The 103,995-nt window shown below is 43.3% G+C and overlaps 2 protein-coding genes across 2 annotated transcripts; one reads left to right on the forward strand and one right to left on the reverse strand.

The window, feature by feature from the left end:
* Positions 1–867: 867 nt before the first annotated feature.
* On the reverse strand, positions 868–29,225 carry rb1cc1 (RB1-inducible coiled-coil 1). Its single transcript, XM_063219720.1, has 24 exons — positions 28,869–29,225; positions 27,360–27,450; positions 26,872–26,989; positions 26,642–26,768; positions 23,029–23,199; positions 22,205–22,407; positions 21,494–21,914; positions 19,316–19,486; positions 18,757–18,941; positions 17,305–17,491; positions 16,456–16,537; positions 16,241–16,305; positions 13,989–14,092; positions 13,490–13,616; positions 11,237–13,143; positions 10,387–10,588; positions 9,742–9,850; positions 8,676–8,991; positions 7,904–7,958; positions 7,624–7,671; positions 4,422–4,480; positions 4,178–4,305; positions 2,234–2,304; positions 868–1,911 (listed from the first exon to the last, which is right to left on the reverse strand). The coding sequence occupies exons 3-24, from the start codon at positions 26,940–26,942 to the stop codon at positions 1,834–1,836; spliced, it is 4,887 nt and encodes a 1,628-aa protein (XP_063075790.1). The 5' UTR covers positions 26,943–26,989; positions 27,360–27,450; positions 28,869–29,225; the 3' UTR covers positions 868–1,833.
* A 26,012-nt stretch (positions 29,226–55,237) lies between these two features.
* Positions 55,238–65,359, forward strand: LOC134465832 (arf-GAP with GTPase, ANK repeat and PH domain-containing protein 3-like). The gene is made up of 2 exons (XM_063219723.1): positions 55,238–56,128; positions 63,069–65,359. Exons 1-2 carry the CDS (start codon positions 55,747–55,749, stop codon positions 63,137–63,139), a joined length of 453 nt encoding a protein of 150 aa, XP_063075793.1. The 5' UTR covers positions 55,238–55,746; the 3' UTR covers positions 63,140–65,359.
* The last annotated feature ends 38,636 nt before the right edge of the window (positions 65,360–103,995 follow it).

Raw genomic sequence — 103,995 nt, forward strand, 5'->3', positions numbered from 1 at the left:
AAACCTAGCCTAGCGCATGAGAGGTTATTAGGAAAGATATTATTGTGCTCTGTGTGTCACAGTGATTTAGACTGGAACACCTCTCTCGCTTACATAATGCATATTCGATACCAAAATGCCCTATGAATCAAAGCAACTGACATCTTTGTTTTTAGCCTCCATATTAACCTCAGTTGTGCTTGCAACAATGCCAAGGTCTTGGCTGTCTCGCATCAACATGGAATGAACACTTAATACCAAGCAAGAGGGAGAGCAGCGGATTCAGGAGGAGAGTAACACACCATGTTCTGGTTGAGTAGAGTATAACTCTAATATGCTGCACTTCACTACAAGAGGAGTTCAAAAGTGGCACACACCTATACACAGAGTTTTATTATCAAAATACCTTCTAATTATGTTGACAATGTAATATCCAAGCAATAGGCCTACAAAGTATGCTGTTCTTGCCTTGCACACACCGTGACCCAGTGTGGCCATGTCTCCTGAAAAATCCCATAATTTTAAAAGACACATTCGGATGTAAATTTATCTTCAGTGGGCAAAAATAATTTTTATGACACATTCGAGTGTAAATTTATCTTCAGTGGGCAAATTTTAAAACACAAGTCACCTATTAAGTTAGATTGCCCTGCATAACCCGTTAACCACAAATACACTTGGACAGAAAATGTCTACTCATTTGGCTTTTTTTTTTTTTTCTTCTTGTGCGGAGTCCCATTGTGTGACAGTGACAAAAGTGAAAATGAGGCTTTGATCCTTGAAGTTCATGGGATTTATTTTCAAATGTTAGAAAGTAAATGAAGCACCACTGGCAATAAGCACACTCTGAGGTGGAACTGTGCCGCTGTAAGCACCTTCCGCTTAGAATGTGTTTGGATCAAACCTTTATTGTTTGAAAACTCTAAATTCTTTTACAATACAGTCATTTTTCTCTTTTGTTATGTGTGTGATTTCATGAGCAATGTACAATGGCATGTTCAATCCAGTAATGACACACAGTCACAAACATTAAATATATCCTTTCTACACGTCAATGTCCTCTAATAGTGGGAAGTAGTGTGCCATCATCACTTTGTGTGTGTGTGGTTTTTTTTTTTGCCTTCTTCTTAACAGCACATTTTCTTCCCTTTTGTATAAACAAAAGCATTAGTTGTTTGTTTTCTCTTTTCTGAAAGTGCATTTGAAGGATTGTGTTGACCACTGCTTGATGCAGCTCGTCAGTCAAAGAAAAGAAAAAAAAGTACAATTTTAATTTAATTATCAACAAAGGGTCATACTGTGAGTAACAAACAGCATATAACCTACATTTCCCACCAAGACACGGATCAGGATAAGTAAATTAAAGAAAATATAATATCTATATGCATGCCATGAACATTCCTCCATAGACATTTATAATAAATGTATACTTTCAGAACCTTACAAAGTAATATTAGGCTGATTATGATACAGTATTTTCCACAAATATGGACATATGCGAATAATGATGCGAACTAATATATAACATCCAAATACTTTTCGTTAATTATACAGACATGTATGATGGCTTTTTGGCCAATATGCATAGGGCATGCCCTAGTAAAGAAAGTTATTTGGTCCACAATTTACAAATCTTCCGGATTTTTTTTTTTTCTTAAAAAAAGAAGAAAGAGAGGAGGAAAACATGGGGATTCGTAAAGAGCAAAATTTTCTCATGATTATGACAATGTCGTTCAGGTTGCGGATCTCTTTTTTTATCTCCTTCGCTGATGAGAATCATAAATGATGCAAGACTGTTTTTGTTTTATATGTAGGCAATATCAACATATACAATATTTCACAACTTTAGTGATACTACACTTTCTTGTTCCATGGCACTGCTTTCACTCTGTAGAATTTGGTGCCAAGAGGAACTTTGAACCTGTTCTGAGCCTGAAAAGAAAGAAAATGTGGCTGTTAGAATTACTAAGAAGAATGATCAGATTCACTGACAACCTCCTTCAAACTAATCCATTGATTGTATAACCTGTAACACATGTAACTTATAAATATATTCTTATTATATTCTTTATTATTCTTATCATATATTCTTTCTTGGAATGTAATTTATTTTGTAAGCATTTGTTTTGTATTTAGTACCAAATGGCAACATGTTATCATGTTTATACCAACACGACAACCACATTTTAAAACTTTTACAGTAATTGTGTTTAGCCAACATAAGTTTTGTTTTTGAGGGGAGCAGAATTTGTACCTTCTTTGCTTGACAGTATTCCTTCTCCATGACTTTCCCAAGAACCCAAGGTCTTCTAGAGGCGCCCATTGCTAAAAGAAAGACCATGTATCAACATTTGCTGTACTTATCCACAAAAGTATATTTTAAAAAAAATAACCGGATCAAATAAACACCATTTGCATTTTTTACTTGTTCCAGTACAACTGTTTTAAGATCACTTAAGAATGCTAAGTGAGTAATTTAAAATGAAAGGATGGCAAATGTTCCCTAAGAGTTTCAACGTGTTGCATCAGATCGTGACTAAAGGATCTCCAGGATGTGTGCTCTGTTCTGTGAGTGTTCCTTGGAACGCACACTCAGTGGCACAGTTTAAACTCTCATCCCACTACAATAGTCAAACATGGACTGAGGCAAATTCCGCATTTCCAAACACACGGCATGTCTGGAAATGGTTGAACTGTGTGCGTAGTACATGAAGCAGACAAACATTTACGCTTCGATATGGCGGTCCTACCCAGGGGCAGCCTTCTGTGCATGGACGACACATGGAAACATAGACACCTGAAAGGTGCTATAACCTAAAGATGCCTGTGTGCTTGATGTGTGCTATAACCTAAAGATGCCCGTGTGCTTGAGGTGCGCTATAACCTAAAGATGCCCGTGTGCTTGAGGTGCGCTATAACCTAAAGATGCCTGTGTGCTTGGTGTGAGCTATAACCTAAAGATGCCCGTGTGCTTGTTGTGCTCTGTAACCTAAAGATGCCTGTGCGCTTGCGTCCTGTGACCTCAGCATGTGACAATGCACCTCGATGATGTGATTAGCTAGTGCGAGCTCTAAAGCAGACACTTTCACTGCCATGCTGCAAAATCATGACAGTGAACACGATGCCGTCAGATCACCTGAAAAAGGGCGATATGTGGTAACGACTGCAAGGCTCCACTAAAGCCACCTCTTTTAGAGTGATTCTTCCCTCTGTCCACATTTGAGGGGAGATTAACACCTTTCCAAGATTTCATGAACATGACATTTAAGCAGTAGATATTGATTTAGAGATACATTAAGTGTCCATTTTGCTTCTACAATAGAATAGATCAAATAAGAAAACTAGAGAACTATGGGCAATGCTATGTATTATCAACAAATAGCATTCTAGGCGTGTGTCTTATTTAATTTCAGCATACTGGTAGGTCTATTTGTAGACAAATAGTACCTATTGGTATTAAGATCATAAAGCTCATCAGTCGAGTTAGCCTGCATTTCAAATGTTGCTGTTTTTGCGAGAATATTTGGATGCTGCTGATCTGTTTCAGCAATTTGTCAAAGTCAAATATGTCCTTAATAATTAACAACACATAAAAAAGCTATCATGTACCTTTACACATATGATAAAAACTTTGACTTTTTGTGGAAAAATGTACACGCTAACTTTTCCTCATCAAATCCTGTGATTTTTTCTGTGTGGTAGAAATCATAAAACTATCATAATGTGTATACATATATTTGTGTTTCTGCAAAGTACTCTGTTATTTGAGGTACCCTTTAGTGTAATTACCTACTGGGACAATCTGCCTCTCATAAGACATGGATGATGATATTATTATTATTATTATTATTATTATTATTAATAATAATAATAATAATAAATAACATTTCTGTGACAGTTTACCACCATGCCAAGAAGTGAACTTCATAGGAGGTTAAGTTACTGGCAATATTTGAAAAGATTTTCAAAGGTACATAGATAATAAAGTTGCAACGTGTGTCCTTGTGTGTAGTAGGATTGAGACGTGTGTGTGTGTGTGCGTGCGCGCGTGTGTGCGCGTGCGTGTGTGTGTGTGTGTTTGTGAGAAAGAGGGACAGCAACTGAGGCAGACAAATTAACAGAAAAACGCAAACGGGCAAGCTAGCAATGAATACAGGAAGGCTAAAAGTATAAGAAGAAGAAAACAAACCAAACAAACCTGGTTTGAGGTCCAGTGCACTAAGGGACTCTGAGTGAAGGAAGTAGAGGGTTGGGCCAACGGTGAAGAGGACGTAATTGTCATGACGCTCGTCCAAAATAATCAGCACCAAGTCCCCAACCTGGAAACTGGAAAATGAAGTGATGGGAAGTTCAGTACATAGATCATGTGGAAGAAATTGTACAGTGGCAACAATGATATTCAGTGCAGCAATAGATTAGCCTGAAAGCCTGAGAATGCTTACTCTCGAATAGCGATCTTCTCTGAATGTCTTGAAGACACAGAAGACATGCTCTGAGACATCTGAAATCGAGAACAAGACACAGGATAATTTATGAATTATTAACAGACAATTACACAATGTACATGATTACATGATACGCCCATTTAGTTTTGCAGAACTGATTAAGAGTCGGTTCTGTGTAAAACTGTACAGCTCAACAACCCATTATCGCACAAGTTAAATTAAACTAAATCAGCACACTGCTGAATCCCCGTGTACTGTAGGCTTGGTCATGACATCCCTGCCATCTAGTGGTGGGTGCCATGGTGACCGCCCTTCATAAATCCTGGCGGGCTTACAAGTGCATTGTTGCTGTGCAACACAATGAATGGCATACATTGTTTGTGTGTAAGGATGATCATGGACTGTCATCCGCTTGCAATGCCTCCATTTTGGGAATTATGCTTCTGCATCCACACAAATTGGTCACCTCTCTGAATGCCGAAGGCCTCATGCTTTCCCACACAAATATTATTTCTTATTAATCTGGTGGGACACTTACACCATTTTATATGGCGAGTGCACACAGCAAAGGAGAGAATGTGTCAAAATGCATACCGGTAGGCAGCATTTGTAAAGCAGAATCAAGGTTTTTTTTAAAACCTGTCCCATGGTTTATTTATTTATAATCACAATTAAAATGGTTGATAAGAAACAAAAAAAACGGAAAGGGTAATCAATTTAATAAAAAACACTCCCTCGCAGAGGTGAAGCTGTATGTCTGCAAGCCACTTGTCTCTTGACTCATTCCTAGACATGAAATATCTATAAAGCTCCCTGGTGAAAATCTGAGGGAAGGACAGAGCATAGGGCAATTGAGGCTGTTCTTTACTTGTTATAGCTGACTAATGAATGGCACTGTGTTTCGAATGCCATCCTGACTTAGCTCCAGGGCATTTCTTGGAAAGAAAAGTGACAAGTAGGGTTGCAAAGGGATGGAAAGTTTCCATTTTCCAAATTTCCATGGAAACTTTGGTAAAGAAGGTTTGGGAATTTTCAAATGAGAAACTTTTCACAGCAGTTACGGATTTGGGGAATATGCTTGGGTTGTTGACACTTAAAAAAAAAAAGTGTACTTTGTGGCATACAGCAGAACTAGATTGAGTTTTTCTACTTCAATATTATAGATCAAATATATCAACATCTTCCTCATCATACAGTGTTCCCACACCTTTTTCATGGACAAATTCAAGCACTTTTCAAGCACCTTCAAGCACCAAATTTTCAGTTTTCCAGCACCTTTAATAGCTTGTGGGAAGAAAAAGTTGTTTTTAAGATGCAATTTCCTGCATTCTCATCAATTTTAGGGTGTCGAATGGCAAATCCCATCTGACATCTCACTCCCTCAGATGTTTGATGTACCTGAATAATTTATTTCTATTATTAGGCTTACTGAGTTTGACTTGACACAAATTTCAGGCATTTTCAAGCACTTCAACAAAAATTCAAGCATTTTCACAACCTTGAAAATACTTAATTGAAATTCAAGCATTTTCAAGGAATTCAAGCACCAGTGGGAACCCTGATCATAGTCACAACATTGACTGCATTTATTCATTTAGATTCATTCTATGGCTTCAGTACTCTATATATGCTGTCTAAGAAGAGTTCCTTTAGAAGATTGCAAAATGCATGGCATGGCATGGCATGTGTGGCCTCAATGGCTCCTGATGAACATACATAACTTATTTCACATAAATATGATTATTTTAGCCAAGATCAAGCTGCAATGTGTTTTTCTACCAACAACATTGATGTATTTAACCTTCAATATTGATCAATTCCAGTTCATTCTTGATAATTCCCAAAAAAAATTCTAAATAGTTCCATAGCAAGTTCCCAGCTTTGAAAATTTCCGGAATTTTGCAACCGCAGTGACATGCATTCAACGCATTGACTATGTAGTGTGATGTAGGATTTGAACACATTTGAACAATGACATTACATTATTGACTATGTTGCATTTCTTAGAAATTTCAATCCAGTAACCTTCATTTCCATTTTAAGACACATTTTCACAATAAATCATACATTATTGTATATGTATAGTAGAAATCACAACTGGAAAGCAGAAAACGTGATAAACTTCTTCCTAGTTTATGTTTCCATATAATTAGGCATTAGTATTAAGTTAATCATTATACACTTCACCACTTGTCTAAGTGAAATAATTGAGTTCATGAACCAGTTCCTAAATATACCATTAATACAAATAGATATATTTGGACACATTAACATAACACTTTGAGATACCACCAGCAGCATACGGACATTTTTTTCTCCTTCTTCTCATTTCCTCTTCCTTCTTTTGCTAAGTGAACAGGTATCCCTACTCCTGGCATATTTCTTTCTAACACTACATGATTAACGCACAACAAAAGGCGCTCTTCTGCTCATCAGACTGCTCACCTGCGCTGCGTCTCACACGGTTCTACTGTAAATAAACTGGCAACTGCTCCACTAATTAGAAGATTAAACCTATCTGAGGAGAAATGGTCCACGGGGAACCTAATTGAATTACATGAAACGGCCTTGTGCACTAATTAACCACCATTGATAACTCTGTGCTGCTTTCCCTTCTCTGGTGACAAGCAATTTGCTATTCCTACCTTGAGGGTCTTCTTAAGATAATTATTTCTTTTTTGAAAGGGACATTAAACCAGTAATGACAGTACAGAGCTTTAACAAAGCCAAGCTTACTACTACTACACATTTTCACTGCTTTGTTTTCTACTGTGCACCCCAAAATCAGAGCAGTAAGAAGATATGCAGATTGATCATAAAATAGATTGTTTACTCTGTGACTCGGTTTGTGTGTCTCCCGTAAAAAAACAAGTGTTATTGCATTAATTGTCCCTGTGTCTAATCAATCCCTGCCATTAGCACTACAGAGGCAAAGTGGTCTACACAGCTGTTTAAACAGGTGCTCTTGCTTTAGGTTGCTATAGTGTCTGGGTCTGGGAGAGACCAGTGAATGGGCCTTGGTCACAGCAGTATCATGAAAATCTCACTTGAGTGTATGTAGGGGTGTGTGGCTTGTGTTGCGAAGATAAGTGTGTGTGTGTGTGTGTGTGTGTGTGTGTGTGTGTGTGTGTGTGTGTGTGTGTGTGTGTGTGTGTGTGTGTGTGTGTGTGTGTGTGTGTGTGTGTGTGTGTGCGCTCACCAGTCTCTGACTCAAACGCTTGTTCTCCTCCTCCTTCATGTGTAGGGTCTGCAATATGATGGGAAACACACCGTTAAGGACTGTGGTGTTATTCATAAATAATCATACATTCATACATAAGTACTGTGCATATAATCAAATGCACGACAAAAAACAAGGGGGCACATTGAAACCTCTAAACCTTTCTCAGTCTAACACAGCAAAATAAAAGCATTGTTTTAAACCATGTACAAATCCTCTATGGAGGACAATTTAACAGTGTTAATGCCATTTAACTTACCCGCTCTAAAATGAGTATTCGCTGCTTCTCTTCAGACATGAGCAAAGTGTTATCACTGAAACGAAAACAGAAAAAAAAAGTCACTTACACGAGCAGTGATGGCCGAGACATGTGAATGTGAATGTAAGGCCAAATTACTCACACTGTTATATCCCCGCCTCTCTCTCCCTGTCCCCCTTTCCCTCAGTGTTTCTGGCTCTTCAACTTGTTGAATATCTGACCGTCCTCCTTTCAGGCTTACTGTACAGATCAACTACCTGTCTGACCTCTGAATTCTCACAGCGAAGTGTAACAGAAACACATTCCAACAAAAGCATAAAAATGCCCCCCAAAAAAAACTTGCAATGGTTCCTTCCTATAGTTCACATTTACTGTACCAGGGGCATTGCATGATGACATTTTCACTATTTCAGTCTGACATATGTAATAAATAAATAAATAAATAAATAAAATGAAAAAACTTGACTTTATTGAGGCACTGTTTGACTAACTATACCATTTGTCTAGTGATGGGAATAAGCATCTAAAACATGTTACTGAGTTGAAGTTGTTTTGTGACTTGCAAAATGCATGTCCTGTATAGGGAGGACACTGTGTTAGTGTTATACTAGTAAATCTAAGATGTAAGGTCATGAATTGAATTCAAGTGAAAAAAAGGGTATTTTATTTCTCCATTTCTGCTGGCATCTGACATGACGGACTCTTGTCTTTTCTGTCTCCCCTGGACCTAGGGCAGTTAGCAGGTGGCATAGAGCCAACAGGCCATGCTTACTTTGCAGCCATCATGCTAGCCTCCACGGCAGGGTCCACCCTCTCGTCTTCACGTAGACAAGCAACTGAGGCCAGCCTCTCCGTGTCGGGCTCCTGGAAGCCGAGGGGCATCTCTCCGCCAACAGCACCCACATTCTCTGCAGGAGCTTGGCTGGAAGGGGTGGCGGTGGTGGAGGAGGAGGAGGTGCAGCCTGCGACGGGGCTGAAGAAGGCGGAGGAGACGAGGACTCCGCTACGCAGCCGGTTCAGCTCCTCCTCCAGGTACTTCTTCTCCTGCAGCATGGAGGCGCGGTCCTCCGAGAGCGTCTCGATCAGACCTGCAGGAGGACGCAGCACAGCACAGTCTCTCAAACTCGACCATTACCAATAAGATATTAAGAGACAAATATTCTTTAACTAACATGCTAAGATAAACAAATACTTAAAGGGACACTGTGCGGGATTTTTTGTTGTTTATTTCCAGAATCCATGCTACCCATTCACTAATGTTACCTTTTTCATGAATATTTACCACCACCATCAAATTCAAAGTGTTCATTATGACTGGAAAAATTGCACTTTTCATACATGAAAAGGGGGATCTTCTCCATGGTCCGCCATTTTGCTTTTCCAGAAATATCCATTTTTAGCTGTAAAACGGACTGTACTTTGGCCATACTAGAAAACATTTGTTTATTGCTTAGTTAACTTTCATGAAAAGATCAAATTTGGCAATAGGTAACCCAGTTTCAATGAGCAGCATAGTTGCAGTACCTTTTTTGTCCATTTCCTGCACAGTGTCCCTTTAAAATATTTTTATTTTATTTTTTAAGTATTTAGTATGTTTCAAAAGGTAACCAACATATTTGCGCAAATAGTTTGTTAAACACATGTGAAAATGAATAAATAAATGATAACCCCTTTCTTTAAAAGTTTACCATCAGCAAAAAGCATACACTGCCTGAGACGTAAACTTGTTACTTACCCCTTAGCCTTATAACCTTAGCATAAATGTTTGACTGAGCCTCAAGGTAGACGTATGACACACAGCCAATACTTCTCTTGTCAGTGACCTTGACCCTCCTCACCTTTGTCTTTCTCCTGCTGTTGGGTAACCTTCCAAAGCTTCTCGGTCAGCTCATTGATGATCTGCTCTTTCTTTAGCTTCTCCCGCGTCAGGACCGTGTTGAAGTTGGTCTGAAGAAAGACAGAAATTAAGAGTCAAATCAATAGTATTTAACACATTTAAGTGTACAGTATTACAACAACACAACCACAGACATAATCAACATTCTAAATGCTTAAATACAACAAATTCTGCAAGGCTGCCCTCAGGGAAACGACTACGTTCCATAAGATGTAGAACAGAGAGACTGCGTAAGAGTTTTTTTCCTCAAGCCATCCGCTTCTTAAATGATTAAGACAATAACTCATTTTAATTATTTTTTATTTTATTTTATTATTTTTATTTTTTACCATCCAATACAGCACAGAGCAGTTGCAATCCCCATTTCACTGCCAATTGTGCTTGCACAAGGAAGCACGTGACAAATAAAAATCTTGAATCTTGAAAATTCCCAGTCACCTTGCATGATCTTTCCGTTCTGATATAAGCAAGGAAATTATAATACAAATAATGCATTTTAGCACGAATCATTTACATAACTGCATATTATATCCATACACGACAGCAGTAACTAGTTATCAATTTGTTCCCAAAGCCCATCAGTCACCTGCTGCTCGGCGATGAGGGCCGTCTTGAGGTTCTGCATCTCCTCATTCTTGCGTCGCTCGAGCTGCTCCAGCCTGGCCACCAGGGCGGCGTTCTCCTCCTTCAGCTTGTCCTGTACCGGCTCCTGCAGCGCAGAGTCCAAGGACACCGCCGCACCCGTCGGCTCTCTACTGCCCTCCACTGGCTCCTCCAAAAGTGACACCCTGTGGAGGAAACAGGAGGGAAAGGAGAAAATAAGGCAAACATGAATCTGCCATCAACAATGTATTGGACTCGCTGTGAGAAATAAAATAAATAAATGATGATATCAATGCTGAGCTGTGATTTTCTAACAAGGAGACCGTTTCTTGAAATTTAAACAGCAAACTCCTGACTTCTCTGGTTTTATGTGTAAATTATGCAGGCATGAGATCTTTTCTCACACAGTGCTGGAGCACAGAACAGAACACAATGGGCCTTTATATAAACAGAAGTGGGCATTCATATTTATATCCATAGTCATTTAAAAGATCCTTTTATCCCAAAGCAGCTTACGGCACAAAGTATGCACACTTGTGTGCCCTGTGATTGCCCATCCATGCATGTCAAAACAGCTGAGACACTAAGAGTCTGTATAAACAAACACAGGGTTTCCTTCCCCGCAATTTTCTTATTCAACAGCCAGGAAGAATTATACCTTTCCTGTACTATGTGGCAAAATACCACCAGAAATAGCATCTGGACAAAGGCTAGTATTTAGTTTGTTTCTTAGACCCATTTTCACAAATCTGTTCACGGCCTCAGAGTACGGTGCTGCGGATTTTATTTCTTGCCCCACCTGAAGTTCAAACCACTGTGAATATCCGACTAACCTGTCAGTGGATTGCCTCTCTTGGAGTTGGTTTTCAAGTACTTGTATTTTTTCTAACAGTCTATTCTCCGCGCCCTCTTTTTGGAGCTCAAAGTCTCTTAAGGCATCCGCGAGCGCTGCCTTGACGGCCTCCTCCCTCTCCTCCGCCTTCAGCTGCTTCTCCTGCTCGCACCTCTCGGCCAGGAGCGCGTTCTCCGCCTGCAGGTCGCTGAGCAGCGTGGCCAGCCGCTGCGCCTCCTCTTTGGTGTTCTCCTGCTGCTCTTGGCTGTCCTTGCGCAGCAGCTCCGCCTGCTCGTCCCACTCCTGCTGCAGCGCCTGCAGCCGCTCCTCCGCGTCCCGCTGGGCGTCCGAGGCCCGCTGCTGCAGAGCGGACAGCTCGGAGCGCAGCAGGGCGTGCTCCTCCTCGTGCCGCTCCACCAGCTCCGAGATGCAGTGGTCCTTCTCGCGGCGCAGGAGCGCGCGCAGCTCGGCCAGGCCCACCTCGTGCTCCTCGTTCCTCCGCTGCAGCTCCTGCCTGGCGCCCTCCAGCTCCCTCCGCAGCTCGGCCTCCTGCGCCTCCGCCCGGGCCTTCATCTCCTCCTCCTGCTGCGCCCGGGCCTCCTCCAGCTGCAGCCGCACCTCCTCCGTCTCCGACTCCTTGAGCGCCATCTCCACCTCAAGCTTGCAGCGGGCGTCCGCCAGCTCCGACACCCGGGCCTCCAGCTCCTGCAGCCGGCCCTCGCGGTCCTTCAGCTGCTGGCCGTGCTGCTCCTGCTGGCTCTGCAGCGCGGCCTGGTGCTCCTGGGCCTGCTTCTCCAGCGCACCCTGGTGCTCCCGCCGCTCCTCCTCCAGCTTGGAGCCGTGCTGCCGGGCCAGGCTCACCTCCAGCTCCCGCAGGTGGTCCCTCTCCACCTCCCCCATCTCCTGGCGCACGTTCTCCCGCGCGCCCTCCAGCTCCTTCTGCAGACTCTGCAGCTGGCCGGCCAGCTCGTCTCGGGAGGCCTGCGAGGCTTTGATCTGCTCGGCCTGCTCTGCGATCTTGCTCTCCAGGTCACGGAGGGCCTGCTGCTGGGAGCTGCACAGCACCTCCGTCGCCCGCTCTCGGTCGGACTCCAGCTGGGCGATCTCCTTCTCCTTGCGCTCCATCAGGCCCTCCAGGTCCAGCATGGCCCTCTGGACGTCGCGCACGATGCCGCGGTTGGCCTCCAGCTCCTCCGTGAGCGAGACCACTTGCTGCTCATGATCTCGCTTCAGCGTCTCCACCTCCTGCTGGTGGCTCTCGCGGACCTCCTCCGCGTGGCACACCTGGAGCCGGGTGACGACCTCGTGCACCTCCACCGTCATGGTCTTGAGGATGGAGCCGAAGTCCCTCTGCTCGCGAGCCACCATGCCGCGGAAGTGTTGCAGGTCGTCCCGGACGCTGCGCAGGTTGCTCTGGGACTCCTCCGCCGCGGCTCGGTAGCGGTCGGCGCACAGCCGCAACGCTGCGATCCGCGAATTCTCCCGCTCGAGCCGCGTCGTGTCCTGGATGCGCTTGCTGTCGATGGCGTTGATGACGGACGAGTAGAGCGACTCCACCATCATCTCGGGGCTGGTGGGATCACTGATGGGGTTGGGCGACGTTACATTCTCCTCGATCACGAACTCGTTGACGGCAGACATGAAGTCCGACTCGGGGCTCTCGGCCAGTGAGTCCAGGTCCAGCGATCCCTGCTGCAGCACGGGTTCCATGTTGGGGTGCCCAATGGTTTCAAAGTCAAACGTGTGGGCGTCTATGCTGTCGGGGGACAGGTCCTCCAAGGGCACGGGGACGGGTAGGGCGGGGGTCTGGATGCTGAGGGTGGATAGTGTTTTGGAGGAGGTAGGCGTGGTCCCTGTTGTGCTTTCCGATCGGGGTACAAATGAAGACGACCTCTGACTAGAGAAAGCCTGGTTAAGCAATGATAATAGAAGAGAAAGACAACAGGACGTTAGCAAAACAGGCGCGTTATCTTTAGAATACTATTGTCTATTGCTTATCATTGTCTGATCACTACTGCCTATTACCATACGATTGACTTGAGTTGCACGAAACTTGAAGACGAAATATCTTATCTCAAGGGGCTATCCCCCTAAGCAAATACATTGAAATTGAAATCATGGTTTCCCTTTTGAAGATCTTAGCATAAAATATTTTTCACAAGGGTGCAACATCAATTGTACACAGTTTTCTGACTTTTCAGAGTGTTTCAGTGCATGGAAACTTTGCTGAAGGAACAGAGATTGCACTCCTCACCTTTTGTTCGCTTAGTAAGTCAGTGATGGTTTGAGACATCTCATCTAGACTTTGTGCAGCCTGGACCAACAGATGAAGCTTCTCAACATGCTGATGCAAAGGCTCAAAGTCACACAGCGTAGGAACCCTTAGAGAGAACAATGACATTAAAATGTCAAATATCATCCCAGCTGAAGAATTTTATGGTGTAAGATTTAAAAGTAACACAGAGTGCAGAGGGGAAAAAATCTAAAAAAAGGTGACAACCCAAGTAAATAGGTGAAAGGCCCTGTTGTAAGTGTAGCTGTGACACAATCAGAGCCAGTGGACTTCACTAATAAATTGGTATGTTGAATGACAAGAACAAGCATTTAGCATGAGTAACGGGTAACTTGTAACTTCTGAGGACAGATTACCCAACACTACAAGCCATACACAGCATCTTACCACATACCAAGTGCTTGAAAGAAATTCTGGAATATATGCAACACTGAACAAAGTCCAGATTCCAATATCTTACCTGAGGAAAGGCTGAACCTCATTAGGACAGCAAGTCTTTAGATACTGCAGGTCCTCAAGACAGATGTCAGGAAGCTCAAAGTCAAACTTGCGAGGCTTTCGAGTCTGAATGAAAATAAAAATCATACACCAGTAAACAAAAAACAAAAAATCATCAGCTGACGATTGCACATTACACGTTGAGTTGTAGTCCTGAAATACATGCAAAGAATATATAATACTTTTCTATCCATGTATTGTGCTTTGTGCTGTTCATAACATGTTATGGCTTTCTATAATCAGTGATAAGTCAGCTTTCCTACCCAAGATTTGTTGTTTCCGGTCTACTTTAGTGCACAATTTTAGCTTCAGACCAAATAGAACAATACTCTCTTCTTACTGAAGTGTCGAAAAATTACTTTTTTCTTTTGAGCTCATTAATTCACATTAGGGCTGTAATGATATTCTCGATTCACGATTCGGTCCGTATTGCGAATTTTGACCTACGGTTCGATACACCCTAAATTTGTTTTGTTTATGATCGTTGATGGGTAAAATGGGTTACAAGAGGCTACTAAGATTTTTTTATAGGTTTAAAAATTATAATGATATTGATTGGAAGCACAATCACATCATATCATGTCCTTGTTTTCTAGACCCAAGGGTAATAGAACTTTCAAAGGGCCTATCACGATACTGCCTTCTAGCATCATGATACAGTATCTTAACACATTGAAAACCGGCAGTGCTCAAGGAATTATGTCGTAGAATACCAGCGTTCTAAGCCCACAGCATATTATGTGATCGGGCCACTGAAACATGTTATTGCTCGTTTTAAAGTGGAGACTTTGCCCTTTTAGTGGGTGAAAACCGTGTGTATCTACGAGCTTTTATTGCCGAGCAAACCCAAGCTAAACCGAAGTGGGTATCCATGGGATTCAGCTACAAATGGAGATATTGGGTTTTTTGTGAAGGGTGCGCTGCTTCAGAATGTCACGAGTTTGAAAGGGGACCAGTTTGGTTTACTCACATGAATTTGGTGCAAGGTTAGCTCTGACACACATCCTGCTCATCAAGACACACCTCCTGCTCTGTCCCACTAAGACATTGGCAATCAATGCCCTTCGAAATTCAAGTTTTCATGAGGTCTGAACACAAAGTCTTTGCACACACACAGAAGGTGAGACGTTTGCCAACAGGTCCCGATGACTCCCGAAAGTAATAGTCCAACCTTGACAACAAATCCCAATAATATGATGCTTAGATGAGTGTAGCCCATCCGATCCATATGAGATATAGCATCTATGCTAGCTTCTGGCTTTTTTCAGACAGAAAGACACAGAAAGTTCAACATGGGGGGCGAATAATCAAATTTAATTCTTATCTGGTTGGAGATCAAACTTCCAAATCGGCGGGCCTTACTCCAATAACAGTTCGGGTACCATTTGGACCCAATGATCTGGTAAAGGTCTAGGTAGCAAGTCCAGAAAGTTCAAGATACTCCAGACACGATATACAATGGTCTCTGTGTTTACCTATTGCGTGAAGTCAGACACCACATGCGCTATAGCGTGGGCACCGACCGTAGGGAAACAACAACATAGCACGATTCTAACAAGACGGCAGCATCCCAGATAGCTACCATGCTACAAGGTGAAGGGTTACAGAGAATAAAAGAGCATCATTGCAAGATCATTTTGCGACGAAATCAAATGCAGAGCCGTATCATCAATGCAGGAAGCGTGATCATTAGGAGCCTACAGCCACTTTACATAGACCATCTCTGCTACAGCACAGATTAGTCTGTACACGGTAGGCGACATAGGTTGGCATCGAGACATCTTGATAAATTAAATTGTCCAAATCATGACACAAACTTTTTACTGGAAATTTTGTCATTTGTGTCCATCACAGACCTCCCAAAATGCACACATATTGTGCATTGAAGGGTGTATATTCAAAATATAACGTTTAAACGTAAAAAAGTATTTTTACGTTTAGGTATACAACGCATGGGCATGAAAAACGTATTATGGCGTCGGTACTCAATGTGTTAATTCTGCATATCGCAATTTCTCTGTTCGACACAATATCATTACAGCCCTAATGCACATATCACAACTTGTTTAATGGTAATTTTATTATATATGGGTAAGTCATGTGCTGTTCAGCATGTGCAAATAACAGCAATAAACGGTAGACGTGTGTAACCCCTTGATTTCCCAAACTCCAATATAATTTGCATGTGTGCAAAGAATCTTGATATTTACTTACGCAAAATGACAAAGGAGGCCATGAGTCCAGCCCTCGAAACAAACGATTTCTTAGGAATGACTTCCCTGTGAAAGAAAAGATAGCAGTTATGGGTTTAGATAAAGAATAGAAAACATCCAGTTGAAATAGATCGTTTAATTGTATTGTATTATTATACTATGGAAAACATGATGCAATGTTAATATGAGGGGACAGGACGACAACAAAGAACTTACTGAATAACTTTCCAAAGGTTTCCCTTTTGACCTTTTCAGCTTCATATAGTCGTTTCCCATCCTTCACAAGTGCATTGGCCCACTGGGGGGAAAAAAACACACAAAATCACATCTACGATTTAAACGATTGTACTGAAGCAAAAGAATTCTAGCATTTACCACAAGCTTGAGACAATGTTTTCTGTTTTGTGTCATGAAGGATTTTCACAGTTAAAAGAATTAAATGATTAAAAGTACTCAAAGTGTCATGCACAATAGTGGTTATGGTAGTGGTAGTGTTTGATTTGCAATGGCATAATGACCCACACACTACTGCGTTTCTCAATTCTGTAGGTTAGCAGGGCTTATCTCACTGAAGTATGTGCAACAACAATGCTGACTCAGCAGCCCTTCACTTTTTTATCAAGCATGACCTTTTATAAATCATACCATACTGTATTATGAAAGACTGCTCTCTGAGCACAACGCTGCAATTTTTATTATGTAGAATCTGAAGTGTATGAATTTGATCAGAAGTGTGTTGGTGTCTTCTTAAATCCCATCACACACAAAAATCTTCACAAAAAAGCAAATAGTAGTTTTAGATACTATATTGTGTGCTTGCACTCTAACTCCAAGTTATTCTAGTGTTGTTGGTCACCATGAGCAGCTTCCTTTGACAGACAAAAACTGTGCGAGGGACCCTGCTGTGGCCAACCGGTAGGGCACTCAATTCCCGGCCCGGGTCCTTTGCCGAGCCCTCCCCGTCTCTCTCCCAATTCGCTTCCTGTCCACCTCTCACACTGTCCTATCAAATAAAGTCGAAAAAAAGACCACAAAAAAACAAAAAAAGCTGTGCGAAGGACTGACCGCTCTGTAGTGTCTGATGAACATCTTCCTCCTGACCACCTCCACGACGGCCAGGCAGTACATCTGGGGCACGGTGCTGAGGGCGTCCACCACGCGCACCCTCTCCAGCAGCTCCGTCAGCAGCCGCAGCAGCGCCTGCAGCTTCTCCCCGTCCTGGTCCGCGTGCAGCATCACATAGCAGCACCATCTGTACACGCACATTCAGTTCAGTTTGGTGAAATATGCTATTTATTTACTGTGTATAATACTGGGGATATACAATGCGCAACATCACTGCAAGACGTCTGCGATTCAAGGTAGCTATGAAGAATCACGGAGCAGCACCATCTGCAGAGGGCAAACCAGGCACATTCATCAGGCAAAATATAGACTGATGTGATTACATTACACTACATTTAGCAGATGCTTATAGAAAGCGACTAACAAACAAAGCCAATGATAAGGACTATTGTGTGCTTATAGTACATGGGTTCACCGTGTTTATCAACACGATGTTATGAGGAGGGGAAAGACACTGGCAGCCAACCATGTTAGCTATTTTTTTTTGGCCGAAAGTGGTTTCCAACAATCAGAGGTTGAGTTGTGCGCAGTTAGTTTCGCGCAGTCAGGGTAAAACAAAAATGTAGAACCCATGTATACAATAGTGTAACATGTAACTTCACTGTTGAGACATTTAGTAGAGGTAGTCATGAAGAACAATGTAATGTACGTCAAGATACTTCAATAGTATGTTGTGTGCTGTCATTTTGTTTAGTCCTCAGTGTATGCTTAATCAGTTTGCCTTGAGCTAATTTTTTGTTTGTGTCATATAAAAACTGTATGCTAATGATAAGATTACCAATGTGGTGTATGAGTCTGGTTTGCCGTGATCTGCAACAGGTCAGACTGACCTGAGATTCTCTCCACAGTAAGGGAAACCCACCAACTCTGCTGTCCACAAAGAGGCTACTTATTCTGATTTATTCCCAGTTGTTGACTCGATTTTCATAATTGGGTGCTAGGAAGCATAATTTCTCAGTAAATACCCAGTGAGTGGTTTTGAGATGGATAATGATGTGACCCAAACAGCTTCAAGTTGAGAGCCCTACACACTTCAAGGCTGACTAAAGGTAGATAGGCTCTTCATTTATATCATTACGTATATTCTACCCACTTTCTTTCTTAAACGTGTTCTTCATGATCCTTATTTCATACAAGACAACAGATCCATGTTACACTGGTCAGTTATTTTGCTCATCTTAGAATTCTTCTAGGTTCAACAGTGCATAAACAGTTAACACTGTGCAACTTGCACAACATGGTGGCTGAACATCAATGGCAATCATCACTCCTGTAACAGATTTCGATCTTTCACATATACCTAGATGTCACATGCTATTAAAAGGATAACTTTTAAAACATCACTGAAGCATACGAGATGTGGGGCTGGTCTCAGTATGAGGGCAAACGTACTTGAGACGAACTTGTAGGTTGTTTGCGAGTTCCTGTTTGGCAGTGGTGCACTTCTGTTTGATATCGAGCAGCTTCCTGTGGTTGGTGAGCATAATCATAAGCTGGTTTGCATGACTCAGACACAGGTCAGGCAGCACAGAGGTGTCCTTCAGGTTTTCAGCCCTCTTCTGATTGGCCAGAAATCCCTGAAGGTAGGGGGACAAGACAAGAACAGCCGTGAGACCTTTTGATAATTTGTGACCGATGCACATTACGATGCAAAGCTATGACGATAAGCATGTGTTAGCTGCACATGAATGCTCAGTGCCTGAAGACACACTTTACATCTCCAACCAGGGCTCGAAATTCACTTTTTTCATCATTTTAATCTTACTTGCCAAATACACACTTACTAATGGGTCAAAGTGGCTGGTAAGCTTTTTTAAACATTGCCAGCGTGCATGCATGCAGATTATTTTTTAGCCAGTTATTAATGAACATGCATAAATTCTGTGGTGACATTCTATACAAAGCAGGTATACAGTATGTACACTAGAACGTTTCCTGCAAATGTGCTTACCTGAGCAAGTTCCTTCTGTTCATTCACTAACTTCTTACAGCTTGCAATCATTTGGTCAAGGGCGTACAGTCGGTCCTCAAGCCCCTTGATGGCCTTCATGTTCTGATTATCCAATTTGGCAATCGTATCCCGGCAATCTCCTAAGAATGGCTGAATGATACGTGGGTCCAACTGCAAGATTTTTAAAAATACACACACAGTCAGTGAACACTGCTACTGTTCTTGTATTGGCATGTTTAGTTTAGTTTAGTTCATTTAGTTTAGTTCAGCAGGGACCATGCACAAAAGACATTGTTTACAAAAGTAAAAAACATGGATTGTGCCAGCTTATAGCTGTATAGCTTATTTCCATCTGCAGTCCCTGGACAGGTAAAGAAATTAAAATACAGTACATATACAGATAAGAACAGTCATGACGGGTTTGAACTTCAAAACCATGACAAGTTAAATGAAATAACTCAGTCAGGGTGACAGCCAGGGGCCAACATACGGTATGCCTGCAGTGTGTTTGAGTGTAGATATCTGTGGACCAATGATAAGTATTGGGCCACAACCCAACACACCACCCTGGCATGGCCTCTGTAGAGGTTTAAGGTCACACTATTCCAAGATGTAGAAAGGGACATGGAATTCCAATCCCATGAGCTGGTTCAGTAAATATTTAAGTGCATTGATAATGCAGAGTTATAGCTAACTTATTTAATACATGTCAAACAGAAAACACATGTATTGGTAATTCAACAGAGCTTCAATGAGAAGGTTTTTTTATTTTCCATAACTGACTGTACATACTCCATGTTTACTGTGAACAATTTCAGAGAGAATCAGTGGAACAGCCTCACTCTAAAACAGAGTTAAGTTACTTATTTTGCTAGAATCACTTTAGGGTAGGGGTGGGCAAACATGAAAATCTTTAATCGCATTAACTCAATGACTTTCTGTGATTAATCGTGATTAATCGCATAGAGTGCAAAACCCAAAAATAATAATAATAAATAATAAATTAAATAAATAATAAATTAACTAAAAATATTTTATAAATTAATAAAATAAAATAATTAATAATACTTTGCATACGTACTGTGTAGATAACCTATGTAGGCCTAATATAATATTCCACAATGGAAATGTAGGCTATTTTGCCAACCTATCAGTCTAAATTATATAGTAGGCTATATGCCTATCCAACGTAGACCTACTAATGAAACAAATGATTGCATACAATATTACACTAGGGTTATTTAAGATTGTAGGCTACTGAAACTGATATATTAGAAACTCAAATTAGGATGGTCTACATGGGACTACAAGAAGAAGAAAAAAACTTGTCACTTAAAAAAACAGGCAACAGGCAGGCGTGCGTCTGTGAGATATGTTCTGCCTCCTCTCACTGTCAAAGACTCCCACCTTCTCTCTTCTCTATCGCTATTGTTTAAGGTGTTTCAGCGACACGAAACTAGTTGACTGTCTGTTGGCACTGCCAGCCACTACATCTTTCACATCTTTCAAAACAATAACGTTGACATGACTAACACTATCTTAAATGATAGTGACGAGGTTGCCGATGTCGCGAAATCATAGCCTACCATGTTGATGCAGCCTACTATGCACACGCAGCGCCATGTAGAAACCAAAACGTTGCGTGAGGAATGTAATATTTCGTGGTCCGCTTTTTGATCAGGGCTTTAATGACAGCTGATAGACGGCCAGCATAACAGTAGACTACCTTTACATGCTGACCGTACAATAGACTAACCTTGCGAGCTGCAAAGGCGAGCCACATGCTGCTCGAGAGTTGCGCAAGGAGGACTGTAGAACTGTGTACCGAAAATGTCCATTCAGAAGTTGACGTCCTTCTGTAGGCTATGCCTGTTTTTTTTTGCCTACTTTTCTAGACATTCTTCTTCTCTGTCAGCAGTCACTGGAAGCAGCAACATATGCGCGCTGACGCTTTCAAAATAAAAGCCACGAACGACAGTCATAAGATGCACACAAAAAAAAAAAACACCAAAAAAACTGTTGCGTTACAGCGTTAACAAAATTGTCGGGCGATATTGACCTCAATAGTTAACGCACCGTTAACGCGTTAACGTTGCCCAGCCCTACTTTAGGGTTAACTGCGGCAACTCAGAACAATGCCCGCCTATGACTGAAAAAAAAAAAAAAGGTTCTTCTTACCCTGTTGATGGAGTCAAAGCACTTCCGCACCACAGACTCTACGTCATTGGGCCGGTCCTGGACGTTGATCCAGTCCAGTAGGGTGACGTTGAAGGCGGCGGCGAGCACCTTCTCGGGCGAGTCCGCCTCCTGCAGCGCTGCCTTCAGCTCGCTACTGTCCGTCATCTTGCCGTCGCCGCGGGGAGCATCAGCCGCCTGAGTGGGAGCAGTTCCACCACCAGAGGCGGAAGAAGTCCTCAGCGGCGCCTCTGCAGTGCAGGGGGTGACCGACTGGGCCGAGGGCTCCTCTTCGTCGTCCTCTTCCTCATCGCCAGGCCTCTGCGTGGGCGAGCTGGACTTCTCCAGGCTCTCGCGGTAGCTGTGGCGGGTCAAGCACTCCAGCAGGGGAATCTTGGCCATAACTGATACAGCTGTTCCCAGTCTACCAAAGCAAAAGAGCAAGGCATTCAGTATTAGATGATAATTTAACCATGTTGATTTCTTTAACTCTCTAAATTCACTTGTTTTTTTCCCAAACACGGCCAACAAGAAGGGGCTGTTAATAATACAAATGGCTCATATAGTTTCACACATCTTACAGGAAATGAAGGTTACATGTTTGTCTAATATTTCTGCATCTCTGTGAGTGTCATGTACAAAGATATTGCCTTGTGGTCGGAGCAATACATTTAAAAGAGAACAGTATTTCAGGGGGAAACCATGATCACATACTTGGTAAGTTTTATTTTGATATCCTCAAAGTTTTGTTGATAGTTCATGTAAGCCGTATCAAACTTCAAGAGGAGCTTTTGATAAGACAGCGTGCAGTCGTCCAGGTTGGCCATGATGGCAGCCCAGCCCTGGTGTTGCAGATGCTCATCATGGACCAGCCGTTCACAGAAGGAGCAAAGCTTCTTGGCAACTTCGTACATTTCCTGTTTCAAGGAAGGAAAAAAAAACAGAAAAAAAGGTGTATATACACCTTTTCGGCTACAATATACATTTTTCCGCACAAGCCTTGTGCACGCGCATCCTTTTTTCATTACCTACTGTTTCAAGGAGGGACAGGAGGCATGGGAATGGCACAGTGTTAAAGCAGTTGTGAGTGGAATAACACAACAGGACACCTGACGCAGATGAGTAGATGGTTAAACCAAAACAACCAACGGTGATTAGGTGACTGTGGCAGATTAATGAGGCTTAATTACCGCCGCTCTGCTTAGTGCATCATCTACACACAAGTATTGGACCAACACTGGAGAAGCGAACACGTACTCAAATCAAAGCAGAGAGGAAGGTGATTATCTCCCTAAATTACATCAAAGTCAATGACAAAAGGAAAGCAGCCGTCTCCTAAAAAACTTGGTTATGTCCGACTCACCCCACACAAAATGTAACATGGTGCTAGCACAATCTATTTACTTCGGTAACAGTAGCAATGTCTCCACCTGTTCTCATGCACACATCCCGCCTTTACAAGCGAACACAGGAAATGCAAGACAGAGGAAAGCAAAGAACCATGTAAACCTCTGAGGAAGAGTAGAAAAAGCGCTCACCACTGCGAGTTGTGTTCGTGAGGCAACGGTGTGAAAGACTGCTGGCATCATGAGGGACTCCTCCACCTTCAGCTCCATCTCATTCTCTATGGAGAAGGTGGTCTTGGGGATGGTGGGGGCACGGTCACACAAAATCATCTCCTTGTTGAACAGGAAGATTGGGTTTGTATCCTGTCAGGAAAAGAGTAAAGTATCTATTAAAACCTAAAAAAACATGTAACTTCTATTACCTAAAACCAATTTCAGGGCTACAAATTATCTCATGTATACTGCCCTACAAAAGCAAAATGTAGTAAGAATTAGATTACAGAAAATGGTCTTCATTACACCTCCTTTGTCTTCTGACAGTCTAGTCCAACCTAATACAGTACCAAGGCTTTGAAGACATTCGTCTCAGTTTCAATGTTGGTGTAGTTACTGTACTTCGTCTTTGTAGGGCAGTATACATCTCTTAAATCAACACGCAAGTAATAATAATAATTGTATTTGTATAGCACTGTGTCATACAAGGCATGTAACTCAAAGTGCTTAACAAATGGGGAAAAAAAACATTGTTAGAGATAGATTTAAAAGGAGAGGTATAGAGGAGAGGCAGAAATAGCAGGAAGGCAGAGGAAGAAGAGATAGACAGAGATTGTAGAGTCATATGGTCAACGTAGGTTAGGACCAGGATTCTTAGATGCGTAAGGTCCATAGTGGCTGGGCCTATCATAAGTCATAGATAGTCGCACAGAGATTGGGCGCTCAGGTGCGGCCCCTAGTGGCATCAGGGGTGAGGAAAAACTCCCTTTCGCTTGATTCATAGTTTGTAAGGGGGAAAAAAGAAGCTCAGTTGTAGTTGGTGTTGCTGTGTAAAGGTTTGCTTTACTGCTTTAAAGAAAGTTACAATTTGTAGACATGAAGGGCCAAGCAATTACCCAGAACAAAGCTAACCTGATCTCTGGAAAAGACCCATTTCTAGGTATATGCACTAAATACAGAAATGACTGCAGCATTTATCCTCCAATCGAACTTGCTTTCAACTTACCATCTACTATGGTCAAACTGTATATCCCTGGGTTTCATTGGGCCTGGGCCCTAAGCTGGGGTAAATGACTACCTACTGCCGAGAGGGCCCCTAGAGAAGACTGATGCCAAGCATCTGGCAAGGACTCCCCATTATATCCACGGGGACACAGCAAACACCATGACCATCTGGATAAGCGCCACTCTATCAAACTCACACACAATGTCTACTAGGCTCTCTTTGAATTCTACATGATGAATGCCACTGAGCTAAACTAGGAGTGCAATGTAAACTAATACAGTACACTAAATATGATCAAGTCTTCTGACACTATGAAGTACTGCAATATTTTAAACTAATGGTGCTCACAATAATGCTGTCATTACGATACTATTCTATTATTAATTCAGAATTACATTTGCCAAGCACAACATTTAGGCAATAGTGCATTAAAATGCAAAGAGGAATTAGGTTTGTTCACAATAGGTGTGTTTTCAATCAGAGGTCGTATACATTTTAACTATAGTAGACTAATATACATGTATATGGGGCCGTGTGTGTGTGGCACGTTTAACATTTAATGCCACTAGGGACAAGAGCTAGTAGTTCTGCAAGATTGCTTTAAACTGAATTTCATGCACTCTTCGTAAAAAAGAGGACATATCTATAAAACTGATTAGGTAGACAATTCAAAATGGGACATAGGGCTCAAAATAATCATTCTGCCTCAACAATCGAAAATGGTAGGACACCAAAACAAATTGAAAGATTTCTCAGACCTTTACTTCAGCAAAGTCGCTGTCTGTGTCTAACAGTTTTATATACATTAAGCAATGCATTTTTATATATGCAACAAGCTACCATGACATGACTAGCCAAGCAAATGCCTGAATCCCAATCATGTTCACTACAACTAAGCCATTGTAACGCAGCAGCCATTGTAGGCCTACCTGACACTAAATACATTGAACACAACACAGTAAGAATATGCATGATGGGATGACATATTTAGGGGTTTTTTTTCTGTCCTTCTTTCTGTTCCTATATTTTCACAAACCATCTGTTTCTGTGCAGTTATATAAAATTTGCTAAATGAGAGACTGAGCCAGCATTGTAAGAATATGAAACAGATCAGTTTTCAGTGATGGATGTGTTTCAAGACACCAAAGGATAGCATTCCTCTCCACACACCTCTCTCTCTCACTCAAGACATGCAAGTCAGTATCCGGTTCCTCTGGCCAAAGGAACAGTTTCTTCTAATCACCTTCAGACCTTTCAGCCAATTTAAACATTGCTGGGAGGTAAAAGTGAACCAGAAACCTGTGACTAAATTAGTGGCACTGTCTGTGCTCCAATTGTTCTAGGGGTACTGACTCACTGTGTCTGAACATGCCAGCCATGCAATGCTATGCAGTCATAAAGGTTCTCGTCATGCAAGTTGGACATCCTTTAACCCCACCCTCAGTTTTCAAGAGAAGCTATGGCATTACCTTATGATAATCAGCAGCCATATTAAATCCACAGGTGTGGACAGTATCCCTGCTCATCTTTTACTCAGTTAACCACACCTCATCTGGTCCCTTACTCTCCTGAAAATCTGGCAGATCATTGCTTTTACTATATAGTTATTCTACTCTATTTGTGTCCACTGTCAACAAAGTCTATCCCTGTTTTAACAGGGCATCACCCCAATTAGGGCATTTCCAAACTGTTCTTAACATGACAGCACAGGCTGAAACGTAGGAGCATATCTAACCAGAGGAAAGGTTTCATGAAGTGTTTCAGTTCAGCACACTCCACCACAACAGTAGCCAAGTCAAGTCAGCTTTCTAGTCAATTTGGCTTCTTTACATGCACTGGTCATACAAAGAATTGAAATAGGTACAGAGCATTGAAATATTGTACTGAAATTCTCAACAAAAAATTGAAATAGGTACCAACAGTGCAGCGAGATTTCATCTACCACTGATTTCCCCATTCCACAGGGGAAAAAATGAATATGAAAATTGTGCAGACCAATTTATGCCTCTTGTCAGGTCAACCAAAACTCCATCTCCGTTATTCATTGGCCATTACCACTTGTGGCCAGCTTCACCAGTCATCCTTAATGAGTCAATTAAGATGTTGGGAAGGGCCACTGACAGCTTTGTCTGGGTCCTGGACAAAGCCATCTGATAGGACCCCCCTTCATATATACAATGTAACTGGGATTAGATTACCCCTCATCTGGCTGGGCCCAGGACAATGCACACCTTTGTCATCCCCTGTCGGCTGCCCTGATGATGGGTATAAATTTCACCAAATCCAGTATGCCCTTTTCCAATTCAAAGCTACAACCATTTCTCTTCCAAGACAGTGCAAGATACCAGATCACCACAGACACGATAACACCACAAGAAAGCCAGAATAACACACGCTACAACAAACCAATAAACATTCAAAAATAAAGTTTCCTTTATGACGGGTTAACTGGCTAGGTGCAAAATATCTGATGTTTTCTTTCCCACAAACACAGAGACCAACAATAAACAGCTACTGATGAGATTAGCCATGATCCATGAGATCTAAAAAAAAAAAGCAAAGCCTCATTATCAGAGGCATACTCACAGTGCCTGCACTGTAGCTGCAGACTCGTCGATCCGCAATCATGCACTCCCCTCCATTAACCACCAGAACCTGGTGCTGCGTCGCAATCTTGTACTTGACCTGGATGGCATGTTTGAGGTCTGCCACCCTGAGCAAACACACATACGAAAATGGTTTATCATTTTGAACTTCCTTCAGAAAAATATTATGTTAATATTGCTCACATGAAGCAACTTAAAGGGTGAGCTTACGTTTGGACGGCAAGTTCAGTATCAAAAGTAAGTGTGCTTCCATTGTTGACCTGGAACACATACAACTTCATGTTGAATTCTCCAAAACCCTAGTTTTGCCCTCCTGGTTCATTTAGTCCTGTGGGGAGAAGAGCAAAACAGTCAAGTCAAGTCAGCTTTTTTGTCACTTTCTTCCTATGCACAAGACATGCAAGGACAATGAAATTACGTTTTCTCTCTATACCATGCCAGGACATAGACAGACATAAGACTGACATTTTACAGACTGACGTAAAGTGCAAGACAGGACAGGTAACACTGATGGACTGGTAACAATAAGTGGTCCATTAATAAATACAGTACAAATGAACATTTAACATTCAACATTTAAATGTTTAACATTTAACATGTTAAATGTTAAAACAGGTGACGGGCAATGAAAGTACAACCTTCAAGTCTGTACCAGTTGTTCACATTAGTTACCTCTAAGTTTACACTACTCGACCTACCTTGACTTGATGCCAATGTAGTCTTGACACCAAAAGCAGATGCTCACCACGCTGGACATCAAGGAGGGTTCGTTGTTAAAACTCCTCGAGTCTGAGGACAGAATACTGTGGTTACAAGCCAGGTTTGTCTAGTGACAATGATCATGAGAACAAAGATTCAACGAGCAGTTTCTCAGTGTTACAATATAAGGACATTTGAACTTGCAGCAGTTTTTGTGGGAAATATCAGCCTAATGAGAACAGTTACAACTATTCAACAGAACAATAATAGGCAATGGGCTTGTTTAAATACTACCCAACTCAGCCTGCTGGTGCTGAAAAAAATCGAAGACAGCGTCAGGTACGACACAAGAGCCAAACATACTTCACTCTCGTCAAAGCGATTCGTTGGATAGCAACAAAGGATATGAGAAACACGGTTATCCAAAACTCAACGACAGAATATTCAGGCTGAGTCATGTTGAGAGCTAGCTCGCTAGCCAAGGTAGCAAGCTAGCTCGGATAGCCACGGCACAGTTAGCTATGCTTTGTAAACATATCGTGGATGGCAGCCAAGCCTGCTGTTTTCACCTTGGGACACAAGCATACTCTACCCCAACCCAGTCTCATTTTAACGTGCTGACGTTGTGGTATTTTTATACGACTGTAAAAAGGCTCGCATTATCATTTACTCTAAAATAGCGTACAGGGAAAGGCCAACACATTTACCGAATTGTCTGAATTGACATCTGACCGCGCAGAACACAGAGCAAGGGTTGCGCCTGCAGAGGCATAATTTTGAGGTAGAGCTAAGGGGCCTCACTCCGACTGGCTAGCTAGACAGTTTATTATGGGCTGAAATGTACAGTAACTCCAGCGTTAGCTGTCAGAGATACATTTCATCATGTTGAACAACTGGGCAATTTGCAACACCTGGACAGAGAAATAGGCCAATCATACAAATAGCTGAACATACCATACACTAACGCATTATTTAGGAAGACTGTGGGTGATGTGTTCATGTCAAGCCTTTGTTTAGTAGTCCTGTCTAGATAGGAAGGAACCAAAACGCATCCATATGTTTTAACTAATTAGCCAGTTAGCACTTAGCTACTGGTGCTATAATAACGCAACCGAGATGCAGTTGTTGTGGCTAGCTACGTATTTAGCTGTACTGAGAAATAATGTAATGCTTGACCTACAACGTTTAGCACACTTCTACAACCCTGATATGTTTGACTGCACATACAACATGGCCTGATATCTGCTGATTACACGAAAAATACTACAAAGACAGTATTCGCTAAGCTTGGAGCCAACCAACAAAACAACAAAACCAGTTAGCAGCAGGGCAGCTGGCGAACGTCAGTACTGGGCAAGATCTGTCAGAATACGACAGTTCGTAATGATGGCTATGCTATGGCAGCTACATTGCACTTCGTTACGCTTACGAGACGGTGGCTCTGTGAAGAATAATTGATCACATATAAAATGCACTTAAGCCATTTCATGCATTTAAAATGTTCTTACCACCGCTTGACGAAAAGCATCATCATTTGAAGTGAGCTAGCAGAAGTTCCAAGCTTATAGACAGGGCATCGACAGCTAACTATACATCAGGGCTAGCCACCGTTACCTCGCAAGAGAATTATCGTTAGCGGAATATAGCAACCGCCCTTGCTTAATATTTACAGTATTTTTCTTTGACATACAACCTTCATTCAAGGTAGTTGTATATCATTTAAATTAAACTGCCATACTCCCATCAGGTAAATAACGATTAACTATTAACTAATGAATATCCCTACTGACATCGACCCCTTCCTCTAGAATTGTGTAACACAAGCCTTTACTCCAGCAGCAAGCTAACGCTGCTGTGTTTTGTTGTTGTCGTCTTCGTCACTGCGCAGCGAGATGCACTGTGGGACATTGCTCGATCGACGCATGACCGCATGGGTGGGTCAGGATTTTTCCCGAGTTCTTATTGGTCGTTTCAATGTTTACAACAGTTCCTTGGCCTTGTCTGTCATCATGCTCAACTAATTTTATTATTATGATCAATATTTTTGAAACCTGTGATAGTTGGCCTTATTTCATGTGGTGGACATGTAATTGTGTTGTTTTCTTTTCTGAAGAAAAAGATTGTGAGGTAGGCTAATGCGCATGCAGCACCCTCTCAAGCAGAGGCCTACAGAAAATCTGTAGGCCTACTCAAGTAAAAGTATCTTTACTTTGCATTCATGGTAGTGATAGAATGTGTGTCCTCTTTTCAAAAGTTGATACCAATCCATTGGTCATTAGGTGAACTCTCCGCCTCTTCTGCTGTCTGTGGGTGGGAAACCACACTTACAAAAACGTACCTCCCATCACAGAGCATTCTCTCACTAAGTCGGAAGATTAAACACAATTTACCAATATACTCTTCAGGAAGATATACAGTAAGCGTAACAATATAAAGGTTAAGCTCCCAAGAAACAGTTGAGAAATACACAAAATTTAAAAAGGGTATTTACAGAAAAGTGTAATTACAAAAAGGGTATAGCTAAAAAAGAGTAATAGCAAACAGCTTTACTGTATAGGCCCCGAGTACACACACACACACACACACACACACACACACACACACACACACACACACACACACACACACACACACACACACACAGGCTTGATTTTAACATTCCCTTGTGTGTGAATGTGCACGGTCACCCACGCAAATTTTGGGTGTTGTGTGTTGGATCTCCAGCTACCCTACCAGTGTGTCAGCTGGATCTGGAAGCACCCATTTAAAAGGAGTAGAAGCGACAACTTAAAATTCAGTCCAAATGAAAAGATGATTTATTGATCTAATATGAAATAAATGACTATGTGAATAAAGAGTGAATAAAACATAAAATACAGAGCTCTGGGTTCAACTTATCTCACCCTAACAGCAACAAAGCTGAACACTGCATTTCCCTGAACCCAATGATTATATATTAACTGCTTTCACTATAATATGTGAACAAAATTGTGTCAGTGTGTACAACTGGAATCAGCCTGATCTTCTTATCTTGTCACGCGCATCCCAAGGTCTTCATGTCACTCCTGCGCCTGGCATTCATTACCTGTTGGTTATTAGTTTAACACACACATGCCCATACATGCAACGACAAATAACATTGACAAACACCCATCCGCACCACACAGGCCCAGTCTTCTTTCAGCATCCCGGGATGGCCATGCACAAACACACTCATACACACATTGCCGCATAGAACAGAAGTCACCGGTCCATTCGTCCTGGTCCTAGAGAGAAGTGCAAAAGATGTTAGGGTTATACGTATATGCACACACACACACACACACACACACACACTTCGGGTCATCCTTCATGTTCACGTGCCCCTGCTCTGCCTGGCAAGGCGCCACGTGGCCTTGGAGACAATGTTCCTGCTAGAGCAGTGGTTCTCAACCTTTTTTGAACAAACGTCCCCTTTGCCTCATCAAAAGCCTCACAACACCCCCTTGACCTCATCATTGGTTTGCCAACACCCCCCTTAGATAAAAGACTAATGCCCTTCAATGGCAACGAAGCACAGCCCCCTTTCAGCTGTATCCTTCTCAACGCCCCTCTGGAGTTCCCCAACGCCACCTGGGGGGCTGTACCGCCCCAATTGAGAAACACTATGCTAGAAAATAGACAAGTGCTTTTAGTGACATTCATACACACACACTCAGCCCGTCTCCATCCTGCAGAGTCACCAGCTCTGCACCTCGAATAACAATTTATTCAGTTAGTATGTTTGTTCCCCATGTGTGTGCGCCTCCTCTTCAGCCTGGAGCCACCGTCCAACAGGTCACCTGTCCCCATCCCCAATAGCGTGCGCTGGTTCCATCATTGGACCTGTATTTTACCTGAAAGGAAATCATAACAACATTCTTAAGGCCACGAGCATGTGACATACCCCCCGCGCCAAGGCCATAGCCCACCACCTCGACAGGGCACATCTCGTCAGAGGACGTAGGGGTGACGTCAACATAACTCGTGGCAGCATACCAACAGATCAACGTCATACAATATTCAAGATTAATACAGTTAAAACCGGTCCTCGCACATCTTCCAGCTAGAACCAGTTTAGTACAGCCGACCAGGTCATGGTGAACTCCTGGCGTCTTTCTCCTGCGGCCTAAGGGCATTCGGTCTTGACCCGGGCTCGAAGAAGGTTCAGTATCTTAACCCCCCAAATGAAGACTCCCTCTCTTGCGGTCCCATAGTTTATTACTTTATTTACTTTACAACACATTGTAATAACTCCACATTATTTCCATTCTACACATTATCAAGCACATCAACTACATGACCTGATTAAACAGCTATACACTAAAAATAAACATATGATTAGTTTAAAATATAAAGGCTATTGGCTTTATCGAAATATTAATACATGGTTAATCTTAAGTTGTGAGATGAGGTCACAATTACTGGTCCACTCTGGTCACTATATGAAATCAACATGTGATAGATTGGCCAGGTTGCAGGCCTGTTGTGGTGATCATACACCAACCAGTGCTAGACCACTTCATCAGGCTAAAATTGTTTTGGCCACTAGGCAGGTTCCTCATAGGCTAGCTTTTTTTGGGGCATTTATTTGATAAGAAAGTGAAGAACAGGTGGGAAATGTTTGGGGAGAGAGACACTGCGTATGTAGGCAGGACTGGGAAATGACCCAGGCTGGACATGAACTTGGGTCCCCATGGGAATAGCCTGCATAAGCCATAGGGGTCTTGGCACACGGTGACACAGCACCTCCCAATGTACACATACAGTATTATTGAATGATCAGTCACAGTATAAGAGAGACAATAGGGAGAAACACAAGTTCCATCTTTGTGCTAATGCACATGACGAAATGATAGCTGGATGCAACTAAACTTCTTGCAGTTAGTAAGAAGACCGAAATAATTGTTTTTGGTTTTGAGGAAATTAGACAGAAACTTGAATCCAGTTCATTTCAATTTAAGTTTTATGACAAAAACCTTGGTGTGATGATGGTAATCTCAATTGCAGTGCTCACATCAAAAACATGACTAAGTCAACGTTTTGGCACCATAGGAACATAGCTAATTAAAGACTTTATATCTAAACAGGATCTGGACAAATAAATCCATGCCTTTATTTCCTGTAGAGTTGACTATTGCTAAACCCTACTTATGCCTCTTTTCCACTGCCAGTTTTCTGGTAGGCCTACAGCTCGATAAAGTGTGACTCGCCCGTCACTTTTTGCTTTTCGAATAGGCACGACACAGCTCAAATGTAAAGCAAAAAGTGTCGGCCGTGTTACGCTGTGTAGAACAGTAGGCTGTGCTATGCGGCTCTCTTTTCTTTCTTTCCTCTCAAGCACATTGAATGACAATTGTGTTTGTTAATGTGTTATAAAACACTAGCATATCGCTTTTGTTATTGCTATCAGATTCCCACTATATAGCCTACACAGGCCCACACACAGCCACGAAACTGTACCATGCAGTCACAATCATGTTACGTATATCTCTGAAATGCAGTGTGGTGGGGATATATGGTTTTATCTCAACCACCACTGTGGCCCACGGCATATATTTTGTTAGCAGCACCATAACATTTGAATGGCTGGGTACACGGATTTGCTCCACTATCTTGTGTGTTAACACCACGTACAGGCACTTGAAATTCTACAGTTTGCATTTTAGAGGCCAGAGCTTTCAAGATGGCTGACTCTTTGTGTGATGACTTTTGAACTGGTGGACAGATTGCTACCAGATCCTGTCCTAATGATCTATTCTACAACTGGTTACGCTTTGGAGGTCTCAAATGGTATGATTTCACTAGCTTTATTTACTAACCCATGGTTTGGGTTTGGTATTGCTGTGGCAGTCAAGCGACATTGTAGGCCTAGTTATAGCCAATGAAATAGATCCAGGGAGGCAGAGGGAATTTAGAAGTGCCACTGGGATGAACAACGGAAGCGATTTTGTAAACATTTAAAGCATTTTAAAACTACATTACATAGCATATATTTGTCCTTTTTAAGATAAACTTTTTCTGATAGAATCAGACATTTTTTGTTCGAATTGAAATATTTATGTAACACATTATTTCTGGTTCAAGGATTCAAAACTAACTTTATTGATTGCAACTTCTCACTTTCCACATTTCTGACAGGAAAGGAAATGAATATTTACAACTTAAAGAAAATACACACATTCAAAAACACAAAGATGCATATTTGGGAATTTGAGATGTTTTTTTCCCTTGTTCCCCTAATTGCATTAGGGAAAACCACATATGATTTCAGTCCATCATTGCATATTTGTTTCATTTTAGGATTTGCTGAGGCTTCTAACATTCTCAGCAGTTTACAGTTTTTTTTGGATTATCAACTAAAATGTGATTGCCTTCAAACATTGATTTAGGTTCAAACATTGATTTAGAGACAGTAAGATGTGACCACATTTGTAAAGCTGGCAGTTTGTGTATATGAGTTTGTATAGAGACTGAAAGACAAGAGTTCAGAGTTTACAACTACGTATCAAAATATTGTAATGGAGGAATTAAAATTAAAGTGAGCCAAGCCTCAGCTCTCTTTTCCTGAGCACTATAGCAGCCAAGCCAGGAAACAGCGGAGCTGGGTAGCGCCTTAAGCAGAAAGCACAGAATTGCAAGCTGGTTTTTGAATCCAGTTTCCCATCTGCCAAGCTTGTCTCCGATTACACTAGTTCAGACACACAAGCTCCATCTGCAGGTTGGTAAAAGCAATGGCCGGGTGGAAAGTCATTCTCACGCAAAGCCTATAGACAGCACACTTATGGGGGATATACGTTTCATTTAGCCTATTAGTTTTCTTATGAAGACATGATCAGTATATAATTTGAATGGTTTATGTATGAAGAGAAATTACCCAAGGCACTCTTCAAAAATGTTAAATAGCTTTAATATGATGGCTAAATTGAAAGCTATTCTAAAGCTGTTTTAACTTTTGTTTGAAGAGCTCCTCATATACCTCATCTTCAGTTAATTATCTTTTCTATTACCCAAGAGTCCCTTCAGCCTACACTTCAAGACTCTGCAGCCCTCCAAATCTATTCTATTGGTAGGTTATGGTCTAACACAGAGAGACAGATTATCAAAAAGAAATGTGAGAAAATGAAGAATATTAGAATATAATGTTAATTGATTTGTATTTCAATGAGGGAAATAGCCTAAATATTTGATCCCCTGCCAACCATTACGACTTCTGGGTCACACAGAACAAGCACTTGTAATCAACTCATCATCTGAATTAAAGACATTTACTGTATATTACCACTGGTATAAAATACACATGTCCATGAAAACTCTCCAACATGGGGAAGACCAAGTGTGATGGAGTGACCATCACTAGGGTTGTGAAAGTGTTCCGACTGTCACGTCAACATTCCTGGCTCTTTGGTGTAGTGATCAGAGCCAGTCCTGGTGGGGCAACTGCCGAGAGGCCACCAGAGATGCAGCCATTGTTTTTGATGCAAGGGACCCCCAGGACCGGTGACCCCAGTGATGGGTAAGCAGAAATGGGAGAAGTATGCAGCTGTGTGAAGGACACCATGAGTGTGTGAAGCACAAGTGTGCTTGAACTGCACGGGACTATTGATCTCAAGGCAGCTGCTGTCAGAAAACTATGGTAACAAACCACAGTGGATTAAGACCATGCAGTGAGTGCACGTGTGGTATTCCTGCTTAAAAAGGAACATGCAGAGGTTAACATGAGGTTTTCCACGAACACCTGACTGATTTCTGGCAAGTTTATTTAGACAGGAGTCAGGACAGTAAAGAGTGTGACAAGAAATGAGTGAGAGAGAGACAGGGAAGGACTTTGAAAGGACCCAGGTCGGGAATTGTGGCGGTCCAGTGCCCAGCCGACTAAGCTACGGCTAGGCCCATCTGACTGATTAGACAATGATTGTGAGGTGTTTAGATGAAATGAAAATCAAGTTATTTGGCATCAACTGAACTCACTGTTTGGAGGAAAACAAATGGTGCCTATATGATCCAAGAATGCATCCTCAATGGTATACGTTTACATGACGTTTTGAATTCCGAATGAATAATTCCGAATTAAATATTGCCGGTGAGTTTAATTTCTCTTTCAAAGTGTTTACATGACGTTTTCAAAGCGGAATTAAGCTTTATTCACAAGTAAAGTGAGTTAATTCGGAATTAAATGTCTCATGTAAACATAGCCACTATCATGCATGGACGTGGTAACATGGTTTGAGGGTGCTTTCTGCCCAGGGTACAGGCCAACTTCACAGAAAAAGGATGGGAGAAATGTACCAACAATAAACAGAAAGTGGGTCTAGTGGCCTAGACAGTCTCCGTACCTGAGAAATCCTACTGAGGGAACTGAAGCTCCCAGCAGCCAAGCTACAGACACAAAATAACAATTTAGAGATTATTTGCAAAGAAAATTGGACCTAAATTTCTTCTGCTATGTGCACTGACATTGTCATCAACTATTACAATCATGGGCTGAGCATGTTTTTATTAGGCAAACCAATAAAAATCACAAAGGGACAAAATCCTCATTTCCCCTACTGTGTGAAGGCAAAGATTAGAGACTTATTAGGTAAGGGTTAACGTTCGGCGAGAAGGTCGCTACCGTGGAATAGCAGCACGACAGAGAGAATCTTTAGACCCCGACGCGGAGCGGACATTTCTTTAGGCCTATTTAATGTTAAGTCTATTATAGTTTTTCATGTCAAAAGATTGTTGCTGCGCAAAACAAAACAGTGCCGTTGTGGAACACCGCTAGGCAACAGCTAGGTAGCCAGGACAACAGGTGTTGTCTATCACAGCAACTGATTAGAGTCTTGTTGAAAAGTCGCTTTAGCAGTGAAAAGTCTTGTTGCCATTGACAGCGGTCTGTTATAGACCAACCCGTCCGTTATCGAAAAATAACAGACGTGCAAACGTTGGGGAGCCCCATTGAAATGAATGGAGCATTCGACCGATGACGTCACACCATATAATAAACATGTTTATAACATTTCAGATATTGGTGTATCTGCAGTTCTCATAAAATTCATGTTGCTATGCATTGGAATTCAAAGAAATGCCTCTCTTAGAGATGCTATGTCCACAATTTGAAACCGCAAGCAGGAATGGCATGAGTAAAAAGAAATAAGTTGGCAGAAGAAAAGAAGATAGATACAGTAGGTCAAATGCACCCTTGAAGGAAATGTAATTCACAAGACCACAGTGCTACCCTCCAAAGGCAAGATGCAGTAACTGCATTTTAAAATCAAAATTGATTCTAGACTGAAAATAGTCCTCAATACACCTTCTTTATCTTATGACAAAGCCTTATGGTCCAAATGTGTATCTGTTTTACAGATATTGCCATGTTAAATTTGCAGTAACTAAAATATCCGACCTAATACCAAGGTTTTGTTTCAATACTGGCAAAGTTGCTGCACTTTCAAGTATTTTGGGGGGCGTGTCACCTTTATTCTTGATAGGACAGTGAAGGACAGACAGGAAATGAGTGGGGAGAGAGAGACAGGGAGGGATCAGCAAATGACCCGGGCTGGAATTGAACCCGGGTTGCGTAGTAACTCAGTGCCCTACCGTTACTGCACTTTGCCTATAGGGCAGTAGCCTATTTGCAGGTTGGCTTAGCGGTAGACGTACTCAATTACAACAGCAGTGCAGGAACTTTAAGTGAAAGCCCACCTGGGAAACTCCAACTCCCATTGTCATTGTGACACAGCACTCTACAGCACACAAGTGTTCACACAACAAAATTGCATGTTATGCCTCAGCTGTGCAAGGGGGCAGCCCCCAATGGTGTCCCAAGGGAGCAGTGCAGTGGGATGGTACCATGCTCAGGGTACCTCAGTCATGGAGGAGGATGGGGTATAGGACTGGTTAATTACTCCCCCCACCAACCTGGTGGGTCGGGAGTCGAAACCTGCAACCTTTGGGCTACAAGTATGTCGCCCTAACCACTTACCATGACTGCCTTTGTATAGAATACACCTAGTTCTAATGTACAAGTGAGGTAGATACACTGAGTACTTGTAGGCTACTTTTGAGGGGGGAAAGGGTTTCCCTTCTTGAAACAGTCAGGGTTGGAAAGTGACAATACACAGCTAAGCTGTCATAAGATAACCATAGCAGGCAGCCAAAAATTCTGAATTGTGGGCTGCATGATTAGGTATGACATGACACCTTTACAAAAAACAACTTTTGTGATAATAAGCCTGTAGAGATTGTGAGGTCTTAGTAAAGTCACATGGGATGATTGAAACAAAACCATCGGGAAAGCTGGAATTAAAACTTCATTCAATGTTAACAGAACAGACAGCATAAAGATGTATAAAGCAGAAGTAGAATACTCTTTCCTATTTTTCACTTCTGACCTAATGGGTCATGTAATTTGTATCTAAGGTTGGGGTGGGGTGGGTGGCTATTGATCACTGACTTTGTAATGCCTTTGTTTCCCAGCTTGGGAATTTGTCAAAAATAAAAAACAGTGAATCACAAAAAAAGAAGTAGAATAGGCCTACTCTTTCTGATGTAAATACAACAGTACATGATCTTAGTTTATACATTCATTCAGAAATGAGGTAGGCTACACTAAGAGTCTACTTTTACTTTATACACCTCTGGTCTTATGAGTGACATTAAAATGACAGAAACATACATTGTTTGCAGCTTTAACATGCTTTTGTTGTTGCTGCAGTACACTGTTATGCCAACTGCTTTCCTGCATTCCAAGGAGTAGGCCTATATAGGAGTTAATTCCCTGAGCCAATAAGCTATACTGTTGTATAACGTATAATAAGTGTTTCACAGAGCTACTCTATGCAGCCAATGCATCCTCAAGAGGAAGCTGCCCTAAAGACAATATTAAAAAAGACCACTCATTAGTCAGAGCAGCGAGCTAATGAAAGATAAAGTAGAGAAGATTTACAGGCTCAGAGGTCTTAGTGAGGAGGGAACAGGGCCTGCCTGAAGAGTTTGGCAATAATCTCACAATACTGAGGAGAGAACATGTTCAATTATTTATTGATTTCATAAATATAACCCCCCAGGCCCTCTTTCAGTCTGTGAGTTCAGATGGTCCTGGGGTTATTTTTTAATATTCATGGCAGCTCTGACCCCAAACCCAAAGGCTCCAGCACTTGCACTTCATTAGTGTGAGACAGTGGAAGACTTTTCAGGGAGACTGAGAAACTGGGTCAAAAAGCTAACACTCACAGGGACTGCATACTGAAACCTAGAACACAACAAAGATACACGTCTAAGCTCACACTGGAGGAGATGCATCCCCCCCTGAGGGAAAGTTTTCATTCTTTCAACAAAATGACATTCTATTACAGCAGTTACAATGAAATACAAAATTGCATCACGTTTGTTTGTTTTTTACTTTTTTTGTTGCAGTAGTACACATGGTAAAAGACAGTAATTGTGCATTACTAAGACATTTCAGAGACCACACCCACCCAGTCGTCTGACCATATTATGTCAATGTGTTCAAATTCCAGTTACGTAACTCCCCTGTTCATGGGAATGTGCCATGCGGTGGTGGTGGTGCCCAGTGCCACACGCTCTCAAGCTCAACCACCCACCCACCCACCCACACACCCACACACACACACACACACACACACACACACACACACACACACACACACACACACACTCTCTCTCTCTCTCTCTCTCCATCACACACACACACACACACACACACACGCATTCTCTCCCTCTCTCTCTCTCTCTCTATCACACACACAGACACACACACACACACACACACACACACACACACACACACACACACACACACACACACACACACACACACACATGCACACACAGACTCACAAACAAACACACACAGGCCCACACCACGTCAATGAGAGGGATACACTATTGTATTCCGGACAGCTGGTGAGGTGGCTAGGCAGAGCCAAGAAGGAAAACCCTGCCGCTTGCCTGTGTTTCCTGCTAGCTGGATGGGCCCCTGCTTACGGGCCGTTGTGCCAATAAAACCATCTGTTAGGACAGAGATGACCATGATCCTCACCCAGCCACATCAAAGGACCTTCATGTTGACACGATGCATGTACCGTACAATACATGTTGATGAAATTCATGTAGCATATGCAACATGCCTCAGGCTTATACAGTATGCACATTGTACAAAGCAGATTGTACATGTGTTGTATGTGTAAGTGAGACAATATACTGTATAAAGGCCAACATATGCTTGTATGCTCTTCATTGAATCTGTAAAACATCTGCTGAATGGTGGACTTTTCTTTTAAATATCTACTAAAGATCTACGAAATTTTCAGTCACAGGGAAAATTAGTCAGACCTTGTTACATAACAGATCACCAGTAGCCTAAATGTCTGAACAACTGTTCAGCATGGACTTAAAGTGCACCCCACCTCCGCTCAATTTCGCTGCTTTCCACAAAGTGAAAGAAATTTGAATGAACCTAATAAGTGGCTCAGTCATAAAGTCATGAAAGTGTCCAATGTCCATGTCTGTCACAAAATGGAATTTCATTTTTTTGTGAGACATGGACATTGGACACTTTCATCATACTCTTCAGTTTCATGAATTTACTCTGATATGAAAAGGTTACTGGAAGGGTTTTTCCAATATTTCTAGGAGTAGGATAGATGCCTACAGACTTCAGTGAATTAATTAAGGGGGGTACAGGTCTTTTCGTCGAATGGATTCTTGAGAGGGGACCATTCGTATGAAACGTTGGACCATTCGTATAAGGCAGGGGATCTTTCGTCGAGGACGTTCCGTCTACCGCAAAAGCCTACGATACGTCCTTAAAATTGAACTGAAGATCCTTAGGTTTGAACTAAACGTCCCTTCAGCCTGCCTATATTAGAAATTAAATCAGCTTTTTTAATGCTCATTTTAACGGGTTTTCTTCAGCCTGCCTATATTAGAAATGTAAATCAGCTTTTTTTAATGCTCATTTTAACGGGTTTTGTTTATTTAAATATGTAAATCAGCTGTTAAGTTTTGTTTTTTGTTGATTTAAACATGTAAATCTATAAATAAAATGTACTTACTCATTTTAACTGGTATGTTGTTGTTTTTTTTACGTTTACGTCGTTACATTTTTTGACAATTTACGTTTACGCCCTTACATTTTTTGACAATTATCTAGACAATATTTGAGAAGCTTTTTTTTCACTTTTACGCCGTTACTTTACTCCGTTACATGTTTTGACAAATATCTGTAGGCCTATGTTACTTTCTACTCCTTACATTTCTGGAACAGTATTTGAGTAGCCCCAGCTGCGGGCAGAGAGGCGGGACCAAGCACAGCCTGCTCTTAGAATCAGAGCAGTGCGGTTTAATGCGTCTAGAAGTGGACTATTGACCCTTGCAGGGGCGGAGTGGCCCACCTTTTCCCACCGGGACAATTTTCCCCTTGGCGGCCCTTTTTTAAAAAAGCGAACAACATGGTTTCCTAACCATAAAGACAAAAACCACGAAATCTGCAGTCGTACTACATGTGGACATTAGTGTTGTCAAAATGTCAACCTGAAGTGGAGAATTTAGCCTACACCTTGATGAAATGCACAGCCAGTGGTGTAGTCTACGTAAAACGCAGGATGCACCCATTTCAACATTTCTGGGATTTCAGTATACCCACTTAAAAATGATAGATCCAATATTTATAATAGCACAAATATATACAGTATACTCACCTCAAAAAATGCTCAAATATTCAGTATACCCACTTCAAACAAGTAGACTACACCACTGGAGCCATCATAACAGTCCAAAGCATCCATAGGCCTACTAGGTTAGGCTACATCACGCTACTGTTCCATGCAAATGTGCACTCCACTGTCATTTTGACAGTTTGAAATTGAAATATCGTTTAAGGAAGACAGGATGAGCATGGGCACAAAGTTTTGAGTGTGGGGATTTTTAGAAGAGTAGGCTTACAAAATATAGTACAGTAGCCTATAGCTTACAAAAAGTCTGTCTACATTGTGCAATAAACCCACCATGCAGCAAATAAGCCAAACCTAGCTACTTCAAAGCACAACCATAAGTCAACAAAATGTATAACCAAACGGTGTAGGCCTACCGTAAAACACTGTCTTCGTCGCAGCAAATGTCTTTGTTTCTTGCAATCACTCCACTTTAATCCACAATTTAGAAAACACACCCTGGTCACCTCAGAATCTTGTGTGGTAATTATTTTGTTCCATTTCTAAATGTGCCACATATAAATATATGTATGATAATAATATTATTTCGACTATAAGGAGATATACTGGTAGTTCTAACAAATCAAAACAAAACCCATTGCTTCTGTTAGGTGCAGTTCTCTTCCTTACCACTTGGTGGAGTCTGTTCGTAACCTAATTGAATAACCACAGAGCAAGTGAATCTGGACTGGAAAGACTGTAAACTGTAACAGTCGTGTGGAAATCGGAAAATAAATTATAATTTATTAATATTTCCATCCTTTGGTAACCAATCTACATATCACAGGTTATTTAAATACTGAAAACGAAACTGTGTTACTAAGATCTTGTAAACTTCCGCGATCTACGGTGTATGAAAATTATCAGTAGAGAAGGGGTGTGGCCAATTTACTGTTTGACACCGTCAGTGAGGTATAGAGCTCTTCAGCGTTGACGTCAACTTGTATGCGGCGTTTGGACTTCCGGTTCCATGGCGATTTTTTACATTGCAAAACGCCATAGAGATTCAGGTTTGGCAAAAATATAAGTTGCACGCCAACAACGAACATTAGCGTGTCCCCGCATCCCTTTCTCATTAGTGGAACGGATCGTATCATCATGTTGGTGTATTCACATGTTAAATCATGACGATTATAATTCAATATTGCTAACCCTTTTCTGATCATTAAAACTTCCGAACTACATACTTTCCTTTGGTTGCCATGGGTACAACCCTCCGCACGTACATGACGTTAGATACAGGCGCCGCTTCTGTAGTCGCCAAAAGCTTCCGGGTTTAGCATATGGACGCAACATCGTATTTATGTCGAAGTTTGACACAAAATGATCAACCATGTCATACCTACAGCCTATTTTTAACACCCTCGACAGTTTGCGGGGGTTCGCAAACCATGTCATACCTACAGCCTATTTTTAACACCCTCGACAGTTTGCGGGGGTTCGCTAAGCGCGTGCTTGCACTCTGAGCTTATTTGAAACTGGCCCCAATTCATTCCCAATGGAGGCCGGAAGCCGATACGAACCAGGAAGTCCTTAAATGCTAACATGAAAGACTACAATCTACTACATGCTTCCGCGTTACTGAAGAACTCTATTGCCGTCTGATATACGGTATAAATACTGGCTAGTCAGCAGGGATGAAATACAGGGTAATGGAAAGTGGGAAGTCAGTGCATTTACCGTAAGTACAATCTCAAAACTTCAGGGCCGGATAAGAGCACAGGACGGCCGCGATATTACATTTCACGGCCGCGGCCCACCGGGACAAGTCCCCGATCTCCAAACGGCCACTCCGCGCCTGGACCCTTGTGCTCGCTTTGAATCAGACAGAGCGCGTCTATGCTATTAGACTAATCTAGAATAATCTAGAAGTAGGCCTATTGACCATTGAGCACATTGTCATGCAGCGAGTTTTCTGACTTTCCGGTAACTTTTTAGATGCGATAAGCACCAGCAACAAGAGAATGCTGTCTGCCGACACTTTGATGTTTCTGATTCTGAATGACAATTAAGTTCGCGCATGAGTCAGAACACTATATAACAGTGTTGAAAACATTACAGAACCCATGCACCTGTGTTAAGTCCATGGCTACAGTAAAGAGAGAGAGAGAGAAGTTAAATCGCTACATTAACACTGCATAGGAGCGCGCACGCTCTCTCTCTCTCTCTCTCTCTCTCTCTCTCTCTCTCTCTCTCTCTCTGCCCGGCGAGGCAATGTTCTTGAGCAATAGTTTTATTCATTGAATAAGCTGGTAGCTGCCTATTTTGTTTCATATGTCTTTTATTGTTGGAAATCGTCCATCGATCCAGTCAGGCTGCCTATTTTAGGCTATAGGCCTATTATTCCCGTGTGTCCTATTTCTTTTGTTCGAAGTCTAAATATGTGGTAAAACTGATTTACCCGCGATTCATATAGGCCTAATGGCACAAATTGAATGACAATAAATAGTTCGCGCATGAGGCAGACAAAATAACCAATTAAGGGAGCTACAGTGTGAAGATTTAAAAAAAAAAAAATGTTCCTCTCAATAATATAACATACTGGCTATCTCTAGACTACATCACAAGTGAGGTCTGGGATGCCATCTATTCATTTTCTTGTAGGGAAGGTCGATCTAAACTATTTAAAGCTTGATTAAAAGTTTTCACACCTGCCAACATGGTGCATCTGTAAACAAACTACAAGCTTCAGATAGTCACTTAGTCTTAGCCTCCCTCCCCACTCTGTGGTTGGTTTCCCAAATTCTGGAAGATTTCAGCCAGGGTTTCCATGCTGTCCTTCAGATTGGAACGAGTGCACAAGCCAGCATGGGAATTCCCAGACTAACTCCACTATGGAAACAAAGAAAACATAGAGATTGAAGAAACACATGACGAGTTGGAGTTATCCTTTATGTGTGTACTAAGTTTTCTCAACAGAAATTGGAAAGATGATAGAACTTGCATTGTCCAAATGTGATGGTACGGCTTTTAAGATGAATAAACTTTACAACTTAACAAATAAAATACACTCAAAAAATATAGGGGACATCAAAACGATGCAATGAATATCCAAGACAATCATACCTCTGTGAGATCAGCTTGTGCGGATATGAAGCAACACAGATTGTAAATCCAATTTTTCCTATTGTTGTGGAAATGCATCAGAAAATGTGTAGAAATGTGCAGCAATTATCAAGACATCTTGCAGGTGATCTCCACATATCATTTCTACTTTATCTAATCCATTCTGACCGACCTTTAGGTAACATTTGCATTTTATCCCTGTGAAGGTACCATGCCTGTGTTTGTCAACTCACTGAAGTACCTTCGGTAGTGCTTCTCATCCAAGATGGCACCTCATAGGGTGGCAAGGTTATGTAGAGTGTCTCCCAGCACAGTGTCTATAGGATAGAGGGAGGCATGAAAGGTGCCATAGGAGGGCAATAACTCAGATGTGGGATTATTTCCTCCTTTGAGCAACGAGGTAGTGGAGGACCTCACAGTGTTGGGCTGTTATCACAGGTAACCATGTGTGGAGGACCCTCATACACGTCAGCAGCCTTTAAACCTCATTTTGCTTCCTATACACCCATGCACAAAGGAGGAGGTAGCAATCCCGCTGCAGGATTTAATCCTTCCAAAGGCCCACTCCTTTAACGTCTCATGGAGTATGGGTGTGTCAAATGGTATCTCCCCCATGTTCTGAACATTGTGCTGGGAGACACAGTTGACCTTCTTGCCACCACAGCTTGCATTGATGTGATGGTGTTGATGAGCAGCACTAGTGACTTCAGTGGGTGACACCGACTCATGGTACCTCCAGGGATGGGACACTGACAAAATGCAAGTGTAACCAAAACATCAGCCAGGATGAAAACAGATAAATGTTTTGAGGACACCACCTGCAGAATAGGCCTATTTCTATTTTTAAGGGGTGCCTTGGTTATCCCTCGTTTCTACCAATTGACCAGTTTCTACCTGTTGACTTTACACAACAGAAGATAAAATGTGTTGCTTCTGAACTGGTTGACTTGAAGTTGCACTATGTTGTTTTCGTGTCCCCTTTATTTTTTTAGCAGTCCAAAAGAGCCAAATATGTATCCTATCCTATACCCTATCTTACTCTAGGGTATTTGCTGCAGGGTCAGCCATTGGGTCAGCCTTTTCACTCTCACTCATCCACTTCATTATTAGATAATATGTCAGAATTATTAAATGAAAGCATCCAAGGTTGTCTTGAGTCTGTATTTCAGACTACCAATAGTAAGGCTGAGCTTTAGTCATGTATCTGTACACCACTATGTTGGCTGGTGTCAGCAGGTCAGAAATAGTTTTGCTTTTTGGAAGCTTTGCACAAAAACTAGGTCTTTTTACATTGATAATATATTAGCCAAAGCTTAACAGTAGACATACACATGGGGCACCAACAAGTCTTTCTGCTGTGACCTTAAGACGCCTAGTTGCATGCAGCTGAGATAGATAGCTGGGACCCATCCGTTGTTTTAAAAACAAGACATAATGCCTTTAAGTCAATTCTGCAGCCTACTAGGACCCAGGGATGGGAAGTTGAGAATTATATAACATTCCAACATACGATATTTCGCTGACACTTGCACTCAGTCATTTAGGCCTACATAAGAGGACATTGGCAAAGTACAATCTGTGGGGACAATACAGCCATGGCAAGGTGGTTATGAAGAGACTTCACAAGCCTCTTACAAGTTGAGAGGGATGACCCAGCTCTTGTATTAGCTGGTAGCTTTTACCTGTACCACTATTGGGGGGCAATGATGAAGAACAGCTTTGGGCTAGGATGACAAGGTAAGAGAGTTTCTGCTGCAGTATCCTAGAACCTTCAGATAGGCTGGAACAGTTCCTTATGTGGTGTTCTAGACCAGTGGTTCTAACGCCCCCTTTAGTATTAAAAAAATAAATGGACTAATGCCCCCCTGAAGGAAACTAAGCACAGCCCCCTCTCAGCTGTATCCTTCTAAACCCCCCCACCTAGAGGTCCCCAACGCCCCCCTGGGGGGCTATACCACCCCCACTCAGAAACACTATTCCAGACCAACGTAGGCCAGTAGAGGTTGATAAAAAAATCACTGTTGTGACATTTTGGTTAGAGTAAATAACAGATAAAATTGATGTTGGACCATGGTGTTATTGCAATAGCATTTAGGCCTTAGCAAAGAGAGATATCCTCCGCGCTCCTGCACTTCACAATCTGGTGCGTCTCGGGAAAGGACTAGGTAAATGCAGGGGAAGAAAGGAATCACCGGAGCATCTTCAGATGTGGAAAATAGCTTGTTTATTGGGCAAGCGCAAGACTAACGTTTCGACGTTCACACGTCTTCTTCAGAACTCTGAAGAAGACGTGTGAAAGTCGAAACGTTAGTCTTGGCGCTTGCCCAATAAAACAAGTTATTTTCCACATCTGAAGATGCTCCGGTGATTCCTTTCTTCCCCAGCATTTAGGCCTTGCCAGGCCAGAATTGTCATATTCAATGCGAAAGATGCCCATGGCCTGTACTAGAAACTGAGTGGCAAATTATCTCAAGTACTGTCTGATGCTCGGCATAATAACTGGGTTGGTAAGTTGATGACAGAAAATGTATGCAGTCATCATCAATCATGCCACCCTGGTTTATGACTTCTGCAACCACTCATCCATTTATGACATTCACAAGTGCAGCCGGGAGTTTTTAGTCTGTTGAATAATGATTGCTAAATAAAATCTGTGAAAGAAAACGTTTTTATTTTTTGTGTTTTTGTTGTGGTATTGAATGACTGGTTGTAAATGCACATCTTGAGGCATCATGATGCGCCTGTGCTAAGGAGGGAGTCACTCATTCACGCCTATATGCCACAATGTTTTCCTTTCACATATTAGACTTCAAACCTAGATGCACTTGTCTTGGGATTCAGATTCGATTGAAAGTATTTCGTTTCCTAGGAGTATGGCAACAGTGATTGTTTAATGGTTCATTTTCTCTCTTGGCTGAATTCTGCTGGTTCTTGACAGCTGGAATGGTAGACCAGGGTTGATCCAAAGACGGAAAAACAAAACCAAATGTCACTCAACTCAGGTCACAACTTGAGAGCCCTGGTCAGTAAGCTGCAACGAAGTTTGTTAGGAGAAACGGCCATATGACACAAATAAGCAATTTTGTGGAATACCACTAGATGGAACTATTATACTTCCTGTTTAGCACAGTGTGAGTGCCGTGGTAGACTACACACTACAGATTGTTGTTTTCTTTTTTTTTTTTTTACAACATTGAAAACCTTATTGGTTCATTACATTGAATGTCCATTCGTGATCAAGATATCCATGCCATTTTGTTCCTATATTTTTTTGGGCCTACACACCAAATTTGATGAATTCTTATGAGAGCAATGTTGCCTCAGCATGCCATCTCACACAGAACGTCATTTGGGCCTTTACCCCTCTCCCCGTGGCAGTTACTCTGCTCAGGTTGGCCACAGGTGGTAGAGTACCCTTTCCTCAAAACACATTTTATTACTTTCTGAATAGGTCACCTCACTTTTCACAAAGTGCTATGTGGGGGGGCGCAGGAGGAGACTTTTTTTTGGATGGCCAAACCTGACACTGGGATATGCTCTTGACCACGGGCAACCTGCTTTATAGGTGGTAGTAATGAAAGACTGACATTTTAGAGGATAGAGCACATGCCATATGCAGAGTATTCTGGGGGAGAGCCCAACTAGGCTGCCAGTTACAGGTCACTGCATTCTGTAAAGTACTAGTTTGGATAGGATCCTTCATTCTTATTGTTGGCATAATGTTTTAATGCACCCAAAGACACATACACTATGTGTATGTGTAATATGTGTAATATGTATGATATATCCTTATGTTAACCTAAACCTAAACCTAAACCTAAACCTAAACCTAAACATAAACATAAACATAAACATAAACATAAACATAAACATAAACATCACCTAAACCTTGAATTGAAATGTTATGTCTGGTTTATTTGTTCCTGTCAGATTAAAGGGGAGATTTGGCTGTCAGGTTGTCAAATTTCCACAATGCTCCAAATTATTTCACTTTATAATACAATGGTTTTAGATAAATGTTTTTACTAACATCTCCTCATTATATCTCTCTGTCTGTTTGTCTCAGTCATTATGTTGTGCTTTGTTTTCCTGATGCTCTCTGATAGGACTACTAATCCCTTGTGCTGCTGTAACACAGCTAATTTTCCTTATGTGACACTTGTAAGGATTACCTTATCTCAAACCGTGACAGCCATCTTCCACAACTACAGCCTCTTAGGAGCCACAGCTGGACAATACTTGTATAGGAAGTCTATCGATGAAAAGCCAAGCAGAGAGCACGATTGCCTTTATTCTTTCTCATGGCAGTTATTGATGTCCATTTTCTGCCTTGCCTTGTATTGACATGTTGCTTTTATACCTGCAGGACCTTGAAGAATAAGGCCGGTTCATCCACCAGCTGATAGTAAAGATTGTCTCCCACTCCCCACGGCACGTGATGGTTGTACAGATGCTATATTGGGCATTTGAGTTAGACCAGAATATGTTTGCATGCCGCACATGTGTTCACTGTCTCCCAGCTGTCCCAGGGAGCTCTTGACAGTAAGAACAGCTTTCACTCATTCCAGTCTTTTCAGTTGTGGCATGACGGAAACAGAATATATTGTCCACTAAAATGAAGATGATGCTTTTTCTGAATGCACCCCCAGTGGTTGAGACGATATATATTTACTTGGAACTATATGCCATCATTTTGAACATTGGAATTTTCAATTGACCTGATGGTGTACATGACAATCTGTGAGTGACGAAACCTTCTCTTGTCTTTGTCTCTTGATGAGTTGCCAGTCAGTTTATTGGATTGTTTGGGAATAGGTAATATAAATCACGTTGCTCCGTTATAAAACATAACAAAGGTTTCCTCATCCCTCTGTGACATGTTAGAAAGTAGCATGCATTTAAACTTAATTTAAGTGCAATTCCTCCACTGACGTCTAAACTAATAAACTGGAAACTTACGTGCAACCTACATTTTTCCTCAGAGTAAATATTGTATATGGTTAAAGCAACACTTATTCAACAGGTATACAAATGTAACACTTTTCTGCAAATTTTACTGTGCACTTGTTGCACTCAATTATTGAACCGTACAGACATCACATCTTTTTTTTTATCAGCGTTCCCTTTAGGCGTAGGCCTGTGTGTTTGCTGTCTTCTTAAAGGGACAGTTTGGTCAATTTCAACAGGCAGTTGTAATGCTCACACTACCCTGGACTTGTCAGTGCCTGAGATTTTTTTTCCTTCTTCTTCAGCCGTTTCCGAGATCCTGGTCATTGTAATGGGGGCAGCTCTTTGTTTACATTTCAAAAAAACATTTTTATTTATTCCCAAAAACAACCAAAAGGTTATAAAACATCAGCAGACAACTAGCAAACAGCAGTACCTTTTGGGAAAATATTTGGAGTTGGCCTATGTTTCATTTTTTGAAAATGTAAACAAACGCTGCCCCCATTAGAATTGCTCATATCTCGGAAAGGGCTGAGCCGAAAAATGTGGCATCACCAGGTACTGACTTGCCTGGTTAACACCAGACCTAATCACAAGTGAGATTAGGTCTGGGGAGTTGCCTATTGTAAATTCCGTATGGGGCCGGAATACTTGGCTATTATGACACACTGCCCTGCTCTCTGATTGGGCAGAGAAACTGTTAAGGTCGGAATGCTTGGCCATTATGACACAGATCCCATGATCTTGTACGTTATGAGTCATCCTCGCCATACTGTCTTTCAGATCGAAACGATTGTGTAGAACTAAAGGCAGTATGGGAGTTCCCAGGCTAGGTACTGACAAGTCAAGGGTAGCGTGAGCAATACTTCTCATGTTGAAATTGACCAAACTGTCCCTTTAAGCTGTTTTTCCTATGGACTACACACAAATCGAATGAAAGACTTGCAAGCCTGCAAGCAAAACCTGGTGTGCATGCAGACCTTCTCTAAAGCCATAGTTACAATACTGTCTGCTGGGATCCAACATAATGTCTGTATCTTACAATAGGCTACATACAAATCCGATACCATCCCTGTGCCTCAGGGCATCATGAGGAGAGACACATCACCCATTTTCAGTGTTTATGTTAATCTAATGCTCATTTTGGTGCATATGTGCTATTTCTCTTCTTGTTGAAATGCAGGTTGTTCACTGTGACAGGGTTTACAGTGGTCTTCATTATGGTACCTCAGTTTTCAGTTACATAACATCATGCGCTTCTTGAGAGATTAGTAGCAGCTTTTCCCTTTGTGTCTTTTGGATTTGGCAATAACCACAAGATCTCTGTCATACAATATCTGCTGGACACACAAAGCTTCACGCATGTGCTCTTTGGGTGTTACATTGTTATGGAAATGTGTCATGTAGTACAACCATTTGCCATTTCTGTTTTTCTGGATTTTCCTGAGAGTTCATGATGAGACATGAATAAGAAGCCACTATAACAGTGCTGCCAGTGCTTGGGCCCTTAGAATCTGTTACACACATCTGCTCACCACCATGTGTCTCTCATGTGCAATGGCTGTAGGCACCCACCCACCCACCACCACCATGGCACTGGGCAGCAGCTGGCAGTCTGAAGTTGTCCCCAAGGACAGATGTGGCTGAGGCCGGGTGATGTGGAGCACTGGCCATTTACATGTCCCACCCACACTATTTCTGCAGGCACATGAAAACCTCCAGCTACTGTAAAACACAGCCCATTAATATCCCTAATCCCTAATGGTATATTAGGCCCACTGGACATTTATAAAGCTGCCGTTTATCCCATTTACCTTCTCACTGCGCTCTGCTAAGGGTGTTTGACCAAAATATCTTGCCATAATATCATAGCATATTTTTCTTTACGAAAGGTATTTGTGATAGTGTAGTGTTTGAGCAAATTAACATGCAGTAGCTTGTGGTTGGCTATAGGATACTTATGCCTCTTTTCCACTGCCGTTTTTCTGATAGCCTACAGCTCGACAGCGACTCGGCCGAGTCGTGCTGTGTAGAGCTGTAGGCCTACCAGAAAACCGGCAGTGGAAAAGAGGCATTAGGGGAGTTCACTGTTTACTTTTTATTATACGGCCTTCCAGAATGTTGCGAGAGGTCCCATTCACTTTCAATGGGCAGCCCCAACGTTCGGTGGTCACTTTTCTGTAATGCCCACCTAATAATACCCGCTGCCAATGGCAACGAGTTTGGTCACTTCAGAGATCACTCTAAAAGTAGATCGGTCATATCTTCACTGATATGTCTTGCCATCAGGTCATGTGGGCAGGGCCGGTTCTAGTCAATTTGGTGCCCTATACTAGCACCACGCTACTTTTTGTGCATTTAGAAATTGTCATTTGTAAACGCTGTATCTGACTGAGCTCAGCTGATCTAGTGCTTATATACTGGGTACCCAGGAATAAATGGTGTCAATGTTTTATTTCCCTTGACACTCTAATTTTATGGGATTTCCAGGCATTATTATTGCACCCAAAAGCCATTTGGCACCCTTGGCGACCAGCCTGTCACTATCGCCAGCCCTGTACACAGGTATTGTGTTATCACCTTGCACAGCAATGCAAATTTTAGTTTAAAAAATATTTCTAAAGGGAGTTATTTTAAAACCAATGTCCTATAGATCCATTCAAGATCAAAATGTGTGCAAAAAGTTTTTTTGTCATACTGTGTGCAACCATGTCTGCTTAGAAGAACTGCAAATACATATGTCAAGTCATTGATCCCCAGGGGGAAATTAAGTACTGCATTAAAAAAGCATTTTGGTATCGGCATGTAGTACATGAATAAATGTGAGATAATCCACAGAAATGCAGATTGAAAACAGCTACATATTGGGAGCATTTGTATCTTCAAGTTTTCAATTGAAAGACAAACCAAACCAGAGGAATAGGGAACAGTAGCCGCAGTGAATGGCCTCTGAATACCATTATGGTTGAGCATTATAGGCCTACATATTTAAGCGGTCATCACACAGGCTATTTTGCTGACCAAATCAAATGAAACTTTGGGAGATATGGGCACATCTAACCATGAATACACATACCACAGGGCTCAGGAACCTTTTTGGTGGAGAGAGCCATGAACGCCAAATTTTTTAATTTGAGAGCCATACCATTTTAAAAAGACTGAATACAATGAAAAGCATCTATTTCAATTAAGCCCAACAGGTAAGTACAGGGTTGTCAACTGTCAACTTCATCATGGCGAGGGTCTGGGAGTCCACTCCCCGAAAATCTTGTATTTCTTTGATGTAATTTCCTGCATTTTGACACAATTTAACCTCCCGTGTCTGGTTTCAACTCAACATGGAACCCGTACTTTTATTTATAAATAAAGGACTATTCCGTATTTCAAGGGACGGTTGGAAACCCTAGGGGAGTAAGAGCCATATACTGTTCCCAAAAGAGCCACATGTGGCTCTAGAGCCATAGGTTCCTGACCCCTGCACATACCAAATATCAGAGTTGCAGATTTGTGCCCTAAGATATCAACATGTATTAATTTTAAGACCACTGCCGCAGGGCTGCAGCTTTGCAGACAGTTCTAATAATGGTAAAGAATAAAGATTAAGATCAAATAATTGAGGACATATACATGGAGCTTTGACAACATAGCTCCAGACGCATCTGTGCAAAGGTTTTGCACTTGCTTCAAAAATTATTTGTCAAAAAGAGTTAGTTTCTATCCTTTTCAGCGATCAATGAAATACATATTTAATAAATTCCAACACCATCTATTGATATTGTGGACCAGTGAAGTCAGACATGTATATGGTGCTACTATATAGAAGAAACAGGATGTTAAACGACCACTCAGAGACCTTCAGCTTTAACTGCAACAAAGTATAAGTGGCAGAGGAGAGAATATAGAGTGATAATCTATAATGCAGCATATCCATGTCAATTCTAAAATAGCAAAATAATAAGCTCTGTGTTATTTCTCAACACCATATTGAAAATGGTATGCTAACTAACAAAGGGGGTGTTTGTATATTGTATAATGTAAGTGGATATGCCTATTATATGTATCTGGACCTTGAGTCTGTTAAAGGTGCACTGTGTAATATTTTTAGTAGTTTATTTCCGAAATGCATGCTGCAAATTCACATTTGTTACCCATTTCACTAATACATTCCACCACCATCAAATTCTAAGTATTCATTATGACTGGGGAAACTGCACTTTTCATAGATGAAAAGGGGGATCTTCTGCATGTCCGTCATTTTTAATTTCCAGAAAGAAGCATTTTAGCTGCAGATCTCACTGTACTTCGGTACTGGTAAATCTAGTTAATTACTTAGTAAATATTCATGAAAATATGGCAATATGGCAGGAGTTTCAATGAGCAGCATTGTAATACTCTGGCCACCATCCTACACAATGCACCTTTAAAGTTTATAAATTATCTACAGATGCTTAGGACCAAAACAGTCAAATGCATCTGTGTGATTAATTAATTTTTTAAAGAAAACCTGAAAGTATTTTCAACTGAGAAATATTGTTTTACATCATCATAATATGAATGATGTGTAATCACATAATTTGATTTTTTTTGCACTTACATTTTATAATTTACATCTCCTACCATTTCTTTTTTTTTACAACATTTTCACATGCCAGATGTCTTATCATCTGTTATGGCATAGAATAGATGCAGCGACAACTGTCTTAAATTGCATTTTTTTGCGATTCCCATTGTGTCCGAGTATGCTGCCATGTGTTTGAGTGCATGGAGTCTCACAGCTTGGCCTTGGGCTGTATTAGTCACTGGAAACTGTTATGCTGTGGCATACATCAGGCCTCTGCAAAATGGATGTGTGGGAACACCAGTAGGTGTCTCTTTTTCCTCTCAAGACAGTGACCTCCACACTGCCAACTGAAATAAAGAATTGCCTCAGTTTACTCTTGCCTAAGGCTTGGCCAGTCAAATATAAAACGATGCTTAGATTTCAATGTTAGCACAATGGAGTATTGTTTGTGAAATGATTTTGTTAATACAGTGTAACAGCTAGTTCAATTGTAACAATGTAATAACAATAACAGTGCAATAGTTCACAAAGGCAGGCTACATTTCAATGCCAGGTATGTGCCAAATCTCTCTCTCTCTTTCTCTTTCTCCCCCCCCCCTCTCTCTCTCACACACACACACACACACACACACACACACACACACACACACACACACACACACACACACACACACACACACACACACACACACACACACACACACACACACACACACGCATTTCAGATGAAAACTGTGATTCTGAAAACCAATCTGATAACTGCATACCTAACTCATTCATGGTGCCCGTTGTCTGCAAGTTCACAAGGAAAAATAAGCAAGTGAGGGGGCGATGCCAGCCACAAAACGAAAGTCTTCACTCAGATGCAATCAATAGCCTGTACGATACCCAAATGCTAAAAAAATCCTGTAAAACTGGCTTTGGAGAGAGTATGAATTATGTGATTGCACAAAGAGTAAATAGTCAGATCTGTGTTTTGTGATAGGGTAAAGAATATGATGGTTGTTTTTGTCGATCTAGGTCACATCTTCCACAGTTCCCGTATTGTTTGTGTGGCAGGAGTGGGCATCAACATTTGTGCTTGTGATTTACCCTTCCTAACCCATCCTCTATTCAGCTTGGAGTGGTGTTGAAACAAAAAAAACGTTGTGTTTTCACTCATATGTGTGTTTTCATCAGATCTATTTGGTCTGTGAGAGATTGCCAACTTTGTCGCAATGCATCCTAACCAAAAAAGAGGCAGAAGTTGCCCCATAGGCTATCTCCGAAAAGGTAGCCTACCAACAAAGAGAAATAAATGTGGCCTCTATTCAATTATAATGGGCCATAAGGTATGAGTGGTCAGATATTTGCTATCTTCAAAGTAGATCAATACAGCTTGAAAACTAGGCCTATATAATTGTAAGCAGACAGTCCTCCAAAAACTTTTTTTCTCAACGTGCCCATCAAGAGGGATACAGACTACATTTTTGGTTGCATAATCATTTGCTCTTACTATGATGTGCACATTGCATCCCCTCTCCATCGCAAGCATCCGATCGAACTACGCCCTCCCCCCCAACTGATACCCAATTACGTGATACGTGACGTTGCAGCATACGGAGGAGGGGGCCGGGGAGGGACCACTCAGACCAAGAGGGATTCAAACGCGTTTTGATTTTAACGCAGAAACATTGCATCCAGTCAATGGGACCAAAGCGCGCTGCATTAGCGGGACTCATTGTCTGCTTCTGGAAGGAAGCGACTGAAAATATTTAAATTTACCAGGAAAGAACTCGGGTGGCTCAGAAAGGAGTGCCCATTTGACAGAGATTTCGCTTAGCTAACCACTGTAAACAGAAGGGCACGGTTGAAGACCCCATTGTAGCGGGGGAAAATGGTCCAAAATCACGCCTTGATAATATGAGGTAGATCCGCGGTTTTGTTGCAGTTGGAGAGTGTTGATGCATCGAAGGACCTCTTCGGTTATATCAGTGAACAGCGCGGAATTCTATTTCTTGCTCGACTTTCAGAGTGTTGCTGAAAATTCTCCGGGTAAAAAGCCTTGATTCTGAAGAGTTCCTTGTTCCCAGCGCGATGAATTACCAGTCGAGTGTCCCTGTGTCCGTGTCGGTCTCCGGTATCTCCCAGCAGTCGCAGCCGGCCATGCCCACCCCAGGCACCGTCCCAGCGCCAGTCCCCGTACCAGTACCGCAGTCCGTCCCTGCCCAGTTCGGATCCGGATCGTCTGCGAGCTCAGGGGCGGGCCAGTTTGGCTCGGGAACCGTATCAGGCCAAGCTGCTCAGTCCGGCCCGCCTGGTTCTCAGTTTGTTCTGTCCAACTCCGCTGCCATCAGGGCAGAAATCCATAGGTTCGAGTCCGTCCACCCGAACATTTATGCAATCTACGACTTGATCGAGCGCATAGATGACCTGGCCCTTCAGAATCAGATCCGAGAGCACGTTATCTCCATTGAGGGTAAGCATGGACATTTTTCTGGCATCAGTTGCCGCATTTAATTGGTGTCAGTCGGTAGTAATTGTAGGCGTAAAGACAATAGTATCAGTGTAGCATGGCAGGCCACAACACTGGAAGAGCAGCAACCATCTCATCATAGAAAAGTACAAGGAGGGGCGATGCTGCATGTGTTGGTTACTACATTGTTGCCACCACATTTGATTTATCCTCCTTACGCATTGTTTCCAACAGTGTAACTAGTCTGCTCCCTTTCCTTGACATGTTTTGATTTGGTTGTAGTAGGATGTGCCTTTACGCTAGACAGAAATTGATCTACTACAAGGATGAATCAGAAACAATGTTTGAAATCCTTTGAATAAAACGCTCAAAGAATTGGGGAGTGCATGGCACATCGCTTAGTGGGAAGGAGTGTCAGCTTTCACTTATCAGGCTGTGATGTCCTCCCAGTGTAGTCTGTCTGTTGCAATCATTGTTCATGAACACTGCCGAGATTTTTTTTGTTGGCAACTAGAGTGCACTATTAGTCTTTCATCCTCCACATTTCAATAACACGTGGGCAAATGGCAAGCATGATTTTGTGGAGGAGTAGATTGTGGGAGAGAATGTTTGACAAGGCTGCCTAAGCTTACAAAATCCCACATGCAGAGGTGCAGTTGTTTTACAGTCAGTTGAATTAGATTTGCTACATTGCAGCCTATCCAATTCAACTGACTGTAAAACAAGGCTACATCATATCACAAGTGTAACAGGTACAATATAGTTGAAGAGAACTTGACAATGTAAATCCACTTTGTTGGAGTTGTAAAGGGAAAATGTGTCTCCTCAGTTTAGTTTTTAGTGGCATTAGTGTAGTTCATGTGTGAAGACAGAGGGTTGAGGAGCAACTGAGAGATTAGAACTTGATATAATGAGAGACCTGGGGGATAACTTGGTAATTTCTCTCCACGACATTGTAATCAGCTACTGCTGGACACATTGTATGGTTTTAGTAATGTGAACTTTCTTTGCCTCAAGGCCTCCTGTATTGTACACAATCACTTTGTTTCATTTACTGCAGCGATTGTCAAGATGGTCAGTGGTTTGTAGTTTCTTCAGACTGTAGTTTTAGAGAAAGAGCGTCACATTGTATCATGATGGCATTGAACTTCATCAGCAAACACGACTGGCACTTGAAATGTTAAGCAATAATAATGTAATAAGCCTGTAAGTATGCACATTGAGTGTGTCAAAAGACAGAAAGCAAAGGAGGGGGCACTATGTATTTTGCAGGTGGAATAATCTTTTCTGACCATTTAAGCTTATTTAAATGCCTGACTTGGAGATAAAGAAAGCCATACAGGCCGAGATTTAAGCTGTATAAGCCCAGCTTTAAGTCATTGCTGGGAAGAGTGGTTCAGTCTAGAACAAATTTATTACAATCAAGGGAATGAGCAAGATATGTGACTCTGACTCATCACATATACACAGGCATACTTGAAGAATTTTCCTTTTTTGTTTTTGTTTTGTTGAGCTTTTGTTGAGTGCATGTTTTCAGAGTGACTGGTCCATCTTTTGGCCTCTGCTTCATCAAGTAGGCTGAATACAAGTATGTCTGTCAGTTGAGACCTCAAGTTAGCCAAGTGTAACTGAGGTGTTCCTGTGCAATCCGCCCCTTCGGGGTCTCGAACTCGCCACCTTCTAGTTGGGGTACCCCCTAGTTTGGGTATGGGAGTCACAGCACGATACCGCTGAGCTTAAGGACCAGTCTGATAGCTGCTCAGCACTACCGATACTCTATGAGACTTTGGGAGGGAGGTTTTACTAACGTTGAAACGTTCCATACCACACTCTGCTAGTTGGCCTCCGTTGCACAAGCCCTATGAAAGTATTAGAATATTTTTTTTATTAGATGACTAAGGTGATAATATTTCCATATGTAGTAGCTGTAGGACTATATGGGCCTCAGTAGTTGTTGAGTGTACTGCAGTTTATTGAGCACAAATGTTAAACAGACAGTGGAAACCACTTGTTATTGACCCATTTTATCTAGGCTAACTGATTAATTGATTTTGACATGGACACTGGTAGTGAATTTGCTGTAGCTTTAATTTTTACAATTGGTCCTGCGAAGTCCATTGTTTTGCTGCTCCTTGAATGTGGACAAGAACTACCGATAATCAGCTTTCTATGTTATGGTACTAGATACTAGTGCTAGATACTAGTTTACGTTGTGAAGTGAAGTGAAAGCCCATTGGGAAACTCCAACTCCCATTGTCATTGTGACACTGCACTCCACAACACACAAGTGCACACGGCACACAAGGAAATTACATTTATGCCTCACCCGTGCAAGGGGGCAGCTCCCAATGGCGCCCCTGGGGAGCAGTGCGGCGGGACGGTACCATGCTCAGGGTACCTCAGTCATGGAGAAGGATGATGGAGAGCACTGGTTGATTACTCCCCCCACCAACCTGGCGGGTCGGGAGTTGAACCGCCAACCTTTGGGCTACAAGTCTGACTTCCGAACCACTTACCCATGACTGCCCATGTGTTCTGGTAACCAACTCTGAAGACACACTTTGACCAGCTGCCTATGCATTTTTACGGGTCCTTGATACAACTGAAATGTATCAGAGTAGGGTATCATTTATTTATTGACCCCGAGGGAAGTAGCGTCAAGTAGCATACATACAGTACATATACAAATACAGAAGAAGACACAAAGACATTACACACAACATTGCACATATATTCACCATACATATATTCACAAGATCAGATCTCTCTATCACACTCGCATATACAGTACACACACACACACACACACACACACACACACACACACACACACACACACACACACACACACACACACACACACACACACACACACACACACACACACACACACACACACACACACACACACCAGATCAAAACACTGGAAAAAGTGTCCAAGGTGCCAAAGTCACTATGGATAGTCCAAGGAAGATGTCAAGGTGCCAAAGTCACTGTGCATAGTCCAAGGAAGAGATCCAGGGTCAAGTATCAATTGAAGAACCAGGAACACCACAAGTTACCCACTGTGTGCCCCCCCCCCCCTTCACCTCCTTTGTCCTGCAGACACACACAAACACACACGCACGCACGCACACACACACACACACACACACACACACACACACACACACACACACACACACACACACACACACACACACACACACACACACACACACACACACACACACACACACACACACACACACACACACAGTGGTACAGGATGTGATGTACTGTTTACAGTGAATAATCAGTCAGTGCAATAAAAGGCCTGGCTAAAGCAGAGTTGTAGTCCTGGTTGATTTAGTGACAGCAGTCAATAAGAGTTCACAGGTGTAGAGGGGTGGGACTGGCGCGTCAGCAACCTCCAAATAGGAAAAAGAATGTGCAGGTGTGCCAGTCTGGGGCGGTTGATTATGCAGTCCAGTCTCCAATGATGATCTCTCTCTGGGTGTCCTTCTGTGTGGTGAAGGACCTCCGTAGCCTGTCTGTCTTGCATGGGATGGCACGGAATCTGTAGCTGAACATGCTTCTCTGGTTTTCGAAGACAGGTTTCAGGGGGTGAATGTTGTTGTCCATTATAGAGTCAAGTTTGCTCAGTGTTCTCTTCTCAGCAGTGGTGGTGAGGGCCTCCAATTCTGTGCCAATAACAGACCCAGCTTTCCTCACCGGCCTGGTAAGGCGTTTAGCATGAATAGTTACCACAGCCACAATAATGTTAGCCTTTTGGACTTAAAATATGTTACCCTAAACAACTTGTCTTTAAATGGTTCTAAACACAGGCTTATTTCCCTTTTCTGCATGCAGTGTAGAACTGGCGGTGATTTACTATTCAGAAATAATAATTGTGGTCTCTGAGAGTGGGCTAGCAGCCCGTGGTTGCTGATAGGCATGGTGTAAATAATGCAGAAGATGAGGGTCTGGTTTCAAGGTAAACTTCAGCCTTACTGGAGCCAATTCAACAGGCCTGGAATAAGGTAGCACCCACCTGCTCGCACACACACACACACACACACACACACACACACACACACACACACACACACACACACACACACACACACACACACACACACACACACACACACACACACACACACACACACACACTCAACTTGACAGGCATAGCAAGATTGATACTCAGATCTGGGCCCACCATAACCAGCGTTCCTAGCTGAGTGAAATTACAATTGGAGATCAATTATTTATGTTAACCCATATTGTAAACATGTAAGTATCTAACTTAATAGTATGAATGCAATTCCTTGTCTGTTTGGATGAGAAATTACAAAATAACTAAACAACAAGTACACATATATGCCCGTGAAAACAGTGGTGCAGCGAGGTGTTTTCCTCTTGCAATGCGGAAAATGACACACCAGTGTGGTGTGGGCTAGAGGTGTGTCGTTCACGAACGAGCCGGTTCTTTTGAACGGCTCCCTGAAGTGAACGATGGGAACCGGATCACAGCTGGGGGAGCCACTCGACTGTTTCATTTTTCATTCATTTTAAGCACGTGACCTCGACCAGAGTACTCCAAATTGGGGAAAAACACAATTGCTGGCCTTAAAGAGTGGCAAAAACGGTCTTTTGAAGCAGGAGAATAATCAGTTGTTGTTTGAACAAAATCACCTTGAGGTGGAGTCAAAATATTACACTCTAAACACTGAATAAATAATTTAAAAAGAGCCAAAAGAGCCAGTTTTTTGAACGGCTCTTTGAAAGGAACGAGCCACTAAGATCCGGATCCCGTCAAAGAGCCATAAATCCCATCTCTAGTGTGGGCCACACAACAGATACAGTGAAGGTGGGCTGGGACTGTGAGCTGTTCTGAATTTGAAAAGGGTGTTTGAAGCGCCAAATGGCCATTGGCCTTATCATCAGCACGATTGCTTCCTGCTTCCACTGAACAGGCAAATGGCTTTGCTTGCTTCAATCCTGAGCAACAAGGCAGAGGCAGGAATTGCCTGTTACGTTATGTCTAAAAGACCTCTTTGGGATATTTGAATATTGGGACATGTTTGTTGACATTCATCGTGAGACTGTTGCTTGATGTAAGCATTTCATTGTGATTACCTTATGTAGATCATATTATGGTTGAGAAACATATAGTACATGTATGTTCACAGGTCAAAACTGTTGAATATTGGCAGCCAGAGTTATGTGCATCCTCGCCGTGTTTAAAAGGACTGGCACAGTTTCAGCAGAGTGTGTACACAGTTTCTGCGTTTACGCTAAGCTTCGTAGCCTCTTACTGCAGATGGGGTCGCCGGCGGGCCTACTCACTATTTGCTGAAAAAGCTCAACTACATCATAACAACATTGCTATGACATTACCAAGAGCCTTAAGTAACAGATTAAGACATAGCCATTACAATTTTGAGGCTTTGTGCTAAGGGGTTAACCCGTTAAGACACGGTGTTATAAATGTGCTGTTACCAGAATGCCAATGACCAAGTCATAGTGCATTACTAAAGGCCCTGTGTAATGTCATAGTAGTGCAGTACTATGGCTCTTAACTTTTCAATGACTAATACAGCATGCCACTGGAGGTACGGGGTGCATTGAAGGGTTAATAGTTTCAGGTTAGGATAGTCAAAATGTCTCATTTGATGGAAGTGGTCAACTTAATTGAATGCATGACAAATCTAATCACTCTTCAACTTGTAGGCGCACAATTATGACGATCATAATTGGTCGAGAAAATGTTTTTCAGATACCAAGACTTAAAAATGCTCTTGCTCTTATTCTTGATCTTGCTCTTGCTCTTGCTCTTCTTCTTCTTCTTCTTCTTCTTCTTCTTCTTCTTCTTCTTCTTCTTCTTCTTCTTCTTCTTCTTCTTCTTCTTCTGCCTCCACATTTCATTTTCAGTGTAATCACCTTAACTGAACAGCATGCAATATGAAATCATTAAGTAGCGTTGAATTAACCCTTGATGAGACATGCTTACCTGCTGCAGGGCCTTTGTCATCAACGTCGGGCACAAGTTCTAGAACACTAACAGTATCAAGCAGAGCTGTAGCAGGAATCTTTTGACCTGCATCACCACCACAGTTGGACTGAAAATTCTGCATCAGTTTTGTATTATAGCAGTCAGCCTGTTGCTAAGGAACCAGAGGCGTACCGTGTTGTTAAATTGCACTGAGAACTAAAGCAAGCCATAGAAACTGTAGCCTATGTCCACTCCTTTGTTTATGAGTTTCGTCTTTTAAATATGTCGCAGCGTCACAACTTTTCACAGTGCCTCATTTGCAAGCTATTAAAGGTACAATCTGCTTGTCTTATACTTCATTTAAAATTAGGACATGGTTTCCCCAAAGACCCAGGTAGGCTACAAACATTTCTGAGCTGTAATTTAGGCTCATTCCCAATCCTGCCACACTCACCTCTTGAAGCATGGCTCTTCTAATGGTAAAATCAGCAGCGCTACCTTTGGGTAATGTTGACACAAATTGGAATCTCTTCCTTTCATCACATGGAGCACAAAGGCCAGTGGAGCTGTCTCAGCGAAGGCACATTTAGCAAGAAGTAGGCTACTGTACCTGCATGTATGAAGAATGCCCTTTTCTGTTCGCTTAGGAATGCACAATTAATGCACTGGCCAATGCACATGCTCAATTCTTCCTGTGCAGTCAAGAAAGAGGTGAAGATATTACGAATATTATGCCTGTGTTTGGCCAAGTGATGATTATTATGTGGACTAATAAGCTTAAATTCTATATGATTAACTCGGATGGCTCCACCCATTAACAGCAGTTTTCATGTGTTGTTTACTCCCTTTTTTTCGCCAAGTAGTTTGTCTTTTCTCTCTCTCTCTCTCTCTCTCTCTCTCTCTCTCTCTCTCTCTCTCTCTCTCTCTCTCTCTCTCTCTCTCTCTCTCTCTCTGCTGTGATTTCAGCACAAGGAAGGCCTCTCCGCAGCCAGCAACAAGTAGGAGACAGTGGTGAAAAGCTTTTAGGGAAAGTGTGACACTGGAGACCTAGATCTCAGAATGACTTGTGTAATCTAACGTAATAAAGATTTATTTTTAGCTAAATTGTTCCAACAAGAGGACGTGTTCCATTTAACATAGCCGTCAGTCTTGGGGATATCTGAGACCATTTTAAAGGCCCAGGCCATCTCTCCGGGTGTTGTTGTCTTTAAAGATTAGGCTACTTCTCCTCATGGATAAAGTTAACTAAAAACAAAGAAGTGCTGGGAAGGGCAAATGATTACCGAAAGTGACAGGCAAAAAATAGTGGTTGAATATGACCTGATTTTTTCACTATAGCCACAACCTTTCAGATGCAATACAGCTAGAGATGTTGATGTTGATGTGAAATAGTCTACAGTAGTGTTTCTCAATGGGGCCTCTACAGCCCCTCAGGGGGCCCTTGGGTGGCGTTGAGATGGATACAGCTGAGAGGGGGCAGTGCTTTGTTGCCTCTGAGGGCCATAGTATATATATTTTTTAATATTAAGGGAGGCCTTGGCAGGCATGTGATGAGGTCAATGGGGTGTTTGGCAGGCTTATGATAAGGTCAAGAGGGCACTCAAAAAAGGTTGAGAACCACTGGTCTAGAACCATGTATCTGATGGCAACTGGATCCTAGTACTACGTGTATAAAAGATAAAGAATGATAGCGATTCTGATAAAATACCAATTCAATATGTTTACATGCCGTTTTTTCCACTACAGGACACATTTCATGCTAAGTAAGAATAATATATTTAATGAGTCTACTGACAAGAGTTCATTTTCAACCCATTCTTGTCTAATGGTCAAATGTTTTTTGGTAAGATTATAATAGTACTGTAATAGCAAAGTAGTAAAAGCTATAATTAACATAAATCATTATCACATACAGTACACTACAGAGAGATGACAGTTATTTCATTCATTTCGGCTTCTTCTCACTTGATCATCTGTGTTGCAAGAAAGTCTGTCCATACATACTGGCTGTAGGGCTTATACAACAGGTCCATGCATTTCCATTGCTTGTGGTGTTCAGGGGTTGTTTTACCAGTGATAGCCATGGCCATGCGGTTGGTGTGAAGACCTGAAGAGAAAGTATTTTGCCCTGTGCTTTCAACCCCTTCACAGCATTTTGTAGGGTGATGGAAGAGTTGCCCTGTGGCCATGGCAAGTGATGTTCTCGCAGGGGTCCAGGGGAGGGCTACTTAGTGGCTCATCTCTTGTAGTGTGTGTGTGTCAAAACAATGGAGCTCATGCATTTCCCCTCAAAGCCTCTTTGTCTCGTTAACACTTGTGATTTAACTCGATCGGGATTTCGCCATAGATTCTTTTGTCATGCTAATGCTAATTCTTGGTACTCTTTTTGAACCTCAACCTTGACCTCTGAACACTCGGTAAGGCCTCGAATCGCATGGCAGCGAGGACGACGAGAGTTCAAGGTCTTTGGGTCAGCTGGCTCTTTTCACTGGGTGATTCTGTGTGTGCATGTGCGTGTGTGTGGTGCGTGTGCGTGTTTGTGCAGGGCAGCTGACAGCTTTCGCTGGGCCCGGGACAAAGTAATCTGAAAGGGCCCCCTACCCAATACATACAATGTAATGGGGACCCAATTCTGGGTCCCCTATCGCCCTGGGCCCGGGTCAATATACCCCTTTGCCCCCACCCCTTGTGGGCGGGCCTGTGTGTGTGTGTGTGTGTGTGTGTGTGTGTGTGTGTGTGTGTGTGTGTGTGTGTGTGTGTGTGTGTGTGTGTGTGTGTGTGTGTGTGCGTGTGTCCCACTGACTCTGGCATGGCTAATCTGACACTGCTCTGGTCCTGCAGAGGAACAGAAGTCGCAGCAGAATGTGACCCATTGTTCTGCTCGGACAAAAGGCGCACTCTCTGCCTTGACGGATGGGTCTTTTTTATGGGTGTTGGGGCCCTCTCCCTCTTATGAGTGCTCTCTAAAATCCCTCCAACTGGTGTTATGCCATATTTTATCTAAAATACCTAGAAATGCTTTGGATATTCTCTTATCTATTGTCAGTCACCCTCAACTAATGATTTTAGTAATCTAATCATATGATGTGTTTTGTGTCCACTGAAAGGAAAATGCTTTGGATATTCTCTTATCTATTGTCAGTCACCCTCAACTAATTATTTTAGTAATCTAATCATATGATGTGTTTTGTGTCCACTGAAAGGAAAATAAAGGTCTGCAAAACTGTTTGATGCTCCCAAAATGTAATGGGATGACGTTTCGGGCGTTTCAGTCCTTCATCACAGTGCGCAACAACGGTGATTCCTTTCCTTTCCATTATCAAATGTGTGTGTGTGTGTGTGTGTGTGTGTGTGTGTGTGTGTGTGTGTGTGTGTGTGTGTGTGTGTGTGTGTGTGTGTGTGATAGAGAGAGAGAGAGAGAGAGAGAGAGAGAGAGAGAGAGAGAGAGAGAGGGAGAGAATGTGTGTGTGTGTGTGTGTGTGTGTGTGTGTGTGTGTGTGTGTGTGTGTGTGTGTGTGTGTGTGTGTGTGTGTGTGTGTGTGTGTGTGTGTGTGTGTGTGTGTTTGTTATTGCCTGTCAAGCTCGTCCTCCCTGTGTGAGATGTGTTCTATGAGTTCGATGATGCAGGATGATGGGGCCTCGAGTCAGAAAGCTGAAACCTGTGTATGTGCTGTGCTCTGTCTGACTGAGTGTGGTGCAGCTCCCTCCCGCCCGTCATGACATGGAGATAAAAGGGCTAGGTGAAGCTGAGTCAGAGGCTTGCTGCACCACTCACCTCACCCGTCATGAAACACAAGGCTCTTGCACAGCCAGATCAAAGACGCCGTCCGTGTTATATTTTCCTAGGCAGTCTCCTCTAAATATTCTGATGCTTAATCCCCCCCCCCTCCTCTCCTCTCAAACCTGAGCTGGTTGTGTCGACCCCAAAGGATTTGAATGAATGCTGTCCCCCTGCCTGCCTGCCAACCTGCTTGTGCGCGAGTGTAAAGGCAGGGCCCTAATCGCAGTACAGCAGCCTATCCCTTGCCACCGAGGCTTGTTGAGACAGCAGATGGCCTGCTCGCGCAAACGGGGCTTTTGGGAAGCCAGCAACAGAGAGCAACAGATGAGTGAACGCATATGCCTCGGAGCCAGAGCCGGGTTTGCCAGAAGTCCCACTCCATCGCCTCGCCTCGGGGATGGTCATGTTTCTTTCCCGGGGCTTGGGAACGGAACACAGAAGAGAAGAGCAGGGTGACCTGCAAGGACATGACCCGGAGTCGGTCCTGAATGTGCATTCTCACAGTGCGTCTCTAGTGGTCAAGAACTGGTTGCGTCTGTGCATTGTTTTGCGTCTACACCCCCCCCCCTCCCCCCCCCCCCTCCTCCAGCCTCCACATCTCCCCTGTGGGCTTGCGCGGACATCCTGGCAAAAGTGAGAGTAGCATATGCGAGGGCAGAATGTGGTGTAGTGTGATACCATGTGCTGCTACGCTGGTTATTGCGCCATGGTCATGGAGTCTGCAACACTCCCACTGCTCAAAATGTTCGTCACATTCTTCTTGCCAGTCCCTTCCCTGCCCTATGCTGTGTGAGGCTGTGGAAATGAAATTAAGCTCAAAGCAATTATGGTGCCAAGGCCACCGCGGCCAGCTTATTGATTTCATTAGTCCATCAGCCCAGCTTGACTAATTTTTAAAGTGGTGACACTTTAGGAACATCCTAGCGAAAAAAACACTAGGCTGAATTATGCTGATGAGAGCTTTACCTCTTACTGCAATGAGTTTGCCTGCAGGCAGGGTTAGTGCTTTACACAACCTCATCACTGCTGTTCAGGACTCACAGACCTGACATGACTTCTGATTATCAGTAAATGGTTACTTTTGTTTTCACAAGAGGTATTTTAATATTTCCACAGTCACTGCTTTTATGTAATGGTGTCTTGTTGGCAGGATGGTCTACTACACCAGGTGTGCAGTGTGAGAGGCCATTCCTGGAGACGCAGAGCAAAATAAGTAAATAATGCAGCACTATTGGGATGTAATTAAGGCGCCCTGGATAGAACATTTGGAACATTAACATGCGCCGGGTGGGGGGAGGAACACAAGGCTCACCAATTAGTTCTTTGCCAACAAACTTCTCCAAAGCTTTTACTCCGGTGGATGCAATCGTCTGTAGTTTTTTCTTCTTCAAATGTCTGTAGCTCTCTCTCTCATTCTCACTCTTTCACTCACTCTCTCTCTCTCTCTCTCTTTCTCTCACATGCTCTCTCTCTCCACTGAGAATGTTTGATGTTCAACTGTTTGCCATGTGCTCTCTCTGGTGTGAGTAGTGTCACTGAATAGTTTAAATGAGCTCTATAGAAGAGTCGTTTGTGTTGGAGGGCACCATAAAACTTCAGCGTTTAATTCCAGCTGTGCAGCTTCCATTAGATTTAGTTGTTTTTTTACAGACATGTATGTGATATGTAGCAGATGCAGACTGTACTAATTGCCTTCAAATGAGTGAAAAGTAGAAGACCTGATATTAACCATTAGACATAAAGTAGTATGTAATAGCACCTTAACAGACAAATATTCCTCTTGTAGTAGTCAAAATCGAATGGGTATAACTTGTGGTCAGTCCAGATTTGGGAGTGCATACCCTATAGAATGTGGACAGAATGGGTACTGCAACTATGCTGCTCATTGAAACTGTGCTGCCTATTACCAAATTTAATCACATTTTTGAAATACTAGTATAACCAAAGTGCAGTAAGTTTTGCAGCTATATGTCTATTTCTGGAAATTTAAAATGGCGGACCATGGAGAAGATCCCCGTTTTCATGTATGAAAAGTGTAATTTTCCAGTCATAATGAATACTTAGAATTTGGTGTGGATGGTAAGTATTTGTGAAAAAGGTAACACTTGTGAATGGGCAGCATGAACTCTGGAAATAAACTACAAAAAAAATTACACGGTGCACCTTTAAATGATTACCAGTTAAAGCATCACTGTTTACACTTGGTATCTCTCATTCCATTTCATATCAGTAGGCAATATAATACAACATCCCACTCTGCTTCAGCTGTCTTGTGTTTTGACAGAATATGGAAGCTCACTATTACATATATTGCTTTTCTTCTGTACGGATATAAATAGTGCAATGGTAGGGATGGCGTTGGTGTTTTTCATCTGAGGATGAGAGTATGTTACATAGTTCACACAGTATAGTTCACAGACCAGCCTGATGTACTGTGTTATTCACTCACTGCCCTTAGCTCTTGCTGTTCCATCCTCTCTCTCTCTCTCTCTGTTGACCTCTGTGCAACATCTCCCAGTGCTGTTCGCATTGGATCTTAATGAAGAGCTACTCTGACTGAAGGCATGTCCTTCCTCAATAAGTGAACAAGCACTGTTATTCTATGAAATTTTCACTACCTTCCCAAGTTAACACGGCATCTCCCAGATGTTTGTGTTTATACTATCAATGCATCTGCAGCAGATGTCTGCTTTTGTATATTACGGATTAAACCATATATCAACAACATTAGTTTTAGTTAACAAATTGTATGAATACTTTCTTTCTTTGCTCAATCAATACAGTATAGTACAGTACAACGGTGATTTCTGTGGTTTGCCACACTGGTGGTTCCCACATTCACCTCAACAATTTGCGTTGCTGTTTGATTGCATCCTTAGAGAAACACCAGCTAGCTATTCCGGCACTACAGTGGAGGGAGGCACACTCCCCATTGCGATAGAATCCCAAACAACTTAGTGAGCAGTGGTGGTAAGCCATGGATAAATAATGTATTCTGTGAGAGAAGATGTATTCCCCTGCAAATACGTTGGGAGACAAAGGCCTAAAAGCCTGTTCCCATGATTAGTTTCCTAATATAGATTTCCCATGTTGTTTACTTGGGACTCAAAAGAGTTTTTTTTCTTTCACAGAGCACTCTCTGGAGAGAGGGAGAGTAATTTGACCCTATTAGTGTTTACTTTCTGATTTCCTGTGTGGCCTGACGGCAGACCTGAGTACCCAAACTTGTCCTACTGCCTTGGTTGGCTCTTAGCCTGAATCACAAGCGTGTGTGTGTGTGTTTATGTGTGTGTGTGTCTGTGTATGTATGCACATGTGCGTGTGTGTGTGTGTGTGTGTGTGTGTGTGTGTGTGTGTGTGTGTGTGTGTGTGTGTGTGTGTGTGTGTGTGGGTGTGGGTGTGCGTGTGTGTGCGGTTGTGTCTGTGCTTAGGTGTCTGTCTACGTGGTTGCGTCTGTGATTGTGTGTCTGTCTGCGTTTATGTGTGTGTGTGCGTCTTTACATGAGACAGAACTTCATTGTACCCAGCTCGCGGGAAGGGAAATGAAGGAAATCCTGTCGGTTAGTTGCCTACCTTAAACAAATAGAGGGAAGACAGGTATGAAATTGGTTTCATTATTGTAGTTGACAAGGACCATGGGTGCACATTTGTATCAGCTCATTGCCTAGACTGCTATGCATGCAAGGGATTTCTGTTCCTGAGTTCCTGGTATCAAGTGTCTGGTTCTGGTCAGTGTGTTGATTGAATTCCACTGCCATGTAAGTATGTCCTTGATTAGCTTCTCAACAGTTGCCATTCAGCAAGATATGCGTACACCACAGGCATATTCTTGTACAGCTAAGTACACTTATCCTATACTGCACTGTATATACGTATATTTGAGTGCAGTGTGGATTTCATAAACTTTGTATTATTGCTTGAACTGTGCACATCCTTATTTGTATGCAGAGCGTCTTGTCTGTTGAGATATTTTATGTAGAAGAACCTTTTTCGTTTCTTATCCCATGAGAATATGAAGTTTCTGTTTTTGCCGGCTTCACAAATTGCTGTGGAACTTTGGGCACAATTTGAATATGTCTGGAGAGAAATGCGTCCATCAAAGAGAAAACTATGACTCCTTATGGCACATGATCTCACTTTTAACTGCTAGTTTCATTAATCGCTGAGTGAAAATAATGCAAAATTATGCACCACATAAGGTAAACCTGCTGGGGTTTTTAAAATGATATTCATTTTTCAAGCGAGGGAAGGGCAACATTTAAACATGGATTCGGAGACTGGAGGGCATTGCCAAGAGAGAAAAAGGCAACTCTTGGGGTTGGCTTCCGAGTTATGTTATTAATATGAATGATTTGTTGAAAAGCCTGGTGGTTAAGAAGAGAAAGTGGTTTCTATGGAAATGAGGGATCCGGACAAGTCATTAAAATGCTGCATTGCTTAAAACATGTTCTTGTGGCTCAGTCTGAAGACATTTGTGTTTGTCCCTGTTCATTACAGCAGCTTAACTTGGTGGAATACTTTAAGGTTGACTTTGATCAACGACTTCAGTCGAATTTTTTGTCAAATTTCTGTTGAATTATGTCATATATCTCATTGTTTAGTCATGCTTGTAAGCCATTTCTTCTCATAGCCTTAGTCGCTTAGATATGCTAGGTATATCTGCATTTTTCATTCCTTAATTTTGTCTGTAATATTTTATGTAGCAGTGCAGCCTACATTGCACCTAATCATACCATGGAGGTTCAAAAGTTTCTTCTATTCAAATCACTTTTGCAGTTGACTGATGCATTGTGTAAGCCTGACTGTGGGCCAATTTCAGATCAGTAATTATTATTAAAGTATTTGATTTATTGCTACTCTTGCTCTAGAGCAGGGGTGTCAAACTCATTTTGGTCCGGGGGCCGCATACAACCCATGTGGACCTCAAGCGGGCCGCATTAGTAACATCATCGCGGGAAAAAAAAAAAACGTAAAGCAGAGGATTAGTGTTCAGTACTATCATGCTTTAAGTGTGTTGAATATGTAGAAAGCAACGCAATACTGATAATCCTATGCAACATTTCCTTGACTTCATTCATTCATTGCCAACCGTCAACTAATTAAATATGTGACAGTTCATTTTGGCAGGGGGTCTGGGGGTTTTCCCCCATAAAATTTTGTATTTCTTATACACCGCATTTCACATTATTACGCAAATGACATTTTTTGCCGTTTTCCTAAATAATCAATAGAAATGACAGTCGTCATAATTTTCAAGTAATCGGCCATTAGAGTACAATTCAAAAGTTTTTGAATGAACCTTCCAATGATAACGGTATTTTTTTAAATAACAAAAAACTTAAAATGCCCAAAATGCTCTGTTCCAAATTACGCAAAACAGTTTTGTAGTGTTGTAATACAAATTTCTTTCTTTTTTTCCCATTTACATCAAAACAGTTGGCATTTGGTACCTTCTAAATTACATTTCGATGTTCAAAACTTGGTCATAAGCTGTAACTGGAATGCTGCGTTTAACATTGAAGTCAATGGCAGGGCATTGCATGGGAGTTATGGAAGCTTAGATATCCTTGATGCTTTGCTCTCAGCTGTTTTTGTTTGTTTGGTCTGGTGACCCACACTTCACTCTTCAATATACCCGTAGATTTCCATGCCACGTGTAGGTGCTTTGGAGGTGATGACATTCTAACTCACCAGACATAGCATCCCATTCATTTTCAATGGGGTTTTATGTCTGGTGCGTTAGAATGTCATCACCTCAAAAGCACCTAAACGTGGCATGGAAATCTACGGGTATATTGAAGAGTGAAGTGTGGGTCACCAGACCAAACAAACAAAAACAGCTGAGAGCAAAGCATCAAGGATATCTGGGCTTCCATAACTCCCATGCAATGCCCTACCATTGACTTCAATGTTAATCGCAGCATTCCAGTTACTAAGACAAAGAGCTTGTCACCAAGTATTGAACATTGAAATGTAATTTAGAAGGTACCAAATTCCAACTGTTTTGAGGTAAATGGGAAAAAAAGAAAGAAATTTGGATTACAACACTACAAAACTATTTTGCGTAATAATGTGGAACAGAGCATTTAAAGTTTTTTATTATTTAAAAAAATACCGTTATCATTGGAAGGTTCATTCAAAAACTTTTAAATTGTACTCTAATGGCTGATGTCTTGAAAATTATGACGACTGTCATTTGTATTGATTATTTGGGGAAACAGCGAAAAATGTCATTTGCATAATAATGTGGAATGCGGTGTATGTAATTTCCTGCATTTTCACGCATTCTAACATCCCTTTTCCAGTTTGTGCTTAATAGGAACCAATACAAATCCAATTATATTTATTATTTAATTACAACCAATACCAATACAATACGAATAAGAAGTATTAACATTTTATCTGTATATATGAGGTCTATAATATATGAGCTTTATCAAATGCCTGTTACAGTACAAATTCACTATTTATAATAGAAGTGTGATGTGCATTTTACTACATATATACAGTGTAACAGAGGGACCATTGGGTTAATGTCATGCAGGTCTCGATTTTGCCCCGAGGGCCGTAATTGCGCATTTCGGTTATTTCATTAAAAAAAAAAAAAAAAAAAAAAATTTAAAAAAAAATAAATAAATAAATAAATAACATTTTTTTCTTTTTCTTTTTCTTTTTTTTAACATCCGGGCCGGATTGAACCCTCTGGCGGGCCGGATGCGGCCCGCGGGTCGTATGGTTGACACCCCTGCTCTAGAGGGTGTGTACAGTAGAATTCAAATTGGTCCCTTTCAGCCTCCTGTGTTAAGTAATGTGTGAGGTTTGTCTTGGGTGTGCGTGTGTGCGTGCGTGCATGCGTGTCTGTGTGCACAACGGTCCAGGCCTCTCGTTGCTTGCCATGTACCTCATTAGGAACAACATCCTATTTCCAAAACCATAATAGTGTATTGATGTTAATGATGTATAATGATAGTGGATGCCCATGCTCGTGTGACATTTTTCCAACGTAATAGGGGACTGTCATTAGCACCAGTGTGAACTACACCATCCTTTTTTTTTACACCAGCTGCTAATGTAAGCAAATAGTAGCCAGCTTCATATTTTGCCTCCTGACTTTCCATAGCCTCTTCCACAATAACACGAAGGGAAATGGTTTGTAATTTGCTAGAACAGTCTCATGTTACCATTGCCTGGCCATTGCCTGGCAATACAGCGGAATTGGGTGACTGTTCAAACCCCAAATATGCCTCCTTGAGCCTCCCGCTCTGGCCTGGCCCAGAAGCACTGACTGTGCAGTAGCTGATGCTTAGGAGATAAATGCAGCGGGACAGTCATATCACCATGCAGTGTTTCAGCTCTATTTTGAAACCAATATCTAAATTGTGCTGAGGCGGACATCTTTTTCTCTGGCCCTCGCATATCAAAAGCTCTCAGAGGTGCACTCTCAGAACTCCCTTCCTAATGGGATTTTACAGCCAGCGGAGTTGGAATGACCGCACGGGCGTCCAGCTTTTTAGCCGCGTCGACATCTCGAAATGCAGCGTTCAGCAGCATGCTTTGTTCACAGGCTTTCTGAAGGACACGTGCATGTCTGTGATCTCCATCCAGAGCTGAAAGCTCTTATCTGGGGAAGAAGTGTTGAAAGGAGAAATTTGAGGCATGGCGTGCTGGCGCATCGTTCTGCGTTGGGCTTGCGTAACACCGCGCAACGCCATTGATGGTAGGGCCTGACATCATATAACACGGAGGCTGTGACACCAGGGTCATTCTCCACTTTTATGTTAAGTTAGAGTTTCCGCATTTCTGCAAAAGAAATGGATGTAAGGAACAAGTATGCCAGATAACGGGATATTTTAGGTAGTGTTGAATTTTGCAGCATGTCCTCCTGGAACAGGAAAGACGGCTGTTTGTGTGCCTTACCTTTTCAGTCCTGGTAGACCAGATTTATGGTGCACTTTAAAATGACATGAAAGCCGGCTGGTACAGTATGGCTTTATCAGATGTGTTGTGTTGATGTGTGGTACAGCACAGCAGTGAGGGCCTTGCATCCTGCTGGGGCCCCTGCCTACCTAAGCAGAGTGGGGCTGTGTGTGGAGGGAGCAGACTTTTAATCAGCGGTTGGGTGGGGTGGGGTGGAGGGTAACAGTGCCTGATGTGTGTGTGTGTGTGTGTGTGAGAGAGAGAGAGAGTGTTTGTATGTCTCTGTGTGCATGTATTTGTTGTGTGTTTGTGTGTGTATGTGTGTGTGTGTCTGTTTGTGTCGTATTGACTTGTATGTGAGATAGAGTGTTTCTGTGTGTGTGTGTGTGTGTTTGTGTGTGTGTGTGTGTGTGTGTGTGTGTGTGTGTGTGTGTGTGTGTGTGTGTGTGCGTGCGTGCGTGCGTGCGTGCGTGCGTGCGTGCGTGCGTGCGTGCGTGCGTGCGTGCGTGGGTGCGTTCGTGCTTGCGTGCGGGCGTGCATGTGTGTGTGTGTGTGTTGGTCCATGTGTAGGTGGCCGCGGGTGGGTGGAAAAGAGAGAGAGGAACTGTGAGCGTTAACGGCTGTGTTATCTCCGCACAGTCCCTCCTGGGAGGTGGAGTAGGAGGCAGAAAAAAAGAGTGAGAGGAGGAGAAGAAAGAAACATGGAGAGAGATAGAGGAGAAGAGAAACAGAGAGAAAGCTGGGGACTTGCTCTGTCCATCTTCGAACAAGAAAGAAGGGGAAAGCCTACCGTATAGTGTCTATACACACATACTGTATGTCCCTTACCATGATGAGCATGAAATTGTAAACCAATAACGATGGACAGGTTCACTGTGTTGATGGGTTTTTGACAAGCTAAGTTTTCTTTACTAGGGCTTTCTCCTGACGGAGAGTAAGGTGCTGTTTCCATGTAGCCGGATATTTTTAAATGCAGATATTTTGTCTCCTGTTTTGGTGGGAATGCAACATGGGGATAAAAATAAAAATTCCATTGTAGCAGGTGCGTTTTAGCCTCCTAAATGGGATATTTTTAAAGTCGGATTTTTGATATGTGGATTTTAAAACTCTGTTTACGTAGAAACGGAAGGCCAAAACCAATGCGTTTTCAAAAATATCCTGCTATGTGGAAACAGCACCTAGAACTCCACATATCGCCTCAACTCCCTCGCTTAAACCCTGAGTGCCACAGCAGAGAGCTGTGTACAGTACATTTTTTGATGGGTAGTGGTTGCATAAAATATCAGATACGGTAAGATTTCTTCTCCAGCACATCTCCAGGTTTTGTATTAAGAGGCATTGATCTGCAGATATGCAGACGTCTACGGGTCAAGTAGGGCAATACAAACACGGCAAGAGGAGGCCCTCTCGATAGGTTCTGCCACTGAATACCATTGCTGTGGCAGTAGCATTCTTCTAAGTGAAGTCTGTGAAACTGTTTACACACCTGTGTACTGTCGATTGTACAGCACAGTGCAGTACCACTGTTCTGCAGAAGAAATATACAAATATACTAACATGAATATTCTCTCAGGTGCGGCTATAAAATGTACCTTGGCGTATTCGTTCCCTGCTGACATGACCACATTATAAAACACATCCATCTCACAAAGACATCCTTTGTCCGTTGTCATCCTTTTGTTTGTTTGTTTATTTTACCTTCAGTCGTTATCTAGTCACTCTGTGCCTGCCTGTGTGCGCCTGTGTGTTGTGGTTGTTGTGTGACTCTTCTGCGCGTTGGATGTGCCTTGACTCTTGCCATGCGCGCATGCATGGCATCGTTGTGAGGCTGTGCCTGCACCCTTCATTCCTGCGAGAGCTTCAGCAGAGGAGTGGGTGGCTGGCAGGGTGGGAGGGAGCCGAGGTGTTATGTAACTGCTGGAGGAACGTCTTTATGCCACACCGTAGGGCAGTGTTTCCCAACCAGGGGTACGTGTACCACTAGGGGTACGCGAGCACATTGCAAGGGGTACTTGGAAAAGTGTTATTATTATAACAAATGTATGGAGCAGCCACATCAGGACTGAGAAAAGGATATAGAAAATGAATTAGGGGGTACTCATGGCACAACTAAGATGCTTAGGGGGTACACAAGACAAAAAAGGTTGGGAAACACTGCCGTAGGGGGAGGGGAGGGGAAGGCAGATTATTGTGGAGGTGGTGAGGAGTTGGAGGGTGCTGTCTTTTGAAGCATGAAGCTTCCATGAGTCCATATCGCCTCATCATCACTCTCTACCATCTACATTTCCCTCTCTCTCTCTCTTTATTTCTCTCTCTCTCTCTCATACACGCACACATGCGCACACACACACACACACACACACACACACACACACACACACACACACACACACACACACACACACGCACACACACGCACGCACGCACGCACGCACGCACGCACGCACATTCTCTTTCTTGCTTATGAAGCTTTCATTACACCTCCGCCTTCTGCTTTGCTTTATATGTCCATCTCTCTTCAGCTCTGCTCTTTTTGCGATTCAGTTACTCGTTGGTCTCATCCATCCCCCACTCTGTCTTATTTTTCCCAACCTCTTCTCCCTGATTTTCTGCTTTTTTGTAGTTCGTTCTGCTGCTTACCCTGCATGGTCGTCTGCCCTCACTTCTATCATTTTCCGTCTCTCGCTCTCCCTCCCTCCTTCCGTGCCCTGTCAATCTCTCCCTCTGTCAGGCCGCTGGGTAGAGTGTTGGCGGGGGTTGGATGATGGAAACTATGGAATCTGTGGCAGAAATATGTCATTACCATTTTTATGAGGGATCATTCTGGAGTATTACCCTGGAGTAATCTCAGGCCTCCAAGTCATCCTCTTTGAGTGCTCTCACAGACAGTGCACACTCACACAAGAGCATATTTTGTTGTTACTGAGAACATCTTTTTTTTTAAAAGCTGTTTTCCTCCTAACATGAATTGCATTTACATGTGTAGCCTGTAGCTCACAGAACTGTCCTTTTTCTGACCTTATTATTTCCTTCTTTGGTGTGTTTTACAGAGCTTCTGGTCAGAAGGTTGTGGAATGCCATTTTCCAGAGCTGTCTTTGTCAACAATGCACTACAATTTAGGATTGTATTATTCAACAATTTGATATTCTCTCCAAATCCAATTCACTTGTTGTTATAGCATATTTGTTTGTTCTGTGTTTGAGTATCAGCACAGGTCTTTTTCTAAGACAGTTCACATCATGAGTATCCTACTGTATATTAACTGTAAATGCGCCTTGTTGGGCTGATAACTCTCTCCCTGCATTCTAGTAAGAGCTGCTTTGTTACTGCACATGCTAAATATCACCACAAGTCCATACTTGGGTGGGTTTTGGATTCGTCCCCATGCTTAGACAAGTGTTGACAACCAGCAACCAGTTTGCACTTTGTTAAGTGTGTGTGTGTGTGTGTGTGTGTGTGTGTGTGTGTGTGTGTGTGTGTGTGTGTGTGTGCGCGTGCGTGCGCGCGTGTGTGTGTACGTGTGTGTGTGTGTGTTAGGGGGAGGGTCTCAAATAGGCCTGTGTTTGCTCTGATGACCAAAGCACTTGGAATCCAAACACTGTCACACGCTCAGCATATAATGAGTATTTTTCTTTTTTGTTTTGACCATAAACAACATATGCCTGAACAGTGAAGATATTTATTGCAGGACAACTGGCAATTTCTGTATTTTCCATGACAAGACGGCAGAGCTTAAAGCGTGTATTCATGTTGGCACATCATGGGATAGATTTTTGTATTCTTTAGGTTTTTTAGTTTAGGAACGTTTCTTCCTTGTTTTATTTTAATATACTCTACTCCGGGCAACTTGCATCACAGTTAAAGGTTTTATGAGCTAGTTGTGATTGCTCCTGCTTGTGTGTTTTATTCAAGGGTTTTCATTATTTCAAATGTTTGCTCCCAATTAGAGGGGAGCCAATTTAAAAACTGAAATAATTATTTGGAAAGAGAATATTTTATTAGAATTGTACGCATTTTTATGTCAAAAACCCTCATTACCTGGCGTGTATTTCGCTGTGTGACCCGTAAACCTGCTTGTGCAATGGCTTATGCAACGCGTCCGCTGAGGTTGGTCTCTAGAGAAGCAGCGCACTAGAACCCTGGCTGTTGTCAGTCCTAACAAAATGCATGAAACATTTATCGAAATGAAAACCATGGCCTATTATATGCTGTGTTGTGCTATACTGTAGCATCTACAAAGGTCATTGTTAGATATTTGTGTCGTTGTGTTCCGCAATCACGCCGTATTTTTTCAAGTTGACATTGTTTTAATAGACACACGCCATGTGGTAAACAGTCACCTACTACCATATGAGAGGAAGCATGCTTTTGAACCCACCCTTGCATACTGTTTTTGAAAGGAAGATTAGACAAACTATGCACCACACATAACCAAACTTATCACAATCCATTTTTAGAGTTTTAGACTGAAGGCCGGACCCCAAAAATGTCAAATCAATAGTTACCATCAAAGATACAAGCCCATTTTTTGAGTATAGCATTATAAAACCCCGGAAAGTAGTATTTGATTTGTTTCCACCTTTGTTTCGCACACATTTAGCGAAAATATAGTTTTAAAGCGTCTCCTTTTTGAACAGGCAATTACTCAGGACAACTACAGCGATTTTCCCTGGGTGGGCACTGGGTGTGGAGGTGATATTCCACAGGAAGAGCTCCGTTGGTCAGTGCCCTGTCCCAGATCATCTCACCACCATCCTCTCAATATCAGCAATGGAACACTCTGAGTTCTGTATATCTTTTGGGTGGTGTGTGTGTGTGTTTGTGTGTGTGTGTGCATGCGTGCGTGCGTGCGTGCGTGTGTGTGCATGTGATCAGTGGCAAATCTGCCACCATCCTCCCCCAAGAATTGTTATGATTGGCTCGCTAGAGAACCACAGCCATGAAAGGCGATGCTGGCACTGTCTGCTTTGATTTTTCTCTGGCCATTGCAGAGAGTGTGAGTGGTAGCAGAGAAATAGACAGGGATGTGGAAGCGAGTAACTCGAGTGAGCAAGCGCCTGTCAGCAGAAATAAGAGCCTGAAGACAGCACTTTCAGCCGGCACAGAAAACGATGCTGTAGAGAACTGCATGTCTCCTCTGACAATTTTGAAGGCTCGGTGTGTCCTCTCCTGAGCTGATATTCGATATTTGGCCCAAGTGTCATTGTGCCCTAGATTACATTGGTGATGAGAACTATCCAGAAATTACCTGTGTAAAGAGAAGAATAGAGTGTGATCAGTTTGTTCTCACCCTATGCGTTCGAACATTATATTCATATTTCGAGAGAGAGAAAGAGTGTTCTTTGCTTTCTCAATTTGTCATGAAAAGTGCTAGTTTTTTATTGCTAACAATTGTCTCTGTTTTTCTCTTTATTTTCATGCCTCTCTTGCTGGGACACACAATCTTCTCACTGTGACATGTTCGAACATAAGGTGAGGGAACATATTTATTTTACTATTTGAACAACTGTTTTTTTTCAGAAACTGCAGATATGGTATACACAATAAGTTAGTTCTGTAATGGCCACCAATCCATAAGCTGTTTGTGTGCGTCCCCTCCACTCTGATTTCACCTGTCATTGCCTGACACCTGCAGTGAAGCAACGTCGCAAAAGGAAGAGATTGGCCCACAGTACTGACTGAGATGAACACAGTTCACTCTGAGGTCTACGAGCAGTTTTTTTTCATCACCTCAGCAAATGCGAACCCCCCCAGTGTCCCATTCTCTGTGCCCTTCCTCTTGGGTACATTAACTGGAACGTTAACCTTAAGGGGTTAGCAACGAGCCAGCAGCAGTAGCAGCAGTAGTACAGGAGGATTAAAGCCAGGCCCGAGGCAGTGTTTTGGGGATGGGTGGTGGGACTACGGAGGGACGAGGGGTGGGGGTGGGGGTTAGTGGAGGTGAGGGCTATGATGTCACCATTTCGGCGTGTCTGTGATCACAGCAGTTCAGCGCTGTTTCTGACTGTGCTGATCGTTTGCCTGAGGGGCGTTCATGATGTTGTTTGCTGTCATCTTAAACAGCTTCTTACATTTCCTACGAATTGCTGAAATCAGCCCCCTCCTTCCTTATGTCTACCTCATGGAACAGGATATAAGGAAACTTAATGTATGTTGTGCCAGCGGCTTGTCATGGAAACATGCATGTCCATTTGAAGAGGCTTTCATTATAGAGTAATCGTTACATTTCAATATTCTGAACAGCTAGATAACAGTTAAATCTTCAAAGAAGTTAAAACAGCATATATGAGATTTTATCCATGTGCGCGTGTGCAATCATTTATTGTTCAAGAAGGATTGATCTTGCCAAGGCAGATGGGCTTTTCTGTGATCTGCAATGCAGAAAACTTTTGGCCTGTAGAAATGTGCGACATGTGAGTGAGTGTTCCTCCTTCTCTCCTCTTCAGGCAGTGCAGAAGGCAGTCTTGGCCAAGTAAATTGTGACATATTTTGTAAGTCTTATGAGGCTCAGCACTCACTTAATGCTTGAATGCACTTTCCAATCCCTGACATCCGTCTTGCACTGTATTTGGGGTGGCAACAGAGCCTCCAGACTGCTTTCAAGCCACATAATGGAATCAGAGATATTCTATAGAGATATGCCAACATAATAGGTTTCTATGGACACCTAGGGCACCAGGTTCCGGTCTGCCTAAAGGGGCGTGTCATAATGCTCCTACAATGAATAGAACAGTCCTTAGGTCTGCCTAGGTCTGCCTAAGGGGGGCCATAATAGAACCAGGAAACAATGGGCCAATGGAACCTCTCTCTCTACTCTCTCTGATGGAATGGCAGGGAAAAAGTCCAGGACACTGGGAAGGAGGCATGATATTGTGTTGTTATTATTATGCTAATGTGTTGCACTAATTATTACCAGATTTGCTTCTGCAAACGAGCCCATAAAATATGTACACTCAGGTGCACAGCAGTCGAAAAGAGGACACGCCGGTCTGGGTTTTGGCCATGGGGAGGGAGATTACGCTCCGTACCTCGTGCTTATCCATTCAAGTGTAGCGCCATTAGTCTTGTAATTGTTCGACAGAGATGGATGCGACCATCTGCACAGATGGCATTATTAAGTTACACAGCCAAGGATACTCCAGTTTAGAAATCCTTTTTAGCAAGACACAAGACAGAGGGAAGAAGGGGGACTCCTCTTACCGGGCGAATAGACCGCCTGCGATGAGATTCAAGCGACAGAGAATCGCTTCTGTGCAGCAAGAGCGATATGAGCGATTGAAGCGACTAGAGTATGTCCGTTAAAAGCAGAATGCAAGCATTCCAACAATCTCATTGGCTGTGGCGGCTGTCGCCGAACTGCGTCATAGCTCGTTTGGATAATATTCCCAGGAGTTCAACTGCAAACTGTTGCTCGCGTCGCGCGACTCAATACAAAGTCAATTACTTCCGACGCTCGCCTCGCTCAGGTCGTGGCCGGTGTATTCGTGCGGCTACTGTCTACTGTCTACTTCTTACTGACAGATGCCATTAATGGGGTTAACCTGTCACAGGTTCTCCATTCTCACCTAGGACTTGGGTCTTGCCTCTTCAGAGATGCTAGAATTTACCTTTACAGTATTGTATAGGTCTCATTCACAAGTTTCATAATAGTGTGTGTGTGTGTGTGTGTGTGTGTGTGTGTGTGTGTGTGTGTGTGTGTGTGTGTGTGTGTGTGTGTGTGTGTGTGTGTGTGTGTGCACGCGTGTGTGCATGCGTGTGCGTGTGTGTGTTTCCCCAGCCAGGGAAAGCCATGTTACATAAGCTGCAGTCGGTTCATCCATAAACAGGGGAGTCATAAATCAAACCCGCTAGTGTCTTACAATGCTACAATCCTCCACTGCATCGCCTAAAGTATCTCTCTCTCTCTCTCTCTCTCTCTCTCTCTCTCTCTCTCTCTCTCTCTCTCTCTCTCTCTCTCACCCTCCTGCCCGCCCCCCCTCTCTCTTCTCTACTCTCCCCCTTCTGTCTGCACATCTCTGTCTCTCATTATTAGCCCGCCGTGGTTGCAGTGGTAAAATTCAGATTCAGATGCAGTAGTACTGTAGTTAGCAACCTCCACAATGTCTTGTAGTAGCACACTTGGAACACATCACAGGCAGCTGAATCGTGAAACTAATGCTTCGGTCTGCCGTTTTAATTTGGATACAGATATTTGGAAATGATTGATTGGTGGTCGTGCATGGCTCATGTAGATAACTTTCATTGAAATTATGTAGCGTGATTAATACCTCGCCCCTGCCCGCTGTTCTGTGTATCTCGATATGTCTCTCCCTCCCCTCAAAAAGTGATTAATGAAAGACGTGTGGATTGGCCTGTGCCGCTGGGGAGCGAGTTTATCACTGCAGGGTTATTTTATAGCTCGCAAACAGTTTCAGGCAGCAGTCACACTTTCAGAATGTCGAATGAGCCTCATTATGCACAAGGAGCTCGAGGTGTTCCTGAAAACTGAAATACATTTTCCCTCGGCTGCTGATGGCAACAGACCTGAGGTTGTGGCGTAAGAGCCACATTAAACATTCCCTTTGTAGAATCTAGCTAGCTGCCCCCCCCCCACCCCCCTCCTACTCCTCCTCCACTTCTCTTGTCTTAGACGAGTTGGAATCCTCTTTTCCCCCAGTTTTTTTGGGCCTGATGCCGTTCTCCTTGAAAGCCGTGGTTTGAACGAGCTTTGCATACGGCCATTACGTTTCTGACCAAATGTCTCATGCACAGTGCTTTAGTTTTTTGCCGTCGAGGCATCGGAAAAACAGACGTGAAATTTCGGCTGTGTCTGCTTCCCTGGCACGGGCCCTGTGCTGGAGTGGGCCTTTGGCCGGGAGCATCTCTTGAAACCACTCCAGGCCTTGGAAAGAGAGATGGAGGGAGGGAGGCAAGAGGAAGAGTGAAAAAGAAAAGAGAGAGTGTGAGTGAGAGAAAGAGTGAGAGAGAGAGAAGGAGAGAGCTAAACTGACGCAACTCTTTCCACGCTTGTTACGTTTGACATTTGAGCAGGACTGATTCGCTCTGGTGCATTGTATGAGTACAACGAGCAGTGGCAGCCTTCACGAGGCACACACATACTCACCAGTCACCACACACATGTGTAAATACACACACACACACACACACACACACACACACACACACACACACACACACACACACACACACACACACACACACACACACACACACACACACACACACACACACACACACACACACACACACACAGATACAGTATAACACACAAACAAATGCACACACACAACAGGCATTTTCACTTGTAGGATTTTTTTATGTGTAAAAATGTCATGCTGACAAAACCAAAAACAAGGAATGAACAACATGTTTACGTAATTAAACAACCCCTGCCACACACATACATGCACAACATGCACACATGTTCACACACAACACGCACACATATGCATATGCACACATACGCATACGCACACACAAGCCAACAGGTTTGTCAATGGACTCTCACCTCTTAGCTTGTGGAAACTCACGCCTGTGTGCATGCATGTGAAAACAACACATACACATGCACACACACACGCGCGCACGCGTACACTACACTTACACACACACACACACACACACACACACACACACACACACACACACACACACACACACACACACACACACACACACACACACACACACACACGCACGCACACGCACACAACAAATACACAAATACATACACAGACACACTCTGTGCCCACACGCAGCATGCAGCATGTGACTATGATGCAGTCAAAGGGGTGGCGCGTGCCAGAGCCTCCTGCCGAAGCAGCTGGTGGAAGCGCTACCTACCTGAGATCCGGGAAGTGTCGGACTGCGGCAGCCGGATGCAGTCAGTGAGGGACGAGCGTCATTCCTCCCCTCCTCCTCGTCCTCCTCCAAATCCCTCCCCTTCATTCCCAGGGCCATCTGGACAGGAGGCCAGGGGCTGGATTTAGATAGCCCTGATCTGCCAGACCCTGCCAAGTGCAACGGGACGCCCCTGTGGTTACCAGGCCATTTCTGTAGCCTATTTTTGTCGCCTCTCTCTTTCTCTCTCTCCCTCTCTCCCTCTCCCCCCCCCTCTCTCTCTCTCATTCTCTCTTCCTCTCTCTCTCTCTCTCTCTCTCTCTCTCTCTCTCTCTCTCTCTCTCTCTCTCTCTCTCTCTCTCTCTCTCTCTCTCTCTCTCTCTCTCTCTCTCCCAGGTTGGGATGTTCTCTTCATGTATCTCTTTTGATGTGTTCTTCTCTGCTACAAAGTGTTTTCTGAGGTTTTGCTGAAAGCAAATAATTGTGAGGCAATTGACCCAGAGGTCCAGGCGGTCCGATAGGCCATGAGACAAAATTACGTCTTGATTTACGTCTTGATTTACATCTTGATTACGTCTTGTTTACCTCATAAGCATCATTTGTCTTCTATTCCAAAAAATCACTGTTATTTCTCCCAATGGCATTGCCCCTAACTTGCTAGCAATTGCATTCAGGGCCGCTGACAGCTTTGGCCGCCCTAATCCAGTGGTTTTCAAAGTGGGGGCCAGGGACCCCTGGGGGAGGGTGGGGTTGCTAGGGGGGTCTGAATAACTAACTAACTAACTAATAAATAACTGAATAACTAACGTACACCAAAATAAACCAAAAAATAAGTTAACAATGTTCTTAACAGCATTACAATGATGTACATGTATTGCATATCTGAACATTACTATTACTACTATGTTTGTTATTAATTTTGTATGTCCAAATGGGGCACTGCCTCACAGATCTAGACTATGCTTGTGAAAAGGGGTGCACAGAAAAAAAATAGTGTGGCACAACCCATGTAAGAGGGGCCTTTGCTGGAATGTGCCGATATATGGGGGGACTAGTCATGGTAAAGTTTAGAAACTCCAACCCGTCGGCTTTCCTGGTTGTATGCCAATTCAGCTTAAAGTCTGGAATCTCTATCGTTTAAGCAACTGTGGTCTGCATAGGGGTTTTCATCCTTCATCCTTCAATCAAAACAAATATATGCTCATCTGTTTGGAACCATCTTCATCATTGAGCAATGCGCAATCGTTATAGAATTCACCAAAAAATACCTTGTTCTGTTATTTGCAAAGGTACTATTTAATATAAAGCTAGGTAACATAGTTTTTTTTGTAGTTTACGTCCAGAACCTTTGCTGCCCATTCACAAATGTTTTTTTCATGAGCGTGTTCCACCACTATCAAGTTCTAAGTATTCATTTTGACTGGGAAAATGTTCATACGTAAAGGTGGAGCTCCTCCATGTCCACCATTTTGAATTTCCAGTAATAGATAGTTTTTGCTGCAAAACGTACTGTACTTTGGTCAGACTGGAAAAGATTAGTTTATAAATAAACATTTATGAAAAGATGAAATTTGGAAATGGGTAGTATAGCTGTAATGCCTTCTCTGATCACAATCCTACATACTATGCCTTTAAATGATTATTAAGACATAAGCCATCACTACCACACTATGAAATATGCAAGCTAGGAAACATGTAATACACGTACAGCTACAGCACACAGTAGCTGTATCATAGCTGATGATTAGGCTGGCCTCGATCATTACAGTCCTGCCATGCCTGACTGAGCCTTGGCTAGCCTACTGTAGTAAGCCAACGAAACCAATCTGTACACAGACTATTGGATGGCGAAGGTCGTTGTTCTCTAAAACACATTAAACTAAAGGAACAAAAAAAAAAACAGAAATAAAGAAAGGCTAGAACAGCAAGGCTATTCGTCCTCTTCACTTAGCGTCTATTTTAAAAACAAAAGGGGGGATGCGGGTGGGTCAGGTAGCAGGTAATGGGGTGACTTATCTCACTCAGTGCACAAGGGTCGGCCCAGGAGAGCTCTCTGCTGCAACACCAGCTCCTGTCTTTGGGCTTAATGAGAACGCAGGCCTCTAGCCGACTCAAACCGTAATGAGCTGCTCCGACACAAGACTCCGCTGAAGGGCCGTGTATGTGTGTGTGTGTGTGTGTGTGGGTGTGTGGGTGTGTGTGTGTGCGTGTGTGTGTGTGTGTGTGTGTGTGTGTGTGTGTGTGTGTGTGTGTGTGTGTGTGTGTGTGTGTGTGTGTGTGTGTGTGTGTGTGTGTGTGTGTGTGTGTGTGTGTGTGTGTGTGTGTGTGTGTACACGCACGCATGCATGCATATGTTTACGTGTGGGAATGTCTGTGTTTGTATTGTATTTGTGTGCGTGATGTATTAGATTGTGTGCTGTTTGAAGTCAGAGGTAACATTTTGAGAGTGCATCTCTTATGGTATGTGTGTATAGTCTATGCATGTGTGGGCCTGTGTGCATTCTGTAGTTGATAAACTTGAAGCATACAACTTAAGCACCACCCACAAGGAGATAGAAATGCGCCTCCAAACTTTTCTCCAAAAGAGCTGTAATCCCATCGGGCTCTTTTATCTTCATCAGCCAGTGTTCATTAGTACACAGTCGCAAATGCACACTTTAGATGGGATTTACACTGTGTGCATCGATACCACAGAGTTGGCGACCCAAATAATAATCCATATCAGTGCTGTGTGTGCATTTTTGTTGCTTTTTCCTTCTCCTTATTCTTTTCTGTCTTTCTTTTTTTAATTTGCCATGCAGCACAGCCCCTGTTTGAACCCCATCTAGATAAGCACTCCTTGTATTAATACATTTACAGAGGCATGAAATGACTTTGTCTCAGAAACATATTCGCTCGAGACCCCAAGCGCTGGAGATTGTGCCTCGCTGGCAGGATTGTGTTAATAGGGGCACCTTGTGTGTGTGTGTGTGTGTGTGTGTGTGTGCGTGCGTGCGTGCGTGCGTGCGTGCGTGCGTGCGTGTGTGTGTGTGTGTGTGTGTGTGTGCGTGCGTGCGCGTGTGTGTGTGTGTGTGTGTGTGTGTGTGTGTGTGTGTGTGTGTAGTCTGCGGTGCTGTTGTAATGGCCTTCTCAGAGCCAGGCTCTGCACTGCTTCTGCTGCTCCTGCTCCATGCTGCGGAGCTTGCTTCCCAGCCTGTTTGACCGGAAGCCAGGGGTCTCGTCCTCGGCGCGGACCTCCGTCTCAGATGTTGGTGGAGCGGCTGATGGATTCCTTCCTCCCTCCGTCATGCACAGCTGCATCCTGGGGCTGAAACTAAACACCACAGGCCTGGTTTTCCAGCGTGAGGGCCGCCTGTGTCTCTGTTGTGACAGTTCATTCAGACGCCTACTCCTCTGCTCCTTGCAGTACTGTACACATCTCATAGCCCCCCCCGCCTGTTTCTGCTTTGGCACCCACCCGGGCTGAAACCCCACTACTGGTACTAACAAAGAAAGGGAAGATGAGATGAGCGTTTGTTGAGGAGATTATTGTACGTGTGTGTGTGTGTGTATGCGTGCGTGCGTGCGTGTGTGTGAAGGTTTTGGGAACATATTATTTTCTGGACTACAAAACTTTGAATGCAGTTATTCCCAGTCCTATTGAGTGGTGTTAATTGAGTAGGTAAGTGTGAGAGAAATAGTGCTCATGCCTCTCAGTGCCATGAGTTATACTGCCCAGGTTTCTGTAGATAAAGAGGTTAAGATGTCAGACCTCTTAGGAAGTATTTGATTGTTATCGATCTCAATTAATTAAACGAGACAAATTTACTTTCCTTGTGCGATAAAGACCTTATTTTCGCAGTATGGTATTCTTGTTTTTAATCTAATGGATTTTAACTCAGTCTCTCTGCTTGTGAATGGTTTTGTGGTGATTGAAAGTCTCTGCCTAATGGCATTTCCCTACACCATTTAGGGCTTTTTTTTGCATAACGCAGCATCATAAAGCAAGTTTAATAGGAATATGCAGTGTGAAAAGGCTGTGAAATACCTACCAAATCAAGCTATCCAAAGAAGTGTGTAAATTTTCCAAACAAGAACTGCATTAGCCATAATTTATTAGATACACCATTGATTTTCCTCATAAGCCTTGCTTGACTTCCTGTTTGTTTTTCGTTTGAATGCAAAATGGCTCATAAATACTTGGCTGCACATGACCGTTAGGATTCTTTGCACTGCAGTATACTGCATTAGACAACCAGGCTTACAGTTGGGCTGGGGGCTTGCACAGGCCTTCAGCCTATAATGCTTACCTACTGTAGCAAAGGCAATGCGTTCACATTAGAAATACAAAACGTTTCCTCAATGTTCTTAAAACAGGACCACAGTGTTCTGTGTTGGAAAAAAAGAACTTTTGAAATATGGCAGTGTTGAATTAACATTCCAGTGCGATCTAAGTTTAGAGTCAGAACCCATGTGTGGGTATCTAATCTGTGCTGGTAATCACTGGGGTTGCCTGCCTTGATGACTGTTCTTATGTGGCCAGAGGACTTGCATCAGAGAGAGTAGAGAGAGAGAGGTTCCATTGGCCCATTGTTTCCTGGTTCTATTATTGGGGGGGAAATCCCCCTTTAGGCAGACCTAGGCAGACCTAAGGACTGTTCTATTCAATGCTAGGAGCATTATGACACGCCCCTTTAGGCAGACCGGAACCTGGTCATGTTAGGTGCCCATAGAAGCCTATTGTGTTGGCATATCTCTATACTTAAAGAATCTCTGCTTGCATGCTGCATCAGATCTCCCCCGTCATCAGGGTTGCCAGATGAGCCCTATACATTCTCAAAACCCGCCTGGAAGCACTAAATCCCGCCCAATTCTATTGATTTCTATGGCCAAAAATTGGGCGTTTTTTCCCCTCTAAAATCCATTTTTCCCCCCACACAGCCATCCCAAGCAGCCCAATTGGGTGGGAAATCCGCCCAGTCTGGCAACACTGCCCGTCATCTTATGGAAATGACTCAGCAAGTCACTCGGTCTTGACTTGAGTTTTTCGCCCCCTTTCGTTTCTGTGGGCTGATAATGTCAGTCTAGCCCTGAAAATGTATTGGCCGTGCATTAATAATGGAGATTGAAATGTCTGCTCTGTGGAGAGTAAGTCATCTAGCAATAATTATCATCCCACATCATTAATTATCATCCACATTGTCATTTAGGTTTTTTTAAACTTCTTATTCTCAGTTGTTTCGGAGGTTGAAAGGAATTAGCCAATAAGATGGAAGCATTGATGTTTTGGAGGGAGATGTAGTCCTCTATTTGTCCTTGTTCCAGTCCTTGAATTCAAGACCATGTGTCTGTCTCTGACCATATGTGTGTGTGAGCAAGATAGTGTGTGTTTGTGTGTGTACATTGTTGTTGTGTGCGTGTGGATGACCAAGGCAGAAAGAGGGTGTGAGCGTTTTGGGTAGTGTCAGCAGAGGCTCATTTGGCATTGAGAATGGGGTTTCAAATGAAGACACTGTGTGTGTGTGTGTGTGTGTGTGTGTGTGTGTGTGTGTGTGTGTGTGTGTGTGTGTGTGTGTGTGTGTGTGTGTGTGTGTGTGTGTGTGTGTGTGTGTGTGTGTGTGTGTGTGTGTTTCTGTGACAGAGAGAGGACACATGCCTCTCTCCCTCTCCCTCTCTCCCTCTCTCTCCCTCTCCTTGCCTGCCTGCCACTGTGAAAGCACTTCCGTTCTCTCTGTGTGAGTGCGGACGTGGGCGGCACTCTCTGGTGCACATTGGGGATGGATAGGGACACACTGCCTCCGAACAGGCAGATAGAGAACACAGCAGTTCTGTGTTAGCCCAACAAAACACAGAATCACTCACACAACATTGCGCATGCAACATATACCATACACATGTGTGAGAGAGTGAGTATGTGTTTGCCATGTGTGTGTGTGTGTGTGTGTGTGTGTGTGTGTGTGTGTGTGTGTGTGTGTGTGTGTGTGTGTGTGTGTGTGTGTGTGTGTGTGTGTGTGTGTGTGTGTGTGTGTGTGTGTGTGTGTGTGTGTGTGTGTGTAAGGCTGGTGTTTGTATTTGTTTTTGTATCCATGCTGGATATGTGTATGCCCTGGTTTGTGGTGCATGTATCATCCTCTCCTCGCTGATGGCTAGATGTGTTGTTTTTATGTAGCCACGTTTAGTGTCTGCTCAAAATTCTATGCAGCAAAGGCACAGCCAGGGAAACAATGGCACTGGTGCAACATCAGTCTGGCGCCTCGCACTACGTGCTGGGGAGACACACACACATACGCACACACACAGACACACACAGAGACAGACAGAGACAGACAGAGAGAGAGAATGTGAGAGTAAGTGGGGACTAGCATACGCTGCACTAACAGACAGGACAACAGTGGCATTGATGAGTGAAACGTCACTCACCCTCCAGCTGTACGCACAACCATGTCCCCAGTTCAACCTCCCCTCAGCCCTTTGCACCACCTCACGCTGCCGACTGCCGCCACACCCCAGCCAACCAGAAAGCACTCCCAATTCAGTGACACTAGAGGAGTGCCACATCACAGAGACAGAATTACAGAGACAAACATTCATGGCAGCGCATCACACAGTAGCTGCACACACCTGAACCAGGGAGGCAAATTCTTAATTATCCATCTCACTCCATGAGTGATTAAAAGTATATGACTTTTTCCAGATGAATACTTCACGTGTCATGGCATGCACACGCACACGCAAACTGGATCTCACGCAAACACAGACACAGAAGATCATTAAGCGCGTGTCAGTGTAAGAAAAGCATATTTCAGCATGTTTTTTTTTTCAGTGCACCAAAGCACGTTCTGGCTTTGTTTACAGATTTTCACCCACTCTTCTGTTTGCGAAATCCATTACTGAATTTTCAACCCGTGACAAACATCACCTCGGAGGTGAGGAACATTGCGCTGAGAATGGGCAGCGGAATTCATATTGAAGGAGGCCATGGAAATTTCCAGCTGATAAATTCCACACGCGTGGCAGAGACGCCACCCCCATCACCTGTGGTTCCGTCGGAGCTGGCGCTGAAATGAAAAATCCTTGTCCCTTAAGAGAACTCTGCCTAACACTGCAACAGCTGCAAGCAACCCACCACCCCCCATTTAATCATAACAAACAAATGAATCCCAAAACATCTGCAGAATACAAATCCTGTTGTTCGGTTTTTGGACAGCACACTCACATACTCACTCTGCATAATCTGTGAGATAATTCATCGTGTTAGAACGAGTGCCGTGCATTTCAGAGTTTTCTCCTGCCTTACTGTCTGGGCTGTGAAAGCTAGCAGATGTCGATGGTTGCCTGGGGAGAGAGGGGTGAGGTGGGTCCCCAGTTTCCTCCCTAGAATCCCAGTCAGACCCCATCATCATCATGCAACCCTTTATGCCCCACCGTCCACCCCAAGAGCAGGAATTATCCGAAATAAATAAATAAATATACAAATGATCGAATAAAAAACTAATAGATGATTTCACACTCTAGACAGTCATGAGCACTTTGGGGTTGCCAAGGCAACAGGTTTCTGGTGTAGCAAGAGTAAGACCAGTGAGAGAGAGAGAGAGAGAAAGAGAGAAAGAGAGAGAGAGAGAGAGAGAGAGAGAGAGAGAGAGTGTGTGTGTCTCTCTGTGTCTGTGTGTGTGTATTTGTATTTGTGTGTGCATGTGCGCGTGTGTGCGTGCACGACTGTGCACATGTGCAGGGGTTCATGCCTGCATGCATTGGTCTGCGCATGCGTGTATCTGTTTTGTATGTGTGTGCAGATGTGCATTAGTGCCGGCGTGCGCACGTGTGTTTGTGTGTGTTTGTGTGTCTGTGTGTGTCTGTGTGTGCGCGCGCGCGTGTGTGTAGGTCAACAAGCAACAGAGAGGGAATGGGCAGGAGACACCGTGCGTGGGGTTATTCAGCGGGGGTGGTGCTCTTGTTTGCCTTGTGTCGTAGGGTCACACAATTTGAGCAAACACCGAGACACTTTGAATGAGTTCAAAGGCTAGTGGCACCAAGGTGCCACAACATTTCACATGTGCCTCACAGCGTAGAGAAGGAAGTTCACAAGTGCTGTCGAGAAAGAATCCAGACTTGACATAGGACTTTAACTGCAGCAAGAGATTTCTTGAGACATTCCAGCTCCTCACTCAGAATCAAACCAGTAATGCTGGATTTGTATTGGATAAGGGCGTTAGCGGGTGGCTTTTGTTAGATATTTGTCTCAACATGTCATGTTGTAACTGCTAACTAATAATATTGTACTTTTTTTGTACACTGTACTGTACAATACAGTACACTTTCCTGGATGTATGTAGGCTACCTAAGCAATGAATATATCGTCACCTTCTTAAAATAATCGCCTAAGTCATTTTTTTCCAGGTTTGTCAGGGAACACAAAAACTCCCTCAGAATGGGGGAGGGCATGAGTTAGGCGAAAACGTGAACTTGACCAAAAAATGACTTAGGCGATTATTTTAAGAAGGTGACGATATTCATTTTAGAAACTGACGAACAGTACAAGAAGAGGAAGTCCACTGAATGTAAATGTGAATATCTACAATATATACTGTGTGCGTGTGCAGCAGACATGGCCTTAGTACAGTCATCGATTACCGATCCCGTCCTGTGCGGAGGATTGACTGTCTCGCCGGCGGTGGATACAAGGAGATGCAATGTCTGGCCTGGCGACGTCTGAGTGACAGATTACCCATCAGGGGAAGGCTTCCCTCCGCGTTCCACAGTGCTAATTTGCGGCACGTATCCCCTCATCCAGCAGCTGGCCCGCAATGAGATGGTACAAGAATACACACGTGGTGTTTTTCCTCCTAGTCTCCTGGTGACACACGCGCCTGCCTGCGTGCGTGTCACACTGATACGGACGCTGAGGCTCTCTGGCTGATTATGTGTATTGAAACGTGCCCTCCCCTCATAATTTCCGCTCAGGCGGCCCACCTCCGTTCCCTAAGGGCAGAAGTGGCACAAGTCTTATTAGGCAGGAGACATGGTATCGTGTACAGGCCTCCCCCCTCGACTTACGTAAGACTGTCGGGAAGAATAGAAATGAAGAGACAAGTGCTTGTCTCCATGGATGGAGAATCACATCCTGTCTGTAAATCGCTGTACGATATTCTCAGTCGTAAATAAAAATGTAAGATCTAAAGAAGAGCCAGGATAGAAGATAGAAACACGGTGTCTGTATAAACCAATTGACCATGCAGGTCTTAAAGGCATTTCATACTTGTGGAGCGGAAAAGCAATTTATCTTGTGTGTGTGTAGCTATTCCCAAACATCCTGTTGTGAGTATTAAGAACTAACTCCCATCGGCCCCAAGAGAATTACTGGACTCTTAGAATTTGTGGTATGTCAGAGGGAAGAGAGAGCCAATTATATGCATTTGATTTAACATGGCATACAGTGTCTTGTGTTTGCCTTAGCATAATGTGTGTCTGTCTTGTTAATCTGTTGGTGCAGTTGTGTTAAAATAGATAATATCTAAGTTCAATATGTAAAGCCTGGTATGAAAAAAATGCAGTGTCCTCAAGAGATGCCTGATGTGGCCGTAGAAATCTCAGCATTGTTTGCCATGCAGTAACACTGACACCGTCTGGACATATCTAAGAAGAGAAGTATGTCTATCTGGTTAAGCAAATAAAGTTAGAGCATTAAACCAGACATCCTTATCTGCGGCAGTTCTTTGTTCAGATGCGACACCACTTGGACGACAGGGTGAAAACTGCTGTAGCACATCGGGCCCCACTTGCAAGAAATAGATAATTTTTCTTAAGGCGTGCAAAGTGGCACACAGTTAAGAGTGCGTGGGCAGAGCTTAGACGGGATTTATCTGAAACTGCTGCATTTGTTGAGGCAAAGCAATACTCAAGTGCCAGCTAAACTTAGGCCCTCATCGCAGAGCCTATGTTATAACCTTACTGTCACCAAAATTGTAATGGCTTTGTCTTAATCTGTTACTTAAAGTGATGCTGTGCCATTTTTGGAAAACAGCTTATTGTAGGCCTACACCTCTCCATGAGTTAAATGATTGAGTTTTTCACTTTCTCCCGTACTTTCAATCGTTCTCCGAGTATGGCAGTGCATTCACCTCCATGCTAGCAATTATCATTGGATCCTAGAGACCAGCTGGCATGGCACAGTATCACTTTAAAGGGACAGTTTGGTCAATTTCAACATGCAGTTGTAATGCTCACACTACCCTGGACTTGTCAGTGCCTGAGATTTTTTTTCCTCTTCTTCAGCCGTTTCCGAGATCCTGGTCATTCTAATGGGGGCAGCTCTTTGTTTACATTTAAAAAAAACATTTTTATTTATTCCCAAAAACATCCAAAAGGTTATAAAACATCAGCAGACAACTAGCAAACAGCAGTACCTTTTGGGAAAATATTTGGAGTTGGCCTATGTTTCATTTTAAAAAAAATGTAAACAAACGCTGCCCCCATTAGAATTGCTCATATCTCGGAAAGGGCTGAGCCGAAAACTGTGGCATCACCAGGTACTGACAAGTCAAGGGTAGCGTGAGCAATACAACTGCATGTTGAAATTGACCAAACTGTCCCTTTAAGGCTCTCAGTAAGCAATGCTGTTATAATGTAGTTGTGTATTTTCAGCAAATAGTGAATAGGCCCGTCGGCGACCAGTAAGAGGCTAAATTAGTAATTAATTTACCTCCATCAAGTGTTCACTCCATGAGTGCGTTTTAATATGCGACCTTGCCTCCTCCACTTGCGCTTGTCTCCTCGTCTCGCCTCCTGGCCCCTCCTCCGTGGAGAAAATGATAAAGTTTCCCAGCTGTCTAGCAACTTTTAAGGGACTGTTTTTCATTCACCATCCCAATTGCAAATGAGAAAAAGACTTTACAATTGAGCTTTTGCAAGATATTGAAATATAATGCCGTTGTCAGTGATGTCATCATGACGAGAAGCAAGTGGAGGAGGCAAGGTCGCATATTAAAACGCACTCCATACAGTATCTCTGGACTTTACACGATTGGTGTCTTTTTGTCATCACTGTCTCTGGTGCCCAGCATGAGCCATGGTTACAAAAAGGGCTGATTCCATGGCTCCATGGAACACCTGTCCATAATGACACTTTGGTTCGGAACAACACTGCTGAATACTGTTTTTGTTTTTATGTGAAGCAAAGCGGTGTTCTGTATTTCAATAGTGACTCCAGTGGTCCAGTTATGCTCACAGTTTTGCTGCGCAATTTACAGGCTTAGCTAAAAGGCGCCATCTAATCACTGTGACTGTGTGTGCAATTTCAGTACTAGCACTATTTATTCAGCATTTGAAGACAACCAATTTGCGCCACTTGTGTCAGTGTCAGTGTGAGCTTATTTGCTTCTGCTCCTTTTAGTCAGCGTCTCTCTCTTTTTCTCCGATGCAGGTGCGCTTGGAAGTCCGATACTTAGTGTTATGTTGGGATTTGTTCGGTGGAGCATTCACAGAGCCCAGGGGCGGTTCTATCATTGGGCAAGGTTGGGCAATTGCCCAGGGCCCCGTCCAGTCAGGGGCCCCGTCGTCAATCAACATTTATGCATCGATTTTTCATGCGGTGGCAATTTAGGCTTTCGGGGCCCTTGGCCGCAGTTTGACGGGGCCCACCTAGATAATGTTGCTTTTGGGCCCATGTTTCCGTTGTTACGCCACTGCCTGCATCTAAACACCATCGATTATAAATTAATAATTTAAAGGGGGCCTCAAAATTGTTCTTTGCCCAGGGCCTCAGATTTTCTAAAACCGCCCCTGACAGAGCCTTCCAGAAGCTAAACAAGCGGGAAAGCAGTTACCTGGAGGTGCAGTTAATTGGTGTCCCTTCCCACCCTCCAAGCTATTTTTAGACAGGTGGAAGGTGTCAGAGTAGGGACACTCCTGCCATCCAGAACTGGTGAGACAGGCAAGGGAGGAGGTTAGAGGAGAGGAGAACAGAAATCGGGTTATTTTCACTAGTGGCTGCTGACTGGTGCAATGGCAAAGGATGTGAGCAGGTACATCCAGGCATAGGCGAAGAAAGTCAGGGGAGAGATCTGGGCACACCTGATGGAGAAAGTTTCGATTGTTGCAAGGAATTATTAATGGGGAAAATCCGATTAAAAAAGATGGATGACAAAGGGTGTGATTAGATAGTGTAAACCATTTCAAATTATAATCAGCCTTTAAAAAACGAAAAGGTTACAATTAGAGGGTTAGAATTATTTGAAGAGAAATAATCCATGTTGCTGCAATCCGTAATAGTAGGATGAAACACATTTGCGTTTGTTGTATAATATCGCCATTGGTGCAGGGTTACATGGTGTTTCACTGCATGTTACCAAGCTCTGTGGCCAATAGCGAAAAAATAATACATGAAATTATTAAAAAGGCTTCAGCGCATTTTGTCAGGGCAAATTTGTTAAGGCACTGTGAAGCAATATTCATATTCCGGAATGTGAATATGGAACTTGTTCCCTATCCCAGTTCTGCAGCATTCATCATTCTCTCCTCCACAAAAAGAGAAACACTTTAATTAAAGCTATTCAGCCGTGGTGGGAAATTACCCCTAACTGCAGCAGTCACCTTTTGGGATGATCACACTCTCTCTGTCATATCGGTATTTCCACTAAGTGTAGTACCAACTACCACCCACTTCAGGATGCAAGCTCAATTATGATACTTCTTCAGTAGGAAGCTATAACAAAACAGATGAAGCTTTTCAGCTGCTCCTTTATTTGTGGTTTGCATTTATGTGTTTGTATTTTGTATTTATATTTGATAAAGTAGAGGAGGGTTTATTTGCAACTCATTCGGTTGTTTGTTGCCTATGCTGTGATGATCTGGATCATTACCTTTGCCTCATTGGAGATCCTCTTGAAGACTTATTTTCTGCTGTTATTCTGTTTGGTCTGCAGGCAACAGCTTTATGCAAAGCTGCCCCCAGCTCATGTCTGAAATGCCACATCCTATCTCTTAGATGAGGCGGTCGCGGTGTTATCTGGAAGCGAAATGGCATTGGATGCCATGTCGTCATGCAGTGAAGCTGTGAAAGGGCTAGGGTAGCTGTGTGGTGTATGACACAGTATTATTATTATTATTACATTGCATTTGGCAAGACGCTTTATAACCAAACGAGAACATAATCATAGCCAACATCACTAGCAGATACAAAGTGCACAGGAAATATACAGAACAACAAGTGCAGATGCAAAGAAGGGTTCATTTTTTGGCACGTGTTTGAGTGGCGACACTGCAGCTTGTGCTGTCCTTCTCGGTGTAGTAGCCACTACTGCGCTGGTGGGTGACAGTGTGGATTGCCGGTGGAGATGCTCACTTCGACACTCATAGTGTCACATGTGCTGCTAATTGATGAGTAATACCAAGGCTCTCATCTCAGAAATTTTAAAAAAAAGATTGCTCGATTGCCAGGTCACCAAAGTTGGTGGATCGCAGCAATCATATTTGCCAGGCAGGCTGTGGTCTGTGATATTTCTTTTTAAAACCATCTCCTTATTTTCTTCATCAAATGCTTTTTAATAGTCGTCAGGTCCAAAAGCCCAAAAGTCACATACCGTTTGAAGACTTCCAAAGACAGAAGTTAAAAGGCATTACGAGGAAATCAAACCTGTTTGTGCTCACCTAACTACTCCTTGGGGTGCTTAAAAAGGCCGGGCTGGGCTTGAATGCAGCAGCTCTCGCTGTGTAATTTCCTCATGGGAGGCCTGATCTGATAAGACAGGCTAGGAGAATTTCATCGGGCCTTTTGGCAACTGTGTTTGTTTTTTTTCCTCCCCAATACTCTATAAACGCAACAAGATGTGTGCATGTTATCACATTTTATCAAATGTAAATTTTATCATATACAGTATGAAGAAGCAGCATCAAGGAACGGTGTGTGAATTTGCATGGTGTGTGTGTGTGTGTGTGTGTGTGTGTGTGTGTGTGTGTGTGTGTGTGTGTGTGTGTGTGTGTGTGTGTGTGTGTGTGTGTGTGTGTGTGTGTGTGTGTGTGTGTGTGTGTGTGTGTGTGTGTGTGTGTGTGTGTGTGTGTGTGTGTGCCCATGCATTTATGCATACGCCGATTAGTATCGTGTGTCTGTGCAGGTGTCTATGTCTGTGTCTATGTGTGACTAACCAATGGGTTTGGGCCTGCATAGTGAGCCATGCTAACATTTGGATATTAAATCACCACCTGTCACGCAGCGGACCAAAGAATACTCCACCACCCCTCACTCGCCACCAGGGCTCTAAATTAACTTTTTTCATCACCAGCCAAAATGGCTAGTAGATTTTAACCTTACCAGCCAAACACATACCAACTAATGGGTGAAAGTGGCTGGTAAGTTGGTCTTTTCTACCAGCCAAACTGAAATTTCACCAGCATTTGGCTCGTTGGCTGGTGTTAATTTAGAGCCCTGCTCGCCACACCACACACCCCACACACCCCACACACCCCACTCCCCACACCCTCACTCTGAAAATGAAGTGCGGCATGTGAGTGTGACGAGCAGGCCAGGGACCAGCTCATTGGTATGCATCAGATGCCGCCAAAAGGTGAGGCGGAGCATGCTAATCGCTACCACCAAGACCATCAAATGGCTGCTGATGTCTTCAGCAAAGAACTGCTCTCTCTCTTCCCTCCACCGCTCCCTTTCGCTCTCGCTCTCTCTCTCTCTCTCTCTCTCTCTCTCTCTCTCTCTCTCTCTCTCTCGCTCTCTCTCTCTCTCTCTCTCTCTCTCTCTCTCTCTCTCTCTCTCTCTCTCTCTCTTTCCCTCTCCTCATCTCCTCTCTTTCCCCTCATTACTCCCACATCTGGCTTTGAGGCTATACACAGCAGAGCCTGTTAGTGAAGGCTTGGGTGGAGGAGATAAGCCAGTGATAAAATGCTACATTTCATTCCTCCCCCTCTGATGGGAGATTGTTGCTATGCAAAGTCAATGGCGTTCTCCTGTCCTGTGGCACCCCGGTCGCAAACTGGGGACCAGGCCACACTCTTGACATGATGTGTATGTGTGTGTGTGTGTGTGTGTGTGTGTGCGTGTGTGTGTGTGTGTGTGTGTGTGTGTGTGTGTGTGTGTGTGTGTGCGTGTGTGTGTGTATGATGTGTATGTGTGTGTGTGTGTGTGTACTCTACTTTACAAAAGTACCCCAGCTTTGCATCTGCACTTGTTGTTTTGTATATTTCCTGTGCACTTTGTATCTGCTAGTGATGTTGGCAAATGATCATGTCGTTTGTAAGTCGCTTTGGTTATGAAGTGTCTGCAATGCAATGTAAAACCTTGCTGTTTGCTGCATTCGATGGCTATTTGCTTTGCTGGAATGAGGATCATGTGTTTTTGGTCCTCCATCTGAAGATATATATTTTTTGGTCTTTTTTACTTTATTTATGACAGGACAGTGAAGGTGGTGACAGGAAGCGAGTTGGTGGACAGAGAGAGAGAAGGGCCGTTAAAGGACCCAGGTCAGCCGCATGGTAGACGAGTGCCCTACCGTTTGGCTACTTGCTGTTTGCTGCTGCATTCGATGGCTGTTTGCTTTGCTGGAGTGGAGATCATGTCTTTTCTGGCTCCTCCATCTTAATTGCATTAGTCTCAATGCACACTGCAGCATGATGGCTTCCCTTCCGCTGCTGAGTCATCTTATATTAGCTGTCACACCTGTCTCTCCCAGTGCTACTCGGCAGCCAAATATAGTCCACAGCTGTGGGAGAGGGGCGGGGAGGAAGGTCGCCCCGCTCGCCTGACGGCGGCCCGGCTTGCTTGCTTGCTCGCTAACACATCGCGGCCGGGGTGGGTTGGCTGCTGGGTTATTGCTAAAAGCGTGATGCCGCTGAACTGAACTGAACACGAGTACCCTGACAGAAGTGAGACGGTGAACTTGGGGTAGCCTTCCGAGGTTGGGGTGCGTTTCTGGAAAGCGTAGTTGTCAGCAGTTAGAAACTTTGGTAGTTGTCAATGGGAAATCGCATTGCAAACAACAACAAAGTAGTAGCTAACAAAGTTAGCAACTTTGGTTTCCAGAAATGCACCCCTGGCTGGCTGGCGGATAGTTGGGGGACGGGACGGAAGGACACATCTGTGCAGCTCTGTACTCTGCCGCGCCAGGCAGGCATCGGGGGAAGACTGGGGCTTTGTTGTGGAGCTGGAGGGGGGGCAGAGCAGACGCCCCTGCCCTGACTGCCTTCGTAGTTTCCTACCTCCCCTCCCTCCTCCACCACCTCTTCCTCCTCCACCACCTCCTCTTCCTCCCCCTCCCCTGCCCTTCCTCCTCCTCCACCACCTCCTCTTCCTCCTCCACCACCTCCTCTTCCTCCCCCTCCCCTGCCCTTCCTCCTCCTCCACCACCTCCTCTTCCTCCTCCACCACCTCCTCTTCCTCCCCCTCCCCTGCCCTTCCTCCTCCACCACCACCTCCTCTTCCTCCTCCACCACCTCCTCTTCCTCCCCCTCCCCTGCCCTTCCTCCTCCACCACCACCTCCTCTTCCTCCTCCACCACCTCCTCTTCCTCCCCCTCCCCTGCCCTTCCTCCACCACCTCCTCTTCCTCCCCCTCCCCTGCCCTTCCTCCTCCACCACCACCTCCTCTTCCTCCTCCACCACCTCCTCTTCCTCCCCCTCCCCTGCCCTTCCTCCTCCTCCACCACCTCCTCTTCCTCCTCCACCACCTCCTCTTCCTCCCCCTCCCCTGCCCTTCCTCCTCCACCACCACCTCCTCTTCCTCCTCCACCACCTCCTCTTCCTCCCCCTCCCCTGCCCTTCCTCCTCCACCACCTCCTCCTCTTCCTCCTCCACCACCTCCTCCTCCTCCACCACCTCCTCCTCTTCCTCCTCTTCCTGCTCTCCAGTCTCCGTTCCCCATCAGCAGAGATCCTGATGCAGTATTCAGCAGTACTCAGCCTGGGGAATGGCTCCCCGTTGGCTCAGAAAAGGGCTGATCTCATCCCATATTGCAAGGGGGTTTGTCGGGATGACAGTGCTCGCTCCTGTGCTCATTAGATGGGGCCTCTCCCCTTCTGGCTTGGATCAGGAGGAGAGAGGAGCTTACTTCGCCAAGTCTACCATGGCTAGGGTGTATTAGCTTTGTAGCTTTCTGTGTGTGTGTGTGTGTGTGTGTGTGTGTGTGTGTGTGTGTGTGTGTGTGTGTGTGTGTGTGTGTGTGTGTGTGTGTGTGTGTGTGTCCGTGTGTGTGCGCATGTGTGTCCGTGTGTGTGTGTGTGTGTGTGTGTGTGTGTGTGTGTGTGTGTGCGCGTGTGTGTCCGTGTGTGTGTGTGTGTGTGTTTGTGTGTGACTCAGAATATACTGCCCTGGGAGATCAGATCAGACATAGGAAGCCGAATTTTTAAGATGAAAGTCTGCAATATGGAGACTGTGTGTCTTCTCCAGCAGCAGCCATGTGATCAGTTCGTGTTCTGAAATAACGCCAGCCCTCAGAGCCCGATTTAGACACCGGACTCCGATTTTCTTATTATCATCCAAGTTTAATAACAGTGGCCCTTGCCAGTGCCCTTACGGAATGACGCCCTGAGTAAATTGCCTGGTGCGTCGCGGTCCCTCGTCACCAGATCTCTTGAGAAGTGACCCCATCAGATGTATGTCGGTTTTAAAGTGACCGACAGCGCCAGACAAGGCGGTGCATCCTGTTTACCTTGAAGAGCCTCTTGTCTGCTCCTGTTGGCTGTGACCTGCCATGCCTGGAGCGCTGGTTCCCTCTGTTCCCATGTGTCCCCATGTCTTCCTACCACTACTGTCCAGAGGCCGTCAAGGGGAAAGCTGTCTATACAAGGCAATAAAGCTTCCATCTTACTTGAAACACTTCCATTTCAAATGGTGACGAATCAAAGAAGGCTTTGTTGGATTCTATTGGGAGTGCCTGGGTTTTATTTTTTTGGCGTTTTGTATTTTTCAACCACGATGTCCCTGTCCCCACATTTTGTCCCCAAGGGGAAAGCATCAAAAAGGCATTGGCTTGCACAGGATGTGCATTTCTATCATTCTCTCTCTCTTTCTCTCTCTCTCTCTCTCTCTCTCTCTCTCTCTCTCTCTCTCTCTCTGTCTGTCTTTCTCTCTCTCTCTCTCTCTCTCACACACACACACACACACACACACACAAACACAAGCGCACACACACACACACACACACACACACACAAACACAAGCGTACACACACACACACACACACACACACACACACACACACACACACACACACACACAAACAAACACAAGCGTACACACACACACACACACACAGACACACACACAGACACACACACACACACACACACACACACACACACACACACACACACACACACACACACACACACACACACACACACACACACACACACACACACACACACACACACACATCCTTCACACGCCATCCATGCAAAAATGTGTCTTGGGGGTCATCTTCTGTGTGAGAGTTGTGTATGACAGTGCCTGGAACCAGCTGAGGCATTTGTATGCTGAAGCTATTCATTCTTAAGTTATTTTTCCATGAACAAATATTGACTGTAGGCTCACCTCATTTTACAGACTGAATAGAAATTGATTCTGCTTGATAGGGAAGCTTGTTCTGAGCTCCACTGCTGCATGTATATTAGATGCATTAAGCGGGAAATTGCTTGAAATTGCCCTCCCTGATTAGGTAAAAAAATTGCCATACCCGTAGATGAGGACTACACAACAACCAAAAGCTCTGCCGTGGGTTGCTGTTAGTTGCCATTGTGTTTGAATCTACTTTTTTGTACTGTATTGTTGATCATTCGCCAACAACATTGAACCCATGGCTGTAGCCAGGAATTTTAAATAAGGGAGGTCCATGGTGCCCGCGCAGCCCACCAGAACATTGCTCATTGAAACTATGCTGTCTTTTGCCAATTTTGGTCTTTTCATGAATATCTGCTAAATAATGAACTAATATTTACTGGTATGACCACAGTTTACCATACAGTTTGGAAGGTCTTACCTCCACCTCAGATGGAGAGTAAGCTTTGCCAGTAGGTTTCAGTGCCACCTCCCCCCCCCTCCCCCCATCCGATGAGAAACTGCCTTCAGAACAAACAGCTGTTAGTGTGGACCTTTGGAAAACTTGTTTTGCCATTAAAAACCTGTCCCTGATGTAGTTGCATACTTAGAAATTCATCTGGCCATCTGTCTATCCTCATCTTGAACTTCAGTCACAAATTAAAAATACCAGGAATGAGTTGTGAGAGGGTTTCTCTCCAGCTGAGCGCAACAGTGTTCACAATTCTGTGAAAATCCTCCTCTGTGGGGCAGTGGGAAGTCCCTAGCCTGATTATCATCGACTTTTCAGGTTGTTTGCTTCTCAACAAAGTGGGAGGAGTTCCCGATTTTTCGGGAACTCAGAAAGTACTTGCATTGCTCTTGACCTGACTAGTAGCAACGCTGAAGGTGTTGCGTCACTAGGAGGCCACGGCCTGGCTTGTAAGTCCCCACCGCCTTTCTGGGGCTGCACAGGCACACCTACCCCCAAACAACCCCCCCCCCCCCCCATGGTGCATTCTACACCTGGAAACACAATGAAAGTTGGATGAGTGATCTGCTGGAAACCAATAAAGGGATCATTTCCTAATATTATCTCAGGGAGCTGATATATTGTCCTTTATTCAAGCCATTTCTCTCCCCCCAGAAACTTGTCCAGCGCCATGAAAATATATTCATGGCTCGGCACAGAGAATATCCAGTGTATGTGCAAGCTGCCTGGAAGTATCCTCTTGTGTGGGGCGGCTGCATATTCTATTCCAGATACAGACACACAGCGCCACACTTCACTAACATAGCCTTTGGCATTCAAGACTAACGCTGTCATTTATCAACTGTAGTCTGCTGTGCCTTTATTAATCTAAACTGAAGGCAGGTTGCACATTTTCCTCAGCAGTCCCTCCCTCTGCATTGCAGCTTGCAGCCTGCAGCCTGACATGTTGAATGTTGTCATAGTGGACGTGGGGCTGTGCGATGAGCAGCCAGCATGGCTCCGCTGTCCCTAAATAGCATATGACTGTAGTGCATCGCCACTGTGGTCCCCGCTGGTCATGGTAGAGGCAGGAAACGGCAGAGAGAGAGAGAGAGAGAGAGAGAGCACCCGAGCCGAGCGAGCGAGCACTCTCTCCAGTCGCAGGCCAGGAACACTGTTGTCAGGTCTGACTCTGAAATGAAACTTTGCGTTGCGTTGTGTTAGTTAACAAGCGGGGGTGGAGAACTAGCGGGAGACACAAATGCAAATTGTATGAATGCCTGTGTCTGTGAGTGCCTGGATGTGTGGCTATTTCCTGGTGTTTCTTACTCTAAAGCTATACCCTAAAGCCAATGAAGGGAGATGGAGAGGAAGCATAGGGGTGATCGA

This window comes from Engraulis encrasicolus, chromosome 16 (assembly GCF_034702125.1).
Source record: "Engraulis encrasicolus isolate BLACKSEA-1 chromosome 16, IST_EnEncr_1.0, whole genome shotgun sequence".
Taxonomy (NCBI): domain Eukaryota; kingdom Metazoa; phylum Chordata; class Actinopteri; order Clupeiformes; family Engraulidae; genus Engraulis; species Engraulis encrasicolus.

Bases quoted from the DNA above. Each gene is read 5' to 3' on its own strand.
- rb1cc1 (XM_063219720.1), bottom strand. From the start codon at position 26,942: ATGAAGTTGTATGTGTTCCAGGTCAACAATGGAAGCACACTTACTTTT. The intron at 8,992-9,741 runs GTGAGGAGGGTC...GTCCTCCTGCAG, and splicing joins ACAGCAGGAGAAAGACAAAG to GTCTGATCGAGACGCTCTCG. The intron at 4,481-7,623 runs GTGAGCGCACAC...TCTCGATTTCAG, and splicing joins AGCGTTTGAGTCAGAGACTG to ATGTCTCAGAGCATGTCTTC.
- LOC134465832 (XM_063219723.1), top strand. From the start codon at position 55,747: ATGAATTACCAGTCGAGTGTCCCTGTGTCCGTGTCGGTCTCCGGTATC. The intron at 56,129-63,068 runs GTAAGCATGGAC...CTGTGATTTCAG, and splicing joins GCACGTTATCTCCATTGAGG to CACAAGGAAGGCCTCTCCGC.